The sequence below is a fragment of the Emys orbicularis genome, chromosome 6 (assembly GCF_028017835.1).
Source record: "Emys orbicularis isolate rEmyOrb1 chromosome 6, rEmyOrb1.hap1, whole genome shotgun sequence".
Lineage (NCBI taxonomy): Eukaryota > Metazoa > Chordata > Testudines > Emydidae > Emys > Emys orbicularis.
The window spans coordinates 16,565,419-16,682,008 of NC_088688.1; the positions used below are offsets into that span (position 1 = coordinate 16,565,419).

The 116,590-nt window shown below is 45.6% G+C and overlaps 1 protein-coding gene across 2 annotated transcripts; it reads left to right on the plus strand.

Moving 5' to 3' along the window:
- The first annotated feature begins 13,846 nt into the window (after positions 1–13,846).
- On the plus strand, positions 13,847–79,368 carry MAPK4 (mitogen-activated protein kinase 4). 2 transcript variants are annotated; one of them, XM_065406680.1, is made up of 6 exons: positions 13,847–14,392; positions 55,121–55,265; positions 70,161–70,322; positions 72,818–73,024; positions 76,608–76,614; positions 78,681–79,368. In XM_065406680.1, the coding sequence occupies exons 1-6, from the start codon at positions 13,847–13,849 to the stop codon at positions 79,366–79,368; spliced, it is 1,755 nt and encodes a 584-aa protein (XP_065262752.1). The 2 variants fall into 2 exon arrangements, with proteins under 2 accessions (XP_065262752.1, XP_065262753.1); XM_065406681.1 differs by lacking the exon at positions 76,608–76,614 and having other exon boundaries at positions 72,818–73,019.
- Positions 79,369–116,590: the final 37,222 nt, after the last annotated feature.

Below are 116,590 nucleotides of genomic sequence, written 5' to 3' on the forward strand. Positions count from 1 at the left end.
TAAGTAGGTATCGGACACATTCTAGCCATTCACTAACATTGGGGTAAGCAGTGTGAAGTCAGGGAAGGCCTTCTGATAAGTCTGCGTAAGATGAGCAACTGTTCAGATGGTGTGCAGGACCTCCAGCTGCACTGCGACTACACAGAGGTGCCTGAGTCCCCAGGTGTGTCATTCACTGCACACCTGGCCACCTCTCATCTGAAATGGTTGAGCTTGCTCCAGAGAGAACATGGCAGTTTGAAGCCAGGCAGTCTCTTATCAGGCTGAGTGATGAGGAAGGCGTTTTTCACAGAGGGTGCAGCTTGTTCCTATTCTGTTCCCCACAACGTGGCAGCATCCCCAGTAGAGCTGGTCAGTAACATAGCCCAGACTGGTCTTTTGCTGATGAGTTCTATATCTCTGAAAAGTGGGAATTGTGGTATCTTTTGGATTTTGTCAGGGAGGTTCTTTGCTGCACTTTAACACCTGATGTTAGGCAGGATATTGGAGAGGGCTGGTAGCCATTTGTTGTTTGTTGGTTTCATAGTCCTTGTTGTTATTCTCCTAATTTGATTCAATTATAATCAACGAGTTTTGTGTGGGAAGAATTTAACACAATATTCTCCAGCTGAGTAGCAGACAGGGCCGGCTCCAGGCACCAGCTTAACAAGCAGGTGCTTGGGGCGGCCAAGGGAGAGGGGCGGCAATTCGGGGGCGGCAGGTCCCTCGCTCCTTCTAGGAGCGAAGGACCTGCCACTGAACTGCCGCTGCTGATCGTGGCTTTTTTTTTTTTTTTTTTTCCAATTGCCGCCGCCGATCGTGATCGCAGCTTTTTTGTTGTTGCTTGGGGCGGCAGAAATGCTGGAGCCGGCCCTGGTAGCAGAGAGCTAGCACCGAGCTGTGCAGTATTTGTACATTAGCTCCCCAAGTTGAGCCCGCAAGCTTATTTAGGTGTCTGTTTCTGCTCATAGTCATCTGAGCTAACTTCCTGAGGTAGGTAAATGTGTGAGTTAGAGTTACTCCTAGATATACCGGCTTTGGATCATATACTAGTCATTCTCCATTCAAGAAGATGTTGAACTCTTGCGACGCGTTAGTGTGGTTGAGATGGAAGCATTACAACACTGTCTTTGGCACATTGAGCTTAAGTCTCTACTTTTTGCAACAGCCACTGATGGCTGCCGTGTCTTGGTTCAGGTTGTCCTCAGTCTTTTTTGAAGTCTCTGCCTCTTGAAACAAGGGAGGTGTCATCTTCATACTTGAATGGCCTTGAGATTTTTGAGGGCAGATTCAACAGCTGAAAGATCATGTGGGGGAGCCCATTAGTAGGGAACCCTACCACTGCTGACATTTATGCATGAGTGGGGTGTCAGGTTACCCACAGGGATGACGGGGCAACCAAGAGCCCTGACTTCTGTTATCCCAACTCAGTCCCAGTTCTGGATTTTCCTCCCTCCCTGGGCAGAGTCCTGTTCCCCTTGCCCTATTTTAAGCACATAAGTGTCAATGGAAGGCAGGGACCAGATGTAGTGTGAGTGCATGATGGTAAGCAATGTCTCTCGTTTTGTGTCTAGCTAACAAACACCAAGGCAGGGAATGGGGTTGGGGGGAGGTGTTCTTCTCAAAAAACTATGAGAAATAAGTTAAAAAGAAAAGCACTTTTAAAAAAAAACACAGATATTATGAGGCCTGTAGAAGTCAAAAGTGTCCCTCAACTAAGGGTATGGCTACACTATGCAGCATTTAGCGACATGGCTGTGCCGCTACACCCGTGCTGCTAAAAGCTGTGCAGTGTAGCTGCTGTTTGTCGGAAGGAGAGAGCTCTCCTGATGACAAAAAACTTCCACCCCACCTCCCCCACCCCCCCGTGCGAGTGGCTATGGCTTTGTTGGCAGGAGAGAGCGCCTGCCGACAAAGCGCTGTTCACACCGGCACTTTTCATCAGTAAAACTTTTGTCATTCGGGGGGTGTTTTTTAACACCCCTGAACGACAAAAGTTTTGCCGATGAAGTGCCAGTGTAGACAAACTCTAAGAGTCTGTTAACCCCTATTTCACATTGCTTGTGGTGTAGTGTATGAAAGGGTTAATGATAAAGCCAACTGCTATTAGAAGTTACTTCTTAAGTGTCCTGCCCTCAGAGTAAGTTCAGACAATAGGACGTGCTCTAATCATGTGATGGGACTGAAGCTTTTTTCAGGCCAGTGGAGTTATCCCGATTTATACTGGGGTCAGGAGAATCAGGCCAGTGTGTCTGTGCGTTTTACTTGCCGTCTGTTAACACTATGTATCATGCAGTCAGAGTGGTGTAGGAGCAGCCCTGGGATAATTCTCTGTTCCATTTTACTTTTGGAGGCAGTGTGGTTTAGTGGCCTGATCACTGACATGGAAACCAAGAACTCTCCTGAATTTGATGACATGTCTGCCATAGACTCACTGTGCAGCCTTGAACAAATCCCTTGAGACACCCAGGGCCTGGCTTTCAAAGGTGCTGAGCAGTTACAGTTCCCGTTGCCTTCAGTTATCTTTGAAATTCAGGCTGCAGGTGTGTCACATTGGGCGCCTAAAACCTGAAGCACCTGAAAATAGCTGAAGCTCTTTTGAAAACTGACCTCTAATCTCTCTGTGCTTGAGTTCCCCATGTGTACAATATGGGATATGTCCTAACCTACAAACACAGGGCACTATATATTATACAGAATTGGCAAGGAGACCTTTTACCTTTAAGTTTTGCTATGATGGTTTGAACAACCCCAGTACTTAGTTGCCATGGAAACATGTCCCTGAGCGGTGATAGGGAATAGCTTGCGGGAGGTGGGAAAGGTAAGAGGCAGAAGAAATGGAATAAGCAAACAGGCACATTGGCAGTTGGGAACTGTGGAGGATTTGAATGCGTAGAGAGATCACCAGATTGGAACCACACAGGGACAGGATGGGTTTGGAAAGGAGGAACCTCCTGCGCTGCGTGGGATTAGCAGGAGTGATGCCCCCAACTTTTGTATGGGGCAGTGGCTGCTCGGGCTATGATTTGTAACGAAGGAGCAGATCGTGAAGCTGAGCTACTGAGGGAGGGTGGAGGGGGAGTTACGCAGAGGCAGCTGAAGCTGTGATGTGCCTGGAATTCCTGCTGAACCACTACGAATGCAGGAGCTGAAGTGATGAAAACGTTCAGAGTGTCACACGCACTGCTTCAGGAGATTGGCAGATTTCTCCGGGTTTCAGCAGTTGGTGCTAACAATCCCCTGCATCAGAGCAGAGAGGCACTGGTATGTAGGAATCCAAGAGGGATTCGACTGTTGAGAGTATTTTATGCTTATATGCAGGGTATTTGGCTAGACAGTTGCAGGAGAGATATAGTTCATGTGTGGATCTGAATTCATACAATTAGCTAAGCCATTCCAGAAGAACTGGGGCGAGATGCTGATGTGTATTGTTGACTTGCCAAATAAATGACTCCAAACATAGTGTATTGCACTTAAGGTTTACTGTATTGAAAGGTTCTGCTGTCTTCAGAGACACCTTATGGAGGGATAGTGGGTAGAGTTTTTCAGAAGTACTCTGCACTGGCCTAACTCTGCTCCCATCAAAGTCAGTGGTGGCAAAACTCCTCCTGACATCAGTGTGAGGAGGTTTTGCCCAATTCCAAGTGCTTTTGAAAAAATCCCATCCTTAGGCACTGTGGTGACAAGGACCATACAGATCCGTGGGTAGAGACAGAGAGCTCTATAATGGGGAATTATTCTAGAAATGACAGAGTCAGTTTTTAAGGGTACCCAATGTATTGCAGACAGTCCATGGTATAGCTGGAGTAGGTAACCAGTTCACTAAACTGTCTGCTTTTGCAGTATTGATGGTGAATTGGTGATGCTGCTGCTCAGCAGTTACATGTGAAAAGTGCTTTTCACCCATAGATTTCAAAATGCTTAGATGTTGGTAATAGTCTGGGAGTCCAACAGGTCTGTATCTTGTCATCCACCATGCTTAGCACTGGCACTGACCAGCTCATGCACAAATTAAAAGAGCCTGTTTTCCAGACATAGGACTGGCATCTGATGTCCTAATGATTCGTGAGCTGGGCATCATGGGAGGGAAGACGAGAGCTGGACTTATACTAAAGCAAACGTCTTTCTCTTTCAGCCCTATATAAAATGCACTAATAATTTATCCATGTCAAATCCTGCTGGCCTTTAACTCTTGTGAATAACCCTATTGACTCTACTGCACAGAAGGTTGTGTTGGCATCTTGCCAGGAGCCCAAGGGCCCCGCCTAATTTGTATATGCATTTACTTATTCTAAATCAGAAATAAATGCGCATGGTCATAAAAACTATAACTTCCTTGGCAGAAGAACTGAAATGGCTCCTGATCAGCGTTCACCCGTGATAATAGCCTGTTAATTCTCCTCCCCTTGCTCTCTCAGCCTGTGGTTTTGAATGGAGCAGCACGCCCACTAAATTAACAGAGACATCAGGAGCTTTGTTCAATGAAGGGCGGCAAAATTTGACTCTGTGAAGGGGCAGTCACCTCTTGAGCATCTCTGAGTGGCTTGGTGTGGTGCCACAGTCCTCTTCTCACCCCTAGTGTCCCCTGTAGGCTGCCAGCTGACCTTGGCAGGTCTTCAGTGGCTTGGCCCTCCGGCTGAGTCAGAGTTCTAATGAACCCCTTCTGGAATATTAAAGACTCCCACAAATTTGCCCTCGCTAGGGTCTCCAGACCTGTCTCTGGGCCCTTTAAGTTCAGCCTGTTGTTCAGTCTCTCATATAAGCCCTGCCCCTTCCTGTGGTGGTTGGGGAACCAGGGCCACCCACAACTTCGGTTCCAACCCAGGGACTCTACATGTAGCAGGCATGTACTGCTTGATTCACTCTGCCACCGCTGTTTCTCTGGGCCTCTTCCTACTGGACCCTTTTATTTCCAGCCCTGTATTGGGGCCAACATTCCCAGGTCCTGCTCCCTCTGCAATCACAGTTGTGTAAGTTCAGCCAGCCATAAACTCTCTGTGATTGTTGGACTCCTTTGGCCAGAGAGGAGCACCTATCTTCATTCCTCTGGTTCCAGCCAGGGACTGACCTGCTAATGTCAACCAGCTCCTTTTATCTGGGCCAGCAGGGCCCTGATTGGCTGTGGCTAGTTCCTCTAGCCTTTGGAGGACCAGGTCTCTATGGTTTCCAAAATGGCTGCTTTGGAGAGTCCTCCTTAGGCAAGCTTGGAGGACCCACCTTCCCTGCTCCTCTCTTCCCAGCTCGCTGCTTCTTGGGGCGGGGTGCAGTAGGACCAAAGGGCCCCCAGCAGGGAGCTGCAATGGCTGAATACACCCCATCACAGGCTCCTTTTAATTTACACACAAAAATGGTACTGTCCACACTTCTTGTCAGAAGTTTAATATCAGATGTTGTAGCCTGTCTCATGTTACTGAGACTTCATTATTTTTTTAACGAAGAATATTTGTAAATAGAGCTAAACTGCAATTGCAAAGTAAATCGAGAGAGAACACTGTAATGCATTAGCCTTGCTTTGTCAGTATTTGGGCACTCATGTAACCCACAGTGGGTTACTCAGGCGTCTGTGTGATTAGCAAGATTCTGCTTCATCCCCTCTGTACGGATGGGGAAACTGAGATACAGAGTTGGTGACTTTCCCAAGCAAACCTGTGACAAAACCAGGATTTGGGAAAAATAGTGGAGAAGTTGTGTGTTAAAGCATCAGAGGGGTAGCCGTGTTAGTCTGGATCTGTAAAAAGCAACAGAGAGTCCTGTGGCACCTTTAAGACTAACAGATGTATTGGAGCATAAGCTTTCGTGGGTGAATAGCCACTTCGTCAGACGCATGTGTTAAAGCAGTGGCTCTCAACCTTTCCAGACTACTGTGCCCCTTTCAGAAATCTGATTTGTCTTGCATAACTCCCAAGTTTCACCTCAGTTAAAAACTACTTGCTTACAAAATCAGACATAAAAATACAAATGTGTTGTCACAGCACACTACTACTGAAAAGTAGTTTGCTTTCTCATTTTTACCATATAATTATAAAATAAATCAATTGGAATATAAATATTTTACTTACATTTCAGTGTATAGTAGAGAGCAGTATAAACAAGTCATTGTCTGTATGAAATTTTAGTTGGTACTGATTTTGTTAGTGTTTTTTATGTAGCCTGTTGTAAAACTAGGCAAGTATCTAGATGAGTTGATGTACCCCCTGGAAGACTGCTGCGTATCTTCAGGGATACATGTACCCATGATTGAGAACCACAGTGTTAAAGTGTGGGAGAGGGGGTGGAGCAGTTACTTAAACGTGCTCTTCTTTTACACCTTTGGTCTCCTTGGTGTGTAAACTGCACCAATTTAGACTCACTTATGCATCTGTTGAGCGGGAGTCAGGAGGTCTAAGAGAATGTGAGTGGACAGGGAATTAAAATCAGTGTGAGATATTCTAAGTTGCATCTCCTCTAAATTTGGTCTGATATCTATGGGCCTATCTAGACGAACAGTTAGTGTGCAGCAAGCTGGGGTGTAAATCTATAGCGCACTAGCTGTCACTCAATATATGTCCATATGGATCCTGATACCATGCAGTAACAGTTCCTGGTGCATATTGACCTACTCCTGTTTCAAAGTGGGGTAGATCAAAGTGCAGTAGAGGACTTTTAGTGTGTGGCAGCAGGTTTCATGGAGACTATGGGTATGTCTACACTTCACAGTAAGGCCGGCCTCTGACTCAGGTTTGAGCCAAAGCCCCCCTTCCATCTATACATAATTCAGTCAGACTCAGGTCAGCAGGTGCACAGGACCTGCTAGAGGAGTGGGTCAGAGCCCACTGTGAGTCTGCTCCCAACCCTGTCATTGTTCTGTGTGGACATAGGCCAAGCCACGGACCCAAGTCAGAAGGTCTTCATTATGCAGCATGGACAAGTTAACAGGGCTGCAAGACCTGGGTCAAGCAATTGTAAATCCAGATTTACAATGCAGTGTGGACACTCAAGCACAGGCTTGGAAACCACAAGTCCGGGTCCCACGGATCTGGGTTTAGTGTGCAGTGCAGATAAACCCTTAGATAAATCTACAGGCTACTGCAGTGTAGATTTACACCCCAGCTTGCTGTACACTAACTGTTTGTCTAGACAAGCCCTCAGACTCTCTCATTCTATCATGACATGGAAATCCCCCAGATTGTTACAGTCGGAAAGAGCCCATGGCACATTCACTTTGCAAGGCTGACCTGAATTCTGAAGAGCTATTCTAACCAAAAATGTAACCCTACAAAATCGCATTGCATTTACAGCTCTATTCTCTGTCAAAGATTGAATGTTCTTTTCATAAGCTGAAAACCACACAGACCATAGCTAGCTGCCACTCCAGCTTGGGAACCACATCTGTGTTTTCCAGGTCATATGGAAGAGAATGAAGTCTGCTGGTGCCGTGCACACTGTACCTCAAAGATCTTCTGCGGTCTCGGATGCGTGTAGAATTATACTTTACTAGACTGACAAATGTATTGTTTTTTCCAACTGCGGCTGTTGCCACCAGATACAGCACTTCCTCAAGCTGCACGCTCTCTCTGGTGTGTGGGTGTTGTATACACACACCCCACTAGCTGTGTCAAACCTCAAACAAAATTGTTAAATAGAAACAAACAGGTTTGTTCCCTGTTCAAGAAAAACTTTGCTTCTCTGTCTTGAGACCTGATCCAGAAAAGACACAGCCCATTTCTGTGAAATTCCCCTGCAGGTGACATGACACAGAGAGAACAACAATATTTCCTTGTTTGGGGGGTTATTCATTCTCTTTGCTACATGTGAAAGGGGAGTAGACTCACTTTGGCCACGCATCTGTGTGATGCCTGAACAGGGAGCCTTCTCACCTAAGGATGTGCAGCTACCCACAGCAAATAGAACAAAATAAAATTTCCATTTAGGTGCTTATGTTATGGAGCCAAACAGCTGTGGTAGCAAACACACAAGAAGAATCCCATATGTTTTGCTTGCCTTTAACGCTGTGTATTTAATTACAACAAATAATATACACGTGGAATAGAGACAAGGCTCTGGCTGAAGGCAGCACAGTGCATTTCAGAAGTGGGCAGGGAATTCTAATCTAATTCTGTCTTCCTATGGCCCAGTGCTGATGTATATGACACATTTTGATTGCAAACCTACAGTTCAGATCTTTTAGGGCAGCCTTGTATAAACATGGATTTCAAAAGATGTTAGTGTCTCATTCACTGCTGACTGGTGCTGGGGTTAACAGTGTGTATGTAACTGCTTGTGTAAGTAAACTAGCAATAGGTGCTATATGCAGCCACACAAAATGAGAGTCTGGATAGGGGAAACACTAATTCAAGAGAGGCAGTGTGGTATAATTGTTAGAACAAGGCACTAGGAGTCATGGCTTCTGGGAACTATTCCCAATTCTGCCAATTACTCCTTCTATGGCTCGTGCAAGTCATGTAATGTCTCTGTCTCTCTTTACCCACCTATAAAGCGGAAATAAAACATACTTACCATATGGGAGAGTTGTGTTTATAAGTGATTTGATTTGATACTCTGGGATAAAGAGCCCCATATAGAGCAAAGTATTAATGTGGATGATTCTTGAGGCAGAGAAAGAAGCAAGTATTCCCCATTACCCTCCCCAAAATAGATTTATAAGGGTTGCTACACCAGCTCTGTAGAGATGGACAGACCCAGTAGCAGTGGCTGCAAGGGACCAGAGAATGGGCAAGTCCAGGCTTAATTTCAGTTTCTGGAATCAGAAATTGGCCTTTTTCAGTTCCCAAAGCCCAAATATAGATCCAGATCCAGACCTCTAGACTTGAAGCCCTTCCAATCTGGGGGTTGTGGTAGCAGAATGTTACTATTAAGCATAGCTTCATGAGAGAGACCATGAAAAGTAAAGCCAACTTTTATTTTCATTTTCCACTCACATATTTGTCACTCACAGAGTTGACCAAGGAATGAAGGAATTCCTGCCATTCTTACCCTTACAGATTGGTACCTAAATACAACTGAACACGTTACCCTTCCATCTCAGACTCTGCCAATCAATGACACATCCCCCCTTTTGGAATGACACAAAGCATGAGTCTTAATAAAGATGTTCTCCTCCCTCTGGAACACACTGGACTATTAGCATTTCTGGAGGAGACATGAGCTGCATTGTTAGCTGACTATCCTACTCCACTCTTGATAATACTCTTGTTCTCCTTGGTAAAGGTCCCAGATCCGGTCTGTCTTTATAAATGGACTAAATCTAATGGTTTGTCTACATGATGTAAGATTTTGGCAGCCACCAAAGTGCACAGGCATGTGGCCAACAACCTACCAAGTCTAATGTTTAGAATATTTACCACTGGACCTTGAATTCAAAGGGAGTTGCACCTGCTTATGCCAGATTTGAATTTAGCCTCATGTCTTTAAGATCTGGAGGATCTAGATGTCCAGGCTGCGGGCTTGGGCTGGATCCCAGGCTCTGGGACCTTCCCGCATTGCGGGGTTCCAGAGCCCAGGTTGCAGCTCAAGCCTGGATTTTTACACTGTAGTTTTATAGCCACGCAGCCTGAGCACCATGAGCCCGAGTCAGCTGACACGGGCCAGCTGCCCGTGTTTTACTGCAGTGTAGAACATACCTTCGGAGGTCTTTGGGAAAACCCTTGGTGCTGATAACTCAGTAGGTGTCACTCTCTTCTCCAGCACAAAGTTAAGCTGTGCTGTATGGTTACCTTAGGTGCGTCTGGGGCCCCACTACCACAGCATCTGAGCACCTGACCACACAGTCATTAATGTATTTATCCTCACGGCAGCCCTGTGCCTTACAGAAGTCCTATTATCCTTTCTCCAGATGGGGAACAGAGGCACAGAGAAATGGCTAGATTCACAACAGAACTTAGGCACCTACCTGCTACTTTAGGCACCAAAATCAGGACCCTCTGGGATCCACAAGACCCCTGCTCAATTGCCTCTGAGCCTGTAGGTGCCTAAACTCACCTGGCACCTAAATTTTTGCAGTAAAAATGTCCTGTGTTTCTGTCTCTGAGCATATGCACTGCAGTCCCATGCCAGACATCTCAGTCTCAGAGGGATGCACAAACCAGGGGAATATAGGTGTTCCTCTGCTTCACTCACCTGTGGGGCCTGAGCCTGTAAGCGTGCTCAGACCTCACCATGTGGGTTGGGCCCCATTGAGGAGCTTGCGTGTGATGTGGGGAGGGAAGAGGAGGTGCTCCCTCATAACTGTTGGCCAGTGGTTAGGGTGCTCACTTGGGACACCCCCAGTTCAAGTACTCCCTCAGGTAAAGGGATTTGAACCTGGCTCTGCTACCTCTCAGGTGAGTGCCCTAATCCTGGGCTGTAGGACACGCTGCTGTGGGTGCTCTCAGTCCCTCCTGTTGAAGCAGTTCCACTGTGGATAAATAATTGTGAAAAGATCCCTGGAGGAGGGAAGCAGATCCTGGGTCTTCTGTGTCTGGGCTCTAACCACCAGGCTACAGAGTCTTGCTTTTTCTCTCTCACTGGCCCAACGATTCTTTCATTATTAAGCCACAGTGGAACAACTTCAGCAGGAGAGACTGAAGGAGACTATCTCATAACCCAGCAGTTAGCGCACTCACCTGAGAGGTGGCAGGTCCCTGTACAAATCCCTGAACCCCCTCAGGTGGGGGGTACCTGAACTGAGGGTTTCCCCCATCCCAAATGAATACCCCAACCACTTGGACTAAAAGTTATGAGGGAGCTGCTGCTCCTTTGCCCCTTGGGCTTCTTGACAAAACAGCATAGGCGCCTAACCCCAAGGGCGGGTTTACAGCTGAGAGTCCCAGGCAGCCTGGACTCTAGGCACTTATCTCTGACAGAGGGGTGGGCCTTATAGGGTTGCCAACTTTCTACTCAGACAAAACCAAACACCCTTGCCCTGCCTCTCCTCCGAGGCCCTGCCCTCGGCCACTCCATCCCCCCCTCCCTCTCCCCACCCTCACTGACTCGCTCATTTTCACCAGGCTGGCTCGGGGGCTGGGGTGCAGAAGGGAGTGAGGGCTCTGGGGTGGGGCCAGAAATGAGGGGCTTGGGGTGCAGAAGGTGCTCCGGGCTGGGATTGAGGGGTTCGGAGGGTGGGAGGGGGATCAGGACTGGGGCAGAGGGTTGGGGCATGGGGGGTGGGGTCAGGGGTGCAGGCTCTGGGTGGCGCTTACCTCAGGCAGCTCCTGGAAGCAATGGCATGTTCCCCCTCCAGCTCCCAGAAGTAATGGCATATCCCTCCTCCAGCTCCTTTGCAGAGGCGCGGCCAGGCAGCTCTGCGTGCTGACCCGTCCGCAGGCATTGCTCCCACAGCTCCCATTGGCTGCGATTCTGGGTCAATGGGAGCTGCGGAGCTGGCATTTGGGGCAGGAGCAGCACGCGGAGCCCCCTGGCTGCCCCTACACCTAGGAACCAGAGGGGGGACATGCCGTTACTTCCGGGAACCACGCGGAGACATGGCAGGCAGGGAGCCTGCCTTAGCCCCGCTGTGCCGCCGACTGGACTTTTAATGGCGGTGCTGATTGGAGCCACCAGGGTCCCTTTTTGACCAGGCGTTCCGGTTGAAAACCGGACACCTGGCAACCCTAGGGTCTGAGCACACAGCTCTCGGCTTGGCATCACCCATTGGCTTGCTTCGGCGAGGAGCCACCTGGAGTGCTGCTGGCTTTTGTGAATCCCATGCCGAGGTGCCTACCTCTCCCCATGCTCAGGCGCTGAACACAGGCCTTGTGAATCCCAGTGTTTTTTCTAGGTGCCTAAAAGTTAAGGATGGTGATGCTCAGTGTCACACACCTACGGTTTTTTTGTGAACCTAGTTCTAAGTGACTGGCCCAAGGTCACACAGAGCAAGGACTTTAAGCCAGGTCTCCAAAGCCTTAGGATAGTGGGTTAAGGGCTGAGCTATCCTTCCTGTCTACTGCTGTTAGAGGAACCACCTTCATTTCACATGGATACTACAGCAGTACCATGAAAGGCCCAGTCAGGAACCCTGATCCTATTGGGCTGAGCCCTGTTCAAACACGTATAAAGTCAGTCATTACCTTGAAGAATTTAGTCTAAGAACAGCATAAGGCATGCCTGTTATTTGAGGCTGCTTTATAAAGTTAAACGGTAGTTCGATTAAATCCTAGAGGTGGCTCCTCTTCAGTGGCAGGTGAAGGTATTCCGGTGTATAGTTTGCATGTCAGCTGGTAAAGTTTATAAAGCATGTTAAAGTCCTTCTGAATGAAAGGCACTACTGAAATGTAAGATCATTATCATAGCTTGGGCTGAGGCAGCTTTTCAATTACCTTGGCTTGTGTAGAGCACGAATGCAAGCCAGGTATTTGTGTATCGGTGGGAGTGCCTCCCCCCTCCTCCCCCCCGCCCGGTGCAGCATTTACGTACAAAAGAGGAAGAAAACCTGAACTGACCAGCTTTTAAACCAAAAGAACGTAAATTACAAACTGAAGAAAAACATGACAAGTTCTTTACTCTGGGTTGCTTAGCACATAATGCCTTGTGCGTGTCATGCACCGCTAATACAGTTTTCTTGCAATTCAGTTCAGCATGCCTGTGCTGTCTAACTGGACAGTTGGAGACACAAGCGTTATTAAATTTTAGACGTTTGCAAATAACCTCATAAAATATTCAAACATTAAAAAAGAAAACCCAGCAAAACACCAAGTATGTATTATTGGCCCTTTATGTTTTCAGGTTAAAAAGACAGAATTAAGCATTTGAAAAAAGCTGCTAATGATGTGTGCGTTTGGTGAGCATAACTAATTAATTTCCTAAAAGTCATAACTGATATTTCCCACCTACTGCTTTGCTCATGTTTAACCTTCAAGGAGAAAGAATTTACATAAGAGGCGCATATTTGATGTTCTTATCAAATCAATCAATCTCTTCTTTTTTTCCAGGAGGAGGGCTGAGAACCACTGAGGGATAGCCAGGAGGTATGATGCAGGAAACTCCACCAGCAATAAACGTTACAACCGGCTATAAAGATCAAATGACACTTGGGTTGGTTAACAAAAGATATACAAGGGGAAAGTGTTGGAATATTGAGCATGGAAATTTACTGTGCTGAGCTCAGCTGATGAAAAACAAGTTTCAATCAGAAAAGTGGTTTACTTCTGTCAACCCTTCTGCCTACCAAATGGAAAATGGGGCCTGTATATAGAGAGAGGGTGGCAGAAAGAATAACAAAGTCTCGCTGAACTACTGGCTTCAGAGAAAGAAAACTGGCATTCAAATTCACCTCTGGAAAGTGTAGCTCTCCAGTTTGAAGGTTGTTTGAGGAATTTGGGGGCTGAAGGTCATGGTTGGAAGCTAGCAGGATCCAAAGCAATTCTAGATTCCCACATTAAATGCTGAAACTGCTAGCTTGACTCCACTGTGAAGCAACACCTGAAGTAAGTGAGAATACAGAGACCTAGGAAAAAGGTTAATTACAACACCAGCTAGCCTATTATTTCAGCAATATATTGTAGACTTCTGAGAGAAAAAAGCGAGAGGGGCTGAAGAACTTAGAGGAGTGGATCTTTTAATAGCCTCAAGAAAAATAAACTAACTGTGTTTTGATAGGAAGAACTATTTTTTCATTGTTTTTTCTGCATTCCAAATTTCAAAGCTCTTTGGAAAGTCTCCCTCCACCCCTCCCCCCATCTATTTTGAAATATATCATTTTGCTCAGACATCTATTTTCACCGTTTCTACGTATCTGGAAGTTTCTTGTTTTGAAACTATGGGCTCAGAACAAGCAACCCCCCAGGTATCTGTGGGCAATAATGACTTGCTTTATTTCAAGATACATTTGTGATCTGGAAGTTCTTTGCCTTGCTCAGTTTTTCAAGTGATAAAGAAAGATCGGGGCCCAACAATGGCAGAGAAGTGCGACTGTATCGCCAGCATGTATGGCTACGATCTGGGTTGCCGCTTTGTTGATTTCAGGCCCCTGGGCGTTGGTGCAAATGGACTGGTTCTGTCTGCGGTTGACAGCAAAAGCTGCCGCAAAGTGGCTGTGAAGAAGATCACCATCAGCGACGCACGGAGCATGAAGCATGCCTTCCGAGAGATCAAGATCATCCGCCGGCTGGACCACGACAACGTTGTGAAAGTGTATGAGGTGTTGGGGCCTAAGGGAGCCGATCTGCAAGGGGAGATTTTCAAGTTTAACACGGTGTACATAATCCAGGAGTACATGGAGACTGACCTGGCTCGACTGCTGGAGCAAGGAACGTTGACAGAGGAACATGCCAAACTCTTCATGTACCAGCTGCTGAGAGGGCTGAAGTACATCCACTCAGCTAATATACTGCACAGAGACCTCAAGCCTGCCAACGTTTTCATCAGCACAGAGGACCTGGTGTTGAAGATTGGCGACTTTGGGCTGGCAAGGATTGTAGATCAACATTACTCTCATAAGGTATGTGAAATGAAACCGCTACTCTTTCTGTGTCTATCAGATTGCTGTCCGTGGGAGAGATGGGCTCAAACCAAATCCCCAGAACTGATCAGCCCCCACAAATTTTGGAAGAGCTCAGCTCTGGATTCGTGTTCAGTTCTGGGCAGTGGACCTGATTCTGACTTTGATTACACTAGTTTTGCATCCATAGAATTCTATAGACTGCATTTGAGTTATTCCTGACTTAACACTGGTGGTAGAGGAGAACCTGCATCTTAGGCCCACGCTTCCATTGCTGCTTCTTCAGCCTCTTGGTATCTACATATTTGTGACTGCAAGCACTAGGACCACAGCACTTCTTCTAAGGGGAAACTACTTATTGTTCCTATTCTGGGCACCTGTTGCAGCTGCCCAGAATACCTTCTGTTAGTATTATGCTCTATTTCTAGGAGATATTTCTGGGTGTCAGTTCATAGAACTTCCTCAACCCCTGGCACACTGCAGAATCATAGCAATCCGTCTCTAGTGTATCATTTCTCAAATGCAGTCACCGTGGTCGTATGCAGCCACCAGGGGCTTTTTTTGCAGCCACAGCCTCCTGGGCAGTGATGGGGGTGGGGGAAGGGGCTGCCTGATGAATTTTGCTGTTGTAATTGGAGCAGCTCAAACTTTTTGAGGTTGGTCCTATGTCAGGTTCTAATTCTGTCTTCCTGTTCCAGGGTGAATGGCTGCTGTAGCTATGCCATGGAACCTTCTCTCTCATGCACTATTTACTGGCTGTTCAACAGAAATTTGAACAGTGAGAAATTTCAACAGCATGAGCCCAAACTAATCCCCCAGACCTAACTACTCTTGGAGTACTTGAAATCTGGGGATGGATCTGAGTGCTTCAGGCTGCATACCAAGGAGCTGATTCTCCACTCTCTTCTGTTCCTTACCAGCTCATCAGCCAGGTTTGAACTTGTGCACTTCAGCACCAAAGCACACGTGAGCTGGAGGAGGTAGCAGCTAGCAGTAGCAGGCTGTTAAATTCTACGTGGCCTAGCTACTTTGGGGACGGGGACTATAACACACATTTCACAGTCGTGTGGTGCTTTCACTTTTCACACCTATGCAAAAGTGTGGCCACATCTGACTTTTCAATTCATGCTCACAGGTGATAGAATTTTACCCCCACTTTGCCTAGTGTAAGTGGCTATGCAAGGTGCAAACAGTGGAGAACCAGGCCTCGGATCTCTCGTCAGCAGGGCGCATTTATATCACTTTTCATTCTTTAAGGTCAAATCCTGCAGGCCTGACTCAGGCTGTGCTCTCCTTGGTTTCCTCTGTGTTACTCTTGTCCTGCCACAGCCCTGCTCTTCTAGTCTGTGCCATCTTGCCAGAAAGGATTGTGTATGAGCATCCACGAGGACTTAGCTGAAACCACCGAACACATTTCTCTAGCGCACTCAGCCTAGTCTTCAGAGGCGAAATGGTGATAAGAACATAAGCATGGCCATACTGGGTCAGACCAATGGTCCATCTAGCCCAGTATCCTGTCTTCCGACAGTGGCCAATGCCAGGTGCTTCAGAGGGACTGATCAGAGCAGGTAATCATCAAGTGAACCATCGCCCATTCCCAGCTTCTGCCAAACAGAGGCTAGGGACACTTCAAAGCATGTTTTTGCATCTCTGCCCATCCTGGTTAATAGCCATTGATGGGCCTGTCCTCCATGAACTTATCCAATTCTTTTTTGCACCCTAGAAACACATATTGCACTTGGTCATTATGCAGTGCTCTAGCTCAGTGGTTGTTGGGGTACGCAGAGGCCTTCCAGGGGGTACATCAACTCAGCCAGGTATTTTCCTAGTTTTACAACAGGCTACATAAAAAGCACTAGTAAAGTCAGTACAAACTAAAAGTTTCATATAGACAATTACTTGTTTATACTATACACTGAAATGTAAGTACAATATTTATATTCCAATTGATTTATTTTATAATTATATGGTAAAATGAGAAAATAAGCAATTTTTCAGTAATCGTGTGCTGAGACACTTGTATTTTTATGTCTGATTTTGTAAGCAAGTAGTTTTTAAGTGAGGTGAAACTTGGGGATACCCAAGACAAATCAGACTCCTGAAAGGGGTACAGTAGTCTGGAAAGGTTGAGAGCCACTGGTCTAGCTGACCTCATCTGGGATTTTTGTATGTGGAACAAGGGTAGAATATATTATAAACTGATGTATCTAACCACTCTGAAATGCAGCCCCTTTTCTGCTTTATCTGAATCACTGACCAATGCACGGTGCATATTCTGATGCTGTTAGTAAACTAGGTCTATCTCCCTTCGTTTTTCTTATGTCAAAAACATCCCATTCATTATATATTTTATATTCAGCTAAAGATACATATTTGCCAATCTGTTTGCCCTTTATCACAAAATCAGTCAGATCTTGATTCTTGTTGTATGTATGTTCTGCTCTGGTTAGCCTGGCAGTCCCACTAATTAGTTCCTCTCGCTTGTTTCTGAGACGAGACATCTAAATAAGAAGACTGGGTTCTCTTTAGACCCCAGCCTATTAGGAAACAGAAAATCTGTCATTTAAGGCTTCACCAAGCACTATGTAAACTCCAGAAAACATCACAAATCCAACCAAGTAGATTGTAGTGCCTGACTTGTATTTTAAGTGCCCGATTAATGGCATATAACAGTTTAAGATTCTTACATAACTCTCTAAGCAGGAGAAGCTGCAGCTATATAAAACACAACACCACCAAGTGTGTGGTCCAGCCAGCAAGCTCCTATCTTTTGACCTTGTGCAGCCAGCATGATCAATGCGCACCATTCATTCTGTAATGGTATGATTAGTGTGTGTATGTGCACCACTGCTCTCTACTGGAAGGACTTAGGATGGCTCAGCTGTGTGTCATAGGCCTTATACGACTTATAGCTAATGGAGATTCTTCTTTAGCTCAGTTGGAGCAAAAGGCTCAGCGATCTGTCTGTCACTGTGAAGTTCAGCTGTACTGTGGTGTTCAGCACATTGACAAGTATGAAGTCCTAGGTGGCCACAGATTTACAATATCTAATGCTTACTAGAAAAGTATTTTGAATGTAGCTTAGGCAGAGATACCTTCATATAGTTAAACCAGGATTAGACTGGAAGCTGTGTTGCTGCAGTATTTTCAGTCTCTTTATGTTTGCTACTGAAGGTTGGTTGGTTTTTTTGGGTGGGGGGGGGGTGTCTTTTTTTTTTTTTTTTTTTTTTTTTGTACCAGACTGGACTAGTTCAAACAGCTCCACTGTTGAGAGCAGGATAAATGATCAACTTGTCTTAACACAGCAAATTGCAGTGCAATGCTCGTGCAAAGGGAATATCCTGTTACTGAGAACTATGCCCATGGTACCTTGTTAAATGGCACTTTGTGCCCTTGCTGTACGCTTTTACTGCTCAGCAGGAGCTGATCGTAACTGCCTGACTAATCCAGATGAAAGAGAGAGATGCACAGAATGAGGAATGTAAAATATGTTCTGTGGGGGAGGGGGGAATGCAGGTGGTGATTTCCATGGGGTTTTATCTAACATCCCTTGCCTTCAGCAATGAATAATAAAAGCAAATCCCTCCTGACATTGCATGATGCAAACCTCTGCTTGGGTAAGACAATGAGGAAGCAATAGGACTTGAAAAAGCCTGATGTTTAAGGCAGAGCTAGGACTTAATGCATCAAAGAACTGTCACTAGGGAGATTATTTCTCGTGCTGTGGAGGATTGTGATTTGCCATAGAATGAAGCCAATAGTAATGACATGTCGCTCTTATGGAGCGGATTTTATCTCTAGATCGCAAAGTGCTTTCCGAAGGAGATCAGTATCATTATCCCCATTTTACAGGTAGGGAAATTGAGGCTCAGAGATGCAACTTGACCATGGTCACCCAGCAAACCAGTGGCAGAACCAGGAACAGATTTTCTGAGTCGTTGTCTAGACCTCCCTTCACTTGCCCACACTGCCTCCCCCCCATGAAGGCAATGTATCCTGTCTAGTCTGTTCAGCTTACACAGTAATGGCTTCTTATGTCTCTCCCACCACGGATAGGTTCTGCCATTTTCATTCCCATCGGGCTGGATTGGCACCTTTCAATTCAGGAAGTAAGTAATGCAAATAAGGGGCATTGTATAGCTGTGCTGACCCATGAGCAGGCCTGGGATGGGTTATGACTTCTGATTGAACCCACTGAGTGACACTTCACTCTGTGAGTCATCCCACTGAAATCAACGGGGCTACTCATGAAGTCTGCTGTCACTGAACCCAAGGGTAGCAGAATCAGCCTGTCTAAGGTAGCTTTGTAGATACTTATCAAAACTCCATCCTTCTGCCATTGAGAAATTAAAAAATATTGCAAAAGATGCAAAGGCTGCTGTTTATACAGGGCCTATCTGCGCACTCCTGACGCCAGTGGGAGTTTTGCCATTGACTTAAATGGGGCTAGGATTTCACCCCATCGTGCACTCCTGTTGGCTCTGCAGTGAGGGTTTGTCAAGTAATATTTTACACAGAGCTGAGCTGAAAGGGTAGTTTCGTAGACACGTAGCTTTGAAAGGGGTCCCCCCGCGCCCCGTGCTAAGGCATGATTAAGTATGCCTGTATGATCAGAGCTGTCGGTGCAAAAGGAAACAAATGAAAAAGGGTTCAAGGCACTAAATGTGGCTGTGGATCAGGATTTGAATTTTAAATACCTTCGGGGTGTTGCCGGGAGTTGGTTGTTCAGATCTTGTATTTCAGTTTGGATCCCTCTTTCAAAAAGCCACGGTAATTTCAATCTCTATTAGAAACATATGGTGGAAAACACGTTGCCTGCTCTATTGAGGGTAAAACTGAGAGGGAAAGAAATGTTATTGTCTAACTTCAGAATGTGCCAAAAGGGGGGAGTGATGCCGGACGCTGTACCTTATAAGGGAGAAAGCAGCAAAGATTAGAATGGAGCTCACTGAACATGAGCAACCTGTTTAAAAAACATTATTTTTAACCTACCACAGCTATCTGGATTATACTTATTCCTTCTTACGTAACCAGGAGCAAACCTTTGAGATGCAATTATCTTCTTTCATTGAGGTCAAGGACCAAATACTTTATAAAGCCTCCCACTCCTTGGCACCTTGCATAGTGCATTATAATGCAAATACTGTACATTCCCTATTGGGAGACTCAGATAACAGCACAAAGGTGAACTACACAAATCTGGCATTAAAAAGGTTTCATGAGAAATCCTGTTCTGTAGGGTTTATAGGTTAGTGAGGTAGGAGACTGGCTGTATGAACGGAACCTATCCTCATTGCACAGATTTCTTTTGTACTGTGCTGTACATACCCAAACTATCTGTCCTCTTATAATTAGCTTAAGGTTGAATTAAACCAGGAGAACCTAGTTCAAACCGGCATGGTCTGTGCTGTGATCAAGGTTGAAGGTCAAATGCCCTTTTCGTTCCAGCTGGTGGAGTAGAGTTAACCACTCATAGTAATAGAATAGAACTGTACGGCCATTAAATATTACTTAGGAGGACAAAGGGCAAGTACTATGCCATGGCCAGCCGGGGCCACACCCAGAAGTCCTTACTCAGAGCAACCTCTTATTTACATCATTGGGGGTATTGCCTAAGTCAGGACGGTTTAAATTGGAGGTCGGGCAGAGTCTGTCACCTTTACTCCCATTGAGTAAGCGCCTTACTTCACCAGATCGAAGACACTGCTCGGGGCATGAGGTACTAACACATTGTTACAAGGGAGGCAGGTTCAGGGACTAGGAAAGAGCTCAGGAGTTGGACTTGGATATTTTAGGCCCTGCTTACCTGGGAAGCTATACTGGTTATACAGATATATTTATACCCGTTTAGTCCCATGTAGGGACACTCTTCTACCAGAGTGTCCACACAATGGTTAAACTATTGTAACTATATCTGTTTAATTCACAGCTTAGCTTAGACCAAGAAAATGTCCCTGTACAGAAAAGGCCTTAGAAGCAGAAAGCAAGGGAGGATGGGGAGTGGGCAGGGTTTCAAAGCCAACTCTTCCCCTTAGAATCTATACATGGTTCTCACCATACATTGGCAGAAAATGTGGTATGGTGTACCGGCAAGAGCTGGTATGCTGTACTGGACCAGCTTCCCCAGGTGGCAATTTAAAGGGTCTGGGGCTCCCAGCAGCGGCTTTAAATTGCTGCAGAGCCCCGCTGCCGGAGCCCCCGGGTAGTGGAGGTGGCTGGGACCCCCAGGGCTCTGGCGGTGATTTAAAGGCCCCGGGGCTCTGCTGCGGTAGCGGCGGCTGGGAGCCCCGGCCCTGTAAATCACCGCCAGAACCCCCAGCTGCTGCTGCTACCCCGTGGCTCCAGCAGTGGGGCTCAGGTGGCGATTTAAAGGGCCTGGGGGTCCGGCTGCCGCTAGCACCCCACGCCCTTTAAATTGTCACCCAAGCCCCGCTGCCAGAGCCAGCGGAGATTAAAGGGCCCAGGGTGGTAGCAGCGGCCGGAGCCCCAGGCCCTTTAAATGGCCCCCAAGCCCCAGGGCTCCCAGCCACCTCTGCAGCTGGTAGCTCCGGCAGTGATTTAAAGGCCCTGGGCCTCCCAGCCACCACTACCACAGCCAGAGCCTGGGGCCCTTTAAATCTGGATTTAAAGGGTCCAGGGCTCTAAAGGCCCCACCTCTTCCCGTTGAGGCCCCGCCCCCTACTCAGGACTCTGGCATACTGGTAAGTCCTTTAAGTTACTTTCACCCTTGTTCACAACTGCCTCTGTAGCACTATCTGCCCTATCCCTGGAGAGCTCACTGTGTTGTGTTAGATCTGTATACAGGAATGGGGTGTTCTGGGGGCAGGACTGAAGAGCTGGTAGGAAGAGTATATCACACAGACCTTCCTTCCTAGAGTTGAGCCCAATGACAAGAACCTGAACCTTTGCTAACTTTTCTGGGAAAACCTGCTGTGGTTTGAATCTTCCCTGACTTTATAGGATGGAAGGTCCCAAAATGGTGGCAGATGGATAGTCCTTAGGAGCAGGGCTGGTGGTAGGGTATCATTATTGTGGGGACAAGTGGGTATTTTGGGGTCTCTGGATGTTGTTGTTTTAAAAAACAAACAACCTTCCAAGCGTTCTGGAACTAGTCAGAATCCTGGAAAATCTTGGAGTTTAAGAGCTTAAAAAAATAAAATTTGGCTACTGTGTTAGTATTTTGCTGTGATTTATAATTTTGATCTTTCTGACCAGGATTTGGGTCCCCTTTAAGATTATTTGGTGGGGCAAATGTCCCGCCAGTGGCACCAGGCCTGCTTGGGAGCACTGTGAATGTGCAGGGAGGGGAGCCCCAGGTTCCATGCAGGGTAAGCAGTGTCTGACGTGGAGAATGCTGGGTCCTTCAGCTGATCCGAGAGATCTGAGCTCTAATGCCTGAACCTCTTTGTTTCATCGGGGGTGGGGGAACAAAGCCAACCCCTCCCGATGGAATAATCTGGGAAGCTCAGTAAGGGCTACTTTACAGTTTCCCTTTCCCACTCTCGCAGACCCTGGGTTTGCATGGGAGGAGTGACCCAGCTCCAAAAGTGGAACTTTCTCTAAAGCAATTACTGAGTTATATACTGTAGCCTCCTCTGTGCAGCGATATATTCACAGGCAGCTACAGCATCCCACAAAGTAATCTATTTAAGGTACTGAAGTCAATTCCACCCTCAGTTATTCAAACAATCCATGCTGTATTTTTGCTGCAAACATACTTAATTCAGCTTGGCAGTTAAGCCATCCCAAAGGGTAGTAATCCTATATGCTGCTCTCCATTCATATCATGTTTTATCTATGCTACTGATCACCCATCTTTCAAGGCACTGCTGTTTTCTGGCAGCCTCTCTCGCTGAGTTTTCTATGGGAAGCTGTAGGAGAGAAGGAGCTGTATCGTATTCATCTGTGAAGAACCATGGGTGCTGAACCTAGTTGGATTGCAAGGTGAGCATGTCTGATCCACAGGGACAGGTCTAAGAGCGGGAGAAGTGGGTGATTCCACTCCACGAGAGGTGAAGGCACAAGGGCAGACACCTTAGGAGGATGTTCTCAGAGAGGGAGCGGGGGGAGGAATACACAGATGAGTGCACCCCACCCTCTGGAAGTGGGTAATCACACTCTGGAGGGAGTGAAGGTTCTATAATGACCCACCAAAGAGAGATCATAGAGATCTGAGGTGTCTTATGTGTCAGGGAACAGGGCACATGTGGGCAAACGGTCAGGGATCCTGGTGCATGGGGCTGCAATGTGCCCCAGCAGGTTAACATACTAGCCCAGGTGCAGCCACATGGCGGCCAGACTCGGTAGCTGGAAAGGCAAGTTCACTGCCTCCTCCTTATTGTGGAAACTGGTGTATTGCCACAGGGGATCCCAGTTCCTGACCCACAAGGAGCTGGGGGCAAAGAGAGGAATTTGGCTCTGTGGATAGATCAAGGAATTGTTCCCAAGGAGGGAAATGGTTTCCTCCTATACATGCAACTTGAGATGGGGACAGACACCTTGAGAAGCCATGCCTGAGCTGGAGGGTAGGGGACCTGAATCCCTTCTACATGTGCCACTGGGAAACCAAGAGTTACTGCTTGGGTCCAACCAGCTTTGAGAGATTCTACATTGGCAATGAGGATGGCATCGAAACACGCTTGCACAAGTTATGACATTAAGGGTCTCAAGGTTCCGAGCCCTGATGATATTGCCCAATTGTTGCAGGGTTTAGAACTTCCAGTGACCAATCAAATTCCTCCTTTCCTAGTGCCGGTCTTACTTTGTGTGAAGAGTTAAGGCTTCCCCCAGAGTAATGGAAACGCAAGAGAGTTAAGAACTTGCTGAATTAAGGGTCTAATACTAACTGATTTCAATGGAAGCTAGGGATGCTTAATGCCTCATGGCCTCAGTCTGTGGCTTTGCGGTATTAGTGAAGCCTGGTTGAAGTTTAATGAACATTCTCTATCAGGAATAGACGCTACCATGCTGCAAAACTTCGTTATCTGTGCTGCTGGGATATTGCAAACTCTACAGCACATGCTCCTCGTTCTAGCTGTCGTGCTGCTAGGTCCTGCTGTTTCCTTCCATGTTTATCCTTCCATTATCTGACCTGCCAAGACATGCAGTTCTTCTCCATATGATCACAGATTTCTGTGATCAAACTGAGAGCAAAATATCACGTCTGCTGATGCTGACAAGAAAATACCCCCAACTAGTTTCTGGTACAATTACTAGTTAATTGTGCAGTAGGTCAGTAAAGTAGGATGTTGTTTGTTGCTCTTTAACTGGGTCCTTCTGAGCATGAGAGTTGGTCTCTTTCTTTGCAGCTGCTGAATTTATCCCTGTGGCAAGGTGTAAATGCACTCCAGCATGCATAGGATTACTCCATTCCAGCCTATCACATGTCTGATCTGGTTATAGAAGGAAAAGGGGAAATGGCTATTGCAGAGGAAGGCTATGCCTTCTCCTCTCCTGCTGGCTGTACCTGGAAAGACCTTGGGTGGTTATTTACCCAGTGGTTTGAGTTGATTTGTTCTGGTTTTGAGTCTTGGTTTTGAAATAAAACAAGCCCAGAAGAAAGGGATGTGCAGTGACCTGTAGTTGGGACTCCTCTTTTTCCTTCCCCAGCTGGCCAGTCTGTACGCTGCCGTACAGCCCCTTCCTCAGATAGCACATTATTGGCAGAAGAGGGAATAGAAGCCAAGAATGCACACTACCAATCCCTTGGTTCAGTCATTGCACACTACCACCTCCCAGTCCAACAAGAGGCTCCTACCTTTAGAAATAGGTGTCTTGGCCAGACATGTACAAAGCAAATGCCTTTCCTAAGGAAGGGTAACTTTTAAAGAAATGTATTCCAAATAACACTGTGCTGCATGAATACGTAAAGTAACTGACTTAAAGAATATCATCTTCCTGTCAGAGTACAAGATAATGATAGTTGTCTAACCACTTCTGTAGCAGAATTACTGTTATTCCCAAGCAGTTGTGTGTTGGATTAATATCAGCCAGTGCTGGCGGAAAGAGAGATGCCGGGGGTCAGTGCCTCTTCGTGGGATACACCTTTGGAAAATGCCATCACGTTAACACCTTCTGATTCCCTCCTAGTGTCAAGAGATTGCAGTGTTGAATAAAAACACCCTGCTCTGTAACAGGAAAACAGGGCACATAAAATTCAAAGAGTTAGGATTCCTAAAAGAGGTGCTCTTGTGCAAACAGGAATTAATTCAGGGAAATCCTATGGCCCATGTTATATAGGAGGTCAGACTAGATCATCACAGTAGTCCCTTCTGGCTTCATAATCTGTGAATCTAGGACAGGGTCAGGCATAAGAACAGAGGCCTGTGTGCTATAGATTAACTGTTGTGTTATGAGCTTCCAGTACAGACACACTCTGGAATATGTTAGTTATTTGTACAGTCAGGTGATGGGGGAGGGCTGTATTTGTCAATCAGAGGAGAGGATCGTAAGCTTAAAGCTAGTCATAGCAATATGACTTTCCTACTTACACTATGTAACATTTTCCATATGCCGGGGGAATTCCCATCCGTACCTTACCTCCATCCCTCCTGCAGGCAGTTGCGTAGCACTAGTGGGTGTGTTTCATGGTTGCTATGTCTAATCTGAGGCTGAGTAGTGTTGTGTCATCAACAACAACATTCACAGCCTCCGTTCTTTTAGTGCTCTGTCCCATTTCTAAGGGTCACCTCCTGTGAAAATATTGAATGAAGCAGCGATGTTCCTTGAGCATTCCTGGTTAGTCTGAATTGCTACAAGGACCAGGATGCAAGTGGTAGGCACAGCACCGTCTGACATGAAGAGAGTCTGTGGTCCAGTGGATAGGCCCCCTAGACTAGGCTGGAGAAAACCTTTTGTTCTAGTCCCAGTTTTGCCTCTGACCTTCTAGGTGGCCCTTAGACAAGTGACTTCAATGCTTTGTGCCCCTGTTTCACTTCCCATCCTTTGTTGGTCTTGTCCATTTAGACTGTAAGCTCTTTGGGGCAAAGACTGTCTCATACTATGTGCTCATGTTGGTTGGGTCCATTAGGCTCTACTGTAATATATAATAATAATAAATGCAACCCACTTCCCAGCTGCTATATCTGTAGGCAGTGACTTGTTATAAAAGGTCTGGCAGGTCCAACCCCTTAGAGCCTAGTGCAGAATTGTTTCCCTTAAAGAACATTTCACTTGCAGGACTCCATGACAAGAAATCACCTTTTAGTGCTTGTTTTTTGGTGATTTGTCATCACTGGAATGTGCTTAGATTGATGTCTAGGATCTGAGAACTTGCAGATTGTATATCAATCACTTACCATAAAATACTGCAGCTGTTCCGACCAAACGTGTCTCCGATCCAACCCCTCCCTCCCTTGTAGCCCTCCAGCTGAGTAACAAAATGGCAGATAATAGCTACTGCATATTGTGACTGATGCTGTAAATACAGTTTTTAAAAAATCAGGCTTAATAATAGTCTTTTCCTGGCAGTGTATCTTGTTTATATGAATTACAGCAAGCAGGCATTAATTAGGATAATTATATATGGAAAGGGAGCGCTCTCCACTACTGGAAGATGCTGGTGGAAAAAGCTGGCCACTTTCATCATTGAGATTGATCAGTGACAAAGAAACGCATCTCTGTCTCTCTCTAAGCATTTGTACAGTGCTTATCACCGAGGTATCCTTCTGAACCTTTTCAAAAGTACTCACTGCATCAGATAATTAGATGTTTCAATTAACCACGGAGATGAGCACAGGCTGCAGAATTCAGACTCATCCGGGTCTCCAAATTCTGAGGCTGTTCAGATCTGGAGTCTTAAATCTCAGGCCCATCTCTGATCAAGTTACTAAATTTCCCCCCTGGATGTTGAGACATTTGCAAATGCTTCTGCCGGACAGAGAATATCAAATCTAGTAATGGTGAATAATTAACTCTGAGTTCATCATCTTGATCCCAGCCCCTCTCCCTTCCCGCTGCTCTCACTGATACTACCTCTTCAGTCTGGTCATCTGAGCTCCTTCTGTCTCATATCCCAGCAGTCACTAAATCCTCCTGCTGCTCCTCCCACTAAAAACATCAAATTCATCCTCCCCCACTATGCCAAGCCTTTTCCATCTATCCAAAACACAGCCAAGACCACTTTTTCCCTTTCTTAAATCACCAGCTTCCCTTCTGTATTGCCATTCAGTTCAAGCTTCTCATCTTCAGAGCACTCCACAGTACCACTCCTACATCTCTGATCTCATTGCTTCCTACATCCCTCCTGCACTCAGCATTCTGCTCAAGTCTCCTTAACATTTCTTTGTTTCCCTTATTCATTCCTGATTCTGTGCTTTCTTGCAGGCTGCCTTTGTATTTGGAGCTGCCGCCCAATTGACATTTATCAAGCAGCCTCCCTCACCTTCAGATCACTCTGAAATGCTACAGATGGGTCACAATCAAAATCCAGGATCCAGACACCCCCCAGACTCCGGGGAAGGGGAGCGTCTGAAATCTGAACCTGGATCTGGATTTCAGAGTCAGGGCACTTTTTCTATAATGAGCAGAAACAAACAGCTCTCAACCCCACCGTCCCGTTGCCCATGGATTCAAAATCTGGATTTGAATTTTACAGTTTAGGCCAATTTCTACTAAAAATCACAGAGCAGAGTTGGGAAAGAACCCAAGGGTCTTGACTCCTATCTGCATCCATTATATCACACTCCCTCCCTGTCATGCTACATCAGTTGCTTAACCTTAAAGACTGATTTACTCTAACACAAGAACATCTAAGGCTCAAATTTTCAAAAGAGTTTAGCACCCACAACCAGGGCCAGATTTTAACCAGCGTTCAGCTCCCATTAGGGTACTTAAATAAATGGCTGGGTCTTCCAAAAGAGCTCAACCTGTTGGGGCCTCAACTTTTTCCAAAGTCAGGTCATAAGTGTCCCCCTGGGGGCTGCTGGGTACCAAGCACTGTGGGAAATCTGGCCCCAATGATAAGAGCTGAGCACTTGATCATCTGGCCCTGAGCTCATTTGAACATCTGGCCCTACAATTCCAGATAAAATCAGTAGGGGCTGGAGTTGCTCAGAACCACTACAAGCCAAGCCCAGTGGCTTGAAGTCAGTGGAAAGTGCACATGCATCCAGAGGTGAATTTCAGGCAAAGATCCAAAAAGATGAATCCAAAGACCCAAAAAGCTGGCAAGTTGCTGCAAAAACATTAGATTCTTCCCTTCTCTCCTCTTTTCTTTATTTTATTTCTTTTAATATTTTATGACGGGTTGAATTAAAACTTTAAACTTTTAACCCCATGAGTTGGTGTGTGAAGGCTCTTTCCCTGTCATTTGCTACAGCTGAAATTGTCTTTGTTTTGACATCTCCACTGATGCTTGTAGAATGACCTGGTATGGCTCTTCCTTTAGAAATACCAATTTTCAGGATTTAAAGGGGCAATGTCAAGTTTGTTAGGCCTCAAAATTAACACACTTGGTCAGGTAGCAAGTTAGTAGTAGTTAAGTGGAATTACTTTTAAAAAAAGCAAAATATATTTTTAAAAAATTGAGATACCAAATAATTAACAGAAAATGTGTGGACTTTACATAAAAAATAAATATGTCTTAATGAAGAAGACCATACCTGGAATCTGTATTCAGTTTTGGGGACCAGAAAGATATAGACAAGCTGTATTCAGAGAAAAGCAATTCAGATTTAGGAGTTCATTTCGGAGAAGAGCAACAAAAATGATTGGGAACTGATGCAATTGACTGATGAGGAAAGTTTTAAAAGAAAAAACTCTGTATGGCTTGGTTAAATGCCATCTGCAGTGGAGGACATAATAGCCTATGAATATTTGAAGTATGTAATTGTTGAAGTTGCAGAGGTAATATCTGAGGCAGTACACTGGGGTTTAATTAAAAGTAATTGGATGAAATTAATAATGGGAAAACATCGGCTGAATATCAAGGGGAAGAAAACCCTGACAGTGAGAGATCTATCGAGCTGCATTGATGTCTGGCAAGGGCAGTCCCATCAGCTAGGACATAAATTGTAGACTGGACATGTACTACTATAGGAGATTTTCAAAGGCCAGTTGCGTGCCTAAATCCCACTGACTTTCGGCGAGGAATGTCAATGAGAGCTGGGTAATAACTGCCCTTTGTGCCTTTGAAAATCTCTCCCATAGTGAACAATTCTGCATTGGCAGGGGATGGGTGAGTTGGTCCCGTAGTTCATTTCCTTCAGCAACATCTATGATTCGGTACCTGCCAGAACTTGTGGTTAGTCCCGCATATTTCTGTTTCTCCTGCACAATTGATGAGCTCAGTGACATCTCAGGGCCTGATCTTGCTCTCCTTCCTCAGGTCCATAGACTTTTTTCTTTGTAAGGAATGCAGGATGGGGGTCTAAAGCAACTGTGGGGACCTCCTCTGAGTCGAATTTCTGTTTCACCAGGTTCTAATTAACTGAAGCAAGAAGTGTAGTTTCAGGGAAAGCGCTACTTAAAAGCATACCAGTACAGTAACTATTTCTCACCAGGGCCTGGTAAGTACAGGTGAGTCTCATCTTACGCTGGGGTTATGTTCCACTGTCAGCGCGTAAAGCGAAAATCGCGTATAGTCAAAATTACATTGAGTGTAATGGTGGGTCGAATCGCCCGCACTACAGGTACAGTATTTAAATTGTTACTTTTGTCTTTTGTTTTTGTTTTTGCTGACTGCGCAAAGTTGAATTCGCGCATGTTAAATGCGCGTAAGATGAGACTCACCAGTAAATGGAAAGTGTGTCTCTAGACCAGGGGAGAGAAGATGATAAAGACTCCATTCCCTTGCATGCTGGGTACTCATTGACACCTGTGCAGGCTCAGACCAATAGTAGCGTCTTATATGCACTTTGCCTAGGTATAAAGGAGTACCCAAATTTGCAGGCTCCCTTCTGCCTTGTCTCACTTTTCTTGTCAGGGAGAGAGTAGGTTATGTTGAATGCTGCTTATCATCATCAGTACTGTCCTTTACAGAGGAAAGCTTCTTTGAACAATGCAGGAATGATCATCGTCCCACACTGGATAACCCAAGGTAGCTTTAGATGCCGGGAGAATCCTTAGACATAAGCTATGAAAACACTGTAAGGAGTTTTTACCATTAGCTAGATAGGTTTTGGTTCCGACCCACATCTCATTGTAATGGGCCATCGCAAAAGTTCTGCACCTGTTGAACTCCAGACCCTGATTGGGTGGCTCAGTCCCACCTCTCCCTTGCCCACTCTGCCCTCTTCTCTCTTTGAATCTATTGGCACTTTAGCCAGCAACCCCAGAATGCTGCCAAATTTCTAGAAATGACTTGGGTGTGGTGGTGGGAACAGGACTTATAATGCTTGTTCTGTGTCCGTTTAAGATTATGAAAGGGAGGGAGAATATTTCTGGTGTATTTATTTATTCATTGACCCATTCATCTCGCATACTGGAGTTGGCTTTGTGGTCTTCTTCTTCTTAGCGTATGCACAACATGTCTCCGGTGGCACGTGACTAGGATACATCACCAAATTTGGTCCACTGGTTGGATCATTAGCTTTCCCAGCCCAGGCCGGATACTGACGGGGAGTGCGACGTGAACGCTGGTCCATGCCCCCTGGCTTTGTGGTTAGTGCTGTGCTTGGAGTAATAGGTCTTCAAGGAGAAATCCTGCTTCTTCTCTACTCCAGGTGTGCAAGGCCTGGACCGGTGGCATGTGACTAGGATACATCACCAAATTTGGGCCACTGGTTGGATCATTAGCTTTCCCAGCCCAGGCCGGATACTGACGGGGAGTGCGACGTGAACGCTGGTCCATGCCCCCTGGCTTTGTGGTTAGTGCTGTGCTTGGAGTAATAGGTCTTCAAGGAGAAATCCTGCTTCTTCTCTACTCCAGGTGTGCAAGGCCTGGACTATAAGTATGCTTGGAAGGATAATTTTTTTATCAGTAAATGTCAGTAAACATCAGTTTCACCATATACACAAGCTGACAAAAAATATTTCCATCGATAAAAATTGAAGTGTACAGATAGGCAAAGTAAGGAAAATGCTGCTTGAGAACTTACCAGAGTTTGATATAAGTATATTTAAATGATTATAAAGCTTCACCTTTGTGAATCTCAATGTCTACCATCATTAAATAATTATTGTCTGAACCCCACAACTGTGAAAATTTAAATCAATAAAAATTAAAAAAAAATGCTTAAAAATAAACTTTGATATTCTCAGTCGACATTATAAAAAAAAAAATTGAATTCTGCCACTATAGTGGAACTGCCAGGGTTTCCCTGTGAGTTCCAGAGATGCTATACAAAGAGACTGCATCCAGAGCAGTGCTTAAGGGTGGCGTACTCTGCAGTAGCATGGAGCAGTGTGGCCATTGGCCATCCGGGCCGTGACCTACACAGCTCCTTTGCCCAAAAACCTCATGTAAGACAAACGTATCCCTGACCATTACCAGAGTAGCAGTTGTTGGGTGACAGCAGAGGTGCTCTGCAGGCCAAGAGGAGAATTTCATTCCCACTTCCTTTTTGTATGTCACCGCCACAAAGCCTGTGTACTGAAGTTTCCTGTTGGGTGGTAAGGATTCCATCCAAGGAGCTCAGAGGTGAGAGAGGGAAAAAAATGAATGATTAATTCAACTGAGTTTCATTGGCACTGCACAAGCAACCTGGGGAGAGGAAAATCTAGTTCTGTTTGATTCTGTAGAACCTCCACATGCCTCTCTCCTGACAGCCAGGGCCGGCTCTAGGCACCAACAAAGCAAGCAGGTGCTTGGGGCGGCAAATTTGCAGGGGCGCAAGAATCCAGCATGGAAGCTGAGAACCAACAGGGGGCCCTGGGAGCTGTAGTTCCTTGGTTAGCTCCCTGCCTATAGAGCCAGCCCTGGAGCAGGGAAAGAACTACATTTCCCAGCATTCCCTCAGCCGCAATTAACAGGAAAGGGAGGGGGAAGGAGTGTGAAACTGAAACCTCATGCTGCAGCTTGCTGTGTATGGTAGGGACAGAGCCAGCTCCAGGTGTTTTGCTGTCCCCCCACCCCAGCCCTGGGCTCCCCCTGCACCCCCGTGTTGCCCCAGCCCTGGACTCTCCCCCGCCCACAACACCTGCTGCCCCAGCTCTGGCCCCCACCTGCACCCCCCTGCTGCCCCAGCCCTGGGCTCTCCCCCCCACACCCCGTGCCGCCCCAGCCCTGGGCTCTTCTCCCCCCCTGCACCCGCACTCCCTGCCGCCCCAGCTCTGCCCCCCCCCCCCACCCTCTGCCGCCCCAGCCCTGGGCTTTCCTCCCCCCCGCACCCTCTGCTGCCCCAGCTTTTGCCCCCTCCTGCACCCCCTGCTGCCCCAGCCTGGGCTCTTCCCTCCCCCCACCCGCATCTCCTGCCACCCCAGCCCTGGCCCCCACCTGCACCCCCTGCTGCCCCAGCCCTGGGCTCTCCCCCCACCCGCATCTCCTGCCACCCCACCCCTGGGCTCTTCTCCCCCCCCTGCACCCGCACTCCCTGCCGCCCCAGCTCTGGCTCCCACCTGCACCTCCTGCCACCCCAGCCCTGGACTCTTCTCCCCCCCCCCCCTGCACCCGCACTCCCTGCCGCCCCAGCTCTGGCCCCCACCTGCACCTCCTGCCGCCCCAGCCCTGGGCTCTCCCCCAAAGAAAGAATTGGGTGGACTACATGGACAGTGCACCTCTCTATCTGAAGCCTAGCAAGGCAGGTACGTGGATCCCACTAGAATTTAAAATGAAAAGTAAGGGAGGGGAGGCTCTACTAGACTGGGCAGCTTTAGATACAGTACCAGGCACATAGGAGGATTTACACTTCTGAGCCATGGAAGCAGAAATTGACTTTTCTTTTCCAGATTTAGCTAATATTCAGAAAGGGAATCCAGCACCTGCCTTCCAGATTTGAACACCCTCAAAATTCAGGAGTGCTCAAGCTCAATTTGGGCAGCTGTTACTTCATTTCTCCCAAATCAAATATACTGATCCACTGTAACTTGCTGTCGAAAAAGTAGAATAAATTGAGCAAGAAATGCTTCCCAGTGGTTATTAGGACTGGAATTGCTATTTTCAACAGCCATTGCTTTTTTTTATTATTATTATTATTATTATTTTTTTTTAAGTTTTAATTTTATTTGTTTAAAAGGAAGACAGTGATATTGCATTGGCAAATTCCCCATAGAAACAAAGAATGGAACAAAAGAATAATAAAGGCACCTCAACTTTTCTTCATTTACGTAGGACAGTCTTATAATATGCATCCAGATAGCCTTCAATCACACAAGCTGAAAATTGTTCCACTTTAGTGCAGTTCTGTAACCATATGGGAACCAATCCTGGCTGTGTTCTGTGCACATCCAAAATTCCTGCTGAATGACCCGCCCTGGGAGCGAGTTACCAGTGACCCAGGGCTGGGGCGGCAGGAGGGTGCAGTGGTGGGAGGGGGGGGGGGGGGGGGCAAAATTTTTTTGCTTGGGGCAGCAAAAAACCTAGAGCCGGCCCTGCTGACAGCAGCGTATCAGGTTAAAAATACTACACACTGTGCTAAACTGATCACACCTTCAGGGTCTCACGTGGCTGTTAGATGTTGTGTGGAATCAGTAGATTTATACAAATAAATATTTTTTAAATGTCAAAGATACCACAAGTTAGTGGCTCCATGGACCTGAGTTTAGACATGTGAGTCTGTATGTTGGCTCAATTTTGCCGCTGTTTTGATCTGGGGGTCTTGGTTATATGGACCAGCAGTGAAATCTTGACTTTTCCATAACTGGGGGTGAAGGGTGGGGAAGAGGGCCCTTTCAGACATGGTTTTAGTTCAGGCCCATTTCTGCTAATGCTGACCAATTGCAGCACCCTCTGTAGCCTAACTGGAAAATTGCTGTTTTGGAACTTGTGAACATTTGGTTTATTTTCAGACCCTTGGGCAGTCTCATTCTGTTAACCCCTATGGGTCATTTAGTTCCAATAAAATCACTGCACCAAGGTCCCTGTTGCTTTTATCATTTGAGGAGGATAAATCACAGGTTGCGTGGAGTTGTTTTTTATGGGTGATATGATTTTAGTTGGTTTGTCCTAACCATCTCTACCACATTCTGTATGGTAAGAAAACCAATTAGAACGGCTAAACTAAACTAAGGTCATTCGGAATGCAAGTGCACGTTTGCTCTCGTGTGCACGACATAATTCAGAAGGATTCTATCTCTGCTGATCACTGGTGTCTGTGTGTATTCAGCCATGGAGCTGTTACAAAATGGCATCCCAAGTGGGATTTGAACTACATTGAATCTCAAGCACTTGGGACTGGTTTACCTAATAGGAAGAGTATGTAATACACTGGCTGTCTCATCACTCAGTAGAGTGACAAAACTCAGAACGTCTGATTCTGATCTCACTTCCAACCATGTAACTCTGTTGACTTCATTAGAGTTTCTTCTGATTTTAACACAGGTGTAGTCAAGATCAGAATTGGAACCCATAACTCTCCTTCAAGTTTTGGTTGCATTAATAGAGTTAATCTGTTCACTACTCTGGCCCAAGTCCCTGTAAATGATATGACAGGGTACTACAATTTCAGTCTCTTTTGCAAGTTCCTTACTCCTAATACTTGCGAATTTAATTATGACTTTCATTAGCATGAATTTGCATTTAGCAGGGACGTAATTACCCTTGTTAATGGAGACCTTTTGGTAACTTGTTTCCAAAATGTCTTTAAATCTTGCAAGTTAAAGCCTCTCATTTGTTGTGCACTTGCTAAGGGGTCCAATATAATCACTCTCAGCTCAATCAAAACAAAATTTCAGTTGGTTAAGCATGAGGAAATCTTTAAAATAGGAAAAAATGGGACCTCTCCCAGTTACAGTGGTGGAACCCAGTGCCCTCACAGTTAAATGTGAGCAGATGGCTTTATTAAGAAGGAGGAAGTAACTGGAAAGAACATGCATTTTTTTCCATCCCTTTCATGTGTTCTTCTAATTATTTTATATGCCTGTGTTGTCTTCTGAGGTAACTTAGCCAGCACTGCTGAACAATCACTGCAGAACAAATATCTACTAAGTAGCTAACATTTGGTATTCTGGTGGTCCCATTGGTGCTGTCTTCAAGTACTGCCTATGCCCTACATTCAGACAATGCCAAGCCTTGATTGCATGTTTGCACTTGATGGATGAGCCAGCCATTGGCTGCTCTTGCTCCTCTGGAACACGGTGCTCTCAAGAGCACAGACTTTGGTTATTTTTTATTTTTTCCTCTTGCCCTTGTTGTTCCTTCCTTTGACGAAGCTTATAATAGGCCGGGATAATTAAATAAACTGATTCCGTAATCCAAAGAGAATGAGAATACATGTCACGTTTTTTAAGAGTCATGCAAAATGACATTTTTATTGTGCTTTGCTCTGAGCCAGGAACAGTGTTCGGCCTGTAAACCAGACAAATTCAATTTGTCACCCACTCTTTTTTTTTTTTTTTTTTTTAAATGCATTAAAAAAAAAAAAAAGCTGCAGTGGAATCAATCTGCTGTTGTATCAGCATTATTCCAAAAGCTTTTATTTGTTTTTATTTCAGATTCCCTCCCCCTCCCTTTGCAGTTCTTAGAACCAGGAACCATTCCAGCTCCTATTGAAGTCAATGGCAGAAATCCCACTGATTGCAGGAGCTACAAGCTGTCATATGAGATTGGTACCTTGTACCCATCCTTTGCTCTTTATGCACTACTCAGAAGGCTAGGGTCCAATGTCAGATACACTATAACTCTGGAGTAAGTCCAGTGAAGCAGAGTTGGCTTTGGGTCATGTGCTTGCAGGGCTGCCTGATTTGTGAGAGCTAGAAAAGTAAAGGAGAATCTCAAATTTAAAAAACTTCTCACCACTTCTCAGCAAAGTGTTTAGTGAAGTCTCATGCTGGTAAGATTTTTTCCATTATTCCAGGGATATTAACTAGTAAACTATGACGTGATCAGAACAAAACTACACCCTGGGGCAGGGCGGGGCAGGGGGGGAGAGAACAAAGTACATTCATAATTCAGTAACCTTGATTGCGTGTGTGTATCTGTCACTTACTACATCACAAAATTTCATTATGTGCAATGTGCCTCCCAGTCAGTGTGTGAATTAAAGGGATACAGGCAAAAAAAAACCCCACTTTTCTCTCTCTAATGTGTTTTACCTTCTGTTGTTGTTACAAGCAACACCTAAAATTACTGTAGCTGAAAGATTGGAAAGAACAACTATTTCCCCATGTTTCAGTTTTTCGTGTATTGTTTGACCCTACTTTGTGTGTAGTCATGTCAGAGGGTAACTCGCCCTCTGAGTTAATCAGGGGCTCAGCTTACCTCTGCCAGGCTCCACAAGGAGGAATGAGGCAGCTCAGATTCACCTGGGACTAATTAATTCGCTGAGTAATTGGGAAGAAGTTAATTAGGCAGAGAAGCATCTGGGCCTGATGAAAGGAAGGTTCCATCCCCCCCCCCCCCCCCCCCCCACACACACACACTTAGCCTATGTCTACACTGGCAACTGAATGACAAAACTTTTGTCTTTCAGAGGTGTTAAAAAAACACCCCTCCAAAAGACAAAAGTTTTGCTGAGGACAAGCACTGGTGTAAACAGTGCTTTGTCGGCAGGAGTGCTCTCCTGCCAACAAAGCTAATGCCGCTCATTGGGGGTGGAAGTTTTTTTGTCGGCAGGAGAGCTGACAAACAGCGGCTACACTGCGTGCCTTTTAGCGGCACGGCTGTAGCAACACAGCCGTGTCGCTAAAAGCTGCATAGTGTAGACATAGCCTTAGTGGGGGCTAGAGAACAGGGACTCCTGAGCAGAGGAACAGTCTGTAGAACACAGAAAGAGAGAGGTCCCAAGGAAAGGGCCGGTGAGGGGCTTACCAGGAAAGGGAACCCAGGAAGAATGCTCCTTGGGTGGGATAGGCTCTGCAAGGGAGGAGCTCTGAATGCTGACTTCAGCAAAACCTAGCCCTATGGCAGGACTTTGCCACGTAGCAGCAGAAGCCCCAGATGAGAGGAATGATATGCTGTTCTGAGGAAGGGTTGTTGTGGTTTGACCACTGGGGGTTAACTCAGCCCTCTTCCCTCTTGAGCTAGAGATGCTGAGGTGGAGCCCTATTTGTATGATGATCTACCATTGGGTTAAATAAACTAGACAGACCCCTGATGGGGTACTGTTCAATATATATAAGCTTCATGGGACTTACTGAAAGCTCACTAGAGGAAACTGAGTCAGATATTATGGTGATGCTGCACTGGGCTGCCAGGGGGTGCTGCAGGGGTGAGGGCCCCCACCACAAGTCAGTTTCACTATTTCCCTGTAGCTAATTAGTCAGTTTCCCATGTTGTTTGTGTGGATCTTGACTCAGATCCTCAATTATAATTAACTATAATTATTTATAATTATTTAAGTGCTTAACTCCCATTGAAGTCAATGGGAGTCTTGCATCTAAATACCTTTGAGGATCTGGGCCTTCAGGCATAATAGTGGCTTAGAAGAGAAAAAATAGGAAAATGACACTGTAAAATTACACACCAAAAATGATATGGGGACACCTGAAACTACTTTTAAATCAGTTGCATAAGGGAAAATGAAGATTTCCTGGACAGACGTCAGGAGATGCTTCTACGGCCACAATGTTCTGAAGATTCAGAGCAGGCGCAGCAGGGACAGACGGATGATGAAGAAGTTTGGCAGCATGTGACCTCCAGAAGGAGAAAGAGGAGCGTCCATGTACCAGCAATGGAGATAGAGGTGAGCAATCGTTTCCATGTTCTCTCTACAGGTACTAATGCGGAGAGTGGAGTAGATGACCCATCTGAGGGAAGGGAGCAGAAGGAGACTCCACCGATTGGAAGGCAAAAGATGCACTGTCCTAGGGATGGGGGTTCCACGACCACCACTCCCAAGAGGAGGAGGAGGGTGGTGGTGGTCGGGGACTCCATCCTCAGGGGGACTGAGTCATCTATCTGCCGCCCCGACCCGGAAAACCGAGAGGTCTGCTGCTTGCCAGGAGCTAGGATACACGATGTGACGGAGAGACTGCCGAGACTCATCAAGCCCTCGGATCGCTACCCCTTCCTGCTTCTCCACGTGGGCACCAATGATACTGCCAAGAATGACCTTGAGCGGATCACTGCAGACTACGTGGCTCTGGGAAGAAGGATAAAGGAGTTTGAGGCGCAAGTGGTGTTCTTGTCCATCCTCCCTGTGCAAGGAAAAGGCCTGGGTAGAGACCGTCGAATCGTGGAAGTCAACGAATGGCTACGCAGGTGGTGTCGGAGAGAAGGCTTTGGATTCTTCGACCATGGGATGGTGTTCCAAGAAGGAGGAGTGCTGGGCAGGGACGGGCTCCACCTAACGAAGAGAGGGAAGAGCATCTTCGCCAGCAGGCTGGCTAACCTAGTGAGGAGGGCTTTAAACTAGGTTCACCGGGGGAAGGAGACCAAAGCCCTGAGGTAAGTGGGGAAATGGGATCCTGGGAGGAAGCACAAGCAGGAAAGCGCAAGAGGGGAGGACTCCTGTCTCATACTGAGAAAGAGGGACGATCAGTGAGTTATCTTAAGTGCCTATACACAAATGCAAGAAGCCTGGGAAACAAGCAGGGAGAACTGGAAGTCCTGGCACAGTCAGGGAACTATGATGCGATTGGAATAACAGAGACTTGGTGGGATAACTCACATGACTGGAGTACTATCATGGATGGATATAAACTGTTCAGGAAGGACAGGCAGGGCAGAAAAGGTGGGGGAGTTGCGTTGTATGTAAGAGAGGAGTATGACTGCTCAGAGCTCCGGTATGAAACTGCAGAAAAACCTGAGTGTCTCTGGATAAAGTTGAGAAGTGTGAGCAACAAGGGTGATGTCGTGGTCGGAGTCTGCTATAGACCACCAGACCAGGGGGATGAGGTGGATGAGGCTTTCTTCTGGCAACTAGCAGAAGTTGCTAGATCGCAGGCCCTGGTTCTCATGGGAGACTTTAATCACCCTGATATCTGCTGGGAGAGCAATACAGCGGTGCACAGACAATCCAGGAAGTTTTTGGAAAGTGTAGGGGACAATTTCCTGGTGCAAGTGCTGGAGGAACCAACTAGGGGCAGAGCTTTTCTTGACCTGCTGCTCACAAACAGGGAAGAATTAGTAGGGGAAGCAAAAGTGGATGGGAACCTGGGAGGCAGTGACCATGAGATGGTCGAGTTCAGGATCCTGACACAAGGAAGAAAGGAGAGCAGCAGAATACGGACCCTGGACTTCAGAAAAGCAGACTTTGACTCCCTCAGGGAACAGATGGGCAGGATCCCCTGGGAGAATAACATGAAGGGCAAAGGGGTCCAGGAGAGCTCGCTGTATTTTAAAGAATCCTTATTGCGGTTGCAGGAACAAACCATCCCGATGTGTAAAAAGAATAGTAAATATGGCAGGCGACCAGCTTGGCTAAACAGTGAAATCCTTGCTGATCTTAAACGCAAAAAAGAAGCTTACAAGGAGTGGAAGATTGGACAAATGACCAGGGAGGAGTATAAAAATATTGCTCAGGCATGCAGGAGTGAAATCAGGAAGGCCAAATCACACTTGGAGTTGCAGCTAGCAAGAGATGTTAAGAGTAACAAGAAGGGTTTCTTCAGGTATGTTAGCAACAAGAAGAAAGTCAAGGAAAGTGTGGGCCCCTTACTGAATGAGGGAGGCAACCTAGTGACCGAGGATGTGGAAAAAGCTAATGTACTCAATGATTTTTTTACCTCTGTCTTCACAAACAAGGTCAGCTCCCAGACTGCTGCACTGGGCAGCACAATATGGGGAGAAGCTGACCAGCCCTCTGTGGAGAAAGAAGTGGTTCGGGACTATTTAGAAAAACTGGACGTGCACAAGTCCATGGGGCCGGATGCGCTGCATCTGAGGGTGCTAAAGGAGTTGGCGGATGAGATTGCAGAGCCATTAGCCATTATTTTTGAAAACTCATGGCGATCGGGGGAGGTCCCGGATGACTGGAAAAAGGCTAATGTAGTGCCCATCTTTTAAAAAGGGAAGAAGGAGGATCCGGGGAACTACAGGCCAGTCAGCCTCACCTCAGTCCCTGGAAAAATCATGGAGCAGGTCCTCAAGGAATCAATTATGAAACACTTAGAGGAGAGGAAAGTGATCAGGAACAGTCAGCATGGATTCACCAAGGGGAAGTCGTGCCTGACTAACCTAATTGCCTTCTATGATGAGATAACTGGCTCTGTGGATGAGGGGAAAGCAGTGGATGTGTTATTCCTTGACTTTAACAAAGCTTTTGATACGGTCTCCCACAGTATTCTTGCTGCCAAGTTAAAGAAGTATGGGCTGGATGAATGGACTGTAAGGTGGATAGAAAGCTGGCTAGATCGTCGGGCTCAACGGGTAGTGATCAATGGCTCCATGTCTAGTTGGCAGCCAGTTTCAGGCGGAGTGCCCCAAGGGTCGGTCCTGGGGCCGGTTTTGTTTAATATCTTTATTAATGATCTGGAGGATGGTGTGGACTGCACTCTCAGCAAGTTTGCCGATGACACTAAACTAGGAGGCGTGGTAGATACACTAGAGGGTAGGGATCGGATACAGAGGGACCTAGACAAATTAGAGGATTGGGCCAAAAGAAACCTGATGAGGTTCAACAAGGACAAGTGCAGAGTCCTGCACTTAGGACGGAAGAATCCCATGCACAGCTACAGACTAGGGACCGAATGGCTAGGTAGCAGTTCTGCAGAAAAGGACCTAGGGGTCACAGTGGACGAGAAGCTGGATATGAGTCAACAGTGTGCTCTTGTTGCCAAGAAGGCTAACGGCATTTTGGGCTGTATAAGTAGGGGCATTGCCAGCAGATCGAGGGATGTGATCGTTCCCCTTTATTCGACATTGGTGATGCCTCATCTGGAGTACTGTGTCCAGTTTTGGGCCCCACACTACAAGAAGGATGTGGAAAAATTGGAAAGAGTCCAGCGGAGGGCAACAAAAATGATTAGGGGTCTGGAGCGCATGACTTATGAGGAGAGGCTGAGGGAACTGGGATTGTTTAGTCTCCAGAAGAGAAGAATGAGGGGGGATTTGATAGCAGCCTTCAACTACCTGAAGGGGGGTTCCAAAGAGGATGGAACTCGGCTGTTCTCAATGGTGGCAGATGACAGAACAAGGAGCAATGGTCTCAAGTTGCAGTGGGGGAGGTCTAGGTTGGATATTAGGAAACACTATTTCACTAGGAGGGTGGTGAAGCACTGGAATGCATTACCTAGGGAGGTGGTGGAGTCTCCTTCCTTGGAGGTTTTTAAGGCCCGGCTTGACAAAGCCCTGGCTGGGATGATTTAGTTGGGAATTGGTCCTGCTTTGAGCAGGGGGTTGGACTAGATGACCTCCTGAGGTCCCTTCCAACCCTGATATTCTATGATTCTATGATCTAGATTTCAAGTTGACAGTGTCTCTTAATGATACTCCATGGTATATTTCAGCTCCAAAATGTGAACGTTTGAGAAAGTTATGATGTATTCAAAGCGTGGGGTTATTGTGGAAACACATATGCCATCTTAATATAGAGTTTGCTGTTGCTCTGCCATGGCTGTGTATGCATATTTATATTTCATGTGGTGGGGCTGGTACTAAACCGCATTTGTCTTGCATCTTTGCCAGTCTCACCTGAACTCTCCCCACTGATCTATTTCTCCTGAACCTACTTCTAATGCAGTATTCCAAGCCTCTGAGTAAATTTAGACTGCTGGACCTTAGAGCTGTGGTCGACTGTGAACTCCAGAGAACCTCAGGGTCAGGATTTGCCCCATGAAAGCCAAATGGTAGAGGCAGCTCCATTGTGAGATGGAAAGACAAGTGACTGAAAATGACTGAATGGCCGAACATTTAAATGCAGTATCTGCTTTCCGGAAACATAGAGTCACTCTCGAAAGATGTATTTATTGCATAATATAGTTTAACAGCTCCACAGCAATTTTATAGTCCATCATGAGAGATTAGCCAGTATGTTGCATGATAGGTTGCTCTCTTCTCTCTGAGCAAAGGCTGCCACTTTGTACCCTCTAGGCAGTGGCATTTCAATGATGGGCTAGTGATTTCATGTACATCAGGGGTGAAATCCTGGCCATGCTGAAGCCAAAGGGAGTTTTGCCACTGACATCAGTGAGGCTAGGATCATGGTCCCTAAAGTGTTTTAGGTATTGTTACATTCATGGCTCCTTCTTGTGGATAGTATCCCACCTAAAAATGTATCTTCTGAGCCTCTTCACTCTGTGCCTTCTGCTGTCTGCACATCCGTCCTCCTGGGCTGGCGAAGAGAGTCTAAGTGACGTCTGTTATTTGGAAGAGGAGATTAGGTGGTAATATCAGAAAAAAGGCAGACTTACAAGGAAGAGGCAAGCATTAGCAGCAAGTAACCTGGGGCAATTTTGCAACCCCCTATTAAGCAAGTAGTTCTTGTTCACAAATTAAAATAAATGAGACTCCGAAAGGGTTTGTAGGATCCAGGCACTTTGGCTGTGTGCCCATGCGAAGATAGAGAAAACTTAAGCACACCAAAAACTACAGAGGATTAAAAACATTTCTACCTTGTCAGTTTTGACATAACTATCTAAACTCTGACACAGTACATCTAAAATCTGGCATAATTATCTAAGGCCAGATTATTTAAACCCTTATATAATCTTCCTACAACTGAGCAAATGTATTGCCTTGGGAACAGAGGTTAAGCTATGATAACATTTCTCCATCTGCAGAGCTGCATGTAGTTCTGGAAAAATACAGGGGAGCGGGGAGTTCATCACGTTTTTCAAGGGTATGTACTGTGTCATATAGCAACTGTCACATTGAATCACCATGGGAATGTTGTGGCTACACAGGCCAACCCAACTTCAGCTCTATCTGTGAACACAGAGCAATCCGTGCATACTTCTTTGGTTGGTGATATTCTGTATGGGAATGGATGCTTGTGCCTTTTTTGGACAGGAGACTTTTAGTGCAGTGCAAGAATCTAGCCAGTGGCCTTAACCATCAGATCCCTATAGGTGGGTGGTTCATAGATTGGACGGCCAGGAAGGACTTTCTGATCATCTAGTCTGCCCTCCTGCATAAGACAGGCCACAGGACTTCCTGAATTAATTCCTTCTTCAAGCCCAAAAGCTGTGGATTGAACTAGAGCATCTCTGATAGAAAACCATCCAGTTTTGATTTAAAAACTGCCAGAGATGGAGAATCCACCACAACCCTTGGTAACTTGTCCCCATGGTTAATTACCCTCCCTGTGAATAATGTGTGACTTATTTGTAGTTAGAATTTATCTAGCTTCAACTTCCAGTCAATGGATCTTGTCATAACTTTAACTGCTACATTAAAGAACCCTCTATTATCAAATTTCTGTTCCCCATGTTGGTTTTATAGATTGTGATCAAGTCACCCTCGACCATTCTCTTTGTTGGCGGGATGTGTTTCCTGTAGAGATGGGGAAGGAAATGAGGAGACTTAGTTGTTCAATATCTGAAATATTTGAACGTTAGAAAACGGTTTGTAAGGAAGAACTTTGAACAAAGGCTTAATTTATATAAGTGTTCATGGAGTTAGGTTGTGTTTTCTTTTCTTGTATGGAATCCCACAATGTGGCCGTTCACTTGCGTGATGAACCAAAACCTCGGGCTGAGATCTGCTGCCCTAGAAAAACTGTTCTGTGTCTGTTCTTGTCACTTTGGGAAAACACTCAGTGAAAGGACAAAAAAGGAGAAGCTCAGTGAAGGGAGTAACCGGGGGGAACAGAAAACCAGAGTGAAGGAAGCAGTAAAAGCAAAGAGCAAGTCCAAAATACGCATCACAAAAAATATGTGAGGCGGGGGAAACAAACATTGAACAGAGTTCCGTTTTCAGTATTAGTTTATTATTTGTGGTGCTTAGGCGCCTCAGTCATGGACCAGGACCCCATTGTGCTAGGTGCTGTACAAACACAAAAGAACTATCCTGGCCTCAAAGCAGGTGGAGACAGATCAGGGAGGACAAGGAAGCCATTAAGGACTCTAATGCTTAACTAAAGAGCCTGATTGTTAGAAGCATTGAGCCCATTAATGAGTCTAGGTGCTCAGCACCTCTCAGAATCATTATTGTATGATGGTAGTGACTAGTGCTCCCAATCACACTGTGTCTCCATTGTGTTAGCCGCTCTATATACATTTCAACACATTCAAATTAGGCATAAAACACACACAAAATTTAACAGTGAGGACAAGCTACCAAGGGAAGTGGCGGGTTAAAGACTGTGGCCTATGACAGATCATTGAGATGGCCTAATAGTCCCTTCTGGCATTAAACTCTCTGAAAACAGATATCAGGACTCCACTGTGCTAGGCTCTATACCAGAGGTTCTCAGACTTCATTGTACCTCGACCCCCTTCTGACAACAAAAGTTATTACATGACCCAAGGAGGGGGGACCAAAGCCTGAGCCCAGGGCCAAAACCCGAGCCCCACCGTCCCGGGCAGAGGGCCAAAGCCGAAGCCCTTGGGCTTTGGCTTTGTTCCTGGGCCGTGGGGCTCTGGCTTTGGCTTTGGCCCCAGTTCCAGGCCCCAACACATCTGACCCTGGCCCTGGTGACCCACTTTGGGGTCCCAACCCCCAGTTTGAGAACCGCTGGTCTATACAAACACCTAGTAAGAGACGGTCCTTGCCCCCAAATGGTTACAGTCTAAATATATGATGACAGGCAACAGGTGGGTAAAGCAGACAGGGAAACACAAGTGAAATGATTATAATTAGCATAATAAGCAGCACTTACAGCAGGGGTTCTCAAACTGGGGGTTGTGACCCCTCAGGGGATCACGAGCTGTCAGCCTCCACCCAAACCCCACTTTGCCTTAAGCATTTATAATGGTGGTATAAATTAAAAACAGCTTTTTATATATTTAAGGGGGGGGTCACACTCAGAAGCTTGCTGTGTGAAAGGGGTCACCAGTACAAAAGTTTGAGAACCACTGACTTACAGCATTTCAGTTGTCTCATCACTGAGTATATTGTCGACCCCACAGCAGAGGTGAGTGTTAAGGAAGGATTTGATGGAGGTCAATATAACTGTTTGGTGAATTTTTACGGGAAGCTTTTCTAATGCAGAAATGGCACATGGGAGACAGAGCAAAGGATCAGTCTCTAAATTAGATACAGGTAGTTCACTGAGTGTGATGTCAAACATAGGTGCCATTTTGCATGCAGCGCTAGATGCTAGAACCTTTCTATTGCCAGAGGGAAACAAACAGCCTGCCATAAGGTAGGTTTACGTGTTCTAGGGAGTCTGATGTTCCTAGGATGTTGTTGAGTGGGATAAAGAAAAAGTAGTTAATTCAGCAAGATTGGATAACAATGCCAAAGGGCAGCAATCAAAACATCTGCTTCTCACTCTGGGTCAAGCAGTTACAGGCAGCTTCCTGACAACTAAGACCTCTGTGGAGTAACATAAGGCTCTCCTCGGAAGCCCCTGGAGGGGCGAGCCCGCGGGTAGTGTAACGGAGTACACTGAGGCAGTTACAGCTAGAGTGGCACCTTTGTGACTTCCTGTTTCCGAGAGGCCAGCATTTGTTGGGGATCAAGCTGGGTGGTTTCTCAGTTCGGCAATGACTCACTTGAATCATTACCACGCATGGGAATTAGAGATGGGTGCGACTCACCCAGACCCTCTGCCTGCCAATGCAAGCTTGTTCTTCAGTGTGCCTCACCCAGTCCTTTGTCTAATCTAGTTTGAAGTGCTCCAAGAGACTGTTCTTCCAGCACTTCCTTTGGGAGGCTGCACCATAAATTAGTAGCTCTTGCTGTCACAAAGTTTCCACTGATATTTAGCCCAAGTTATCCCTTTGCTCCTAGCGCTCCCCTCTGGTACTGCCCTCAATAATTCCTCTCCATTCTTTGTGTTAACAACCTACAAATATTTTTTTAACTGTCATGTCCAGCATAGTCATTGCTTAGCTGAGCTCTTTGAGCTCCGATTTAGATCTTTTAATCTTTGCTCATCACTTCAGCCCCCTACTATTTTTTTTGTCTCCTCTCTGACTTTCCTCCAGTTTGTCATTCTCATTCTAGTAATGTGGTGCCCAGGACTGTATACAATATTCCAAGTATGACTGCACTGAAGCCATTATTGGGTTTGTCTACACTGCATGTGGAGGTGTGATTGTAGCACAGATAGACATCTCTAATCTAGGTCATTGATAACCAGTGTCCTGCTGGGGAGCCTGGGTAAGTACCCTGATTGCTAGCCTGTGCCACCACGTCTACACTACTATTGTTACCTGTATTAGCTAGACTAAAGCTAGCAAGGTATGCTTCTCTATGCTACAATCAGACCTTCACTTGCAGTGTAGACATACCCATAGAAGGGACAACAGTCACTTCCCTGCTCTTGATGTCTCTGCATCTGCAGCCCAAATCTGCATTGGCCATTTTGCTGCTCTCTTTCTTCTGAATAGATTATACCCATCTATGATGGTCTAGTGTCCATCATTCTCACTAGATGATTAGCTCTATCAGTTAGAGTCACTTCTTCAGGGTTGTGGATCAGGCCCATCTCTAGTTAATAACTTTAGCAGCAGAGACTCGAGGGTGAAATTCATCCATGCAGTGGGCCAGCACAGTGAATGGGATCGATTTCATGCTTATAGACTAGTTTACTGTGAGTATAAGATTGTTGTATACTTACTAGTTTCTAATAGTGTACAGAGCTGTGGTTCATGGCACTTGCTCATAGGAATGTTCATTCTACTTTGGCTTCTCGTAATGAAGTGTTGGGTGTTTTTTTGTTCTTGTTGCTTGTATTACAATAGCACCTAAGGAACCTTATTAGAGACCAGGGCCCCATTGTGCTAGTCTATATACTAAGACCTAACAAAAAGATAGTCCTGCCTGGAAGAGTGCACAGTCTAATTAGAAGGCAAGAGACAATGGGTGTATATACAAGAGAAGCGCAGATGGTTATATGTGCTGCTGTTTATTATTTTCCCATTTGTGTTTTTCCAGAATTGTTATACATATAAGGATCGATATCGGCCCGATCAATACTGGATTCATTATTCTGTTTGCTTGGTTTGTTTATAATATTTATTACTTCTGAGCATTTGGAGAATAGAAAAACAAATTGTCCATTTCCATGTGTTACTCAACAAGTATTTGTTGATTTTCTTGTATAGCTTCCAATAAAGGAGAGTGTCTCCATTGAAGTGAATAATAGCAGTGTCTGAAAACCAATAGTCTGATCTGATAACACTTCAGTGCTTGTGTGCTATATCTGATTCAGCAACAAATGCTCGGCTAATCAGTCTCAATTAATTTATACCTTAGGGAGAGAGAAATTACAGCATTCTTTTAATAGCAAATGCTGTTGATTAAAGTATTGACTCATGCATTTAGAAATCAGAACAAAAACCTGCATTTATGGGAAGACAGGAAAAATATAAACTCTCTCTTATCATTTGTTGTATTTAGCTGTCCCTGCTTTTATGCAGAAAAAATGGATCATAATGTGCCCATTGATCACAAGCCATCTAATCCAGAGTTACCCTAATAAGTGACAATACTGTGTTGGGCTTTTTAGTAGTTGAATCCATTTCATGATCATTTTTAAGGGCGGTGTTAGTATTTCTCTTGATAAACAAGCATACCTCCCATTGACAGTAATGGGGACTGGACACACACATCAACGGGGAGCTAGTGGGGTTGGTTGAAAATTTTCCAGATAACATTTTTTTGATGGAAAAGTGGGGTTTTGACTCAATAAAACTTTTTGCTACAAGTTTCTGCTTGCTGCAGAAAATGTAGACATTCTGAAGAAACACAAAATACCCACAAATGGAAGTTTTCAGCAAAATATCGAAAACGGAAATAGTGGGGCCACGATGCCTCATGAGCATTGTTGTTCAGGTGTCTTATTTCCAAGATGGACACATGGAGATATATACAAGTGAAATGAAGTGACTTCCCCAAGATCACACTATTGGTTAGTGATTAGGACAGGAATAGAACCTAGGTCTTCTGATTCCCACTCCAGTGCCATTCACCCTGATACAGTCTACTGCCCTCAGAGTTGACAGTTCCTGCTCATTTCTTTCTCAGCTATCCTAAGACTCTGGGTTGGTATCTCGATTTCGTGGGAGGCTTAACAAGGGGTAGCACTGATCGGCTCTTCCTCCCTAGCGTTCTGCGCCAGATAATGCCTATCTAAGGTACTTACATGGCCATCTAAGGTACTTACATGGCTATAGTATCTGAGCACCTCACAGTCTTTAATGTTTTTATCCTCAGAGCACCCTGGTGATGGAGGGAAATACTATTATCTGCATTTTACAGCTGAGGAACTGAGGCACAGAGAGACTAGGTGACTTACCCAGAGTTACACAAGAAGCCTATAACAGAACAGGAAATTGAATCCAGGTCTCCCAAGTTCTGAGCTAGCATCTAACCACGGAGCCATTATTCCTCTTCTACCTGCCCCTTGGGGTAAGTGTGTGAGAAGAGCTCCCAGTACCTCTTCCCCATTAATGCCCTCACACAGGAACAGACATAAATACCACCCTTAACATGTACAAAAATAGTGTAGCCAAGGCTAATCCAAAATGTAAATGAGCCAGTTGAACAACACAATTGGAGGTGACTGGTTCCTTGCCTAGACAGGGAGAGGAACAAAGCTGTGGTTATGCTTTGCTCAGCCATTTAAATGGCTAAATTGTTCTTATCTTGGCTTTTTAGGAGGTATCATGTATTTATACAGCTGACCTTTTCTTTACTTGGCTGATCAAATAAACATTTTAAATCAGTTCTTATAAACAAGTGTGTTCTCAATTGCTGACCCTGACGTACCCCACTGGTGACCTTTGCCCAGCTAGTGAATGTTTATCTTCTCTCATTTTAGAGATCCTTTTGTTGAAGGAGTAAACACATATTGAACAAATATATTTTCAAAGGTTTTGGATTGCTTTGCACGTTCTGAATACAACTCTGTGTTTCCTGGCATGTTGCAAGAACATGTCACCTCGCACGTTTTCTTCCTAGATTTTGGATAGCTTAATAGTGCGATTAATCTGCTGATCTCAAAGCACTTTGCAAATGAACCCTCCCCACACTCCTGTGAGGCAGGGAAGTATCGGGCCCATTTTACAGAAGGGGTTGTTGAGGCACAGAAAGGTTGAGTGATTTGCTCAGAGTCCCACAAGGAATCAATGACTGAGTGTAACCCGTGTCAAAATGCAGAGTCTGTCTTCTGAAAACACAGGATTCTTTATTATTAGAGTAGTACAAACACACAGCCCACACCTGTAACACTGAGCAGAGACTCAGGGGTCTGTGCAAAAACAGGGCTCCAAAACGAAATGTCATCCTCAGCAAACAGCCAGCAAGCACAGGGAGCGTCTACAGATTACCATCGCAGGGGAATGCAGTGTGGAGGTTGTTCAAAAAGTTCAACCACCATGCATTCTCTTTTGTGTCACTGCGCACTCCCTTTTGTGCATACCTTACAGGAGCTGGGCAAAGAACCCAAGAGATCCAGTTCCCAGTCTCCTTTTCTTACCACTGGACACCACGCTCAGCTTTCTCGCAAATAAATGGGTTCCCACCCCACACCGGCTTACCACAATGGTGCATACAGCCCAAAAGCACAAGTGGCAAATTGTCTCTTTTGCTTCTCAAAGACAATCTCCTGTGCACGTTTAACCTAGCAATCACACTTTGCTTCCACGCTGCCCACAGCAACCCAAGACCATGCCACACAAACTCGCTGTCGCACCTGCTGCAGGGAATCACACTGGTTCTAATGTGCCTCAGAGTAGCTTTGTATCAGTTCACAAGCACATGCATAAAGGTATTATCTGCTCTTTGCCCCCCTCTAGTAACCAGTCCCCATAAGAGGTTATTGAGGCTGCTACAGCTGCCAGGGAGAGGACTTAGTTCAAGTGGCAGAGGCCCATGTGGTTAGTACTGTAGGTCTGCTGTTCAGACCCTGGGGCACAGCAGGTTGCCTGCGGTGCAGGGCTCCACACAGGTGCAGCCATGGTTAAATGCTAGGCATCGTCCCCCACACTAGGAAGGGGTCTCCAGGCCACAGCTCGCCAGCTCCTTTACTTGCAGGATCACAGAGCAAAAAATGGGCAGGGCGTGAAGACCAAATGGGTGTGTCTGAAGAGAGAGTGACATAAACGCTGTTCCTAACATGGGGCACTGAGTTACAATGTTCCCTCTTGGGCATGACTAGGGAGGGGTAACTCGGTGCTCTCACTTGGCCAGGGTCAGGCCTCCCATGCTCTGTCCTGCACAGCGCTTTTGCGTGGCACTTATCTGAGTCACACTCTGCATCTGTATTGGGCCCTAAGAGAATCTGACCCGTTTCTGCCGAGCAGATGGCTGGACCCAGCAGCAAAGTTTGGGACAGTTCAGATCCAGAGTTCAGTGCGTTCACATCTAGGGCTTTGACTTGACCCGTTATAGAGATGGGGACTAGCTGCGAAGTTGGAATCCACATCTGATTTTCCCCAAAGTTTGGGGAGTGGAGGGTCAGCACCCATCTCTACAAAAAGCCTGCCTTAAATCCTATGTACTTATGTTCCTCAGAAGAGGAGAGGGTGCTGTTGTTCCTCTTACATGCCTGGTGTTCCCCCCACCATATCTTCATTTGATGCAGGTCCTTTGTGCTGGCCCACGTCCATCTTCCCCTGGGTTAATGGAGATGTTTGTTTTGCTGCAGGCCTTTCACTTTTTGCCAGACTCCATTCTCATAATTAGCTGCTGCTTCTTGTGGCTTCTGCTTTCGCTCTTCCCAGCTTCCCTCCCAACAGTCACTAGAAATGCTTCATTGCCTGGTAATGAGGGACTCTCCTGCATCCCAGGGACCTCAGAGGACGAAGCAGCCTGTAGCCCAGTCTCCTCTTTCATCAGTTAATCGCTTCCACGCTGTTTTCCTTTCAGAGTCTCCTTGAGCCTCTGCCAGAGATGTTGTTTTGAAGGAATTAGATAAGAGACAGGCAAAATGTGGCCTGTGGGATAAATTCAGCCTCAGAGTCACATAGGGTAACCTGTGGCTGCCGTCATTTAATATGGAGTTACAGCTTGAGGCCTGCAAGCAATGCTCAACCTTAATGATGCTTAGAGGAAGACGGAGCACTGCATTCTGGGACACGCTGAACTTCCATATTAAAGATAAGGGCAGTAGGTGAACCTAACACAGAATCTAGGGTGCTGCCATGAGAGATGCAGATCCAGTCTGATCACTGGGAATGATGGGTAGTTTAATGGCTACAAATCACTGTCTGGCACTGGCACTGCCAGTCTGGTGATGTATACCCACTAGGGTTGCCAGGTGTCTGGTTTTCGACTGGAACGCCTGGTCAAAAAGGAATCCTGGAAGCTCTGGTCAGCACAGCCGATTGGGCCACTAAAAGTCCGGTTGGCTGCAGCAGCCGGCTCCGCGCAGCTCCTGGAAGCAGCCAGCATGTCCCTCTGTCTCCTAAGCGCAGGGGCAGCCAGGGGGCTCTGCGCACTGCCCCTACCCACAGTGCAGGCGCCGCCCCGAGCCAGCTCCGCAGCCCCCGTTGGCCGGGAAACACAGCATGCAGAGCTCCCATTGCTGCCCCTGCGCCTAGGAGCCAGAGGGATATGTCGCCACTTTCCAGGAGCTGCCTGAGGTCAGCGCCACCCGGAGCACACACCCCTCACTCACTCCCACACCCCAACCCCCTGTCCCAGCCCCTCACCCCCTCCTGCACTCCAAACCCCTCAGCCCCAGCCCAGAGCCCCATTCTGCACCCCAAACCCCTCAGCCCTGGCCCCCCCAGAGCCCCCTCCCAGATGGAGCCCTTAACCTCCCACCACACCCCAACCCCCCGCCCCAGCCTGGAGCCGCCTCCTGTACCCCAAACCCCTCATCCCAGAGCCCACACCCCCAGCTGGAGCCCTTACCCTGACCCCCTGCCCCATCCTGGTGAAAATGAGCAAATGAGTGAGGGTGGGGGAAAGCACGTGACAGAGGGAGGGGGGACAGAGTGAGAAGGGGCAGGGTAGGGGGCGGGGCAAGGGTGTTTGGTTTTCTGCAATCAGAAAGTTGGCAACCCTAATACCCATCCTTCCATAGATGTTGAGTTGTCTGGGACGAGGACAGTCTCTGTGGTTCATTGTTATTCCATGACTATTACCGTGAGGCCCTGATCACATTAAGAATGCCACCTAAAGAGATATGCTATTTGCAGTGCACAATAACAACAATTTGTATGGATCCTACCAAACCCGGGAACTATGCTTTGTATTCTTGAGCACCATCTAGTGGCACCTACCAATGACTATTTACATCTATACAGACATCACTGGTTTATAGAGCACTTTTGTAACAATTGAGTTCCCTAGGTTCTGCTGCATAACTTCTTGTCCTTCCCAGCTGAGCACACTAACCTTCTGTAATGTCTGTCAACAGTGGCTGTCTGGGAAAGTTATGCCTTAGCTTGGAATTAAAGTGTAATGGTCACGTTAGCCTTGGGTTCTGTCCACAAAGCAATAAATAATTATGAAATTAATATTAGCATTGCTATTACAAAATGAACCATCAGCTTGTAATCTAGAACAGAGTGGATGTGCACCAGGGTTAAATTTGGTGAGAATAAATTAAGGAACCTGGAAAATACTATTGGAGGACAAGAGAGGCAATTCTCAAAGCAGTACTTTTTATTTAATATCAAGGACTGTGCTCCAGCTAGGTATTGTTAATAATGTGACAAGTCCTATTGGCTTCAATGGACTTCTGTATGCTCAGCATTTTTGAAAGCCACATTACTTATTCTGGTGCCTGAATAAAGATTTAGGAGCCAAATGATAGTTCCCCCAGGTAAACATTTTTAAAAGGCATAACTGACTTAGGAGCCTAAGCCCTATTTTCGAAGCCTATGTCTCTAGCTCCTACATGCCTAAGTCACTTTTGAAAAGAGAACATAAGCTCCTAAATCATCAGTGGTTTTGAAAATTTTAGCCCCAGGTTTGGCAATCTTGGCCCTGGAAGTTAAAGCACTGGCCTGGGTGTAAATAAATCTGGACTTTATTACCAGCTGAAAGCCTGTCTCCCTGTATGGCCCTGGTCAAGTTAAGTGCTAACTTTCCTGTGCCTCAGTTTCCCCATCTGTAAGCGGCAATAATATCAGCCTTACAAGGGTGTTTTGAGGTTTAGGTTATTTAAGGCTGGATGTTTTGCTAAAAAATCTGCTCTAGGAATTATTTCAGGGAAGTTCTATGGCCTTTGTTATCCAGGAGGTCAGACTGCATGATCACAGTGGTCCCTTCTGGCTTTCGAATCTATGAATGTTTGCAGTGCTCTGAAATTCTTCATGGAAGGTGCTATTGAAGAGCAAAGTAGTAGTAGTATTATAATCAAAGGGCAATCTCCTTAAAATTAGTACCAAATGGAAACCCAGGCCCAGAGAACACATGGTTTAATGGTCCAAATTCAGTTCTCAGATACCGTACACCAGTTGCAGCTCTGTGTCTGATGCTGATGTCACTTACACTGGTGTAAATCAGATGTTACTCCATTGAGGTCTATGGCGTTACACAGGTCAATAACAACTGTGAAATTAGATTTGTCCTGGTGAAACTCTGAGCAAAATTTGGCCCATTGATTCTAAAGTAGAGGAGAGCAGAATCAGGGCCTCCTTCACATGCAAGACTTTATTTTGATTTTAACAACACTGAGGAGTGATTAGCAGATTGTCATGTGCTGGTCCGACAAATCATTCATGTAAACTTCAGAATAAAGTGTAAGCCCATTGCCCCTGCATAAAAATGATGAATGCATGCAAAATTCAACAGTGAATTGTATTAAAAAAACCTCTGGTTCATCAGAGTTAATGTTCTCTGAGGTACCAGTTCAGGTGTGATACAGGATCACACATGGAGCTCTCAGGGTTTCTGCCTCCACAGCTAGTTATTATGCAGTGTCAGCTATTTAACACCTTTAGCATAATGATTCAGGCTGCAGTTTCATCTACGCTTTTAAGGTGTTGATGTCTGTGTGTATACAAACACAGTCACTAACAAATGAGCTTAGTAAATATACGGTATGTCTTTCTGTGCATTACTGATGATTTTTAACTTGGGAATATTTCTAAATGTCTGTACAATAAAATAACATAAAACAAAAACCAGAACAATAAAGTTTTTTTAACCCTCGGGCTCCCCACCCAAAACCAGATCAATAATAAAATGTTAGACCTGGTCTGTCACTTCATCAGTCAGTCCACTCTCGCATTGTGGTGCTTTGCATAGAAACAATAGGTCCACTGTACAGATTTCAGAGACACAGAAAAATTATAACTAGCTCCAATTCAGTAAAGCACATGTTTAACTTTAAGCATGTGCGTAAGTGCTTTGCTGAATTGGGTTTAATACAACGACAAAGAGTCCTGTGGCACCTTATAGACTAACAGACGTATTGGAGCATAAGCTTTCATGGGTGAGTACCCATGACATGCGTCTGACGAAGTGGGTATTCACCCACGAAAGCTTATGCTCCAATACGTCTGTTAGTCTATAAGGTGCCACAGGACTCTTTTTTACAGATCCAGACTAACACGGCTACCCCTCTGGGTTTAATACAGTACGTTTCTGAATCCTTTAACAAGTATCTAAAATAGCGTTTGTATGCAAAATAATGTTGCGATTTTAAGTTCACTTATCTTTCATTACTGATGTTCTGTGGAAGGTGCTCAGACACTACGGTGATGGGCAGCCGTATAAAATCCCGAGACAGATCGTCTTGGGTTAGAAGCAAGTGCTCACCTTACCAGGGAGTTGAACGTTTCCCTCTCTACCTCCTGTGTGATATCAATCAACCTGTCATTTGACCAGGATTCTATATTGCTTGTCCTGCATCTCAGACTCGTGCACTCTGGGGGGGAATTTCCACCTTTGATGGGACCAGTATGGGGATAGAAGAAAACATCTCTCTAGCACATTGTTTTATAGTCCAGCATTGGGGTTGGGGCCCCACTGTGCTAGGCACTGTACAAATGTGTCAGGCCTGATTTTCAAGAGCTCAGCAACCACTGTACTGGCTGTTCTGACAGCCTGGCCCCAGGTGTGGGTGCTGAGCACTTTTGAAAACGCTGGCCCATAGTAAATGACGGTCCCTATCTTGAAGAGCTTGCAATCTAAAAGAGAAGATGAAATGAGCACAGTCTGGAGGCAGGCAAGGAGAATGGGGTAACAAAAATAATAGGATGCTTTAATTTAAATTAGCCATGGGTACAATCAGTGGGCAGTCAGTAGCAGTAAATGCAGCTCTCCAGCCATCTAGCCATCATTAAAACAAGCTATCAGTAACTTGCAAAGGCAGTGGTATTTTGGTCAGAGTGCAGGGGAAGTGGTGAAAGGTGCATGATAAATGCAACCCTGTGGCTCTGCAGTTTGGTACCTGGAGATCACCGCTGTGTGGCTATGTGTGTTTATATACACACTCTCACAGTTTGACTGAATTTACCACTCACCGTCAGGCGCAGTGAGGACGTCAGTCTTGCAGTTTCCTACAGTACTGATCGTCTGGCTCAGCATTCCTCTTTTTCGTGACATTTTCAAAGAAAAAAAAAATGCTGCCTGCTTCTTCGTGATGTAACTGGGACGAGTTAAAGCAAAATCTTTCCAAGCTAGGATTATGAGCGCAAAACTCATCCCTTCACCCGGCGATTAGACAGCAAAAGGCAGGGATGGATGAAGTGTGTTTTCCAAAGTTATTTATATAGACCTGTATATTTTTAATCTTTCAGGGTTATCTTTCTGAAGGCCTAGTAACAAAATGGTATCGATCTCCACGCCTGCTCCTCTCACCTAACGCCTACACCAAAGCCATTGACATGTGGGCGGCAGGGTGCATCCTGGCGGAAATGCTCACGGGAAGGATGTTGTTTGCTGGTAGGTTTCTAATTCCTGTTTGCTATTCCCCTCTCCCCTTCTATGCCTCAAGTAAATGTTTAAAGCTGTTTCGAATGTTTAGCTGTTTAACTGAATCCCTGTCTACTTGCAGTCAGGAAGAGCACAGACGAGTGTCCTATAATACCTCGTGCTAGAGGTAACGCCTCTCACCAGAGTAAGTTGCACCTGCCCAAGCCCCATTTTACACTGGTGCAGCATTAGAGTTGCCCCTGGTGCAACTGCATTAGTGCAAATTCCCCTACTGTAGATAGGCCCGAAGAGTAAGAAGATAGTTCACTGTCTTCATTTCTGTTCAGTCCCTAGTAACCCTGCCTACAACTCTGCTGCTTGTGATGGTGGCTTTTGTTACATCTGTATCCCCTGGGAACTGAACTGGCCACAGAACGTGTTATTATCATTAAACATTTTTATTACTGCAGTGCATAGAGACTGCACTTAGGATCAGGGCCTCGCTGTACAAGAACCTGCACAAACTAGAGCTGAACAGGAAATGGATTTTATTTTCCACATAAACAATTAAATGAAAATGAAAAGTTTTCAATTTTGTAATGTAAATCTATCTATAGATTTAGATCTATCAGAATTTTTCAGATTTTTGATCAAACACTAAAAACTGAAAACTTTTTAGGTTTGGGTTTTCAACAAAAATGGAGATTTCTTGCAAAAATGTCTAGTTTGTTTGAAAAAAAAAATTGATGAAAAGTTTTGATCAACTCTAGTACAGACGCATAAGATGACATGACCCTATCCAAGAGGTTTATGCTCTGTGGTGGATTTGAATTGTGGTCAGTATCTTAAAGATCTTTTCCTGTGCCGTGAGAGAGAACATCCTAACGTAGGCTACAAAATTTCCACCAATAACATTTCACTTTGGAAAGGACATGAAGTTTGCTGTATGCTGATTGGTGCCTGCTGCTCTTCTGCCAGAATCCTGTCACCCTGCAATGACTGTTTCTACAATATTCTTGAAAGCCAGCTGTAAAAACCCCTAAATCTAAAAACTGTCTCCTGTAAAATATCTTAGATCCAGTCCTGCAGAGACTTATACACCTGCTTCACCTTCTGCACTGTGAGTAGTTCCATTTAAGTCAAAGGGTAATACTGCCCTTGTGTAAGCACATGCATGCGCCTTTGCAAGATTGGGTCCTACTGCTCACTGGGAAAATCCACTTTAGTGTTCAGCAGATATGAAGTGTGATTCTGTATTCATATTGCCGTACCTCCGTTAGCTCCAATGGTGTTACCTTCTGATTAACACCTGTGAAAGAGAGCTCAGAAACAGGCCGGCTGTGTTGACTATAGTGGAAGGCAAGATGAAAAATTGACATCATTTTGGTTTTTTGCTACACATTGTGGAGGTGACCGCTACTCCTCAGGGGTCACACTTCTGGAAATGCACTGAAAGGGCATCTGCGTGGCATGTATCAACGGAGGCTTGTAAATGAACATGCCCCCAAATCTTGCAGGCATGATTTTGGTTGCCTTTCACAGCTTTGCCCATAGCTGTTTGGGAGTTTGATAAGTTATATCAGCAAGTAATAGAGAAAGAAGCATGAAATAAAAAACGAAACAATAAAAACGTAGCAAAAGAGAGTGTAGTTACAGAGAAGCTGGGCAAAAAATAAAAGTGTGATCAGAAAACAAGTCTGAAATTGTTTTAAGCTGCATGGAAGAGAATACAGGCTACTAGTGAGCACATCGGAAGTTCAGGATAGAGTTTTGCTTCCTTTCAGACTCTGGCATTTGCTGTGTTTATGCTAGCGAGAGTTCTGTATAATAAAATAATATATGGAGATAAACCTATCTCATAGAACTGGCAGGGATCCTGAAAGGTCTTCGAGTCCAGCCCCCTGCCTTCACTAGCAGGACCAAGTACTGATTTTGCCCCAGATCCCTAAGTGGCCCCCTCAAGGATTGCACTCACAACCCTGGGTTTAGCAGGCCAATACTTAAACCACTGAGCTATCCCTCCCACCACTAACTACAAAACATGCATGTCCGCTCTAAAATGAGTTCTTGTTGATTAAGGAAAACAAAAACAAAGAATAAGGCGTGAAGCTAGTCTCTGTGGAAGTGGATCAGGTTTAGAAAAGGTTAGAAATGGCCAAGATTTCTACAAGCGACTAAAGATTTTGGGTGCTTACCTTGACACACCTTATGGAGGCCTGATTTTTAGAAAGTGCTAAGCCTAAGCAAGCTCCTTTAAGGTAATTTAAGTTGGGCACTCACAGATAGAGGCACTGAAAACCACTAGTCACTATGGAAAGTCTTGTCAATGCCCCTGTCACAGAGCAGGGCTTGGTATCCACTGACTTCAGTGGCTACTGTGCAATATGCATGTTTCTCTGCTAGTACAGGCTAGAACCAGACCTGAGAACAAAATGGCTGCTGAACTCTGCATGGAAGGGGTAGTTACTAGAACTCTAAAGGTGCATTTGATTTGATCATATGACATGACTGCATTTGTTGACCCTGGAAGTCCCTTTTGCTCCTATGTTCCTATAATAAAAAAGGATCATTGTTTTGTAGCGCCACATAGAAACCTACAACATTTTAGCAGTAAAAGCCTGGAAGATATCCTGATGTTCTCAAGAAAATCTTTATCCAATGTATTTGCTAAACTGTTACTGTAAGAAGCAGGAGCCAGATCACCTGCTAAATACTGGTTGGGCCCTTAAGCACTATATGAAGCTGGGACATTGAGTAGTTTTTTCAATAATGAAGTGGATACTCTGAAGTGATCAAAAATACCCATCTTCCTTCCTGGGGTATTTAATAGTCTTCCTTCTCTATCATTATCACTGCCTATTATTATTTTGAAAGACAGGAGGAGTTTAATGCATTCATAAGCAGCCAAGCGTAGATTTTTCTAAATAAATCATCAGATCCATTAATAATGTAGAACAACCCTTTCTTGAAAAATATTTCAGTGCACTGCATTGTGCTGCAGCCGTGTGACTCTTGGTCAGCAGCCACTCCCTGGATCTCTTCATCCCTTTTATTTTATTTCAGCCAAGGACCAAAGCTTTCAACTTCCATATTTCTCTTGTAAAAGCTACAATTAAGCATTCAGTGTTGCTTAGAAGAGATTGTTAAAATTGCCCTTGTCTTTGTGTATGTGTGTCTCTCTCTGTTTCTTTCTCTCTCTCCCCCCTGTAACTTCTCTAGATAGCAGTGTGGCCATGGTGGCATAGGTGACAGCTAAGGGTAGTTGCCTGAGTAACCCTCCCGATCATCTGGGTACGTCTTTGGGTGGCTATCCCGAGTCGCTCCCTGTGTCGCCATTTAGGCACTAGTTCAAGCAGAGCTAGCGCATCTCTGACTACCTGTGCTGTGTAGACGTACCCTCAGAAATACTGCTCCGCAAAACCTGAAACCTACTTTGTTTGTTTTTTTAGAACCCAAACCAGATTATAGTCCAAGACAGCAGGATTTGGCATAAACCAGATTAGACAAAATTTTAAAACCGTGTTTGGCTCCTTGTTTTTCTGATTTTCACCATTTTATGACTCCTTAGTAGACCCCATAATGCTAATATACAGGTGAAGATCAAAATTAAAATGGCAAGAAACACCTGTCCCTTTGTTTTGTTTTTTCCTAAGAGTAGTACTGTACTTAGCATCTCTATACACCTTTTATCAGGGGATCTCAAAGTATTTTCAAAACATGAATGAATTAAGCCCTATAACACCCTGTAAGGTAAGTATTACTCTTCCCGTTTTACAGGAGGGGAAGCTGAAGCATAGAGAGGTGTGTAGTGACCTGTATAAAATCGGTGGTAGACACAGACACAACCTATCAGATTTGTAGGTTAACCCCTAGTCTATGCTCCATCTCCTGTAAGGCTTTTCTACTAGCTAGTGGTAATAGGATGACATCTTAAAAAGTTAAAATTTAGGCTACATAAGAAGAAAACTTTCCCGACTGTGGCTGTGTCTACACACAAAAGTTGTACCATGTTAACTGTACGAGGCTAGTTAATGTAGTACAACCCCTATAGTATGGATACAGTTATATCAGTATAAGTGAAGTTACTCGTGTACCTATTCTTGTATGGGAAGAGTCATAAACTATACCAGTATCAGGCACTTTTTTACTAGGATTGTACCAGCATAACTATATTGAGTAAAAAATTGCACCCTTACTCAACTTAGTTATGCTGGTACAAAAGCTGTGTGCAGGCCAGGTCTGAGACATATGATACTGTGCAACAGCATCCCGGGGGGAGGATTGATGAAAACCCAGTTGTCTGAATCACTCAAACCTGACCAAGCATAGTGTGTGTGCATATATCTGTAATACTCCTGCTCTGACAGCAGTGGGGACCAGGCAACCTAACACCACTAGCTCTTATTGATCTTCAGTTTCTGCCACTCTAAAAATATTTCTGTGGCTGTGGACATGGCATCTCTCCCTGCTGCCCTGATTACAGAGCCAAGATATGGCACAGAGATCCCACCTACCCAGGCCTTTGTGCTCGGCACTTAAGGACCGCTTCAGGAGAGGGATCCTCTCTACATGGACACACAACTCTCAGTGTAAAGAGAAGGGCAGGCTTCTGTCTACAATTGAGAATGTCCCCCAGCTCTCTCTTTACAAGTCTGTTTTTAAATCAGAGATTTGACGAGCAGTCTGGTTTGCAGGTCAGGTTGTGTGCGTACGCAGGCAGCACAGCAGCTCAGGTTAGCTGCCCCATCCCTGCTGCACAAACCCATTGCCCATATGGTCTCTGACCCTGTCACTCTGAGCTTACATAGCATGTTTCTGCAATTGTCTCTGACCATAAGACACAATTGCATGATTTTGCTTACAGAGACCATTGTAAACCTCTTTATAATTACATTCTACTGGGTTAATTGGTTTTTGTACATGCTTCAGAGATATAGTTTAATTTGGGTGCTTAGCACGAATCAATATCATTAGCTCAATAGACTGTCTGGGATGCTTAAACAATTTAGATGAATAATGATGATCAATTATTGGAAACAACAGCTCTTAAACTAGGGTCTGTTGTTAGACCTTTGTCCTCTGTGCCTATCTGTACAGTAGATGGGGGGAGGGGAGTGAGAGACAGAGGATGAAAATAAATGAGAAGGCTACAGATACATCAAAGGGCACTGAGTATAGCAAAATAGCTCAGAAAATTGAAGTTTTGGTAATCTGTAATACCACCAGAATCAGATTTATTGTTTTTACCTTGAGAACAGAATTCAGTCAAGCAACTAACATGAATCCTGTTCTCTCCAGTCCCCCTAAGAGAAAATGCTTGAAATGCAAAAGCATATCATGAATCATTCTATACTATAATACAAACACAGGGCTTTTCATCGGTAGAACTCAAAGTGTTTTGCAAAGGAAGTCAGTATCATTATCCCCATTTTTCAGGTGGGGAAACTGAGACACAGAGCGGGGAAATGACTTGCCCAGAGTCACCCAGCAGGCCAGTGGCACAACCAGGAATAGAACCAAGGTCGCCTGATTGCTCTAGCCACTAGGTCACACTGCCTCCCTGAATGTGGTGGTACAATTTCATGAATAAAAATAAAAATTCTGCCTGACCACTTGCAATTGCATTCAGTAACCTTACTTCAACTTTTCTATGTCTTTGTGTAATGATCAGACAATGGGCCCCTCTTTTTGGAACGTCTTTTCCACGTTTTGCCTACCATGCCCCCTGTTTGTAAAAGACTCTTGCATGTTTATTTGCTTCCCTTACCCTCAACATTTGCCAAACCCGTGATTTTCAGTTAAACCATATTGTGGGTCTGATCCAGGGCTCACTGAAGTCAATGGGGATCTTTTCATAGATTCTCAGGCCCTTAGTCAATAAACAGATTGTGAAAGGTGCGAGACTAATAGCCCTGGTGAGTCTGATCCTCTGTTTACACAGAAAGCAGGTGTAGCAAAGGAAGTAGCACTGCAGGCTTCCCCCTCTGCCACATGCTGCCGACATGCCTCCATCGGTATTCTGCCTCTTGGGGCACTGCCAACAAGTATGCCCTTTGTGAGGGGAGGTATTGTGTGTCCACTAAGAATAGGACAGACCCACCAGCTTGTGCTTCACAGAAGCCACTGAACACCTATCACTAGTGACCTTTTCTGGATTTGAACTGGTAGCCTTCTGACAAAGGCTCTAAAGGCCATCACTAACTCCCGAGCCATCCACTCCCTGAGGTTAGCTGTTTACAACAATAGCTTAGTCCATTTTTGGTGAGAAGGATGGTTTGGACTCAGAGGCGCAAACAAGTTGACACATTCTCAGCTCGTTCTCAGCCAACCCAGCACAGCAAACTTACAGTAAATTTGATATTTAAAAAAACAGAGCAGTGTGTTAGGTCAAGATGAGGCGGTGCTGCTCCACCCAGCAAAGCTCCAGGGAAGCTCCAGCGGGGATGCAGAATGTGTTTCATCGCTTTGCTGATACAAACATATCTTTGGACGTGAGATTGGTTCCCTCCTGTGAACAAGAGGAGGAATCTGTGATTGAATCGCAGGATCCAACAATGCAGCATATTTTATGTGCCAGCGTTCTAGGGCCGAAGTCAGAACTGAGGTCATTGAGTGCAATTCCACTGAAGTCGAAAGAGCTGCACCCACTTATGCCAGGGCTGAATTTGGCCCATGGGACCTGTCCTTCATATAGATATATGAATTTACAAGTAAAAGCTACATGAAATTGGGAGTGAAAAATTAAAGGAGGAAGTACTGTGATCGTGTAATATCAGGTGGCAAAAAGTATCGCCACCTCCCACTCCACTTCTGTTTCTCTGCTTCATGATATCTCCGATGTCACGAGTATTTTGTCTCTTTTTAATTTTTCTGTGTGTTATGGTCTGTGGATTCACTTTATAATAGCGAGGGCCGCATTGCAGAACTGGTTGTAGAGGACAACCTTGGTTCAAATGATCATGAGCTAATTCAGTTTAAACTAAATGGAAGGATAAACAAAAATAGATCTGCAACTAGGGTCCTTGATTTCAAAAGAGCTAACTCTAAAAAATTAAGAGAATTAGTTAGGGAAATGGACTAGACTGAAGAACTGAATGGTCTGAAGGTGGAGGAGGCTTAGAATTACTTTAAGTCGAAGTTGCAGAAGCTAGCTCAAGCCTGCATCCTGAGCAAGGGGAAAAATTCATAGGGAAGGGTTGCATACCAAGCTGGGTGAAAAAGCATCTCAAACAGGTGATTAAGAGAAAACAGAAAGCTTTCCTTGCTGATCCCTCCCTTTTTCCATTCCTTGTAGGCTATCTCTTGGAAGTCAGAAAGTGCCAGGATAAAGTGTGAACTGCCAAAAACCAAGCAGAGTTGGACCTTGCAAAGGGAATTAAAACCAATAGTAAAATGTTCTATAGTCATATAAATAAGAAAACAAGAAGTGGGACTGCTAAGCACTGAGGATGGGGTGGAGATTAATGATAATCTAGGCATGGCACAACACCTAAACTAATACTTTGCCTTACTTTTTAATGAGGCTAATGAAGAGCTTAGGGGTAGTGGCAGAGTGGCTAATGGCAATGAGGATATGGAGGTAGAAATTACCACAGCCGAGGTGGAAGTCAAACTGAAACAGATCAATGGGATTAAATCGGGAGGCCTGGACAATCTCCATCCCAAACTGCTAAAGGAACTGACACATAAAATTGCAAGCCCAATAGCAAGGGTTTTTAATGAATCTGTAAATTCAGGGGTCATACCCTAAGACTGGAGAATTGCTAATATAGTTCCTATTTTTAATAAGAGGGGGGCAGGGATGATCCGGGAAATGACCAGCCTGTTAGTTTGACCTCAATTGTATGCAAGGTCTTGGAACTAATTTTGAAAGAGAAAGTAGTTAAGGAAATAGAGGTTAACGGTAATTGGGATAAAATACAACATGGTTTTACAAAAGATAGATCATGCCAGATGATCTCCTTCTTTGAAGAGAGAACTGATTTTTTAGACAAAGGAAATGCAGGAGATCTTATCCCCCTGGATTTCAGTAAGGTATTTGATACAGTTCTACATGAGAAATTATTAGTTAAGATTGAGATTAATTTGAGAATTGCAAGGTGAATAAGGAACTGGTTAAAGGGGAGACTACAACAGGTCATACTGAAAGGTGAAGTTCCTCAGGGATCAGTCTTGGGGCCAATCTTATGTAACATTTTTATTACTGACCTTGGCACAAAAAGTGGGAGTGTGCTAATAACATTTGCAGATGAAACATAGTAGGGAGGTATTGCCAATACGGAGGAAGACCGGAATATCATACAAGAAGATCAAGACAATCTTGTAAACTGGAGTAATAGACAAGGTGGGTGAGGTAATATCTTTTATTGGATATATGTCCTTTGGTGAGAGAGACAAGCTTTGAGCTTACACACACCTGAAGAAGCGCTCTTGTCTTTTTCACCAGCAGAAGTTGGTTCAATAAAATATATTACCTCACCCACCTTGTCTCTCTCATATCCTGGGACCAACACGGCTACAACAACACTGCCAACGGGGGATTTCTCTGACACATTTCTCTCATTTTTAACATAGTGCAGGGATCCGTTTGAAAAGTTTAATTATCCTGAGACTGAAGTCCTGACTCCAAATCCTAGACCTGTTTGCAAGTCTAAGGGGAAGTCACCTTTCCAAAGAGATATGGCATGACGTTCAACTCCTGATACTCTAGATAACAATATTTACATAGTATCTTTAGTTCCTCTCTTGTCTTTCATAAATAATGCACTCACAATCGCCATACCAGTTATATAAATCCAGAATAAACAGATAGAGAGACCTGTCTTCCTAAGAGCATTAGCTATTTTGGGTTTCAGTTAGCAGCTTTTGTGTGGATGGATATATGCCTTTCCCTCATGTTGGACACATTCAGCAAACAGTGGCCGGATCTGCGGTGAAATAAGAATAACCATTAAGACCTTTTGATTTTTAACGACTTGTAATTTGCATCCCACTTAGGGATTTAGCCTAACAACAAACCGTTTGTTTTCTGTTATTCTCCTTTAGCTTCACCTGGAGTCGCTATGCAAATCTCTAAATGTCCAAAACGTTGCTTTTCTATAGGAGAAAGTATTCATTTGCAGCTGGATGGAGATTAGGGGAGCATCACTGTAGCAGAACGCTGCAGGAGGGCCTAAGAATAGGTCTCTCTGTCATTTAAATTAGGCTGTTTCTTTCTCTTCTCACCCCCAAATCTGAAATATCTTTATATGAGTCCCTACTGATGGTGTGAATTGGGGGGGATGATGACCATCAGCACTAATTTAATCACTGCCTTTTGGAATGTCCATTTAAATCCATTGTCACATGCTGGGTAAGGGCTCTATCAGGCCAGTAGGCAGAACGTGGGGGGGGGGGGGGGGGGAGGGGGGCATGATGATGCATTGCTCCAGAGAGAGCCCCCTGGGAGGTATTATACACTGGGGAGAAAAAAGACCTCCTTGAACTCCCCAGCACACAGAGGGAGCCCATCCACTGCCATACCCATTTCTAGGGCACAGCCTATCCTCCCACCTGCATGCCATTCGCACTGCACCTGCTGGTTCCTGGGGGTGGAGGCATGGTTCCATCTACCCACTGGTCGTCCTCCCTGCCCCTTTCGCACTCTGTGTGACCCGTCCCCTGCAAAGAAGGTCCAGAAGAGTCACTGCTGTCCCCTAAACCCAGGGATTATAATTCTGCCAGGCCCTGTCCCCTCCTTCCCCAAGCACCCACAGAAGGGGCAGGCACCATGTGCACTGAGTGTGTAGTGCCCTCTTCCAGCTGGATTGTCCGGCATGTTTAAGTGTTTGTGACAGTGGGCCAGAATCTGATCTGATTTACACTGGTGTAAATCTGCACTGATTTCACTGACTGGGAGTGGGAGTTACTCTGGATTTACACAGGGTAACTGACAGCAGAATCTGACCCTGTGTTTTCCTCTAGTGACTGATGCTCGCAGGGTAAGCACCGATGCTGCTGTAACTGACAGACTTTCTCCTGTGACTGAAGTGGAAGGTGCCAGTTTGTTGTGGAGCTGCAAGTCCGCGTTTCTGACACTGAGGCTGCAGTTTGGTAGTTCAGCTGGCGATTATGGTGTCTGTCGTTTGTTGCCATGGGTTCCTTACGTTCTGTCTCAGAGAGGTGATTGCCCCCTGTAAATGATGCCTCTGTCTAGCATCCCTGGTTAATAAAGGCAGGTAATTTCAGCTACTATAATAATAATGCACGTAGATGTGAGTTTGACTTTGATAGCAGTGTTAAGAATTTAGAACAACACTGATGAGATTCCAGCAAACTCTCCTGCAGTAGCCACATTCTGGGCTGGCTCGCTCTATCTCACTTGGCCATCGCTAGCAGCATGCTCAGAACTGCTGGCCTGTAAATATTTCACAGATAAATGCGCATTACTCTTGCTGTAGCTTTGCAGCCCACTGTTTACTGGCAAAGCAGGTTGAAAAAAAATCATTCAACCGTAAAGGAACTTTGTAGTACAAAAGTCCCCTCTTGTTGATCAGCTATAGACATGCAGCTGATCTTAGCGGATAGGCTTAGCACTAGTGACGGGATGTTTATAATCAGAGATTCAGGCAGACAGAAGGCTGATAGTACAGCTCAATATTTATGCAATGCTGCTTCTCGGTACACATAAGAAAGTGAAAACCGTCATGGGAACTCTTGGTCCAAATTCAATATTCGATAAAGAATAGAATTAACAGTTAAAATATTGACTTCGCCCAGACTTGCTCCATTAAGAGCTGATGATACAGTGAACTCTGGATCCATTCTAACTCCTCCACCATTTACTTCTTGCCACTGTTCGATAATCACCCCTGAATGGAAATTCTGGACAAATACATCGTTTGCTAAATCTCAGGATTTTAAGCAATGGAGAAACGTACCAGTATTAAAAGAGGTATCTTTGACAGTTCTATTGATGCATGGCAACCATTTCATTTAGGTCCCAAACCTGCAAAATTTTGCACATGTCTTTAACTTTATGCGATGAGTAGTCTAAGGGCAAGTCTACACTACAAAATTAAGTCGGCCTAAGTTACATCAACTTACAGCCACCGCAGTAATTAAATCGCTTTTGCATCTCCACACTATGCTCCTTGTATCGGCGGAGTGCATCCTCCCCAGGAGCACTTGCACCAATTTAACTGTCAGTATGGGGCACTGTGGGACAGCTTTTGAAAGGCAGCAACAGTCGATGTCAGCAATGCAGTGTCTACACCAGGGATCGGCAATCTTTGGCATGCGGCCTGTCAGGGATATCCGCTGGCGGGCCGGGACAGTTTGTTTAGCTGCAATGTTCGCAGGTTCGGCCAATCGCAGCTCCCACTGGCCGCGGTTCGCCCAAAGGTGAAATTCATCCTAGTGCAGAGAGTCAACAAAAGCTCCTGTGCATTACATATCAATAAGCAACTGAGCAACTCAAGTCCCACATCAAGGATTTAATTGGGGGCTTAAATGGTGCATAGGGCCTTGTTCCAGCCCTCTCTGCACTGGAGTCCATTTTACCCATGGAGAACATCTGAAAACTGCTTGTACTGATAAACTTCTTCCCTTGGCAGTGCTAATCCTTGCCTGTGCTGTCTGTGAAGCTTTAATACATTTGTTTGTTTTCTTTATAGAAATTCTCACTGTGTCGATCTTTTCTTATATCAGCCTGTGCATGCTTCAGGAAAAAGAATATTTTAGTACAGTCTCCAAGCACCAATCTCCAAGCACCAAAACTGGCCTTTATTTGCTCTTAATAGATAGATTGCTAAATAGATTGCTGTTAGAAAACTGCAATTGTTGAGCTCAGCTGAGAAGGAATGGTGGAACCAGATCTGAATGTTAGTCTCTAGAGCCAGGTAATTTGTAATGAAGACTTGTTTGAAAAATTCAGCCTCTTTTTCTGGTCACAGACTATCATGAGCCAATCCTGGCTCCTTTGAATTTGTTATGTGATGGCATTTTTTTAAACATTGCGGATTGTTTGAAAACAGCTCCCTTCTCTCTGTTGTTCCAGCTGTTTTGCTTTACTGCGAATTGTCAGCTAAGTCACAGGATAGCGTTTCTGGTCCCTGCTCGGATGAGTGCTCAAGTATTTCTAGAGCAAATACTGATGCACGCAAAATTCCCTTTCATGTGTATGGATATTCTTGGCCTCTGAAATTCGCTTTCACAAACATTTATGCCAGGAAAACTCTGCTGCACTGAATGTTTGTGAGAAATGAACACAAAGGGAGTGTGAATATGGGCAAAGCAAAAATGTGATTTTACAGTGACTGAAATTTTCCCCACTATTATCCTATTAAATATTATTTGTATTGTGTTAGCATCTAGGGGACACTCCTAGACCATTGTGCTAGGCACTGTGCAAACACACAACAAAAAGACAGTCCCTGCTCAGAGGAGCTTACACTCTAAGCATAACACAAGAGACAACAAATGGATATAACAGATGGGGAACACGGAGGGTACGTCTATACTTACCTCCGGGTCCGGCGGTAAGCAATCGATCTTCTGGGTTCGATTTATCGCGTCTTGTCTAGACGCGATAAATCGATCCCGGATCGATCCTGGAAGTGCTCGCCGTCGACGCCGGTACTCCTGCTCCACGAGAGGAGTACGCGGAGTCGACGGGGGAGCCTGCCTGCCGCGTCTGGACCTGCGGTAAGTTCGAACTAAGGTACTTCGACTTCAGCTACGTTATTCACGTAGCTGAAGTTGCGTATCTTAGTTCGAAGTGGGGGGTTAGTGTGGACCAGGGCTGAGACAAATATCCTAGCTGTCATAGTGGTCATGTGTGGACTGGGCTAGTCATTTCAGATAATGCACCAGCACTGGGATAGTGTAAAGAGAACAGCCACATAGAGGTAAGCCAGACATTCTTCAGATTGTAATACTGTAGCGGTCACCCATTTATTTTAGAGGATCATTAAAGATTTCACAGCACTTTTTGTAAGAGTAGGAGTGTTGGCCCCTGGCCTTACTGAAATCCCACTGGTGGCAGCTAAGACACTGCCCAAAGTTTCAGTTGAGTGCAGTTGATTCTTTATCACCCACTCTAAACTATCATATAGTCTAGCTGTGCCCTGCTAAACAGAACAGATTGTTCCAGGTGGGAGGTGTAATTTGTCCAGTATGTCTGTTTAAATAAGAGGCCTCTCCTTCGGAGCACCCAGAAAACCCACTGAGGACCTTTGGAATTTGGGCCTCTTTTATTTAAGTTCCTAAGTACGGAGTTAGGAGCCTAACCTTAGGCAGTGCCTGATGTCTTGCAGCCCTTAAGTGCTACTGCTATAGAAATAAATAATCATAGGATGTCACCTTTAACTGTACTCAGGAAAACACTGGCCTGAAAAACCCCATGTGAGGCCAAAATGCTGGCTAAAAGCCCGGGTCTGCAAATGCTAAGAGGATTTTTTAATACCTGGCTGTTGGAGTGATTTCTGGAAAAGACAGATGGGGAGTTCAGGCAGGGCTGTAGGTTCACTGGGCATTCTCATTGCTAGTTTCTGAGCAGCTACCAGCCTGCAGCTGACATTTAGCCACACCGTGATGGAGTGTGTCAGTTTGTTCCTTTGCATGAGAATTTAAAATGAGGCAAGGGGGACATTTAATTAGCAAAGATTCTGCAAGGCTGCCAAATCAGAGACATAACAAGGCAACTGGGTACAGTCAAATGCGACAGCAAAGGCCATTTGTCCTGTTGGTACTGTGGACCAGTCTCCCCCCCGCCCCTGCCCTGGTTTCTATGAGGCGTTGCCGGCCTCTGCACTAGATACAGTGTGCTAATGATAGAGGTTACATTAGGGTATAAAATCAGCCCAGCCTCATTTCCTTTCTCTCCTGATGTCATAGCTGAGGCACTGCGAGAGCTCCGGAACTGCCCCCTCTGCCCGTGCACTCACCATACTCGTTGGGGTGACCTGGGGTGCGAGGAGGAAGCAGTCCTTACACTTGGGGAAGCACAGGGACTGCAGCAGGTACAATGTGGGAGCACAAGGGAAGGAGCTTCTTGCCTCTTATCCTGCCTGGGCAGTGAGTAATCTGGCCCCGTGTTTGTAAATCACGGGGTAAAGCCACACTGCCCGTATACATATTTCTTATCAAGAATCAGTTTCCTGTCCACCGATCTCCAGAACTGAAGCTTTAAATCAGGAGTTTTTCCAAACAACTCAGCCCCGCTCCCCAGTTCCAGATCTGCACATAGAAAGAGGAAGCATGGCACCCCCCGGTGGGCTCCCTAGGCATCCCAGTGTGAAACCCCACAGGTCATTATGCTGCCTCCTCTAGGGATTTGCCTAAGGCCAGGTCCACGCTAGTAACTTTTGCTGTCATAGCAATGTGATATGGGGTGTGATTTTTGTGTGTGTGATGTTTCTGTGTCGTCCAGAAGCCCTAGTGTAGACACATATCTGCACTACTGTGCTTTTATTGGTATCGTTTATTTCTGATATAAGCTATACTAGCAAAAGGACTTTTTTGCCCATATAAACTGCATCTCCACTAGGAGGGTTTGCTGGCATAGCTAAGCTGGCAGCCTTTTCCAGAGTAGGCCTGGCCTGCGTCATTGGCCCATCCTCTTCAAGAACAAAAGGGAGGTGCCAAGCCAAGTTTGACCACTCTTGTTTTGTTTAGTGGATATAGAGCTTATGGAAGGTGCCAGGTCAATGGGTCAGGGGAGTGAAGTCCTCCTCTATTTAACTATTCAACAGACACAGCACAGACTTTTAGGGGGAAATACCCAATGAATTCAAGACTTTATATTCTTGATTTTCCTAAGGTTAAAAAAAGAAGTGGAAAAAATCCTCTGTCTTCAAAAACTCCAAACCAAAACCACAACATAGAGGCACCCAACGATGAAAAAAAATCTCACCAGCACTGACAGCCTGTTGTTTGCTCATATAGGGAATCATGAGCTGGAACAGATGCAGCTCATTCTGGAGACGATCCCCGTTGTCCATGAAGAGGACAAAGAGGAGCTGCTCAAAGTGATGCCAACTTTCATCAACAGCACCTGGGAAGTGAAGAAACCTTTACGCAAACTGCTCCCGGAAGTGAACGGCGAAGGTACCGTAGCTTTAAGTCACATTTTGATCAGGTTTCTCTCATCCTCCCGATTTTAAGACCAGATCTCCCCCAGTGGCCTATACAAGAGGAACCATCCCCCAAGCTCAAACACAACACCACTGGAGAGCTGCTGGAGAGCTGCTCTCTCCAGGAAGAATTCCCTCCATGATTCATCTTGCCCCACCCACCCCCTCAGCAACTAGGCCCTATGGTGTCCCCCGGGCCACTAGGCTCCCAGCCCCATCATAAGGAAGGAATCACATCAGGGCATGGGGAAATGTCTTAAGTTAATGCTACCTGGATCAGTGTTATGCTAGGGAATTGCTCCAGGTTTGTGGGCAATGATATTGAGGACATCTTCCATGTAGATCTGAGATCCCTGACACCCCTCTACAGTATCCCAAGGCAGGACTTTTCCCAAACTCCTGGCTGTTGTTTTTTTTTCTTTTTTGGTGGGATTGAAGGTGTATTTACCTTCAAGACTTTCCCACCTGGAATGACTGGTAGCACTTCAATCGCTTCCAGCACAATCGTTCCCTTCTGTGGTCAAGGGGCCAGGGAAAACTGACTTCTGTCTCCGTGCCTGAGTGCTGCAAGCAATGAGCCTTTGGACCCTGGGCTTGAGCATTTCACTGGTACTCTGCAGCAGCTTTTTGATTGGTCGGGGGTGGCAGGGCAATTTCAAGAGCATCGCAGGGAGCACATGCCAAGGCTGCCTCTGTGCTTCTGAATGCCAAGTCACGGGCTCGGCATTCATATTTGTGCTGTTCCCTTGCATGGTGAAAAAGAAGGGAACTCCCATGGCTCTTATTTGAAATCCAGGGTTGGCCAAGCCTGCTCAGGTGCTGCCATGTGGCAGTGTGTTTTCTCTGTTCTCTTTGCTCTGAATCCTGGGCTGTCAGTGTGGCTGGCATTCCATACGTAAGATCTACAAGGAAAAAATTGCTTTTATGTGGGTAAAGAGTCAAAACAGAGACCTAGGCGTGTAGATCCGTGTGACTCTTAATTAGAGTAGGCCATTATTGGTCCTTATCAACAGTGATACCCATCAGCCCTCATTATCTCAAGCCTGAGTCAGATTCCAAACATTAAGTACTGAAGGGATTTATTCTCTCTGATGATTTGTGGGAAGGAATGTCACTTGCCATGCTTACATAATTTATTGAAGTTTTCTTGCCCAAATGACTTGAACTCTGAGTGAATTGTTTCACCATGATCCTTGTTGCAAGCCAATGACCTTATAAAACTATTGATTCCGTCATAATTAATTAATGCAAACAGTAAAATCATCCAGTGAGAGACAACCAGGTATTGGTTAATATTTATGCACAGGTATCACCCTTCCTTCCTCTTTGTGATTAACTGTTAACTCTTCTTGTGAGCACACAAAGAAGCCCCCAGATCAGTTTCTTTCCAGATGAATTGGGATATTTACCAGCATTGTTACAGGTACAGTAAGTTAATATTTCCAGGATTTAGGGTTAAAAACATGATCTGACAGAAAAAATAACGCACACCTCTATTTTTATTATCTGAATTTAAGGCCGTGGCCTGAGAAGCATCCCAGTAAACCAGATGTCCTTAACAACAGGAGCTGACGTTTTCACATACCCTATGCAAAGGAAGCATAAACAAACAGATAGAAAAATCATAGATGTTTAAATAGTATTTCATATGCACTTTAATCTCACTATAGCTGCTCTTACATCACATTTGTTTGTGTACATTGAAAGGGTCACACTGTACTGTATTTTCTGGAAAAAAATTTATGCACAAAGAATTCTTTAAATGTTAATGGGCAGAATTATTTCATAGCCTTGATTACGCCAATCACTTCAAAAATAGCACTTTTAATTTAATTCCACCTCAAATGCACATAAACATTTAACAGTTTACAGCTGTCCCTGTTTCCAGCTATGAGGTGAGTCCATAAAATGGATTTGAAAGCATGAAAGTACTGGTCACACATCCAAATTAAGCAGGTTTCAGAGTACTAGCCATGTCCCTACTCTGAGACACTGAATGATTTATATAATCACCCATAAAGAGTCCCATTGATTTCTGTGGAAGCTGGATTGGGATGTTAGTATTCCACAATAACATTTTAGCCCCTTATCCTTAAATTGGATCAGTGCTCAGCTACAAGGACCTGCCTGCTGGATCAAAGCCTTGACTCTACAATTCTCTCTTGGAGATGTAGATCTATCTCTGCCATACCCTGTGTTTTGTTAAAAGAACTAAAAACTGTAGGCTACAGTACTGTTCCAATGCATGCCCATAACTCCCAATAAGGGTAAGATCAGTACATAAGCATCCAGAACAAATATGCCTCTGTGTTAGATGTACATAGGACTTAACCTTTAATTCTGTTCTTATTTTAATGATGATTAACATCAAACAGATGGGTCTCTATGGATTCAGGAGCCTGTTTCTCTGTTAATAAAATCAGTCTTGCTTTTGGGGAATTAATGAACCTGTTTCTCTGTGGTACACAGCTATTGATTTTCTGGAGAAGATCCTGACATTTAACCCCAGGGATCGATTAACTGCAGAGATGGGTTTGCAGCATCCTTACATGAGCCCATACTCCTGCCCTGAAGATGAACCAATTTCTCAGCATCCGTTTCGGATTGAGGATGAGATTGATGATATTTTACTGATGGAAGCCAACCAGAGCCAGATGTCCAACTGGGACAGGTGCAGTATCCACGGCTTAACAGGCTAGGCAGTCATGAACTCCTTACTCACGCAAAACCCATTGACTTCATTTGGAATTTCTCTGATCCATTGTTACACGAATCAGCAATACATGCTTTAAAACCAGGACGGATACTGATCTTTTATTATACAGCTGATCATTCTAACTCCAATCTGGTCCCACTAAAGTCAATGAGAATTTTGTCATTGATTTCCAGTGGGACCAAGTTTTCACTGTGCATATAAATTACTGGGCTGTATTCTGCTCTCAGTTATATGAGTGGAATTACATTGACTTTAGCTGAGTTTCATCTGTTTAAATTAGAAGAATTTGGCTCTTTCTCTCTATTTTCTATTTCTTGATCCAAATGCTATAATACTCATTCTGGTACCCTTTGGGACCATTAAAGGTCTGATGAAGAACACTATATCTGCCACCTTTCAAGCTGCATAAGGCCACAGATACTGGGTCTGTTGTAGCCTGACCTAGCCAATGGAGAAGCTGAAAGGCTGGTTTGCTGCAGAACGCCTAAAATGGCAACAAGCCCCCAGTTTTGCAGGTATGAAATGTGGCGCTCTCCCCATCTGTGCTTTGCATCTCACAGTGTTTGGGACAGTCCATCCGCCCTCCTAGGGCTGGGCTGTGCAGTCTGACTGAGTTACTATAGCTCTATGGCTAGCATAAACCTCCCTCGTTGCCACAGATGGGTGGAAGGGAGGGGAGGAGAGGTCTGAGCCTAGTATAGGGACCATGTTTTTAAGAAACTAAAAATGTACCTGGGAATAAGGGTCCTCCCAATTCATTTACCAAAGCACAGAGGACCACGTATATTAAGGGCACATGGATGATGGCTGAACATTTCCTCTCTTTAGAGCACACCTAGAATGGAGCTGCCTGCCAGGGAGATCCCAATACTTTTGAGCTGTGGCCAATTAAAACTTCTTCCCTAAATATTTGACATTTTCTCATCTGGCAATTAACTTGCCCTCTTTGAGCACATCGGGGGATTTACTGGGCATACTCCCAAAGAGCTCAGTTTTCATGCAGTTTCACGCTCCACTCCTTGAAAAGGAGCAGATACTGAGCACCATCTAGCACTCTGGAGGCACTAGGAGTGACTGGGCGGGATATCTCCTTAAAAAAATCAGGTTGTCTCTGTGATTATGGAGCTTTCAAGGGTCTTTCAGCCTTATTGGCTTGTATGTCCAGATCAGTTCCAATGCATGTCAATATCCATTTTGTCTAATTGCTCCAAAATGTGAACTGTACACATCTATTTACTTCACACAATGGCAGAGAGGACCTACACTGCTCTTACGATTGGCTCATAGAACCATAAGGCTAACAGGGACCGCAAGGGTCATCTAGTCTAACCCCTTGCCAAGATGCAGGGTTTGTTGTGTTTGAACCATCCGAGACAGATGGCTCTCCAGCCTCCTTCTGAAAACCTCCAGTGAAGGAGCTTCCATGACTTCCCTAGAGAGAAACAGGCTCTCTAAGAACACACCAGATGCAAGTCAATCTAAGGCAAACTAAGGGAATGACTGATATGGGACTGGATTAATAAGGAATGAAAGGAGGGTAATATAGTTAATATAGGATAATATAAGATAGATGGAGGCATCCAGCTGCTGACCTGACACGATGTCCCGGGAGGTGTGCTGCCTGCTTGGAGCCTGCATCCAGGACATCACAGAAAGGTTGCCAAGTCCCATCTCTCCTTCTGAGCACTACCCCGTGCTGCTCAGCCACATGGGCACTAATGCTACTGCCTGAGCCGCTCAGCAGTGGCTACAGAGCGAAGGTGAAGGAATCAGGCGTGTATTCTCATCCATGCTGCCAGTTGAGGGTAAAGTCAATCAGACTGAAGAAAACATTTTCAGATGACCCAAAAACTGGGTGAGTGGTAAATAACAAAGACGACAGGTCACTAATACACAGGGTTCTGGATTGCTTGGTAAGCTAGGCACAAACACCCACTTGTTTGTTTTAATGTGGCCAAATTGAAAGTACTACATCCAGGAATAAAGAATGTAGGCCATACTTATAGGATGAGAGCCTCTATGCTGGAAAGCAGTGACTCTGAAAAGGACTGGGAGTCATGGTAGCCAATCTGCTGAACATGATTTCCCACGGCGATGCTGTGGCCAAAAGGGCTAATGTGATCCATGGATGTAAAAACAGGAGAATATCAAGTAGGTTATTTAACCTCTCCATTTGGCACTGGAATACTGTGTCCAGTTCTGGTGTCCACAATTCAGGAAGGATGTTGATAAATTGAAGACGGTTCAGAGAAGATGATTAGAGGGTTACAAAACCTGTCTTATAGTGAAAGACTTAAGGAGCTCAATCTGTGTAGTTTAACAAAGAGAAGGCTAACGTGTGACTCAATCACAGTCAGTAAGTACCTATATGGGCAACAGAAATTTGCTAACAGCTCTTCAATCCAAAAGGTATAAAAGATCCAATGGCTTGAGCTGAGCTAGATAAATGAAGGTGCAAATTTTTAACAATGCTTGTAATGAAACATTGGAACAGTTTACCAAGGGTTGTGGTGGATTCTCCATCACTGGAAATCTTTAAATCAAAATTGGATGTTTTTTTTAAAAGACATGCTCTTAATGAAACAGAAATGAATTCAGGGAAGTCCATTGGCCTGTGTTATGCAGGGGGTCAGACTAGATGGTGCAATGGTCTCTTCTAGGCTTGTAATCCATAAATTTATGAATGCCCATCAGCCACAAAATCATCTTTATCAGTTACTTTTCTGCAGAACACACAGATTTAAGATAGCTGCTGCCATCCCATTTTAATGTAGATTGTTCAGGTGAATCAGTCGCTGTTTGGAAAACCATACAAACTACGAAGACATCATAATAATATGCAAAATGACTTAGATCTTTTGACCTGCATAGTGAAAGTATCTATTCTGTTTGTAGTGTACGATTATAACTTAAACATCTCAGCTTCTGGCTGATAAGTGCACTCAGCATTGTCATAGCCACGTTGGGAATGGGATTATGGTCTGTGTTTTACATTATTTTATTTCTTCATTATGTTTTAACATAGTTATAGCTAACAGGGTTTGAGTGGGGCTTCTTCTAACCATAAGGCAAGGGATATTTCATTCCGAGAACCATGCCTGCAGATGATCCTCCTAGGCAGTTGTTAGCATAGCTTCGCCATGGTTCTCAGACAAATCAGCCCTGTCCACAAAGGTCAGAGAAATTGCTCTAGAACCCTGCCAGCAATAACCATGTTTAAACAATTCTGCTGCCGAGCATCTTTCTGTTTCTCTATATATCCACCAACACATTTTCTTTGAACCAACAAGTTGTGAAACTCTGTCCCTACTGAACATTCCGTATGCAGCCTATATTTTCGAGGAGGAACCCTACAGCTTGGAGAAGATTCACCTTGTGTATTAGTGTAACCCACACACCTGCTGGGTGTGGTGTTCTGTCCCATCTAGTGGCACCGAGACCACCTAGAGAGAGAGAGATAAAATGAGTTTGCTCTACAGCCTTAGCTAGCAGCCAGTTGGCTTTTAGCTCATGCAGTAGAGGCTCATGCACTAAGCTCCAGAGGCCCCAGGTTTGATCCCATCTGCCGACGACCGGGGTCTGTCGGCGTTCCATTAGCAGTTCCTGATACAGTGACTGCAGCTTTGCAAAGTAGTGCTGTTAAGCTGCTAAGTGTCTCAAAGATTAATGATCTCTTCATGGAGTTTCATAGACTCTCTTTGTCCAGGAGTAAAAGTTTGTCCAGGCAAATGATGTCTCAATCCTTTGACTATTATTAACCCTTTTATATTTTGAGGATATGAAAGCTATCCAAGTGGGGCTCAGACTTGTAAGCCATCACTGATGTGATTTCCTCCTGAGACATAATTTTCCTTCCATTCCTGTCTTGAGGGAAATAGAAGTAGATGAGATGAACAAGACAATTGAATGAATTACAAGGTTCTTTCGAAATGTCATCTTTTCTAAAAAAGGCATTTGCTTATGAGACAGCAGCTGATTCAATACCCTCTTTCATTGTTTCTGCTGTTTAAAAAATGCTACTAGTTTCGACTTACGATGCTTTGGACTGAAAATAAATAAGATGCATTTGTTTTAAAAATATGGACAAGTGACACACCAGGAGGATAGCTTTATTGTGCCTAGGAAGCTGGTCTTTTATTACATCAGTGATTTTTAGTTAGTAACTGTGTAATTTAAAAGTTGCCATTAAAAAGTCAACCTTTGCCTAGAGTTTCCACGCAGTGCTATCTGAGATACTGCTATCTGAGGTTCTCGATAGGAAGTAGCTGCGGTATATCAGGAACTACTTTGTGGCAATTCTTGGCAAATGATGACTTTTAATGACAGAGGCTGTGAATTGTGAGGAGGTGTGAGAAGGTAAATTTATGTTTCAGTTTTAACTCCTTCCTTCCTGGGGAGCCTGGTTGGCTCAGAGGATTTTTACTGTGCTATGGAACCTTTGAAGTCCAGGCTGCACATTCAGATCCACAGCAGGTGGATAGTGACTAATCTGATGCAGTTCAGCAGCCTATGTGAAATGAATTTGGTTGTCTTGGTTCCGTTCCCAGTGAACAGGTGTCCTTTATCATTTGCAAACTGGCAGCTCTGTTGGCAGTCGAAGCAGAGAGGTCAATGACAGAATAGGCCAGAGAGACCTAACTCTATTCACATCCCCACAGCTGCTCCTTCCAGGTGTCATATCAGGTTGGGAGTCAAGTCTCCAGAACTGTCAATTCACCACATTTCACCATCACTAAAAAAATAATAATTTTAAAAATCCGTCCTGTGCAACATCATTAATTTCCCTGTCTGAGTGAACAAGCATCTGGGGGCAAACAAGCTAAACTAAGTAGGGAGTAATTTTGGGAGCCTCACTAATCATGCTGTCAGTGTAAACCTGCATATACTAGATCCTTGTCAGTTATGGTTGCTGAAGCAGCAAATCAATATGTCAAGGTCAGTTTGTCACTCTTTTATCCCTTTGCTTTTATAGTTCCTGGTATGACACATTAAAGCAGTGGCCTTGACTGTTCTCCTAGCTGCCTGGAGATCTTTGGTATAGGGAAGTATATTTCAGAACACAAGGCAAGATTTTCAAAAGTCATTAGTGATATTTAGGCCCAACAGGGGACATCTTAAAGGAATCTGATTTTCAGAAAGTACACCTGCCCCCTGAAAAACAAGTCTTTTTAAAGTGTTTCTAGGGAGATCCCCAAAGTTCACTAATGTTGGCCCAAGAGTCTAATGTTCTAGGGAGAGAGAATATGTCTAGTGGTTAGATGAATTACTGGATGTTTGGTCTACTAGTTTCTATTCCCATCTTTGCCCCTGGTTGCATGTATAACCTTGGGCAAATCACTTAAACCCTTTGCCTTTAACACATATGTAAAATGTATTTATTTCACAATAGCTTTTGAAGGTATAATTAATTACACTTTGTAAAACACATTGCAATCAATGGGAGTTAGGTGCCTAAATACCTTTGAGGATCTGGACCGTTGAAATTTTTGGATAAAAGGTACGTTAGCATAGGAAAGGTAAAAGCAGTAGCAGTAGTGGGAACATCTATTTAAACACTCCTCCTACTTACAAATAAAGCCAACAATTGTCCATCTAATCGCAGAATGTCTTTCCCAGGTATCAAGTAAGTCTCTCTTCTGATTTGGAGTGGCGACATGACAAATACCATGATATAGATGAGGTACAACGGGACCCACGAGCAGGATCCGACTCCATTGCTGAAGAAGCACAAGTTGATCCACGCAAATATTCTCAAAGCAGCTCAGAGAGATTCTTGGAGCAATCACATTCCTCAATGGATCGAATGTTTGATGTTGATTATGGGAAATCATGTGATTACAAAGTGGGGTCACCTTCCTACTTGGACAAACTGCTATGGAGAGACAATAAACCCCATCACTACTCAGAGCCCAAACTTATCTTAGACTTGTCGCACTGGAAAACAGCAACTATAGCACCCACTGCAGAGTTATCACTGGAAGAAGAACCATCCAACCTCTTTCTAGAGATAGCTCAATGGGTAAAGAGCACACAGTCAGGGCTTGAATGCCCTAGTCCTCTTCCAGAGCTTCAAGAACAGAGTCTGCCATCTTCTCCTCACCATCATCATAAAGAATCCAAGGATGTAAACAGTGAAACAGACCCTCAGTTTGACTTGGATGTCTTCATCTCTAGGGCGCTGAAACTTTGCACGAAACCCGAGGATCTTCCAGACAATAAGCTCAATGATATCAACGGGGCTTGTATTCCAGAACACCCTAATGAGATTGTACAAACAGAGGTGTTTCAGAAAGAGAGGTGGTAAAGAAACAATGTCTGATATTCACTGCTAATCTCTTTGTAAGTCTTTGATAATGCATCAATTACCCTACGGTGAACAGTAATTAAGGTTTGATCTGTTGTTGAACATGTCAGTTTCTTACAGTATAATGAATGCCTTTTTATTAAAAGGTGAGCACAAACCAGGAACCCCTTTTGATGCCTTAGAAATACATTTAAAGGAATCAAGAGGTGTGAATGAAATATTGAGTTTCTTATGCTGCCTTAACAATCTTGCCTTGTAACTTCTGGGACCTATTTGGTACTTCAATGTACAATGGAGAGATGACTGTACAAGTTTACAAACAGAAGTTGAATCAACTTCCTTTTTTATATATAATATCTTAAAGGAATAAGGATGAAGGGGAGTCCCTTAATTATGGTCAGACACTCCCCTGGTTTGACAGGTTCAAAACACGTTGAACCAGCGGGCTTCTTTGATGAACTCATCTGAGTATTGTCTATACAAAAAGGAGTAATGTAAGGGTATCTCTTTCAGTAATTAGTCCTATATACACCTTTGACCAAATTCTGCCTTTAATCAGGAAATAGGGGTTGGAAGAATGTAACTAAGGACAGAATTTGGCCATCGGGACAGAAAATGAGGCTGCAAGAATATTAATGGGGAAAGAATTTGACCCACAGTGTATGGGTCATTTTGTTTTTCTCATTGGCAGAGAGAATTTTCACTAATAAGCACATTCCTCTAATCTGGTTCCTCACATAAACAAGTCTTTCCTTCTGCAGTCTAGATGTGGATCTGAAGTCTGCCATTTTTAGAAGATCCAGCACCATAACTATGGGTGGATGAATTAAAAAAACATAATGCAGTGAAACCTGTCTTAAGCAACTGCTGAAAGGACCAGCAAATACTAGCAGTGTGGTCTGCAAGGGAGGAGAGAGTTGGAAATTCGGGAGTACTGAGTTATGATCTTGGCTCTTCCACTTACTTGCTGCGAAGCCTTAGGCAAGTCACTTAATGTCTCCATTACAAATTTCCCATCTGCAAAATAGGTATAATAATACCTTGCTCAAATAGATGTTGGGCGGGTAAATTAGCCAAAGTTTGTACAGTGCTTTGAATAGCCACAGTACTATATAAGTGCTAAGTATTGTTATATCATTTTTCTAACAGAAATTGGTGGTCTTTGGCTAAAATTTGAACAAAATTGTACTGGAAACTTTCAAGATATGTTCAAGTGGTCACTTAAACCAATGGTTTGGCTGTTGGAGACGGTCCTCTGTGCAGGCTGCACAACAGGGACCAGCAAGGAAAGATGATCCCCTTACTGGTGGCATTAGATTCTTACAGTATATATATGTATATATACAGTGTGTATATATGAAGTATATACACTTCAGATATGAAGAAATAGTCAGATCTTTCCAAGGCCCTTTGCTTTCAGCTTCCTTGGAAGGTAACTAAGTCAGTAGAAAAACAACGCTGCTTTGTAAATAACTATAACCACAACTGATCTATTGTAGGTTCTGTTTTCATCCACATTTCTGAGCACCTTAATAACTAATCAGCTAACTAGAATTTGTATATTGAATAAATGTTATATACGTATATTTAATCAGCCGGATCAAATTTAAAAAAATGGAAAACATGTAAATAGTAAGTGTTTTAAAAAATATATGTATTATTCTTGTCATCCTGCCATTTTTGTTTTCCAGCATGATGGCATTACTTTTATTTGTGAAAAGATAAACTACTGAAGGTTCATATGTCACTACTGGCAGATTACAAATTATTTTTACCCTTTTGAAAAATGATCTATTAAATATTGTGAGATGTGAAGGAAAATCTTATGAGGATTGGATGAAAGACTAACTAATGCAGAATTTAATCCTACTAACCAACATTTCTAGTATTGGTGGAATCAGGATTTAGGGACAGGTTCAGCTTTATGACAACTTGTGCTGGGTGTTTAAGAGCTGAATAACATGCTTGTTCTTACTGTTAAGAATTTACTGTACTTAAGCTGCTTTAAATATTGTTACTCCAGTTGCTTAGTAGCCCAGTTCAGGCTGCCAGCTGAACAGATTGTGGGGCAGGAGAAAACCTAGTTCAGAGGTAAAAGGCACCTGGAATGCAAAGAAAGTGATTAGCTAAACGTCCAGCAGAGAGAAGGGCTATGTCCTGGTTCTTGGAGTTGAATGTTTGGGTGCCCTACTTTTAGATGTCAACACATTGTCCTGGAAGGAGAAATAAGGGAGGGACAGGAAGAGATCACTTAAACTGTGTTAAAAATTATTTATATACCTCAACAGAAGCTCAGCGCATTTACTCATGATGAGCCAAATTCAGACTGAGAAAGTGGATGTCTCTCCAGTCGAGCTGCTCCTGTTTATGCCAGGTGAATTTGGCCCAGTGAGCTTATGACTTGTCACCCTTGGTCAGTTTATCAGTATACCTTTCAGCAAGCCATGAGGTCCTGAAACATTATTCATGGCACCACAGCATTTGTGGTATCCATATCCCACCTCCTTAGCCGCCAGGAAAGAGTATATAATATGTGTGAATATAAACCCTGCCTGGGTTTATATTATAAGAATGAATATAAATATATAAGAGTGAATATAAACCCTTCCTGGGTTCAGTCCTGCAGTGGGCTGAGTGCCCTCAGTTGCCACTGAAGTCAGGAGTTGAGCGTGCCCAATATCTAGCAGGAGATGCACCAACCTTGCAACTGGAGGCCCAAATGAGAGGAAAACTTTTGGGACACAACAGAGCGAGTAAGATTGTAGGATCAAACAAGTAGTACGGGAAGTGACTTTTAACACTGTATATTGATAGAATAAGCAAATATTTACTTCTGTTCTGTTAAACCTCCATATTTACTGGCCTGAGAAGTTAATATTGATCAAACAATGTCAGTATTTTCCCCGAGGGACAATAAATCTTCAAGTTCACTGAAACAAGAAGCCATTTTATATTTGTTGCTACATACAATCTGAATGTCTTCATCAGAAATATCTGGGACTCTCTTCACTGTGGTGATGAATGTCAAAAGTTTATCAGTTTTTCCTTTGGAACTAGCATTGTAATGGGGAGATGACGTTTGAGGCTCAGAAATAGAAACCTCAAAGAAGTAAATACTAGATTGTCATGGAACTCATTGAAGCTACTCAGGATTTTCCATTTTGAGTTGTGATCTGATCAGTTAACATTGTTCCAAATGTCAGTATTACTTGTAAGGAGGTAAACAATGGAAATGTCTCTAACTTGTCACATAATTGTTTCAGCCAATGACACACCAGTTTTTTTCTCATGTATGTAACTATAATAAAATTTAAGGTCTGATTCTTCCCTGCTTGACAGTGTTCCGTCATTTTTCTTTTTGTGATATGGAGTGAGATATCATTGAAAACAGAACTTGGTTCTAAATTCATTCAGTAAATTATCATGAATACTTCTTGAAGTTTTATAAGGAGGCAACTTGGTTATTTTCTACTGGATCGGATCTAACCAAACTTCTCGTTTTAGTTAAGGTTGCATTTCATCCATAGTTTAATGTCACTGAGCTGTGATATTCATCCCGCTCTTGATATTACCATTGGTGCTTCTGACTTTTTATTTGCTGGGTTTTTTTTTGGTCATTCATGCTACTCAGTCTAATGAAAGAGGTCAGAGTTGTTCTGATTCACAGACATTTGCGCTTAGGTTATTTTGTGTTCCATAGAGCAGTTGTTGCAATAGAATACAATGTATCAGCTTAATGGTCAGACCCACAGCAAAGTGACCTATTTGGAAGAATAGTTTATCTGACTATTTTAGACCTTTTTTTCTATTCACAAATAGGTATTGTAGTGATTTGTACAAATATGCTCTTTTCATAATTGTTTGAATCATTTTAGTGCATGCACTTTATGCTATAGGTTATTGGCACAATAAGAGTCACCATTATTAATTATTCATAATGTGTGATTGGCCACTTAAATCACATGGTATTGGTTCAGTCCCCTGATTGGATGACATAGACTTTACAATTTATAAATTACTTCTACTTCTATCTGAAATGATATTTATGGTGAAAATCATTTTGTGAACAACATTTAGTTTTTTATTTAAAAGAATAAGCAGCATCGCTACTCCCTGGATGTCCAACAGCCAAAACCTGTGGCCTAACTCAGTTCTGATCTCCTGTACATTACAGCCTTGTGTATCCAAAAGTTGCAGGGAATATTTGAAACCTTTAGAAAAATTGACTTTTCACTGTAGGAGGATAACTCGCTACCCAGCTAGAGAATGGCTGTTCATCAGGTCCTTATCTCCAGAATGGATGCTGACAATCTCAGATCTCTGTAAATACCGTACAGGAATTCTGCAGTCATCCCCAGTACTATTCATGATCTACTTTCAAATATTTAACCTGTAGTAATTCCTTTTTTGTTGCAATTCTGTTTAAAGAGTCTTGGCCCCATCGCAGAACTGCATTAAATGGGCTATTCTAGGGCTAGCATTGAAGTTATGCAAAAGATTTACTTAAACCCTACTTTTTAATATGATTGTGTGGGCACTCTAATAACTATTTCCTATACAAGCCACTATGGAGTCCTTGAACAGAGCTATGGCTAGCGGTATTATAAACAGGGATGTTGGAGATCAGACTATTGGTGATGATTTATAATGTCTGTTTTCATCTAAGACAAATCTATATTTGAGCAACTTCAAAGCAACAGAACCTTTTGGAATCTACAATAGGAATACTGTACAATGCTGCATACAAGCAGTAACCCAGGGTGATTGGGCCCTTGAAGAAGGAATGAGGGGCCGGGGTCCAGTGCAGCTGGGATTGATTACCTGCTGCCCAGTTGTGCTCAAGGGAAGGCATCTGGGCCTTATAAAAGAGGAAATGGTGGCAAAGCAAAGTGCCTGAGAATTAGAAGACTCTAGGAGAGAGTTTGAGACCCCAGGAAAAAAAGACTTCAGCCAGGTAGGGCTGAGAGTGGCCTGCCAAAATCAGGGAAGAACCAGAAAAGGGAGAAGCCCCAGGAGTGAGTTTGTTTTCAAATTTTATAAATAAATTTGATCTAGAAGGGGAATGTTTTAAGGCCTCTGCACTGGTGGAGTTTATTTAAGGAGTCCTAAAGAGGGTAAACTGAGGCAGGATGCTTACAGAGCAAGCTCTGGCCATGAGGGAGTGCTCAGGAAGTGGCTGCCCTGTTACTATAATTAATGACTTGATCCAGGTTTCTCTGATTGTAATGGGAGCTCAAGAGGGCACCAATATACTATGTGGTGTTTATTCATATAAAATTATCTCCTATTTTCAAAGAGACAGTTTGATTTTTTTTTAAGACAATACAAAATTCTGATGAATCTAGTAATCTCAAACTGCAGGCATCTTAAATTTTGTGAAGACAGTGACCACAAAATTAAATTAATTACTATGATAAATGAGAGTGCGGGTAGCTCCCTTTTGTGGACACCCAGCCAGTTAGCTGTAGAATCCCTCTTGATAGTTGTTCTCTACTTGCTTTACCTGTAAAGGGTTAAAAAGTCTCCCTGCATAGGTAAAAGGAAGGGAGTGGACACCTGACCAAAAGAGCCAATGGGAAGGCTAGAACTTTTAAAAAAATTTTTTGGGGGAAACTTTCCCTTTGTCTCTCTGTCTGTTGTTCTCCGGAGAGAGGGGACAGAGCAGAGACAGGGCTAAAACTATGCTGTAAAAAGCTTTGGGCCAGGTATGGAAAATCATCAAATCATACCTAGAAACTACTCATTTGGAACCCCAGATATGTAAGTAGATCAGGAAATGTCTAGGAAGATGCGATTTTATATCTTTTATTTCTTTATGGCTTGTGGACTCCTCTGTGCTAACTCCAAATGCTTTTGTTTTGCTTGTAACCTTTAAGTTGGAACTCAAGAAGCTATCTTGATGCTTAATCCTTGTAATTGCTTTTTTTTTAAACCTAGCAAAAAGCCTAAGTTCCAGATGTATTTTCTTTCTGTTTGTTTTTAATAAAATGTACCTTTTTAAAGAACAGGATTAGATTTTTGTGTCCCTAAGAGGTTTGTGCATGTTGTTTAATTAGCTGGTGGCAACAGCTGATTTCCTTTGTTTTCTTTCTCAGCTCTTCCCCAGAGCGGGGGGGAAAGGGCTTGAGGGTACCCCACTGGAAGGAATTCCCAAGTGCGCCTTCCTGGGTTCCAAAAAAGGGGGTTTTGCACTTGGGTGGTGGCAGCATCTACCCATCCAAGATCAAAGAAAAGCTGTAACCTTGGGAGTGTAATACAAGCCTGGAGTGGCCAGTATTAATTTTTAAAATCCTTGCGGGCCCCAACCTTCTGCACTCAAAGTACCAGAGTGGGGAATCAGCCTTGACAATTACATTCTGGAAACTGGATGGTGGAATCACTGCTTATAATATTCACTTTGTTAAACTGAAAGGCTAGAATTTTATTATTCAAATAAGCAAAATTTGTCTGAAAAGACCCTTTCTTGCTAGAGCTTATCCATTATGGCAGGACAGGCTGGTCTAAAGGGAGCCGTGAATGGTTGAGTGTGACTCTGGTTAAGCCTGCATTGAAAATAAGGATGACTTTTTAGTAAATCTGCATAAATTGTTATGCTTTGGACAGATTCCCTGTAAGAACAACTTTGAGAGATGTCACTTTAATACTTCATTGTTGCACCAATGAAGAGCCGCACCCAGAAAATTTCACGGTGAACACCATGGTTCAAAGCATGCTTTGAAGAGTCGACTTACTATTTTCTAAACTGCCTCAGAAGTTACTAAATGACCCCATCACATAGTGTCTGAATGTTCTGACTCTAGACAGAAAAGGGCAGGATTACCTACACATTTGATAATCTAAGGATTGGTGGAGCATTAACAAGGGGCTTAGTGCTTTATAAAATAAAAGGAAAAGATGGTCTAGTTTCCAAGCTCATGTTCTAAATGTCCATAATTTCTTATATCGATACTGTGCTACCACAGAAGTGGGTGTATGGGGACTCTGTAAGGTGCTGGCTTTTTGATTCATTTGGTTTAAGCATCCAAAAGTTACCCAGGCAGGGCCGGCTCCAGGCACCAGCTTAACCAAGGGAGAGGGGCGGCACCTGCGGCAATTTGGGGGCGGTAGGTCCCTCACTCCCTCTGGGAGCGAAAGACCTGCCGCTGGACTGCCGCCGCCGATCGCGGCTTTTTTTTTTTTTTTTTTTTTTTTGCTTGGGGTGGCAGAAATGCTGGAGCCGGCCCTGTACCCAGGAGACAGATTTCTGGCACAACTGGCACCGTACTGTGGAACTGACTTCTGGAAGAGGTCAGAACGAACAAGGAGTTCAGTGCCTTCACAATGAACTGTAAAGCCTGCTATTTTAACTTCATTTAGTGCTCTCTTAAGTACTGCTCACCGTTCACATTTATGATGCAGACAAAAAAAAAATCTCCATAAAGAAGAATGGGGAAATGAAAAACATAACTGTATGTGTTCACTTAAATACCATTGTGATGGATGTGGTATAAGAACCTAGCCAGAAGATTTGGATGGCTATACGAATTGTATCTGAACTGCTCCAGCCTTCAGAATTAGGCTTGTGAGAACGGACTTTCATGTAAGATTTCTTTTGGTACTTCCTGGTTCTGGAGGTGGAATAGGGTGGCCTGGCCCTTTAAGGGCTGGGGGCTGTCAGTCCTGTTCATTCATCACAACCAGCTGGGAAGGGGTCCGGTGTCTTTTATAAAGGGTGGAGGAAGCGCAGTAGGAGGGAGGTGGGCTCCTGCAGTACCCACTGAATCAGCGGGACTGATGGGAAGAGTCTGTCCTCCTTTTCAGCACTGAGTGAGCCTCTGGGAGCTGGAACCAGGGTGAGCAAAGCAGCTGTTTTTGTTTAATGTTTTTCCTAAATTTTGTGTTTGAAGGCTAAAACTGGGCCTAGAAAGAGACATGGGCGTGGCAGCAAGTCCTTCCTAGGAAGGTGGGGAGAGTCAGCCTGAGAGGGGAAACTGAGGCCGCAGCCCGCCTGAAACCAGACAGGGTAAGGTGGCCCTGCCACAGGAGGGAAATAGAATTTTTTAATCATGCAGCTGATAAGGAGATCTCTGATTAAAATAATCTGAACGGGAGGCTTTGGCCAAGTGTACTGAAAATGGCTTACGGTTCATATGGGTACAGACTGCTTTACAGCTGTGCTAAAAGCATCTCGTGAAACAATTCCTGAAAGCATCAAACCTTGGAGAAGCAAAGATCCTTCGTTCTCGTCTTGTACATTTTGGCATGGACCAGCATAGCAGCTGACACTGTGCCCAGCCTGTCTATAAAGCTATAAATGGCCAATTAACACATGCCAGCTTGCTGCCTTGAAAACAGTGTGCAGGAGAAAGGGCATGGAGGTGAAAAGCTGGAGGTGAGTTGCACTGCCGCAGTGACTGCTCTCCACACTCCCTAAAGATCAGCCGTTGCCATTTCATGCTGGATGCAGTGTCGGTTTATTAAATAAGCACATCTTAAAAACATTAGGGCACATATGGCCGATTACCAGAGATATTTTAAGTTGTATGTGGTCTTAGCCTACCCTCTAGCTTTCATAGTGGCCAAAAGGTACATTTACCAACCAGCCATCTTTCTCACTTGTGAAGCTGGACCGGAGGGGAAAACATTTCATTGCAACGAACAGCATGACACATTGGCAAACACACAGAGCAGGGCTGCGATCCATCAATATTGATGCCATGTACATCCTTGTGACGGAATAGGCAGCTCTGTTATATTGTTTTCACTGTGGTTATTGCTCTTTTAACAATCTAGCTCAGCACTCTCTCAAAGCATTCAACATGAACTGAAAATAAATGTAACAGATTAAAAAAATGAAAATCATCAGCCTGGTCTAACAATAGAACTGAGGCTGCTGGGAGTTGAAACCATCTAGGACTAATCTTCAGCTGAGTGCAGAGAGGAATAGGCAACAGGAGGACAGACCACTTTACACCTCATTCCATCAGCTCCAAACAGTCACTCCACCCAACATCAGATCCACCGTGGGACAGCTGACACCAGGTGCATGATGTGAAATAGGCTTTTGAATGACACTTAATATAACAAGAATTTCTTAATTTTTTTTTTTTTCAAATTGAAAGATTCCATGCTCACAACCACTGTTAACTGCTTTGGTGCTGTCTAGCTTAATAGGCACACAGGAAGAAAAAAATGCATTTATCAGTTATATGTGGTATTGACAAGTGACTGTCCCAACAAAACATTACTGCTGAGTTCCACCGCTGCATAATGCTATGGAGGAGAATCACGGTGAGCATAAACGAACTACTGGCTTGGAGGGGTGAAAGGAGACAGCTCAGCACACACAAAGAATGTAATTCCCATACAAAACATTGCTGTATGGAGAAGAGTCTAAGACAACCAGAGACAAGCTATTCTGACCTAGGGTGACCAGACAGCAAGTGTGAAAAATCGGGACGGGGGTGGGAGGTAATAGGAGCCTATATAAGAAAAAGACCCAAAAATCGGGACTGTCCCTATAAAATCGGGACATCTGGTAACCCTATTCTGACCACACTTCTGCTCAGCCAGCCCCACTAGTCAGGCTGGGTCACTGATGCTAGGAGAGGGCTCTTAAAAAAGGAGCATAACTAAGTGTTGTCTGTAGTGTAGCTGGTTAGTATAAAGTGTGCCATCTACTGACAAACAAATATGTAGCATTGTTTGTAAGTCTGCTAGACAACTACAGCAGAACCCCATTTATCCGAGCCACCTGGGACCAGGACCAGGGCCAGATCTGATCATCAAAAATTCAGATAAGCTCGAGCAGCAGTTCTCAATCTGTGGGTCACAACCCTGTTTTAACGGGGTTGCCAGGGCTGGCTTAGACTTGCTGGGGCTCAGGGCTGAAGCCAGAGCCCCACCGCCCTGGCGAAAGCCGAAGCCTGAGGGATTCAGCCCTGGGCGGTGGGGCTCAGGTTACAGGCCCCCTGCGTGGGACTGAAGCCCTTGGGCTTTGGCTTTGACCCCTTCCCCACCCAGGCCAATGGGGCTTGGGCTTTGGCTTTGGCTCCCTCACCTGGGGCAGTGGGAATCAGGTGGACTAAGGCTTGGGTCCCCCTTCCTGGGGTCACGTAGTAATTTTTGTTGTCAGAGGGGGGTCGCAGTGCAATGAAGTTTGAGAACCACCGAGCTAGAGAATGGGAAAGTGCGAGGCTGCAGTGCCATCTAGAGGCTACAGGAGAGATCTCACGCTTCTGCACCTGTGTGCGCTGGTTGTTCGGTTAATATGGAGAGCCGGATAATGGAGGGTCGGATAAATGGGGTTCGACTATAGTTATGCTCTGCAGAATGCTTCCTGCCTGGGGGCAGTGGAGTGCCATTTAAAGTGTCTGTGGAGGGCGAGAGTCACCTGACCACCACCCCCAGCCAAGGACCCCCTACACCTGCTCCTTGCCAGAAGCCTCAGCCCTTGAGGGAGCCCCTCCCATCAGCCCCTGCCTTACCCCACCCCACTCCTTACCTTACCCCTCCCTGCTGATGAGCCTCACCCTTGGGTGACAGGTCCTGGTTCCCGGCGCTGGGAGCTGCTGTGGTTTTGGCAGCCGGCAGGTGGGGGCCTGGCTCCCTGAACATGCAGAGGGGGACCCAGGCGCCAGCTGCGACTAGTGTGTGGCCACTAGTTACAAGATGGGTGTACGTGAAGTTGTACGTGCCTCACAAAAAACAAAAAAGAAGAAAATAGGGCTGCCACCTGCCTGGTTTTTGACCAGCCGAGCAGGTTTTACTAGTCTCTTGCCCGTCAAGAGGTGTAATTTGCCTATCTAACTGCGTGAAAGTGGTCAGGACATGGCCTGGGTGCCCCTCCCCATCTCCAAGCTGTGCTGACTGCCGTTCTTCACATCTTACACACCGTCCTGTGCTGTGAGCAGCATGGAGCCTAACCACCCAAGGGGAAACTGATTGTTAGCAAACATCATCTCTCCCACAGCAGCTGACATGCAAGAAGGAGTGCATGTGCTGTTTGGTTCTTTAGGATGGTGCTGCATGACCCTGGCTCAGCTCTGGCCAGCTCTCCTGGCAGGTGGAGAGAGCCAGGGCACCACCTCCCTTCTTACTTTGGGGTGACTTGTGCCTTCAGGAGCACCAGAAGAGAACAGTCCCTGTGCATCCCTAAATGCAGGGGGATGCAATCGTGTGTTGCAGGGGGGAGAGGAAGCCTCCTTGTACCCTTATCCCTTCACCCCATATAATGAGCAGACATAATTGGTAGCTGCAACTGGGGTCGTCTGCCCTGGAAGGGTAGTGCTGCCTAGGGGTCAGCTCATCTTTCACATGGTGTGTGTGTGTGAGAGTGTGAGTGAGTGAGTGAGGACTTGGAAGATAATAATAGAGAGGACGTGGCCATGGGAATAAGTGGTGTTTGGGGAAGAAATCCTGTAACTGTTTCTTGAAGGGCCCAGGGCCAGGAGCCTTGCAGAGGGGGTGGTGCAAGGCTCCCCTCTCACCCATCCAGTTGGGGTGAGCTTTAAGGAAGAGGATCAGTCTATATGCTGCCTCTCCTCCTCCCTCACAGCTGGGCAGCCACAAGCAGGAAAAGGCCAGCCTGGGAACTCTTTGAGCTTAAGGACTGACTGGGGAACGGGGGCCAGCTGAGGGTGACGCTGGCTAAGGCCCTACCACTCGCTAACTTACTGCCCAGCTCCAAGGAGGAGAGTGTGACCCTTTGAAGGCCAACCCCAGCTCGAAGAAAGGGGCTGGGGGTCTCCTGAACAGGGGTGAGGGCTCATCAGGCCTCTTCCGTGACCCCAAAGCTGTGTGACCTGGAGCCACTAACAAAGTGACGCTTTGTAGATGTCCTGAGCACACATTGAAAGCACATAGTGAAAAGGGGTTTGAAATACTATATAGCCCCTTGCTAGTACTACTGTAGAGCCAGCTATTAAAAATTGTTTTCTAGCTCTTAAAACTAATTTTTGGCTCAGCAATACAATCACAATAATTAGCAGCCTGTTATTGAGTGAGGCAGTTAGGGTTGGGGTCAGATTGTAGCCACAAAATGTGTTGTGTTATCTATGTTCTTTCAGGCCAGTGAGGGCTAAATGAATGGTCCGCAGTTCTTGCAACTTTATACTTTGATTTTTCTCCTCCTGGTGCAAAGCCGACGGGCCCAGTTGTCAGCAGGTGGGATTGAACCTGGGATCTCTGAAGCTTAGTGTATGAACCTCTACTGCATACCAAGGCTGTAGCAGACTCAATCTCTAAATGGTTTAGGTGCCATTAGTGGACAGAGCCCCACACCGAGCAGGCCTGGGTTACACTGGCACCATTGATCTTATACAGAGCTACATGTTAGGCAAGATGCCAAGCCAAATAAGCTGGTAGCCGAGGTCAATATCTCTTGGTGCAGTTCTACAATCACACCTCCTTATCTGAAGCAATCCATAGCTGACCACCAGGTGGGAGTGGGCCTCGCATTTTGGTGGGATTACCATCGCCAGGTGTGGGGGGAAGCTGCATGCTCAGAAAGAGGAACAATAGAAACATTTATAGGGGATGCACGTACTCCAGTCGGCCAGTCCGTACAGGCACCATTTCTTCAGGGACAGAACGCAATCACTATTTTGCACCACTTGTTCCCTTTCCCCTTCACCCTCCTACTTAAAGTTTATGGCAAATCCAATTTTGATCACTAAATTTTGGAGGATTTTTTTCTTCTTTTTGCATCTACTCTGCACAAACAACCGAGGCACTGACTGTTGCAGACAAGACAAAGTTGGTTAAAATGATTCTCCATTTCCAGCCCACTCCTGCATAGTACACAGCACGGGCTACTATCATGGGGCACAGTCCCCAACATTCCCTCCCTCCCCGCAGGGGGACCCTGTAGGTGCATTGCACTCAGCACCCCCTCCCGTTCTTTGAATCACTTATGCAGACTAAATTGGTTGAAAACACAAAGCTCCTCTGTGGGGTCTGATTTATTAACTCTGGGGGAGGGGCCTGATAGCTCAGTCTATATCTCTTGATCCTGTGCTCTCTTCCTCCTTCCTTAAGCCCATATGACTAAGGGCACTGGATACTCAGAGAATTGGGTAGTGGGATGCTAAGCTTTCCATCATTAAGTCACCAGATCCAGATCTAGTACACATTGGAGCCAAAGAATGTTATCAACATCTGATCAGTAGTCCATATAAAATGAGTTGAATGGTCTCAGACAAGTTCTGGAGGCCTAGTGTTCACCGCCGAATTGGGAAAGCCCTAGCAGCCTACAAGTTGATGCCTATGTTAGCAATCTTAGCATGGTGATCAATACTGAATAGGCCAGGGAGAATTAATGATGCTTTCATTCCTAGATGCCAGGGGCTTTTAAGCAGGGTTGGGGCAGTGCGAGGGCACTTGTGCCATGGTGTGTGGATAAATTAGTCTCCAGAAATGTCTAAGAAACTTGGGAGAACACCCATGGGAAAAAGCATAAAGCAGTTCAGAGATGCTACATGGTTCACTTATTCAATCACCTGCATCTGTCCTTCCTGGGAGGACAGGGAAGTAGGAATAGATCTTCTCTGTGTGTGTGTGATAGCAGCAAACCGAAGGAAAATAATCCTGTGTTATTTATCCATACTGGACTGTAAAGGCTGCAGCTGTAGCAAAATAAGGCAATTACTGCACTAACTTGGGTGCTTCTACCTTTAATACTGAGTACTTCCCATCTGGAAATCTCAGTGAGTTACAGAGGTTGAGGTAATTTCATTTCCCACTTTCTACAGAGGCAGTAACTGAATGGCAGAGGGAGATGACTTGCTCAAGATCATACAGCACATCAGTGGGCGAATGAGGCATGGAACCCAAGTCTAACTGACTTGCAGTCCCTGGCCACTGGCCAATGCTGTCTCCATGCTCTGACCACCCCCACCTCAGTCTAGTGGGTCTCTTATTTAAAATGTTTGCTTTGAGAGTGCACGGCTACATTCTGATCCCGCATTCCTCTCTCCCACTGGAGTGAAAGGAGGTTGTGCCTGAGGATGGAGCGCAGGGTCGGGGTTCTCTGCAGAGCACTGCCAGTGACAGCATGTTTGCATGACATCATTGCCAGGCCCAGCAAGGCGGAGGCCACTGTGAAAAAGCGAACTTGTCTCAGACTGAAGCAAAATGTGGAAATGTCGTTCTATGAGCCCCTGAGCAACTAAGCTGTCTAATCACAGAGCGAGATCCATTGAACATATGGAGGGGACAGCAGAGAGCATTTATTTAAATTACTCCTAGCCTGTGGCTTTTCAGAGTTCAGATAGAGTGCAAATCTTAATCACTGTCCATACGGAATAGCTCTCATAAAGTAAAGCTGGGAAAGACCAGTTAGCTCCTGTAGTCCCTCTCCCTGCCAATGCAGGAGCGTTCCCTGCAGCATGTACTTCATTGCTTTTACGTGAGGTTTCCATTGGGGAGCACACCCCTCTCACAGCATAGCGGTTTCCAGTGACGGTCAGTCAAAATTTTCCCCATCCTTAATTTCATCCCATAACTGGGAATTGTTTCCCCATGGACGACACTAAATAATTCCTCTTTCCATAGGCGCCGACTTCCCCTGTTTTTCGTGGGTGCTCGACACCCCCTCTGCCCCCGGCCCTACCCCCACTCCGCCCCTTCCATGAGGCCAGCCCCGGCCCTGCCTCTTTCCACCCCTGCCCTGCCCCATTCCAACCCCTTCCCCAAAGTCCCTGCCCCAACTCTGCCCCCTCCCTGCCCCCATTCCAACCCCTTCCCCAAATCCCCGCCCCGGCCCCATCTCTTCCCCGCCTCCTCCCCTGCCCCCGGAGCATGCAAACAGCTGTTTGGCGGCAGCTGGGCGGGAAGCACTGGGAGGTAGGCGAAGGAGTGGGGATGCGGCGCACTCGGGGGGGGGGCAGCAGGGGAGGGGAGCTCGGCTGCCGGCGGTGCTCCAACCCTGGAGCACCCACGGAGTCAGCGCCTATGCCTCTTTCCTTGGTGTTTGCATCTTTCAGGTACCCTGTTACCATGTCCCTCCCTTCCTGCTCACATACATACTGCACACATACATCGTGCCCTTAATCTTCCCTTCTGACTCATGTTTTCTAGCCCTCTGGATCACCTTTGTTGCCTTTTTCTGAACTCCCTCCAGTTTCAGTATCTTTACGATAAGAAGGTGCCCAGACTCTCCTTTCACCTATCATTTTGCTCTTTCAGCCCCCAACCATATTATAAATCGACAGCTAACTTTCCTATCTGGCAGTAACTACTTTTCTATTTCAAAATATTCCAGGAGAGGTCACACTAAAGCCCTGGTGAAGAACTGCTGGATAACATGGCTGGCCAACAGCTGGTTTTGGTGCACGAGAGAAAATGACAACTGCCGATATCATCATGCTGGACAGGACAGTACAGTGGATAAATTTCAGAGTAGCAGCCGTGTTAGTCTGTATCCGCAAAAAGAACAGGACAATCAACTCAGGATTGAATAAGGACTGGGAATGGCTGAGCCGTTACAAACATTGAATCTATCTCCCCTTGTAAGTATTCTCACACTTCTTATCAAACTGTCTGTACTGAGCTATCTTGATTATCACTTCAAAAGTTTTTTTCTCTTACTTAATTGGCCTCTCAGAGTTGGTAAGACAACTCCCACCTGTTCATGCTCTCTGGATGTGTGTGTATATATATCTCCTCAATATATGTTCCACTCTATATGCATCCGAAGAAGTGGGCTGTAGCCCACGAAAGCTTATGCTCTAATAAATTTGTTAGTCTCTAAGGTGCCACAAGTACTCCTGTTCTTTTTACAGTGGATAAAGGGATTTAATGGGCATATTTTAGCAAAACCATTTCAACAAGCATTTTGAAAGCCTGATCCTGCACTGTTTGCACCTGGGTAACGCCCACGGTTCTCAGTAGGAGGTTTGTATGTAGAAAGACTGTAGCCAAGATTTTCAGAAGTAAGGGGCCCCCAGCAGCTCACATTGTAAATCAGGCCACTTATTTGGGTGCCTAAATATGGACTTAGGAGCCTAGTCTAAAAATCTTGGCTGGTCATATTGTAGCTATGGGAATGTTTTGTTACCAGCCTGAAACTCTCACAAGGTTCTTGGGGAGCCCAGGTGGGGCGTTGGGGAGTCTGCACCGCTCTGTGGCAAAGTATTGTCTCCCCCGCTCTCCTCTCCCCCCCCCCCCCCCCCACAGCCAGGTGGAATGTGGCAGGTTCTACTCCCTTTTTGCTTTGAATTTCGCAGTTTGCACATGATATTCTGGGAAATGAGCCCAGCGCAAACTGAAACTACGCATGGGCTCAGGCAGCAAAACGCAGGCCCAGTTTTGAACCCATCACATTTCAGGAGTGTCTGGATCTGGAGTGTTGGTTCATTTCATAACTTGCAACATTTGTATCTGGATTTGGATTTCAAACACCCTCCAAGTTTAGGGGCACTCAGATCTGGAGGCTTGGTTGGGGGTCAGTCTGTTAGTAGCTGTAGTACTTATTTGCAGTCTGGTACTGCCAACAGCATGCTAGGGGCTTCCCACATTCCTATGGAGACCTAGTCCCTGTCCCAGAGAGATTCCATTCTAAGCAAGACCTTCCAGGCTAAGAGAGCCCCAAAGCAGCAAATTTCATCCAGCTGTTGTGCATGCAATCTCGAAAACCATCTTGATACAGTACTGGCTCTAATCATATTTCAAAGCACTTGACAGTCTTTAACGTAGTTATCCTCAATACCTGGAATGTGGGAAGTACTGTTATCCCCACTCTTACAGATGGGGCAGAGAAAGGCTAAGTGACTTGCCCCAGGTCACATAAAAAGTCTGTGGCAGAGCATGGGATTGGACCCAGGTCTCCTAATTCCTAGAGCAGGACCCTAGCCACTGGACAATCCTTCCAGCTTCAACAGGAGTGTTCATATTTGGCCTTCCCCCGAGCATTGCAAGACAGGTTAGTATTTGACAGATGACACTGCATTTACTGTGCATATTATTCTTTTAGCACACAGCAGCCAGGTAATGATATGCTTCAACAGTCATGCTAAGTGTCAATTGAAAATTTGCTGAGAACGGGAAAATGCTGTATCTGTGTTCTGTTACTGAAAGCTGCTTAAAACGCGACCCTTACTTATGAAGCAACAGGATTGTCCCTGGGCCGGATGCACACATAGGCAATTAGGATGCACGTGCTGCAGTATCAACTTGAAACAAGAATGTCTGAAGTTGTGGGCAGAGGGTCTCTGAGGCAGGCCTGAGTGCTGGAGGCCGGTTGAATCAGAAAGGTGTCTGGGAGGCTGGATGTGCAGGAACACATCATTCTAGAGCATGCTCATCTTAGTGAGCTACAAGAAATGTTACTGTCAGCACTGGAGGGCAATTTTCTTCCACTCACTGAACAGGTGGGAAGAGGAACCGTGCGTCTCAGTCGAGATTACAGGTGGCAAATCTTAGCAGTAAGTAATGCAGCTGCTGCTGTGAGGTGGGGAATGATTGCCCTCTGCTGGTGATCTGGTGTACGTTATGACTTTTACTCCACTGCCTACCCTTGACTGAAAACCAAAGGCCAAACCCACATGGGAGACTTCTTAAACAGATGCTTAGAAACACTCACTATCAAGGGGAAAGGCCTGCACATGCACTTATTTTTCTTCCTTTTATTTGTTTATCACTTGTGATGTGCAGAAGAACTGAAGGGTGAGAATGTGGTTGGTGTTGGGACATTGGGGCTCACCTGGGGAGGTGAGAAATACAACTGAGGCAGATCTGTGTAGGGTGAGCAGAAACCACAGCTCTGACCCTGTGAGGTGCTAAATGTGCTCCACTCCTGCTGAATGAAGTAAGAGGGCATTCAGTGTCTTGCAGATTTGGACCCCATGGGTCCAATCCAACCATGTGCTTTAGCACATCCGTATTACTCTAAGCATGTCAGCAGACCTTCTGAAGCACGGGGGTAATTCCATTGATTTTTAAGCTGTGCATGTGAGTGCTTTGATGCATTGGGGGACACGGGATCAGTATCCGAGTCCTCTGAAGTTGGAACAGGAAGGGAAATGTAGCTTCTAATGGCTTGATCTTGCATAGTACAGGAGCAGAAGCCTGCATATATTAACTCTAGAGTTTATAACTGCTGTATTTAACAAAACCTAAATGCCTGGTCCCAGCTCTGTGAGAGTGTCTCAAAGCTTTCTGATAAGAAAAGGCAGTGAAAAAGCTCTTCCTGTGTGAAACTCAGCTGTTAGACTATGCTGGCTGAATTCACTGGCTCCTGTCCTGTTTAAAATCTAGGAAAGCTGTGTGATCCCTTCCATAGTAACTCTGTTTGAAACATCCCGTGCTGTTAAGTGCCTTATTTATGGAGAGAAGCATGTGCTCTATTGGTCTGAGCCTACAGCAAGGAGTGAAGACCCTCTGAATTTTAACCCAGATCTCTCACTGATTCCCTCTGTAGCTCTTGACAAACCCCTTACTTCTCTGTTGCAGTTTCCCCATAGGGCTAAAACATATAACTAGCTCACAGGGACATGGTGAGAATTCATCAATGGTTGAAAAGTGCTACATTGTAAGTGTTCTTTGGGCCTTTTCTATGCAGTAGTTAACAGAAGGGGAATGTCCGTGTGGAATGCTGACAGCTGCTCTGTTAGAAGGTTCAGAGGGTATAATGGAGTTCAAAAAGAACTAGATAAGTTCATGGAGGATAGGTGCATCAATGGCTATTAACCAGGATGGGCAGGAATGATGTCCCTAGCCTCTGTTTACCAGAAGCTGAGAATGGGTGACAGGGGATGGATCACTTGATGATTACCTGTTCTGTTCATTCCTCTGGGGCACCTGGCATTGGCCATTGTCAGAAGACAGGACACTGGGCTAGATGGACCTTTGGTCTGACCCAGTATGGCCGTTCTTATGTAGAGAGCTGCAGCATGTAGTCTAGGGAAGCTGCACAGAACGACGGAGGAAGTGACTCTAATGAACTGAGTTGGCATTCCCCTCCCAATGTCTTCAATGGAGTGGACAATCCCTGCTTCCGAGGGCTGCTCCAGTTTGCACAATTCTAAACAAGTGCTTCAGGGCACAAGCCCACCTCTAGCTCAAGGGAGTCAGGAAGAAGTTGTCGGCGGGAGCTGGTTATCCTATAACTGCTTCTTGCCCCCTACGGGAAAGTGTCTTTTCAGTACGGATCTATCCCTACATTTTTTTACCATAACTTCTTGTCCAGAGCTCAGCCTGGGGCTCTCAGTAGGAAAAGCCAGAACCTTGAAAGCTTTTTTTGGTTTAACATCCGTGTTGAAATGTTGCCCTAGAACACAGGCAGTTGGCACATGATGTTTTTGGACGAAGAACCTGAGCTTCCAGTGATAACTGGAATGGAAGTCCTGCCCACTATGCTGTTCTAAAGGCTGCTCTCTCAGCAGCCAGCACCCCCCACTGGAACACATCTGTTCAGCAAACGGCAGCAGTGGCAGACACTGCTACAACTTGTGCAAAGTGTACCCAGCTGTACCTGGGCAGGGCTACGTTCATCCCTCTCCAGGAGAGGGCAGCTTTAGTTTCCTGAGAGGCTCTATAGTAGTCCTGCAGGTGGAGGCTATAGCAGGGATGTACTCACTCAATGCCTCCCCTGACTCCCACCAAGTCGCTGTCACACACTCTTCAGGCTGCACTAGGCTGTGAATCACCCAGAGATGAGATGAGACTGTGGCTTCTGCTGCTCCAGCAACCCCGCCCCCAGCCTTGTCAACTTTCTGATCTTAGGTACCTTTCAGTCTACCGCAGACAGAAACCAGCATAGACTTTAGCTTTATTCAACCCCAGGGTATGTGAGCTCAGGGCCTTTCAATCCATATGTAAACGGGGCAATGGTCCCGCTATTGTGGGGAACTTTCCTGGCTTATGCACTACCCCAGTGAAGTGGGCTAGCGAAGGATCTGAGTCCTCGCTCCCACTTCCTTTACCCAGAGGCCTGCCTGACCTTGAGGGCTCCCCTTCCACTCTCCTGTGTGGCAGAGTCCTTGTAACCCCAACAAGGCTGGGCCCAACAGTCCCCTTACACATAGATAGATGGAAATTAATTTTAAATGGAAAACGTCTGCTAGTTGAACATGTCTCTGACTTTCCAGGAAAACCAAAGAGCCTTGCTTCCAGAAAATGACAGGAGCTGCTCAGAAACAGGTTCTTCTTCCAATTGCAGCTCCCAGTTAAGGGACCGCCCCAATTTGGAGCACAGGTTGGCCTCAGTAGATAAACCCCAAAGCTCTCTTTGTTTTGGAGGGTTTCTTACTGACCATTCAGCTTTGTTTCCTCACTCTCTAGCCCCATGGGTCTCAAACTTTTTTTACTGGCGACCCCTTTCACACAGCAAGCTTCTGAGTGTGACCCCCCTAATAAATTAAGCACAATTTTTTTTATATTTATCACCATTATAAATGCAGGAGGCAAGCGGGATTTGGGGTGGAGGTTGACAGCTTATGACCCCCTCCCCCATGTAATAACCTCGTGACCCCTTGAGGGGTCCCGACTCCCTGTTTGAGAACCCCTGCTCTAGCCTGATACTCAAAGAGTTCACAAGCCTCAAGCTTTTCCAGATGCAGATGATTATACTGTGACAAGCAAGCCATACTAATCAGCCAGCTACCTGAAAGACTTGTGGTCAGGAGCGGCGCCAGGGTTTTTGGCGCCGTAGGCGGGGGTCCTTCCGCGCTCCCGGTTGTTGTCGACAATTCTGCGGCGAGGGGGTCCTTCCGCGCTCCCGGTCTTCGGGGCACTTCGGCGGCGGGTCCCGGAGCGAGTGAAGGACCCGCCGCAGAATTGCCACCGAAGACCCGGAGCACGAAAGGACCCCCCCGCCGCCGAATTGCTGCCGAGGGCGGCAAAATGCCGCCCCCCCCAAATCCTGGTGCCCTAGGCGACCGCCTAGGTTGCCTAAATGGAAGCGCCGGCCCTGCTTGTGGTTGCCTTTGCCTGGGATTTGGAAGTGAGGTCGTTTAGTTCATAGAATATCAGGGTTGGAAGGGACCTCAGGAGGTCATCTAGTCCAACCCCCTGCTCAAAGCAGGATCAATCCCCAACTAAATCATCCCAGCCAGGGCTTTGTCAAGCCTGATTTAAAAACCTCTACGGAAGGAGATTCCACCACCTCCCTAGGTAACCCATTCCAGTGCTTCACCACCCTCCTAGTGAAAAAGCTTTTCCTAATATCCAATTGTTTCGTTTTTGTCTCGCTTTGTAATCCCAACTCTCCAGATGCTGCCGAAAGCACCTAACCCCATTGTCCAGCTAATGGCATCTCAGTTTACACATGACATCTGACCAAGCCAGAGCATGTGCCCAGCAAAGAAGAGTGAGAGCAGGAGGTGGCTATAGAGCTGGTCAGGAGTTTTTATAGTCATTGGAAAAATGCTCCTTTGTCGGAAATGAAACTTTTCACAGGAAAGGGTTGGTTTTGACAAATTTCCCAACTCAAAATATTTTTTTTAAAAAATTCAAATTTGTCTAAAGATCCCGTTTTAACATCTTTGAAATGAAAAGTTCAGGGGGAGAGGGAAGAGGGGAGGAGTTGGTTTGAAACAACTTTCCATTTATAAATTTAAGTTACTTTATAGTTTGAAATTGAAGCAAACCATTTTGATTGACCCAATCTCAATTTTATTTTTGGGGGTTCTGGACATTTTCAGGATTTTGAGTTTGTCCCAAGTCAGGATGGGAAAAATTTGAAAATCTCAAATTCTCCCAGGAAGGGAAAATCTTTTCCAGGCCAGCTCTACTCTTCTCCTCCCCTGTTCCTTTTATCAGTCTTTCTCTGATTGTTTTTTTTCCCCGCTCTGTCCAGTCTCTTCCACTTTCATACACCCTTTTCCTTTCTTCTTCACCAACCCCTTTCTACACCATCTCTTGAAAGTGGAGCTTTCAAATATCTATATATCTCAAGGAAGGTCAATATCATTATACCCACTCTACAGATGGAGAAACTGAGACAAAGTGACTTATCCCACATTACCCAGTAAACCCAGGAGCAAGCTGGGACTAGAACTTAGGTTTTGTGAATCCCAGTCCAGTGAGCAATCCACTAGGCTACACTACCTTTCCCTTTCCTTCATAGGAAACAAAGATGCTCAGCATTGTACAGGGTTGGGTTCCTTGTCTTTCAAGATCTGATAGGCAGACAATGAGACTTTCTACTGGACCAACAAATAAAATGAGAGTCCCTTTTTGCCTTGATAATTCTGGCATGTTACACCTTGAAGGATTTTTGAGCTTTCACAGGATTGATTACTTTCAAGGGTCAATATAACTAGGAAGAAAAATAAACCACTTAGGGGCGCCTTTCCCATCCCATTACATCTCTCCAGTCCTTGGTCTCAGCTGTGAATAGTGAGTATTCTCCCATGTGCTTTTTCTTAGTGAGCCTGTCACTCCTGTCCAGAGATGGAGCTCTGATGCAATGGTACCGAGGACGACCACGTTCGTATTCTGCAGTTCATATGCACAGGCCCTTTTATACGCAGAGGGAGAGAGGGCTATATAGTAGTTCCTGGGCCTTAAATCTTGATGCTGCCTTATTAAACAACATTGAAAGTGTCACGCTTTGCCCTGAGTTACACCCCAAGCAAACCCCTAAAGTAAATGGCATTGCAAGGAGTGTAAATCAATATGAATTTGGCCCCAACTTGCTACTGGGCTTAATCTCCGCTTTAATCAAGTGACGTAAAAGAATGAAAATCATAAGCTTCCATATACCAAATGACCAGGAGAGGGCAGTCATCCCCCTCTCTACCATCTGCATTTTTTAATGCTGTAAAAATTAACGGTCTAAGAATCACATATACTTAACTCAGAAACAAGTTTTCTTTCCATAGCTTCAGTGGGTGGAAAAAGGCCCTCCAGCGCAGGTGTTACTATCTGCAGATCATCAAATTATTAATAGTATTAATTTTATTGCAGCAGTTTCCACTGGCTTCTAGGCGCTTTCCAGAAGCGGCTAAAGACACTGGGCCTGATTTTTAAGAGGTGCTGGGCCCCAAAAATTCCAACTGAAGTTAACAAGCAAAGTGATCAAAGTTACATACTTGTTCTTCTTTTATGGCAAGAGATGTTATATTAAGCACACCAAGGGCTGGATTCACAAGGGGCATTTAATTGTCTAACTGCCCCGTTAGGTGCCTAAGGCCTACATTTAGGCACCACCGGCATTCACAGAACCACCACTCAGCTGCTGCCTAAAGTCCGTTGGCACCTCTTTCCACTCATAAAGTCCCCTAAGTTTCTGCCAGTGGATATGTGCAAAGCTGCTGAAGTCCTGACACCACCAACCTGCTAGGCACCTACAATCACAGAATTGTAGGACTGGAGGGGACCTCAAGAGGTCATCTGATCCAGTCCCCCGCACTCATGACCTAACACACCTATGCCCCAGTGGAATTCTTAAGCTAGGCATTCCCCTGCCTATCTTGCCTGCAGGTTTGTGCTGAGCATGCCCACCTGGACAAAAGACAGATAGCAGCAGGGCTTCCCCCTTATACCAAATAGTCGAGGCATTGATCTAGCATTGGTGAGAAACCTGGGTTCAAAGTCTCCCTCTAACTCATTTACAGCAGCGACTTGAATGCCGGTCTCCCACCTCCCCACTGAGTGCCCTAGCTGCTGGCCTATCATAACATTCCCATTCTCTTGCTGGCCCAATGAATATTTATGTATTACATACAGCATGGAACATCTTCAAGCAACATCCCCCAATAGGCTGCTGGTTAGAGCATTTATGTGGGGTGAAGTTGCTGCTCTGAATCATGCAAAGTGTCAATTTGAACCTGCATCTGGAACCTCCCAGGGAGTGCCCTAACCACTGGGCTATTGGCGGAGGGCATCAGCACTCCTTCCAATAGTAATCATTCTAACTTTCCCAAAATACTCAAAGCCACGGGTGGGAGAGGATGGACAAGTAAATGTGAAGTTTGTAAACCAAACAGGTTCTGAGATGTGACATGCCAAATACAGTGTAGGAGACTTGCACCAAAGTGAAACATACCTCTGATTTTTTTTTTAAAACACTCATCTGTCAAGAACTCCATGTCAAATTCCCATCAAATTTAACCCCCCAAATCCTCCTGTGGCAGAAGATCACACATGATCCATTTTAAGCAAAGTAATTTTGTTTTGGCAACGTTACAGGGCAGTCAAACTCAGGCACATAATGAAAAGGCAGTTACCACCTTTACCATGCAGTTTCTGCTGCAGTTCCACAATATACATGAGAAAGGAAATTAGCGTCATCTCTAGCTATCATGATTAGGCTGGTTTTAAAATCTATGAGGATGGGGCTAACCAGGGGACTGCTTAAACCTCAACCCATTTGGCTGAGCAGGAATAGTGAAGGATGTGACTGTTACCAAAGGATGGTAACTTTCGCCATTTGGTGTTTGTTCTTTGCTCAGAGATAAAATGGCTTGTTTGTCCTTTCACCTGCCTATATCTAAACAGTAAGACTTCTTCCTTAGATTTGGATGTAGATAAAAGTTCATGTATCTGTGCTAAAAACAGTCTCTTGTTCACTTCTATATTTTTACTGCAGCTTTTCAATAACTGTAAAGAAGTAGTATTATTTTACAATTTTCTCTGGTTTGTCCTTTGTGTTCTGAGTGATGCATGGCTGTAATACCATAGGGCGAGAGATTGTGAGCCAGATTCTGCTCTTCAAGGTACTGATATGAAATTCAGTGTAACACATTAAATGTAGGTGGTACGTACAAATCATCAGGCTCTCTGTTATGAGGGATATTTCTGATTGTGGATTTTGAGGCAGCGCGGCCTAGTGGAAAGAGCACTGGGCTGGGAGTCAGGAGGCCTGGATACTATCCCTGGCCCTCAAGTGAACAGTAGGGAGATGGCTTTTACCTCTGTATATTGCAGTATGAGACTGATGCTGGAATACTGCATCTGGTTCTGGGGTCCATATTTTTAAAAGGATGTTGGAAAATGGGCAAGGATACAGAAAAGAGCCACAAAAATTATTCAAGAGCTAGAGAAAATGCCTTAGTGTGCACACTTCTAACAGTGAGGTGATTAAGCATTGGAATGGACAACCAAGGGAAGAGGCGGATTCTCCATCTCTGGATGTTTTCAGATCAAGACCGGGATGCCTTTTTAGAAGATATGCTTTAGTCAAACATTAGTTATTGGGCTCAATGCAGGGGTACTTCAATGAAATTCTAGAGTTTCTGATATAGAGGAGGTCAGACTAGATAATCTAATGCAGTGGTTCTCAACCAGGGGTATGTGTACCCCTGGGGGTACACAGAGGTCTTCCGGGGGTACATCAACTCATCTAGATATTTGCCTAGTTTTACAACAGGCTACATAAAAAGCACTAGCGAAATAATAGAATCATAGAATATCAGGGTTGGAAGGGACCTCAGGAGGTCATCTAGTCCAACCCCCTGCTCAAAGCAGGACCAATCCCCAACTAAATCATCCCAGTGCAAACTAAAATTTCATACAGACAATGACTTGTTTATACTGCTCTAAATACTATACACTGAAATGTATGTACAATATTTATATTCCAATTGATTTATTTGATAATTACATGGTAAAAATGAGAAAGTAAGCAATTTTTCAGTAATAGTGTGTGTGACACTTTTGTATTTTTATGTCTGTATTTGTAAGCAAGTCGTTTTTAAGTGAGGTGAAACTTGGGGGTACGCAAGACAACTCAGACTCCTGAAAGGGGTACAATAATCTGGAAAGGTTGAAAGCCACTGATCTAATGGTCCCTTCTGGCTTTAAATTGTCAGCATGGATCTATGAGCTGTGAAATTGAGAGGGGCTAGTCCTCTGAAGACCAAATGGGTTTGAGATGTCTGGTCAGCTGGGATGAAAGAGTCCAGAATGTATTGATGCCTAAGGGGCCAGTAAGTCTCTGGCAATAATAAAGCTAATGCCACCACCATCACAGAAGCCAAAATAAGCTACTGGGCTGAGCACAAAACATGAGCTCAAAAGCGATAGAGGGGACTATTTCTTTCATTATATACAATTTAGAGAATCACATAAACATAGCAATGATTTAATGAGTTATGTGGGGCATCACCAGTGCAGCCTGCGTTCAGTATCTGACTGAAACAGCACCCCTTACTCCTCTCTTCTATGAAGAGTTTTTGCTGTGAGTTTTAGACCCCCAGACCTGCCACATCTCACTAACTGGAGATTCATAGATTCTAGGACTGGAAGGGACCTCGAGAGGTCATCGAGTCCAGTCCCCTGCCCACATGGCAGGACCAAATACTGTCTAGACCATCCCTGATAGACATTTATCTAACCTACTCTTAAATATCTCCAGAGATGGAGATTCCACAACCTCCCTAGGCAATTTATTCCAGTGTTTAACCACCCTGACAGTTAGGAACTTTTTCCTAATGTCCAACCTAGACCTCCCTTGCTGCAGTTTAAGCCCATTGCTTCTTGTTCTATCCTTAGAGGCTAAGGTGAACAAGTTTTCTCCCTCCTCCTTATGACACCCTTTTAGATACCTGAAAACTGCTATCATGTCCCCTCTCAGTCTTCTCTTTTCCAAACTAAACAAACCCAATGCTTTCAGCCTTCCTTCATAGGTCATGTTCTCAAGACCTTTAATCATTCTTGTTGCTCTTCTCTGGACCCTTTCCAATTTCTCTACATCTTTCTTGAAATGCGGTGCCCAGAACTGGACACAATACTCCAGCTGAGGCCTAACCAGAGCAGAGTAGAGCGGAAGAATGACTTCTCGTGTCTTGCTCACAACACACCTGTTAATACATCCCAGAATCATGTTTGCTTTTTTTGCAACAGCATCACGCTGTTGACTCATATTTAGCTTGTGGTCCACTATAACCCCCAGATCCCTTTCTGCCGTACTCCTTCCTAGACAGGCTCTTCCCATTCTGTATGTGTGAAACTGATTTTTTCTTCCTAAGTGGAGCACTTTGCATTTGTCTTTGTTAAACTTCATCCTGTTTAACTCAGACCATTTCTCCAATTTGTCCAGATCATTTTGAATTATGACCCTGTCCTCCAAAGCAGTTGCAATCCCTCCCAGTTTGGTATCATCCGCAAACTTAATAAGCGTACTTTCTATGCCAATATCTAAGTCGTTAATGAAGATATTGAACAGAGCCGGTCCCAAAACAGACCCCTGCGGAACCCCACTCGTTATGCCTTTCCAGTAGGATTGGGAACCATTAATAACAACTCTCTGAGTACGGTTATCCAGCCAGTTATGCACCCACCTTATAGTAGCTCCATCTAAATTGTATTTGCCTAGTTTATCGATCAGAATATCATGCGAGACCGTATCAAATGCCTTACTAAAGTCTAGGTATACCACATCCACAGCTTCTCCCTTATCCACAAGACTCGTTATCCTATCAAAGAAAGCTATCAGATTGGTTTGACATGATTTGTTCTTTACAAATCCATGCTGGCTGTCCCCTATCACCTTACCACCTTCCAAGTGTTTGCAGATGATTTCCTTAATTACTTGCTCCATTATCTTCCCTGGCACAGAAGTTAAACTAACTGGTCTGTAGTTTCCTGGGTTGTTTTTATTTCCCTTTTTATAGATGGGCACTATATTTTCCCTTTTCCAGTCTTCTGGAATCTCTCCCGCCATAGATGAATGCTTGGCTGCGAGGATGGTGTTGCCAGGAAGGCTTTGGCTTCCTTGACCATGGGATGCTGTTCCAGGAAGAAGGGCTGCTAAGCAGAGATGGGCTTCACCTCTGGAGGAAGGGGAAGAGCATATCTGGCTACAGACTGGCTAACCTAGTGAGAAGGGCTTTAAACTAGGTTCGATGGGGGCAGGTGACAGGTAAGTCAAGCCCACATGTAAGTCAAGCACATGGAAACCTGGGAGAAGGGTTGGAATCTGGGGGGAGCATGGGCTGTTATAGCAGGGATGAGGGAGAGACAAGAGAAAATGTAGGGGGGAAATCAAATCAGTATCTTAGTTGTCTGTATACTAATGCAAGACATATGGGGAATAAGGAGGAAAAACTGGAAATGCTAGTTAATAAACACAACTATGACACTTGGCGGGATAATACACATGACTAGAATATTGGTATAGAAGGGTACAGCTTGCTCAGGAAGGACAGGCAGGGGAAAAAGGGAGGAGGTTTGTCTTATATATTACAAATGTATATACTTGGACTGAGATTGAGATGGAAATAGGAGACAGACTTGTTGAAAGTCTCTGGGTAAGGATAAAAGGGGTAAAAAACAAATGTGATGTCATGGTAGGGGTCTACTACAGACCACCTAACCAGGAAGAAGACAAGGTTGAGGCTGTTTTTAAACAACTAACAAAGTCATCCAAAACACAGGACTTAGGGTGACCAGATCACCCAGGTCAAATATCGGAACGCGAGGGGGGGGGAGGAAAAAAAAAAAGAAAAAAAACGGCGCAGAGCAAAAAAACAACCCCCCCTTTCCTCCTCCCTCCGCAAGCGCTGGAGGGAGGCCCCGGAGACGCAGGGGTAGCGCGGGGCCGGGGTGAGTGAGAGTCCAGCCTGGCCCCGAGCGCAGGCAGGACTCAGTCGGGCGGTACCTGGAGGGAGAGTAGGGGGGCGGCCCGCGGGGCCAGGCGGCGGCTGTTCTCCCCACCTGGGCAGCGGGACTCGGGAGCAGCCACTGCTGCAGCTCCTACTGCCACGGCCGGAGGAAGCGGCCATGGCGCTCGACGGCTGCGGCTCTGGCGCCCGGGCCCGAACCCCCCGAGCCCGGGCCTGTTGCGGGGACCCAGCAGCGCGCACGCTGCGCCCAGCCCCTGGCCAGTCGCGTCTGGGCTGCTGCCCAGCTGGTGCAATCCTGTGGGGGCAGCAGGCCCCAGCTCCCCCGTCCTGCTCGGGTCCCGCAGGGGAACGAACGGGGCTGCCGATGCCTCCGCCCCGGGGCCGCCCCCCTACTCTCCCTCCAGGTACCGCCCAACTGAGTCCTGCCTGTGCTCGGGGCCAGGCCGGACTCTCACTCACGGCACCGTGCTCCCCCTGCGTCTCCGGGGCCTCCCTCCAGCGCTTGTGGAGGGAGGAGGAATGGCGTGCTTGGGGAAGAGGCGGGGATTTGGGGAGGGAGCCAATGGGGGAAGGAGGGGGCAGAGTCGGGGGGGGGGGCGCGAGCCCTTCCGGGCTCCGGAGCCTTTGTTTGTTTGTCCAGTGTCCCGACCTAACATTGGTCGGGACGCGGAACAAACAAGCAAATATTGGGACAGTCCCGATAAAATCGGGACGTCTGGTCACCCTAACAGGTCTTGATGGTGATGGGGGACTTCAACTACCCAGACATCTGCTGGGAAAATAATAGTATAGCAGGGGACCGGAGACAATTTTTTAGTTCAGAATGTGGAGAAAGCTACTAGGGGAGAGGCTGTTTTAATTTTGACAAACAGGAAGGAACTGGTTGAGAATTTGAAAGTGGAAGGCAGCTTAGGTGAACGTGATCATGAAATAGTAGAGTTCATGATTCTAAAGAAAGGTAGGAGGGAAAACAGCACACTAAAGATAATGGATTTCAAGAAGGCAGACTTTAGCAAATTCCAGGAGTGGGTAGATAAGATAAAATGTGATGAGGTTCAACAAGGACAAGTGCAGAGTCCTGCACTTAGGAAGAAAGAATCCCATGCACTGCTACAGGCTGGGGACCGACTGGGTAAGCAGCAGTTCTGCCGAAAAGGACCTGGGGATTACAGTGGATGAGAAGCTGGATATGAGTCAGCAGGGTGCCCTTGTTGCCAAGAAGGCCAACGGCATATTGGGCTGTATTAGTAGGAGCACTGCCAGCAGATCGAGGGAAGTGATTATTCCCCTCTATTCGACACTGGTGAGGCCACACCTGGAGTATTGCTTCCAGTTCTGGTCCCCCCCGCCCCACTACAGAAGGGATGTGGACAAATTGGAGAGAGTCCAGCGGAGGGAAAGGAAAATGATTAGGGGGCTGGGACTTACGAGGAGAGGCTGAGGGAACTGGGGTTATTTTGTCTGCAGAAGAGAAGAGTGAGGGGGGATTTGATAGCAGCCTTCAACTACCTGAAGGGGGGATTTCAAAGAGGATGGAGCTAGGCTGTTCTCAGTGGTGGCAGATGACAGAACAAGAAGCAATGGTCTCAAGTTGCAGTGGGGGAGATCTAGGTTGGATATTAGGAAGCACTGTTTCACTAGGAGGGTGGTGAAGCACTGGAATGGGTCACCTAGGGAGGTGGTGGAATCTCCATCCTTAGAGGTTTTTAAGGCCCGGCTTGACAAAGCCTTGGCTGGGATGATTTAGTTGGTGTTGGTCCTGCTTTAAGCAGGGGATTGGACTAGATGACCTCCTGAGGTCTCTTCCAATCCTAATATTCTATGATTCTATGATCCCAAGAGAAGCAAGTCTAAGGGGAAAAACAGTTCAAGAGAGTTGGCAGTTTTTCAAGGAGACATTATTAAGGGCACAAGAGCAAACTATCCCATTGCGTAGGAAAGATAGGAAGTATGGCAAGAGACCACCCTGGCTTAATGATCTGAAACTTCAAAAAGAGTCCTACAAAAAGTGGAAACTAGGCCAAATTACAAAGGATGACTATAAACAAATAACAGAAGTATGTAGGGATAACATTAGAAAGACCAAAGCACGAAACAAGATTAAACTAGCTAGAGACATAAAGGGCAACAAGAAAACATTCTACAAATACATTAGAAGCAAGAGGAAGACCAAGGACAGGGTAGGCCCATTACTCAATGGCGGGGGGGGGGGTTGATGTTTGACAGTAGTGATTTGATGTTTAACACAGTGAATGCCAATGAAAATGAGGTGATCAGAGGCTAAAATAGGGAAAGAACAAGTTAAAAATTACTTAGACAAGTTAGATGTCTTCAAGTCACCAGGGCCTGATAAAATACAGCCTAGAATACTCAAAGAGCTGGCTGTGGAAATATCTGAGCCATTACCAATTATATTTGAAAAATCATGGAAGATGAGAGAGATTCCAGAGGACTGGAAAAGGGCAAATATAGTGCCCATCTATAAAAAGGGAAATAAGGACAAAACAGGAATTACAGACTAGTCAGGTATCAGAGGGGTAGCTGTGTTAGTCTGAATCTGTAAAAAGCAACAGAGGGTCCTGTGGCACCTTTGAGACTAACAGAAGTATTGGGAGCATAAGCTTTCGTGGGTAAGAACCTCACTTCTTCAGATGCAAGTAATGGAAATTTGCCCGTTCGGTCCGTCCTGGGGTGGCTGAGAACATTGGCGCAAAGCTAGTGCACAGCTCCTTGATCTGCTGCCGCTGCAGACGTCCAAGGGTTGCGGAGAGGTTCACCTCTTCCACGCCACCGTCACTTTTTCCTTCGTAGTAGACACCTTCAGGCCACTCCGCGTCATCTTAACTTCAGTACCCAGAAAGATAATGTTTGCATATTGATTGCTTAATTATTTGCTCCACCTAGAAGATAATAAAGTGATAAGTAACAGTCAGCATGGAGTTGTCAAGAACAAATAATGTCAAACCAACATAATAGCTTTCTTTGACAGGGTAACAAGCATTGTGGATAGGGGGGAAGTGATAGATGTTTATATCTTGACTTTAGTAAGGCTTTTGATACTGTCTCATATGACCTTCTCATAAACCAACTAGGGAAATACAACCTAAATGAAACTACTATAAGGTGGGTGCATAAGTGGTTGGACAACTGTTCCCAGACAGTAGTTATCAGTGATTCACAGTCAAGCTGGAAGGGCATATCGACTGGGGTCCCACAGGGATCAATTCTGTGTCTGGTTCTGTTCAATATCTTCATCAATGATTTAGATAATGGCATAGAGAGTACACTTATAAAGTTTGTGGACAATACCAAGTCGGGAGGGGTGGCAAGTGCTTTGGAGGATAGGATTAAAATTCAAAATGATCTGGACAAACTGGAGAGATGGTCTGAAGTAAATAGGATGAAATTCAATACGGACAAATGCAAAAGTATTCCACTTAGGAAGGAACAATCAGTTGCACACATACAAAATGGGAAATGACTGCCTAGGAAGGCGTACTGCAGAAAGGGATCTGGGGGTCATAGTGGATCACAACCTAAATATGAGTCAACATTGTAGCACTGTTGCAAAAAAAGGAAATAGCATTTTGGGATGAATTAGCAGGAGTGTTGTAAGCAAGACACAAGTAGTAATTCTTCCGCTCTACTCCACGCTGTTTAGGCCTCAACTGGAGTATTGTGTCCAGTTCTGGGTGCCACATTTCAGGAAAGATGTGGACAAATTGTAGACAGTCCAGAGAAGAGCAACAAAAATGATTAAAGGTCTGGAAAACATGACCTGTGAGGGAAGATTGAAAAAATTGGGTTTGTTTAGTCTGGAGAAGAGAAGACTGAGAGGGGACATGATAACAGTTTTCAAGTACATAAAAGTTTTGATACAAGGAGGATGGAGAAAAATTATCCTCCTTTACCTCTGAGGATAGGACAAGAAGCAATGGGCTTAAATTGCAGCAAAGGCGGTTTAAGTTGGACATTAGGAAAAAGTTCCTGTCAAGGTGGTTAAGCACTGGAATAAATTGCCTAGGGAGGTTGTGGAATCTCCATCATTGGAGATTTTTAAGAGCAGGTTAGACAAACACCTGTCAGGGATGGTCTAGCTTAGTAAATGAGTAAGTAAGCAATTTTTCAGTAATAGTGTGCTCTGACACTTGTATTTTTATGTCTGATTTTGTAAGCAAGTAGTTTTTGAGTGAGGTGAAACTTGGCGGTACGCAAAACAAATCAGACTCCTATAAGGGGTACAGTAGTCTGGAATGGTTGACAGCCACTGGTCTAGATAATACTTGTCCTGCCATGACTGCAGGGGACTGGACTAGATGACCTCTCGAGGTCCCTTCCAGTCCTACGATTCTATGATTCTTCTTGGATTAATTTCAAGACCGTTTTTAAAGAATCGCCCCCTCACAAGAAATGATGTTGCAGCATGTTTCACTGTGACTAAGGCATTTAATGTTCCTCACTCATATTGGGCCAGATCCTCAACTGGTGTACGTTGACATGGCACCATTGAAATGAATGGAGCTACACTGATTTATGCCCATTGAGGATAAACGTTTTTAAATCTCTCTCCTTCAAGCTGTCTTAGCCTGACACGCAGCCTTGAACTTTCATGTTACTATAACAAGTTTTTTTGGTTTACATCTTCCATACCGTGCTTATCTGAAATGTTTCAGGGGCATCAAAGCCATATTGATAAATGGAGGGGAGAGGAAGAGGAAGCAGCTAGGTATGTAATTCACAACAGGGCTCAAAATCATGATTAGGAGAAGAGGGAGCTTTGATTAAACAGGGTTGTAGTATATATATGTATTACAGTTGTTACTATAGCAACTCTGCCTCACTTAACTACACAGTGCTCATTCGCATGCCTACCCATCTGAGTCATCACAGCTACCATGACAATATTAATAGCTTTGCATCTTTTAACATTAACAAAGCTGCACAGCATCAGACTGGAGAGGTACAGGTCCCCAGGGAAAGGAGAACCAAGTGGCTCCAGGTGGTCTGAGCAGTGGTGGCTCATACTGTGTCTGGCCCTCAAGCCAATCACCACCCCTATGACATAGGGGAAAGTATATTTTTTCTTCTGTGAAAGGGGCTGGAAGAACTGCTGTGCAGTTTTGTGTTGTGATTCTCCAGTGGGCCCTGCTACCACAGTGTTTGGCCTGCCACAGGTGCTGCCCTTCTGTCCAGAGCTGTAACAAAACATTTCAGAGCCTGGGGCAAGCAATCGTATTTGCGCCCCCCAGAGGCAATGCACAAGGTTTCACATGGGGTCATGTGACACCCCCCCAGATTTCTGCCTCACATTTAGCACAGAGGTTTTCAAAACGGTGGGGCATGCCTTCCTACGGGGATGAACCCCACAGTTAGAAAACCGTTGCCTCCTGCCAAGAGCTGGCAGATCAGAAGCTGGTGGGAGCCGCCCGGCCCGCTCAGGCCCCTGGTTCTTTGTGCTGGCAATCCTCCCTGCCCTGCTCCCCACCCGGCTGTCTCTGCATGGGGGGGTGCTCTGCAGACAGGGCGGGCAACACAGCTCTGAGCTGTCTCCCAGATACGCTCTTGTCTCGCCCCCGAAGGAACCCTGGAGCCGTCCCCTGCCCATGCAGCCTGGCTGCCATGAGATGCTCCCCAAAGCGCTCCCTGCAATACTCATTCCCCTTGGGCACCTGCCTCTCAGCAGCGTGGTCACACCCCAGTCACCACCCGGGGACTTGCCATTGCAGCCAGGTCAGTCTCCCCACACTCCTTGCTCCCCTTAGCTGCCCTGCTGCAGCCCCATGGCTGCCGGGCTCGCAGTCACACAGCCTACGCTCTGAGCTCAGCCTCGCGAGCCGGTGCCCAGCCTAGGCCTTGGGAGCAGGTGGCTGCTGGCAGGGTGGACTCGCTCCTGCCAGCTCCAGAAACCAAGGCCGTGAGAAAAGAGCGACCCCATATTTCAAGTTCCCAAATAGAGGACATGGCGCAGGGAGGGGGAGGAGAAGCTGCAGGGGGTATTTGAGAGGGTATTTGGAGGGCACTAGAGGGGGTACCTGTGGCAGGGGTACCCACTGGAGGTGAGCTGCCAGTGCTGGAGGCAGAATGGGTCGGCTTAAAAGGGGAGCCCCAGCTGCTGCTGCTCTGAGGTAACGCTGCCTGCAGCTCCCACTTCCCTCCCCCCATTCCCCATCCCCTTCTCTTTCCCACTCCCCGTTCCCCACTGTCCTCTGCCTATATCCCCCTCCCCCACATCCCTCTCCTCTTGCCCCATTCCCCTATCCTCTTCCTTCCCCCCCCCAACCACACCTCCCTTCCCCCATATCCCTCATCACTCACCCCCTTGCCCTGGCCCCCCTCGGGCACTCACTGTTAGGATGGTGGCCATATAGGGCACCCAGTACACATAGAAGGGGAAGCTGACCAGCTTCACTAGGCTTCAGGAGGTGGTGTCCTGGCAGGAGAAGCAGTTCTGTGCCACGCCCTCCCTTCTTGGGCTGGGTCTCTGTTTGGGTGGGGGGGCAACACCCCCCCGCCCCTGGCCCAAACTATGCCCATGGACTCCAGCCGATGCTGCTGGACCCAATCCTGCAGGGGGCACTGACGTGCTGGGCCTGATCCTGAGCTGCCCCCTTTTTTGCATTCCTGCTGGCTCTGCACCCTGGGCAGCTGCCCCTCTCGCCCCGCCTTAGTTACAGCCCTGCTTCTGTCATTTGCCAACCCTTGTGTTTTTAATGTAGCTCACTATTGTGCTATGCATTGCGATGTGTCCCAGCTCATTCATGCGTAATACAGTAACATGCTAAATTCAAACAGAAGCAAGCAACAGAGAACAGCCCCCAACTGAATCCCCAACGTCTACGATTTCTGGTCCCATTCTTCTCCACATCCCTTCTTCCTCCATGCCCTGGGATAGGTCTAATTTTGTTGGGCCATGGGACCCCGACCTGCCATGATTAAGATTCACTTAACAATAGGCTGTATTTAATATGCTGTTTCTTGTAGGAATGTCTTCTGCCCTGGAGCACCCACGGAGTTGGCACCTATGCCCCAAACAATTGCTTATGTCTAATGCTATGATTTAGGCATGGGTATTTTTAGTAAAAATCATGGAGAGATCACAGGCAATAAACAAAAATTCATGGCCCGTGACCTGTCCATGAACTTTATTATAAATACCCCTGACTAAATTTTAGCTGGGGGGCCCCTGGGAGCTGCTGCTCTGGGGGGCCCCTGGGGCCAGCCCCACTGTCTGCTGCTCAGGCTGTCCATGGGGCCCGCAGCACCAGCTGTTGCTCAGGTGGTCCCTGGGGCCGGGGCTGCCCGAGCAGTGGCTCATGGGGCTGGCCCCCGGGCTGCTCCAGTGGCAGCCAGCGCGGCTAAGTGAAGGGCTGCCCGAGCGTCTGGCTGCGGGGGCCACTCCAGCAGCGGCCAGTGTTGCTGTCTCGGGGCCACACGAGCAGCTGGTCCTGGGGTCAGCCACACTGGCTGCTGCAGAAGTCATGGAGGTCACGGAAAGTCACGGAATCTGTGACTTCTGTGACCTCCGTGACAGACATGCAGCCTAGGGTTACCATATTTGAACATTCAAAAAAGAGGACACTCCACAGGGAGTGTCGGCCCCGCCCACAGTCCACCCCTGCTACCCAATGCTCCGCCCCCACTCTGCCCCAGGTCCCGCCCCCTCCCCACTCGGCCCCGCCACCGCATCCCTCCTCACCACCTGGCCCGCCGCTGGCTTGCTGCATGCCTCCTCAGTCCCCCACCCACCGCTCGCCTCCTCCTACCTGCCACTCACCTCCTCACTCCCCTGCCAGAAACTCCCATGCCCGCCCCGAGAACCCCCACTAGCTGCTGGCTCGCCGCTTCTTGCCTCCTCACCCCCGCACGCCGTTGGCTCACATCTTCAACCCCTGCTGCCCACCGCTGGCCTTTTCACCCCCCCCCCACCTACTCACCCCTCACCTACTCAACCCCCGCTGCTCACCGCTCGCCTCTTCACCCCGCCCCGTTCGTCTACTCACCCCTCCTGCCGCAGGTCCCTCTGGCTCCTAGGACTGGGGCAGCCGAGGGGTCTCCACGAGCTGCGTCTGCCACAAGCACGAGCTCCGTGGCTCCCATGGGCCAGGAACAGCGCCAATGGGAGCTGCTGGAGCCGCGGAGCGAGGTTTGCAGGCGCCAGCAGCGTGCAGAGAGCCCTCCGCCTCCTCCCCCGCCCCGACCCTAAGAGCCAGAGGGACCTGCTGGGGGGCGAGGTGGGGAGTCCCGGTGGTGCTTACCTGGGGCGACTCCCGGGAAGCATCTGGCAGCTCCCTCTGGCTCCTAGGTTTGGGGCGGAGGTCTCTCAGTCCACTGCCGGCACCCACAGCTCTGATTGGGCAGGAGGGAGCCGGTGCAGCACGCGGAGACCCCCTCCACCTCTGTGCCTAGGGGCCACCCCGGGCAGGCGCTGGGGGCTGCCCCAGGAAGCGTTGCCAGCCCCGGGACTTTGGACTTAGGGTTACCATATGTCCGTATTTTCCTGGACGTTTTTAGATATTTAAAAATTCCTCCCGGACGGCAATTTAAGAACTAAAACGCCGGACATGTCTGGGAAAATACGGACATATGGTAACCCTAATGCAGCCTTACTTATGTCTAAAGTTGGCTTGGTTTGGATGAACCCAGAAAGGCTTCACACTCCTACCTCTCAAATGCCCCTTGTTTTAGTCCTAAAGTTCCCTACATTCCATGCACTGTGGTGTCCTCTCACTTGTAGC

Excerpts from the sequence above, each read along its gene's own strand:
- MAPK4 (XM_065406680.1), top strand. The coding sequence starts at position 13,847 with ATGGCAGAGAAGTGCGACTGTATCGCCAGCATGTATGGCTACGATCTG. Across the intron at positions 55,266-70,160 it reads GGGAAGGATGTTGTTTGCTG|GGAATCATGAGCTGGAACAG; the intron begins GTAGGTTTCTAA and ends TTGCTCATATAG. Across the intron at positions 70,323-72,817 it reads CCCGGAAGTGAACGGCGAAG|CTATTGATTTTCTGGAGAAG; the intron begins GTACCGTAGCTT and ends TGTGGTACACAG.